The 144,179-nt window shown below is 34.7% G+C and overlaps 9 protein-coding genes, 1 long non-coding RNA gene and 1 other non-coding gene across 16 annotated transcripts; 3 read left to right on the top strand and 8 right to left on the bottom strand.

The window, feature by feature from the left end:
• Window positions 1–11,655: 11,655 nt before the first annotated feature.
• LOC126717800 (zinc finger protein SHOOT GRAVITROPISM 5) lies at window positions 11,656–14,388 on the bottom strand. The gene is made up of 3 exons (XM_050419703.1): window positions 13,905–14,388; window positions 13,397–13,796; window positions 11,656–12,701 (listed from the first exon to the last, which is right to left on the bottom strand). Exons 1-3 carry the CDS (start codon window positions 14,014–14,016, stop codon window positions 11,954–11,956), a joined length of 1,260 nt encoding a protein of 419 aa, XP_050275660.1. The 5' UTR covers window positions 14,017–14,388; the 3' UTR covers window positions 11,656–11,953.
• A 14,913-nt stretch (window positions 14,389–29,301) lies between these two features.
• LOC126716384 (PHD finger protein MALE STERILITY 1) lies at window positions 29,302–33,089 on the bottom strand. Its single transcript, XM_050417242.1, has 3 exons — window positions 32,795–33,089; window positions 32,109–32,394; window positions 29,302–30,685 (listed from the first exon to the last, which is right to left on the bottom strand). The coding sequence occupies exons 1-3, from the start codon at window positions 33,087–33,089 to the stop codon at window positions 29,302–29,304; spliced, it is 1,965 nt and encodes a 654-aa protein (XP_050273199.1).
• A 7,810-nt stretch (window positions 33,090–40,899) lies between these two features.
• On the top strand, window positions 40,900–43,113 carry LOC126717799 (protein BASIC PENTACYSTEINE2-like). Its single transcript, XM_050419702.1, has 2 exons — window positions 40,900–41,106; window positions 41,932–43,113. The coding sequence occupies exon 2, from the start codon at window positions 41,937–41,939 to the stop codon at window positions 42,777–42,779; it is 843 nt and encodes a 280-aa protein (XP_050275659.1). The 5' UTR covers window positions 40,900–41,106; window positions 41,932–41,936; the 3' UTR covers window positions 42,780–43,113.
• A 14,923-nt stretch (window positions 43,114–58,036) lies between these two features.
• On the bottom strand, window positions 58,037–59,462 carry LOC126717798 (putative clathrin assembly protein At1g25240). The gene has a single exon (XM_050419701.1). It carries the CDS (start codon window positions 59,460–59,462, stop codon window positions 58,302–58,304), a length of 1,161 nt encoding a protein of 386 aa, XP_050275658.1. The 3' UTR covers window positions 58,037–58,301.
• A 2,513-nt stretch (window positions 59,463–61,975) lies between these two features.
• TRNAI-AAU (transfer RNA isoleucine (anticodon AAU)) lies at window positions 61,976–62,049 on the bottom strand. The gene has a single exon. It is a non-coding gene; the product is annotated as a tRNA-Ile (tRNA).
• A 2,871-nt stretch (window positions 62,050–64,920) lies between these two features.
• Window positions 64,921–66,924, top strand: LOC126716383 (uncharacterized). The gene is made up of 3 exons (XR_007652102.1): window positions 64,921–65,360; window positions 65,820–65,918; window positions 65,992–66,924. It is a non-coding gene; the product is annotated as an uncharacterized LOC126716383 (long non-coding RNA).
• A 3,929-nt stretch (window positions 66,925–70,853) lies between these two features.
• On the top strand, window positions 70,854–72,700 carry LOC126717796 (uncharacterized). 2 transcript variants are annotated; one of them, XM_050419699.1, is made up of 3 exons: window positions 70,854–71,019; window positions 71,162–71,347; window positions 72,155–72,700. In XM_050419699.1, exons 1-3 carry the CDS (start codon window positions 70,981–70,983, stop codon window positions 72,446–72,448), a joined length of 519 nt encoding a protein of 172 aa, XP_050275656.1. In that variant the 5' UTR covers window positions 70,854–70,980; the 3' UTR covers window positions 72,449–72,700. The 2 variants fall into 2 exon arrangements, with proteins under 2 accessions (XP_050275656.1, XP_050275657.1); XM_050419700.1 differs by having other exon boundaries at window positions 70,858–71,019; window positions 72,182–72,700.
• Window positions 72,701–74,722: 2,022 nt separating this feature from the next.
• Window positions 74,723–86,367, bottom strand: LOC126717795 (IAA-alanine resistance protein 1). 2 transcript variants are annotated; one of them, XM_050419697.1, is made up of 11 exons: window positions 85,644–86,358; window positions 84,546–84,629; window positions 84,399–84,448; window positions 82,992–83,043; window positions 82,369–82,488; window positions 81,150–81,427; window positions 80,648–80,818; window positions 80,415–80,522; window positions 75,360–75,461; window positions 75,226–75,270; window positions 74,723–75,145 (listed from the first exon to the last, which is right to left on the bottom strand). In XM_050419697.1, exons 1-11 carry the CDS (start codon window positions 85,924–85,926, stop codon window positions 74,990–74,992), a joined length of 1,449 nt encoding a protein of 482 aa, XP_050275654.1. In that variant the 5' UTR covers window positions 85,927–86,358; the 3' UTR covers window positions 74,723–74,989. The 2 variants fall into 2 exon arrangements, with proteins under 2 accessions (XP_050275654.1, XP_050275655.1); XM_050419698.1 differs by lacking the exons at window positions 74,723–75,145; window positions 75,226–75,270; window positions 75,360–75,461 and adding an exon at window positions 75,774–75,851 and having other exon boundaries at window positions 85,644–86,367.
• Window positions 86,368–88,031: 1,664 nt separating this feature from the next.
• On the bottom strand, window positions 88,032–88,822 carry LOC126719524 (uncharacterized). Its single transcript, XM_050422065.1, has 2 exons — window positions 88,814–88,822; window positions 88,032–88,697 (listed from the first exon to the last, which is right to left on the bottom strand). Exons 1-2 carry the CDS (start codon window positions 88,820–88,822, stop codon window positions 88,032–88,034), a joined length of 675 nt encoding a protein of 224 aa, XP_050278022.1.
• A 1,938-nt stretch (window positions 88,823–90,760) lies between these two features.
• Window positions 90,761–98,400, bottom strand: LOC126717794 (65-kDa microtubule-associated protein 6). Of its 2 annotated transcripts, none has more exons than XM_050419695.1 (12): window positions 97,807–98,400; window positions 96,602–96,805; window positions 94,203–94,469; window positions 93,640–93,855; window positions 93,406–93,561; window positions 93,150–93,309; window positions 92,762–92,913; window positions 92,384–92,471; window positions 92,235–92,308; window positions 92,080–92,154; window positions 91,444–91,796; window positions 90,761–91,203 (listed from the first exon to the last, which is right to left on the bottom strand). In XM_050419695.1, exons 1-11 carry the CDS (start codon window positions 97,879–97,881, stop codon window positions 91,458–91,460), a joined length of 1,806 nt encoding a protein of 601 aa, XP_050275652.1. In that variant the 5' UTR covers window positions 97,882–98,400; the 3' UTR covers window positions 90,761–91,203; window positions 91,444–91,457. The 2 variants fall into 2 exon arrangements, with proteins under 2 accessions (XP_050275652.1, XP_050275653.1); XM_050419696.1 differs by having other exon boundaries at window positions 90,761–91,198.
• Window positions 98,401–113,366: 14,966 nt separating this feature from the next.
• On the bottom strand, window positions 113,367–122,711 carry LOC126717793 (cyclin-J18). Of its 3 annotated transcripts, XM_050419693.1 has the most exons (10): window positions 122,568–122,711; window positions 122,411–122,487; window positions 121,651–121,753; window positions 121,449–121,547; window positions 121,343–121,360; window positions 121,186–121,256; window positions 120,936–121,062; window positions 120,762–120,822; window positions 114,006–114,098; window positions 113,367–113,896 (listed from the first exon to the last, which is right to left on the bottom strand). In XM_050419693.1, exons 1-9 carry the CDS (start codon window positions 122,637–122,639, stop codon window positions 114,016–114,018), a joined length of 711 nt encoding a protein of 236 aa, XP_050275650.1. In that variant the 5' UTR covers window positions 122,640–122,711; the 3' UTR covers window positions 113,367–113,896; window positions 114,006–114,015. The 3 variants fall into 3 exon arrangements, with proteins under 3 accessions (XP_050275650.1, XP_050275649.1, XP_050275651.1); XM_050419692.1 differs by having other exon boundaries at window positions 113,367–114,098; XM_050419694.1 differs by lacking the exons at window positions 113,367–113,896; window positions 114,006–114,098 and adding an exon at window positions 119,275–119,517.
• Window positions 122,712–144,179: the final 21,468 nt, after the last annotated feature.

Below are 144,179 nucleotides of genomic sequence, written 5' to 3'. Positions count from 1 at the left end.
ACCCAGAAGTAAGAAATGAAAGAGAGGTAAGGGGCAAAGAAGAGGGGTGGAATCGGTCTTGCATGTCCTTTCCTGTATTCTTGATCGGCACTGTTGGGTCATAATGGAGGAGGTCGGCGCCGCTGCTGCCCGTTGGAGGTGATCTTGCAAGCTGGGTGCCAGTGGAGATTGGCGTTGGGTGAAGTGGAGATCGCTGCTGGGCGGATTTCCTTTGCTGGAGATCGGCGCTGTTTGGACTCGATGAGGTGGAGATTGACGCTATTTGGACTCAGTAAGAGGAAGAGAATGGAGGGGCGGAGAGGGGTTTGTATTGTGGGTCTGGGTATTAAGGGAAAGTGATGGAAAAAAGAAAAAAATAAAAGGAGAAAAGGGGATTTATGGGGAGAGAGAGGATACATGCGGTTATGGTAATCGTGAGCTTGACATGGTGCTCAGGAAATGGGTCCCACAAAAAGTACAATTTTTTTAGTTATGAGAAGTTGAAAATAGTGTGCCAAACGTCCATGGTTTAGGAAGTTGGGGTATTTTAAGTGATGAGTAATGAAAATTGAGTGATGAGTGATGGTTTTTTTAAAACCAAACAGCCCCTCACTCTCCCTTTCCTAATTCTTCTTTTCTACTCTACCTTTAGAACCTCCACAAAGAGTCTCCTCCTCCACCATGTGGATTTTCCATGCAGATATAAGTCATTTCCTTAACTTATTTTTTATTTTTTATTTTTTTTTATATATTATTATGATGAGATTAATATTAGAGCATGCTAGTGTTTACTTAAATTCCTTGAATATGTTTGAATGTTTTTAAATGTTCATATGCATTCTTCACATGTTCTTGGTTGTTCATCACATGTTCATGCATAACACTAATTTTGATCTTAAATCCACATATAAAAAATATGAAAAACATGTTTGTTTCATAATTCTCTCAAATCTTTGAATCTAGGATATCACTATTCACACACATTCATTAGAATTTATTTTCAATACAAATGCAAGGATTAATAAAATTGAATTAGGGTTTATCACATGCACACTCTTTAAATTCAAGCAAACAATGAACATGCAATTGATTAATAACATGTTGGATGATGTGACGTGAATGTTGGCCACCATAGTCTAAAAGACCGGTTTCATTGGGCAAGATGGGTGTCTAACACCTTTTCACCTTGTAACATAATCTCTGAGCTTAGAGTAAGGGTTGATAGATCAATTCTTATCCATGTAATTTTCAATCTCTAGATTGTAATTAGGAAACAAAGCCATGTTCTTTATCTTAGATTGTATCTAAGACCAAAGCCATGTAATTTTCTATGACCAATATACATTTCTTCTCAAATCAGTAAAATGAGAAAATTTTTAATTTTAGTTTTCTTATTTTTTCCAATAATCAAATAAGTGATGACTCTATTGTAAAACCCTTAATCTGAAGGGGAAAATATAAGCAGTTGAACCTCCATTTTGAGAGGCAATAACATGACTTCATCCATTCATGTGGATTTGGCCCAACACAAAAAAAAAAGGGTCAGAGGTGCAGTCTCTCACAGAAACAAATGAGGCAACTTAAAAAACTAAATAAATAAATAAATAAAAAGACATAAAAGGCAGGAAAAGATAACGTTCAAAAAATGAACATTGATGTTTGTTCGGGGGCCTTTTTCGGTTGCCCTGCCACGTGTGGTCCGTTGGAGGGATGACCTTACTAGGCTCGGGTTCTTTTTGAGGAGTTGCCTCTGGAACTCAACATTGGACCATGTGGTCCAATGGCTACCGGCATATTTTTAAGCCTACAAAACCATTAAAGTCAAAGTCTAAGAATCATGATAATGGTCGAATAAATATATAATATGCATTTGATATGATAGTTTTGATTAGTAGTTGAAATAACAGTTGAAATAAAGTAGTATTTATTTAGAGGTAAAGTAATCATGTACTCAATGATGTAAATTTAAAGATATGGAAGCAAAGTTACTTATCTTTGTATGGTTTATAACTCTAGCTGTGCAACATCAATGAGCTAATAGGATTCTAGCAAAATGCCAATGGTAGAGGCTAGTTAAGCTTGCCCCTTTTATCACGCATTTAAATGAGTTTAAGCCTTGGTTAATAGTTGTAATAGTAGTTGGAATAAAGTAATATGTATTTAAATGTGAAGTAATCATATACTCAATAATGTAAATTTAAAGATAAGGAAGCAAAGTCACTTATCTTTGTATGGTTTGTAGCCCAGCTGTATAGCGTCAGTGAGTTAATAGGATTCCAGCAGAATGACTCCAACGGTAGAAAGGCAGTTTGCCATGATAACTTTTAGATTGAAGGGGAAAAATGGGTGCAACTAGAGGGAGAGAGAGTATGCCCAACTGTATGTAGAGGCTGGTTAAGCTTGCTCCTCTTACCATGCACTTAAATGAGTTTCCCTTTTGACAATGTTCTTTTAGTTGTTGAGAAGTTATGGATGTTGCCTTCCATGAGAAGGGCTTTTGTATGGAGTATTTGTACTTTCTAAGAGAATGACTTTATGTAAGGTGGATTTGTGCCTTCCATGAGAAGGGCTTTGATATGAGATCTTGGTGACTTCTAGGAGAATGACTTTAGTAATAAAAGTTCATGCCTTCCATGAGAAGGGCCTTCAGTATGAGTGTTTGATATTTCTTGAGAAGTGTGGAGATGGTAAAAGATTTAGATGTTTTGTGAGATGTAGTATTTGTAATATGTATGATATATGGAAGTATGAGAGCTATGGAGGTTAAGGATAGTAAAAATATGAGATTATAACTACTGGAGAAGTTATAAAGATTGTTTTCCAAGAGGAAAGATTTTGTAAGAAAAGAGTATAAAGATGTGTTTATGAGCAGCAAAACAGTAGAATTTCAGAGTGAGAGGGTATAAGAGTGGAGCTTAGAAGAGTTGTGGTGTGTTATATGTAATAGTGTAGTAAGTGTTTATGAGATTGTGTAGGAGAAGTGAAGAAAAAGATGTTTAGAGATATGGACAGCAAGATATATGTATTTTCAGAATATGGAAAGTGAGAGAATGAGTATAAAAGAGTAATAGTATTGTAGTGTGTTTTGCAAAGCTACTGAAATTTTCTGCTGGAATTGTATGAAGGCTTATGAATGACATTTATGAGCTAAAGACTGAAGAGTTTAGTTCCTAATTTAGAAACTAAAAAACTCCGAAACTTAGAACTTCATTAAGAGCTTAAGAAGATTACTAGAGGGAGAGAGAAGTTTATGAGGGAGTTCTTCTTCTCCATTGATGTCCCCCTTTGAGATGTTGATGAAGGGTCCCATTTAGAGTTGAGTTTAAGGGGGCATTTTAACAAAGAATATCAGCCAAAATCTGTCCTAACTAGCAATGAATCTTCAGAAAATCTATCTTAAGATTTGGCCAAAAATGGTATGTTTAGCTTTAAGGTGTTCTTACTGTTTTGGGTAAGAGCTGCTGGGGAAAGAGTAGTAGAAAAGGAAGGTATTTTGGCAAGAAAAAGGTAGTTACTCTAGTTGGTTTTGGTTTTAGCCAAATGTGAAAAAATCAGTAATGCTCATGCTGTTAGGTTAGCTGTCACAGCTGTTTTGAAAAAGCTGCTCCAACTATTAGGGAAAAGTTGTGACAGCTATCCTGAGACAGTTGTCATAAGACATCTGTTTACTTTGGGCAAAAGCAAATGAGGTCAGTTGGATGATTTCAGACTGCTGGAGAGGACATTCAGCATTTATTTGATGGATTTGGCTGAAAATGGTAAGATCTCTTTCAAGAGTATCTTGCTATTTTGGGTATAGCAGCTGATTGCTGGGATTTCAGTATTAAATGACTGATGATATCACTTCTAGCTAAGTGTTAAGTGCTGAATACATTACTGGGGTTCAGCTGGAAATGTTTCCTTTTTTGGGCGTTTGTGTTTTTGGTGCAAGGTTCCATTACAACACATTTTTAGCAAGGAATAGAAGGATTGGTTGAAAGTTAATGAAACTTTAGAGATCTAGTTAAGGTCTCATTGTGTTGTGACTTAATCTTGGTGAGTAAGAAGATCATTTAATGCTCTGATCTGACAGCTGGCAGAGAAATATATGGTCTGATTATGGCAGACAATAGCTGAGTATTAGAGATATCATGAATATTTTGTATATAGTTGGAGATTAAAGATAGCCAATCAGATGAGGCCATGTGTTTGAGTTGGATTTTAGCTGAAAGAAGTAAAGTAGTTTATGTAGAATAATATAATGAAATTTCTAAATTTGTATAGCAATAGTTGGGAATTGAATGAACAATTATTTTCTCAGCAGTCAGATGGCAAGAGATATTGAGTATTTGTTACATGATGAATATTAAGTTTTTAGGAAAAGAACAATGGAGAATTTTATCATCTAAAGTGCTATGTGATAAGAGATGCTTACCATATGTTACCCGCTATACACGGACTTGTCAAAGTTCAGGGAGTTGGAGAAGACACGCCAAGCAACATGTCTTTTTTATCAACTTTAAACCATTAGAGCTTTACTGAACTTACCTCTTGGCCCTCCAAACCACGATTCCCAAAGTTTCTCCAAAGAGACTTATGAGCTTGGATCATAAGCCAAAGATGAGATGACGTACCTCGGGTTTTGTTGTCATTTTGTGTAAATATGGGCTCTTGTTGAAAAAGCTGCTTGCCATGAGTGTAAGAGAGGTAATATGGGCCGTGAGCTTTGATTCATTGCTTAAGCCCGATCCATATGTTGATGTTGATGATATCATGGGTTTTGATCCCAATTGATGAAAAGGAAATTGGACCATGAATTCGCCTCTTGAAGTAAGGATCTCACGGGCCATGGAGCCCAATCCATGTAGTTGAATGAGATATGAGCTTATTTTGGGCTTTAAAGAGATTTTCCCAAAAAATCAATAATATGTTAATGTGTCATGTGTTACCAATGAAGTAATGCCATGTGGGCCAAAAAAATAGTCCTCAACAATGTTAGGGCAATTTTGTCTGAAATAGCAATGAGTAGTCCTTCTTTTCCTTTGTATTTTCTCCCAAATTTTGAGAGATTGAGTTTTGGTGGCCTGGGGAAAAATTGCCAAGTCCCACCATTTTCTCATTCCATTTCCCCTCTAAACCAAACATGGTTTTTCTCTGCATCATTTTCCTTCGCATTATCTCCCAAATTTGGGGATATTAAGTTTTAGTGAGCCTAGGGGAAAAATTGCGAAGCCCCACCATGTTCTCCTCCCATTTCCCTCTAAACCAAACACACTTCTTCTCTACATCCTGGAACCTAAAGGTTAATAGTTGTCGCCACTTCACACTTACTATCGTGAGTTGGAGCTTGGCATATTGCACATGCCTCATGGTTTGTTTTGGCCAAGAGAGGAACGTGCATTGCTTGCAACTAAAATAAGTATGTATACATCTTACTCTCCCTATATATTTATACATATTTATACGATGTTGCATACAATATTTATATGCAAGGATGTAATGCCGAACATATTAACTTAGGCATAGGCAAACATATTATTTTAACATTGCAAAATATACTTGTCTAACCTTGTTTATAATAGCTTAATAATATATTCCTTATTATATTTTTTTGCTTAGAAGAAAACGTAATAGTAGTGGTCAATGAGTTACATACTCATTAGTGTGAGTACCAAACTTGACTACCCAAAAAGAACTCGAGTCTAGCTGCTAACTTATTAAAACACAATGCGTGTCACAGCCATAGAAAGACCCCAAACATATAGCCATTATCATTATTCCTCGTTGTACCATTAAGCCACTCGTTACGGACTCAAGGAGTTTGTTATGTTCTTTTACTAATTAGCAGTTGTCTAAGTATTTAGAGAAATCAATTGTGTGGCTCATAATGTAACAAAGCGACCTCTTTTGTGTAGCCAAGCAATGGCAGCTTTATATGAACACCTTACTTGAAAAAAAAAAAAAAAAAAAAAAAAAAAAACAAGAAAAAAAAAAGTTATACTTGCAAAAAAAAAAAAGTTACATATATTATTTTTAAACTAAAATGCATTTGCCCTAAAAAAAAAAAAAAAAAAATTAAACACCCTAACTTGAGAATGGTTCAACCCCTTAGAAAATTAGAGAATTTCAATGGACATAACAAAATCTCATAATATTTTCACAACACCCTTATTTTTAATTGTGATGGGTCCTAGTCTAATATTTTATTATTTTATTTTGACCTATGAGGGATTGACAGCTCTACTGTTGTGAAAATGTTGTAACAAATTATTGTGTCCTTAGTGCATCTCTAAAAATGATCCCAAATAACATAAAAGAAAATCTCAAACAACAATAATATTAGGCCAAACAATAACAAATGCACAAAATATTCAACAAAAAGACCTTTTTTTTTTTTTTTTTTTTTAATAATTCAGATTCATAATTCATTCAACCCATTTCATGAAAATAATCTCTAATTTCAAATTTTTTTTTATAAAAAAAACCAATAAATATACTTGTAAGGACACGATTTTCTTGATGGCCCAATAATGATGTTGGGCTCGTACATGAAAGATCCCTCACAATATGATTTGTAGAGAGTGGGCTTGAAAGGCTTGCCTTTGATCACGGGGCGACGGTCCGGTCTTGTTTTTAGAGAAATTCATGTGGAGAATAAGAGTTGGATTTGAACATTTAGGCCCTATAGCATTACATCCTGAGGGGTTGGACTCCTCGGACTTAGTCCGAGGATCATTAAGATCTTCCTCCGGTTATCCGGCGGTAATTTTTGTGGTATGCATACATCTTTCAGTGGTTTTCACCCATGGAGTCTTTCTCCTCGAGGTGGGATGGGAATCCCTGATTTTTTGTCCATTCTTCTCCCCCTTACCCAGATTACTTACTTTCTCTTTTATACTAGCCTACGCTTGTTGTCCTTCGCCCACGTGTAGGGTCAACTTTTACGAGACTGATATTTGTCCCGTCAGTCTAATCCCAGAATTGTTGGGGATGGTTGATAAAGCCGAAGAATCCGGCTTTGCTGGATGTAGAGTCTAATCTGGGATGGGTAATGAGGGCAGCTTTCCCGAGATATCTTAGGTCTCCTTTCCAGTCCGGTCCTATACCGCTTTTGCCCTTCTTCTCGGTGGAATTTTGGGTCTGCCGAGGACCTAACTGTCCTCGGCAACATCTCCGGGCCATTTGGGCTTTATGTTATTGAGCTTGGGCCGTAGTCTTCTTTGGCTTAGGCCTTTGGACTTCCCACGAGCAAGTGGACCTGACCCGTAAATTATTGGGCCCCACAATACTATAGTTGCGAGTTCTCCTCAGCGGCACTGACAACTCTGCTATCTTCAACATTACAATTGCAACAATTTTGCTCTTTTCGGTGGCTTGGCTTGTAGTCACAGCAAGTATCATCTCTCTCTCTCTCTCTCTTCTTTATCATTATTTTAGATTCTTTCTCACTTTATTACTCTCATCTCAACAATCTCAGTTCTCCATTTATCTTTAATCAGTCCCTTTTTGGCCTTTTATTTTATTAATAGAAAAAATTGTAAAATTATATATATATATTTATATAATATTGATATATTCAAATTTTATTTTTGTTAAATTTTGTATAATTTAAATTTCTTAATTACTATTTTTTAAAACTAATTCTTAAAGCAGCCACCACAACGCAAGAAAGATTCTTATCTCCTCTGATCCTTAAAAAGCGTTTGGATAGTGGCTGCGTTTTCAGCTTTTTTATTTATTAATTTATTTATTTTTATAAATACTGAGAAGCGCTTCATCACGTTTGTCAGTGGGTCCCGTGCACTGTGCACGGGACCTACTACCTCTTGACCAACAAAATAAGTGGTGAACAGTGCTTTCCAGTGGGTCTCATGCACTGTTTGTGAGACCCACAAACCTCTTTTTTAATACAAATTTTCATTAAAAATAGGTCTTATGACACTATTTATATATTTAAAAATTATTTTACTATAGTGTTTTTAATTTTCAGTTTTCAACAAAATAAGTAATATCCAAACACATCCTTAATTTCACTTTTGTATACAATAGGTAAATGGGATTACATGTACCCAGAGAATTTGTCTTTTATTTCGTTCTTTGAATAGACTATACCTTAGTAAATAAATAAGAAAAATTCCGTAAATAAATAAAAAAGGAAAAAGCTATCCTACCAGCCCTCGGCACCTTTAGTAACCGTCTCCACCACTCAAACAACTTTTAGGATCTGATAAGAATCGGTTTATTTTACTAAAATGGAAATTTTTTTTATTGAAAATACTGTAGGTTAATGTAAAAATTATAAAAATTAGTTAAAATAGTATAATGAAATTCATAAATAGTATCAAAAAATATAATAAGACCCATAAATAATTAACAAAAATAAACTAAATTATAAAATAAACTGACTATATGTATTGGTATATAGTTTTTTTTTTTTTTTTTTTTTTTTTCGATAAGTATATAGTAGTTCTTTATAATTTGGTGAACCTGATTGTAAATTTGCAGCAAAAATTCGATAGGTACCTTTGGCTGAAAAACAAAATTGAGTTGTTCTCTTGCTGTTGCATTATTGTGTGTTGTGTCTTTCATGTACTGTGTATTGTAAGGAAAAACAATGTATTACAGGGGAATTGGTGGAAAAAACAATGGTTGGGAAATTTTCAAGAATTAAAAAAGTGAAAAAAGATAGAACAGTAAAAACACTGCTTGTGTTTCTTGTAGAGTGTAGAGGGCCAGAGGCATCATTGGGTTTGACTCAATTGAGAAGGAAAGGCAGTAAGGATAGGGATACTTTTGTCCACTCATTTAATTTGTGTGAGATTTTATCTTTACCTTCCTGAAGGGTAGTATAGTCCTTTTCCATTCACGCATTCCATGTGGAAGAGATTTCTGTGCTTTCAATGAAAGATTGGGACGTGTAGACAAAGCCACTTTTTCCCTAACTTTCGTAAGGCTAGGCTACCTTTGTTTTTTCAAGATATACTCATTTTTAATTAAATGTACAGCAGAGAGTACTTTTTAACTTTTCTTGGCTGTGAAAAAAGTAAACTAAAATGTTAATCCTCATCTGGGATGTGTCCTGTTTGTGGTTTTCTCTTTACATTTACTTTTAATTTTTTGGCAGAATATCTCAGTCTCATTTTGCTTTTTCTTTTTTTGAAGGGATCTCAGTCTAAAAGGAACATCTTTTCTCTATAGTTTTATCGATCCATTGTACCAAAACATTTATGTTAGCTATATTGTCAGTGTTAATCGGTAATTACCACACTGAATTCTTTGCATACTTACAACTGTACAAACCTTTGAAGTGAAAGAAAAAAGGATTTGCAACATACATGGCAAGAAATTTGTACCCAGTACGTACGGCCATAAATTAAAGGGGGAGATTCAAACAATTAATGATTCATTCCTACTTCATCAGGCATGGTCTCTGATTTTCATTATGCCATCTTTAATGGTGAAGATCCTAGTGTTTATTGATTTTTTTTTTCCTGCAATTTATAGTTGCCCTTTGCACGCTCTTGATTATGAAGAAAAGGTATTGAAATGATCCAAGCAAATTTATAGTACAAGAATATAAAAATAATTACAAATTTATTCATAATTAATATAGTCATTGAATAAGTGATTTGTAATCACTCGTACATATCCAATAATCTCCCCTTTATGTGTGAGCCCTACATATGAGCTTATTTTCAACAGCCATCTTATCATTTATAAGCCCCTTATACACTATCCAAGCAATCCAAGTGTCAACCCTACTTACTTTAATCGTGAAAGAGACCTATTTTTGCTCCATTTGTGAAAGGAACCTTAAATACCTTGTCACACTCACACATGAGGTATGATAACACTTTGTTGAAGAGTTAACATATTGGGAAAACTCTAATTAAGTAGTTAATATAATATATGGAAATACCATTTAACCAAAAAAAACTTAAGCTTATAAATTTAAACTTAAATATTTTATATTAATTACTCATTTTTATCATTATTATTTTAGGTGAAGCTTTACATCTATAACCAACAAATCTCGAGCAACATTTATTATTACTATTTTATGTGAAACTTTACACCCATACCCAACAAATCTTTGAGGGACAAGTGTTATTTTTGAAAATAAAAGAAGGTTTCTAGCATTTTTCTTAATCTAAATGGAGATGGATATAATTTACTCTAAAAGAAATTAGCATAAAAGAAATTCATAATGAGACAAAATAAAGTTGAGTTTAAATTTTCAAAAAATATTTTGTTGCCTTATGATGCATCCACGTCCACGATACAATTCTACAACCATTGGATAAAGAAATAGAAACCGAACAAAATTTAAAAAGAACCTTGTGCAATGGAATGATGGATAGCTATCCACAAGACAAAAAAAGGAAGGCAGCATTAAAAGGTGGGGAAAGAGATGCAAGTGGTCCCAAAAAGAGTGAAAACAAAAAAAAGAAAACAGAAAATAGTAAGACTTTGATGCAACTTCGCTTTGTGTTCGCTTTTGCTTTGGTTAGTTTTGTGAAAGAGAAAAAAACATAAGCAAAACCCACACGGTGTCTGTGTCTTCGTCCTAATATTTTTCAACAATAACATGGTTTTTTTTCCTTCAACTGGAGTCCTTGTTATTTTCCCCTCAAAATTAATGTAAAAAAAATGGTACGGTGTCCTCTATTGCTGACACTGCACCCTCCTCTGATTCTGAAAAAGTGAGAGACTGCTGTTTCTGAAATGAATTTGTGTGTAATTTTGTGTTGTTTAAGTTGAGAGCGACGAGTGCCTGCGCATAACCATTTCAACTGTGGCACTGAAAAACATGGTGTTTTTATATGCATTTATAAGGAACACAAATGCAATGAAAACGACCCCCCATCTTTCTTTTTACACACTCTCTCTCTCTCTCCCTTCTCTCATTGAATTTGTGTTGAAATATAGGTCAGCACCTTTGAGTGGCTAGTTCCTATTCTGTAGTGAAATGGTCCCAACCCAACAAATTTAACTTTCGGAGATAGACAAAATATAATATAAATCTCATCCATTTCAAAAACTTATGACTTAAGAAAGCCCCCCATGTTTAGCCAACTGACATCTTGGACTGCATGCTTTGTTTATAGCTGTAAAACCTTCCTTTTCCTTTTGTCCATTTGAATTGTTCAAACAATTAGAAAGCAAAATGCATCATCAACCCGTCTAGAAAAACTACAACCACACTAAGGAAATTCAACTAATTATTACTATATAGTTCAGAAGTAATGACGAATTTTATGTATTAAATGGACTCCCTTCATGGAAACAAACATTTCTTATCTTAAGTTTCTGATTTGGACATTTTACATTAATAATATGTTAATTGAAGTTTAAGTAAACAATATTTAAGTAGTTAAAGGTAACTTGTATGGCATAGGGGCCATTTTCATTAAGAAAATACACTAATCAAACTTTAACTAACAATATATTTAAGAGGTTTAATGATAGTTTTTTAGGTAGCCCTCGAAATGGACGCTTCCGACATATTATGAGAGAATCCCATCTTCCACATTAAAGAATCACACATAGGTAGTTCATCAAAAAAAGGAATCACGCATAGGTATTAATTAACAAAAATGGTACTTTTTTTTTTGCAGTATCATACCATTTAATTAACTAAAAATTAAAAAGTGCTTTTTAAACCTCTTGGAGCCTTCATATGTAGTCATTGCATACTTTATGTAAAGATATATTATATAAAACCCAAAACAATATCATCTGTCTTTCTTTCAAACAAATGAATATATGTATCAAATTAATACAAAAACCGGTTACAACACTCATGTTAATAATCAACACCCGAGAAATGGTCAGATACTCAAAAACACCTACTTGATACAGAGAGAAAAAAGAACATCTAGAAATGAAGAATAAAAGATTAAGAGACACCTTTAAGTACAAAATATTGAGTTAATTAAAAAAAGAGAGACATAATAGCTTATTGTTAACATGGTTGCATGGTCATTTTGTATATTCATTCTCCTTCCCCTTCTGTTGTAGCTGAGGACATGTAACTCACAGCAAGAGAGATCTCATCTGATGGTGATACAACTGTGGATGCATGGAATTGTTGCTTGCAAGCTTGGCAAGTGATCTGCAACATGGTTGAGCTTATCTTCTTGATGGCTTGCTCCTTCAGAACCTGAGCCTTTTCAAGGTCAGACTGCGCTTGTTGCCTTATCCTCTTGGCATTTGCAAAGTCAAGCTCAGCTATCTCAATTTGACGTTTCGCTTCTCGCCTAGCTTCCTCGGCGTAGGCCTTTTCTGCCATGGCCAACTTTAGCTCCTCGCTTGCAAAATCTTTCAACCTTGTCACTTCCAATGTTTGTTCATTAACCACACCGTTTTCACCAATTGGTCTCTTACATGTATCCAAATTAGGCTTATTTGATTCATTCCTCCCACCACCATCACATGATGAGCCTATAGAGAGTTTCAACGAGAGGGCGTTTGATGAAGGTAGGAGTTGAAGTTCCAAGTTGTGTTGCTGTGCCTTAGAAGTGGAAGGAGCATTGTTTTGCTCAGAGGTTAAGAAAACAGGTTCAGTTGGCTTTGGTGTAGACAAACCAGGCAATGGGGCTATGCTAAAATTGTTGGTATTATCACTTGATGGGCTTGTGCTTGAAGCAGTTCTAGATGAGCAGGCTGGTTGCAGTACCTGTATTTCAGGCCTAGACTGCCGGACATTGCAAGTGTCTTGGTGCTCAATGAAACTCTCAACTCTACAAAAGAGACAAACTTTGAGTTGGAATAATTCAAAGTGGTTATATATTTATATTAATATGCAATATATATAATTTGGCTTGATCTTAGTGTCTTTTAATGTCAAGGAAGTAATGAAAACTTCATGTAGGGTTAACTTAAGGGTCCCCAACATGGATTATAAGACCAGGTTTAGAATATTTTAATAAATAAGCAAAAGAAATCAAATGGGGCATGTTTGACTGTTTATATGTTTAAATTGGCTGTTTTATGTTATGGCTAATTGGGTTTTGTTTAGCCTATGAAACTATCATCGGGAACAGTGATACACTGTCCTTAAACTTCTATTGGCTGGCCTAGATCCCTTACAAGGGCAGGCAGGCATGAGGTCATGTCCACAGATAATTATTCTTTCATATGGGATGCTTCAACTTTTTTCATTTAAATAAATAAATAAATAAGAATACATGAGAACCATGAAAAACCCAACAAGAACAAGAACATATATATCAGCTAGAAAAAGCTTGAAAAATTAGGATTTTGCTTCATTGAAATAATTTTCTCTTGGGATTTTAGGGCTTGAATGAATAAAACATGACAACCTAAGCAATAAACCCCTTCTAAATTTGAACAAATGTTTGGCAATCAAAAAAGAATATAATTATTCAACCAAAGAAAGGAAAAACCAAACACGGGTTTAAAAGGAAAAAAATACCTGGAAAAGACACGGCCACAGTCACAAGAATGGCCTCTGGTGCCACAGGTTTTGAGATGGGCTTTGTAATCAGATTGAACAGCATAGCCTTTGGAGCATTTCTCACACACCCACTGCTTGTGATTGCTATGTTTCCTTCTGAAATGTTTCTTTATTCCCACAAGATCACCGAGGGCATGACAGGGGTCATGGTGCAAGCAGCTAGGCTCTGGGCACACAAACACTCTCTTCTTCACCTCTTGTGTCTCTCTCTTGAGCAATTTCCATGGCACTTTGTGCCTTCTCCTATGCATCTGTAAATTCTGGTCCCTTTGGAAACCTTGGTTACAGATCTCACACACATACCTGTCTGATTCCAATAAGGTTTTGGGAGAGAGAGACACAACCTCAGCATCTGGATCTGCATGCAAACAACAAAATTTGTAATTAATAACAGTTGCAACACACACAAAATAACAGAGATTGAGAAAGAAAGATATATGTTATTTTTTTTGATAATTAATATTACCTGGTGTGCCTGCAGGTCTTCTTTTTCTTTTGTTAGTGACACCATTTTCTAGGGAAGCAAATGCTTCAGAGGAAGATGATGGAGCACCAGAAGAAGCACTGTTGTCAAACATGGATTTGGGTTTTTGTTTTAGGTGCTTTTTGTGACTATATGGTGGGGATAGTTTTACACACACAATCAATCAATCCCTACCTCTCTACCTGTACAGCTGGTGAGGTTGCAATAGTGGGTTTTTCAGCTTTACTCCTAGAAGAAAGAATATGGGAGAGAGAGAGAGAGAGAGAGAGAAAAAGAAAGAAAGAGAAAGAGAAAGAGGTGAAGAAAAGCTCTTGCTTTCTGCAATCAGCTTTCTTTAAGCTTTAAGGCTTTTTAGCTTTTATTTTTTGTTGCTTTTTCTTCTCTCTTGAGCTTTCTTGCTTTGTTGTTTCATTGACCCCTCACCTTCAGCAGGTAACTAGGTAAGGCTTGTATATAAAGCTCTCTACAGGAAACTAGAGAGAGAAAGAAAGAGAGATAGAGAAATAAAATAGAGTTTTGGGCTGACCTAATCACATTTGCTTGAAACTTTGAGCCCCACACACAGAATTTAGACAGAAACAAAAAAACATCCTCCCCATAAGAAAACAAACAGTCATTATTCATCACACTGTAAATTTGCATGAATTAATGCAGGCCATACCTCAATCACACGTGAGTTAACCTCTTTCTCACGTGACCTCTCTCTCTGTAGGTAAGAGGTAAATTGATTGGGGTAAAAAAATAATAATTGAGTTTGATTGAGAAAAGTAACCGCCTCTAATGATAGCGGGTTAAAACTAAAACCTGATATATGTATCTTTAGTTCAAACAGCTTTTTAGAATTTGAAAGGAAACAAGATTGGTCAATTTTGAGGACTCTAATCATTTTTACAACTCCTTTTGCCCTCTAATTCAAGCAAAAAATTGCCGCCCTTGTGTATACATATGTAACATTAATTCTCATATGTTCTTCATTTTTCACTTTTGCACACTAAAGTTGCAAGAGAATTTAACAACAAATTTCATTCTTACTAATATGACTGTCTATAATTGGTGTGTTATAAAATGATGATAGCAATGGTCTTAGATAATAAAAATGTTGCAACTAATTATATTTTACCAACTCGGTAAAGTGTGAAAACGTTGTGAAATTTATTGTGTTAGTATATTGCTCAAGTTGCAACTTGCAAACAAACTTAGATTTTTTTTTTTTTTTTTTTTTCCTTTAAATATTTTGATAGTCACTGTCGTTACTCATTAGGTGAATATTTATTTATTCATTAGCTGAAGCATGCCATTTGGTGAATTTGAATTGCTTGAAATGCGAAAAACGGAATATTATTAATTTAAATAAAAAATTAGAGGTCCATTTTAACTATTTTGAATTGTGAATAATCCATATACGTAATTTGCAATGCCTTGTAATTAATCTCGTATTGATTGAATAGTAATTGAGTTCGTGTATGTGAGTATGTATTGGTCCCGCATCAAGTATATACTACATTGATCTGGGTTGGACAAACAACTATAAAGAATCCAAATTGAAACTAAACTAGTCTTTATAAATTATTATTTTTTAAAAAAAATTATGGGTATATTTATACCGTTTGTCCTTAAAATAACTGTATCAATGTGTTCCCTCTATTATAATTCTTCATCAAATTCTCCCTTTAGACTTTTGAATCAAACCTAGATGATTCAATTCTCTAATTAGGCCTTATGTTTATAAATCCAGGGAAACCACGTACTTGGTCATTTACTTTTTAACAAGTCTTCTCACCCAACCTAATTCTGAATGTAGTGATGGCCAATTGCATTTTATCTTGATTATGCGCTTGACCAATATTTACTGGCGAGTTTTCAGCTATCATGGTATGCCAACCTCTCCAAATTTTCAAAAACAACTCACCATGAATTTACATGAACAGAAAAAAAAAATAAAAATAAAAATCCCATTTACCCATCGATTAATAATTGATAATTGATATCAATCAATAATTCTATTAGAAATTAAAAATGACTTCTTTCAGAACCAATAATACTACTCGTACTACCCTACCCACAAACGGCAATATGATCTCCAACTGATTTGGAACTATTGTAAAACTTGTTATTACGAAAACTAATATTTTTTGAAAGATAAAATTACATCAATCTGAAGCAAATAATTTGATGTTGAAATATGACACATGGGCATAATACATTTAAATACATGAATGATACTACATTTAGATGATGTTGTTATATGTTTTAAGTAATCCTCTTTGGCACAATTTTTTCTATAAAGCTAGATATTCAGGTTTCTTTTTTCTTTTTCTTTTTTTTTCCATTTAAGGTTTTTGCATCTTCTTTTAAGAGCAAAATATTGAGAGAGAGAGAGAGAGAGAGAGAGAGAGAGAGAGAGAGAGAGAGAGAGATTTTGAAAGTAATAATTAGAAAAGGTGAGAGATGCTTTTATACTTCTTGTTGAGTTGGAAAGAATGGGACGATTATGGGAGTGGATTCTCAACACATGCTGCAATGGGAAAAGTATGTAGGAGGCAATCATCTCAGCCAAGTGTCATGGATTCCAAATCCAAATCTAATATTATATGTATTAATCTCTCTCTTCTTAAACAAATCCATTAATCCCAACGTACGTGGCAATCCTTGTCTTAAATATTTTTGTTGACTTCTTCCAAAAGTCTAAATTATTTCTTTCCGGAAAGTAATAAAAACACCTACCACTTTACTCTTCAAGAAAATTCATCCATCTTCTTAATAAAGCAAAAGCTTTAGAATATTAAATTGGTTATAATCTTAGATTACAACCTTACTTAATAAAATAAAAATTACTACATATTTTAAAAATCTAATCGTTAAATTGCATGTTCTATACTCTCTTAATACACATGTCAAATTTTGTGTCAGTCAGATATTATTTACTATATGATATATAAGCTTATATTTTATACATAATTTTAAACTACAAAAACTTGAAATTTAAACAATTTATTGATAATATAACTATTGATCTTTAATTTTCTAAAAATTTTTCAAGTATGGAGGTTATAAGAAAAAGATGTAATCTAATGGTGAATTTGTCAAAATTCATCTCCAATAAAAAGATATTGAGTAAGATTGTAACCTTAAACTATAACCAATTTTGTAACTAAACTTTGTCCTATCTTATTACTCTCTATTTTCAAGAACATTTCCAAGTGATGTAGATATAATTTCTTAACTTAGCTTGGCAAGCAATAATCTATCAAAAACAAATATAACCCATGACAAGTTAACCACACCACGTGACTATTACAAGTTGTTACTGAGTTTTTTTAAGGGTAGTGTAAAGCTTAGATAATTAGCATTGGGGCCGTAAAATCCCTCAAATTTCTATTTTACAATCACACATGCTTAAATTGACTTTTTTTCCTGGGTGGCTATAGCTAAATTTTTTTAACAATTGTGAGCCATAACTTCTTAAATTTAAGAATTACAATGGCAATGCGGTTAAAAGCCAAATATATTATTTTAATTAAAAATCTCTCTCTCTCTCTCTCTCTCTCTCTCTCTCTCTCTCTCTCTCTCTCTCTCTCTCAACCTATCACTCTAGCACTCTATTCCTCTACCCATTGTTTTCTTCACCCTATTGCTCTCCCCCCAGACCGAAGATTCAAGGGTTTGTTGGTTTGGATTGGGGTTTCATTTGGATCATCTCATACCAAAATTCAATCAATGTTGGGGTTTTGTTTGGGTCATCTCAGCTTCGATAGTTTCATCAATCGTTTGGGTCATCTCAGTGGGTTATGTCTCTCACTGTTGTTGTTGATAATACACAAAGTATTTAATAAAGAAAAAAATGAACACAAAATAAATAATAAATAATAGATAACTTGGAGGCATAAAATTGTTATCCTTAGACGATATTTGCCCCACATTATTGTTGCTAAAGGGTTATCACAAACTTGTCCCCAAGATACACCAAGTTGTTGGATTCTACAAATAGAAATTTTGGAGAAAACCCACAGGATTTCTTATGTTTCTTAGAAACTGATTTTTGGAGAGAAAAGAATTAGTTATCAAGTGAACATTAACCACTATTTATACTTATAGGGTTATAACCCATCAAAAGGCACCAATGGAGAGTTACAACATTTTAAAAAACATCCACTAGGTACAAACCTTTTCAAAACTCAAAACAATTACTAGAAAATTTTGCAGAAAAAAAAAATTGTTCAAGCAATCTTGACTGATCGAACTGGTGTAGAGATGTAGTTGAGAAAATCTCAATCGATTGATACAACAATCAAGTAGATAGAAGCTTCCTTCAAAATATCGATCGATCAAAACAGTATTTTCGATCGGTCGAGAATCCTAAACTTTGAATTTTACCTTATCATTTAACACAAATGATATACTCTCCAAACCTACATATTATTATTACAACATGATCTTGTATATACCTATACATACAACAATCCCCAACTAGGTTGTAATAATATATGTCTCACTTGATTGACATTCTAACATGCATAAAAAAAGGTGTCTTTCAACTTAAACCTTCTTATAGTGTAATTGCCTCAAGACTTCAACAAAGTTCATAGTGGCTTGGTGCTTAAACCAAAACTCTTATGTGTTGAAATTGGAAACAATATACACATGAGAATATTTACAACACAGTTAGAAATCCACTGTTGTAAGTAATATTATAACCTTATGCTTTTCCCAGTTTAGTGAACATTTACAAGAGAAAACCATTTTACTCTTGCTAGAAGTGGTACCACTTATATGTTCACAAAGGTAAAGTTCCTTCTTATGTCCCTATTACATAGACATTCATACTTTATAAACTTCATTAAGAGTTTAAAAAACTCATCATTTATTTCATCGTAATAGTTTGCACTAATCCATCCTAAATGAGACACAAATTTAGTGCTCTTACTTACCATATATCAATAGCTTATTGTTACCATTTAAACCTCTTAGATTAAATCAATTCGAGGTTAGGTTCCCACTATTGGTGATTCTTTTAAAAGAAGAGTTTTAGTCTCATTCCAATGGATGTTACCTTAAGTAAATCTCGAGGCAATGCTTTGGTAAAAGGGTCTACCAAATTATTATTTGGCCTTACATAGACAATTGATATGGTACAAGCTTCAATTAATTGTCTTATGTAATCATGTTTTAGACCTATATGTCTAGACTTTCCATTATACATTTTACTATATACTCTACCCAAGATGGCTTCATTATCACGGTACACTGAAATGACTGATATTGGTTGTGACCACAACTCCATGTCCAATAACATATTTCTTAGTCATTCTGCTTCTTTGCTTGCTGCTAACAAGGTTATAAATTCTGATTCCATGGTGGAGTGAGAAATATTCATTTGTTTCTTCTTCCCAAGAGATAACACCCTTACCAAGAGTGAATATCTAAGCAGATGTGGACTTATTATCACTCACACTTGTAATCCAACTAACATCCAAATAACCTTCCAACACAACTGGAAATTCAGAATAAAAGAGTCACAAACTTATGGTTTTCTTTAAATAACCAAGAACTCTAGCAATTTCTTTCCAATGATCCACACTTGGATTACTTGTGAATTTTGAAAGTTTGCCCACAACAAAAGATATGTCTGGTCTTGTACAATGCATAGCATCATGCTACCTATAGCATTAGCATACTCAAGCTGTGCTATTCCTCTTCTAGTGTTTTCACCCAATTCTATGCTCCTATCATAAGGTGTATTTACTTCATTTATATTAAGATGTTCAAATCTTTAAATCATTTTCTCAACATAATGAGATTGACATATACTACAACAAAATGTATTTTCAGTGACGAAAAAATTCATCACTAAAAGTCTATTTTTTCGTCACTAAGGACCTTTAGCGACGAAATCGGACTTTTCGTCGCTGTAGCCCGTCGCTAAAAATCCTAGCGACAAAAATTTTCGTCACTAAAGCCATCTCTTACAAAATTCTGCTACATTTAGCGACGAAATATTTCATCACTAAAACAATTTTTTGTTGCTATATTTGTGACGAAAAAATTCGTTGCTAAAACTTATTTTCTGTTTTTATTATTTTCATAGCTTTGATATTAACCTGTAATCTGTCATTACATTATTAAAACTTCACATTTAATTAACACATTTATTTCAACAACACATTTATAAAAAATCGATTCATACATTACACAAGTAAAAAATAAAATAAGTATCCAATTCAAACTCCTTCCATATAATAATTGTTTGCAACACATACAATAACTCAAGATGTTTTATAACAATACAAAAAGTGTAACATAATATAATTAGCATCTAAGGAAAATGTCCTCATATGTCTTCAAGTAATGCCAAAAGTAAATCCCCTAAAGCCATCAATAAGAAATCTGCACAGATATAAAAACACTACTACATTAAAATCGTAAAGTAAAAACATTAATTATGTTATAAGAAACATTTCTAACAATCCATTAAGAGTAGCCACAAGTCTATTTTAGCAAAATAAGTACAACTCATGCATAATGTATTCTAATATCTAAGTCTATAAGTTACTTAGATAAAGTTCTATTTCATTCATGAATGCACAAATCTATATTAATACTTAAACAAATAGACATTGCACAAACATCACAACTATAATGCTTATAAGTATTGAAATCAAATAAAGGAATACAATTGCTACTAATCAACAAGTTTCATTCACATTTACAAGAAATGAAAAACACTCCCAATATAAATTTAAACCACCTTATAACACCATGCAAGCTATTCGCTTGCTCCAACACAACAACCTACCACAAAACCAATCACAAACATGACAACTATAATGCTTACAATTATTGAAATCAAATAAAGGAATACAATTGCTACTAATCAACAAGTTTCATTCACATTTGTAAGAAATTAAAAATACTCCCAATATGAATTTAAACTACCTTATAACACCATGCAAGCCACCCGCTTGCTCCAACATAACAACCCATCGCAAAACCAATCACAAACATCACAAGTACAATGCTTACAAGTATTGAAATCAAATAAAATATTATCCATCACATCTAATCAACAATACTCATTCACATTTGCAAGAATTGAAAAACAGTCTCAATATGTATTTAAATCACCTTATAACACCATGCAAGTCACCCGCTTGCTCCAACACAATAACCCACCACAAAACCAATCATAAATATCACAACTATAATACTTACAAGTATTAAAATCAAATAAAATATTATTCATTACATCTAATCAACAATACTCCTTCACATTTGCAAGAACTGAAAAACACTCTCAATATATATTTAAACCACCTTATAACACCATACAAGCCACCCACTTGCTCCAACACAACAACCCATCACAAAATCAATTTTCAACATCACAAGTATAGAGTTTTACAAGTATTTAAATCAAATAAAATACTATTCATCACATCTAATCAACAATACTCCTTAACATTTGCAAGAAATGAAAAACACTCTCAATATTAGTTTAACCCACCTTATAACACCATGCAAGTCACCCGCTTACTCCAACACAACATACCACCATAAAACCAATTTCCAATATCACAAGTATAGAGTTTTACAAGTATTGAAATGAAATAAAATACTATTCATCACATCTAATTAACAATACTCATTAACATTTGCAAAAAATGAAAAACACTCCCAATATTAGTTTAAACCACCTTATAACACCATGCAAGTCACCCGCTTACTCCAACACAACATACCATCACAAATCCAATTTCCAACATCACCAAATCCAATTTCTAACATCACAAGTATACAATTTTATAAGTTTTTAACTAGAATTTACTTACTTTGCTCAAGCTAAGTTTACAACTTTCAAAAAAATCCAAAGTTACTGCAAACAATGTGTATTTAGTCTGCAAAAGAAAATTTAAATTTATAAGTACAAAAAGAAAAGCTTGTAAAAGCTCATTAAATACTAGAACCTAATCCTAGGAATCAATTTAATAAAAGCTCTTAATCATATATGACAATGAACACCCATGTGGGGGTATATGTATATTACCTAAATCAAAAACTTTTCATTTATCTAGATAAATTTCAGACCGTAACCAAATCTCATAGTACCTTTCAATCAAGTTGGAAAGCTCAAATTACACCTATTATGCATCAATTTTAAACTTTTATGTTAAGTACATATATACCCAAATCCTTAAACTTCTACCTTAAAGTGCATTGGCAGTATTTAAAGTAATATTAAAGTGCATCTGTTTAAACTAACTAGTGCCATCATGATCCTCATCAATACTAGTGTTAAATTCTTATGGTTCCCATTTTGATTAAAATTCTGCAACAAAGTTTACACCTTCACTTGTACACTACATATATCTAACACTAGTATCAATGTGGAAACCAAACCAAGAGAGTGAGGATCCAAAACTACAATCATCCAAACAATAAGAACCATAGAAATCTAAAAGAATTACAGCAATTGATAAGTACATACATAAGGAACTTTCTTCACAACCATTACACAGTAAATATCAAATACCAAACTAAACAAAAATGCATATACGCATTACTGTATCAAACAAAAAAATACCCAAAGGAACTAGAATCATTAAACAAAAAAATTAACATCAAGCATTTAGAATCATTAAACAAAAATACCCAAAGGAACTAGAATCATTAAACAAAAGTTAACAAAAAAATTAACTCAAAAGGAAAAAAAAATACCCATTACACGTTTGGGGTTGCCGGTTGGGTGGAAGGTGAAGGGCCGTCGGATGGGTGGGAGGCGAAGAGTCGTCGGTTGGGTGGAAGGCAAAGGGTCGTTGGAAGCATCGCCGATGGTGCGAAGGACTGAAATGTTGCTGGAAGCATCGCAGATAGTGCGAAGGACTGAATCGTCGCGAATAGTAGGCGAAGGACTGAAGCGTCGCGAACCGTTGCAAGCTGAGCGTCGTAAATCGTCGCGAGTTGAAGCGTCGCGAACCGTTGCAAGCTAAAGCGAGCAAAGTGGATCGCAACGATTAGGCAAAGTCGATTGGCGATGGTAAGGCGAGGATCGGCGACGGTAAGGTGAGATTCGACAACGGTGAGATGAAGTGGATAGGCTGGGTTTGGCACTTTTTTTGTGAGAGATTGAGTGAGAATCAAGTGAGTGAGGAAGTGAAACAAAACAAAAAGGGGCTGAATAGGATTTTAAGTGTAAAACTTATTGTGACGACTTATATTTCTTCACTAATAGATACCTTTAGCGACGAAACTTAGCTTCGTCGTTGATAATGAGACCGATTTTATGATTTTGTTTTTAGTGACGACTTATTTTCATTACTATTTGTGACATTCAGCGACGAAAAGAGTTTCGTCACTAATAGTATTCTTATTAGCACTTTTAGCGACGAAATTTTTTGTCGCAAAAAACTTAAACTTTTAGCGATGAAATAATTCGTTGCTATAGATGAATTTAGTTTGGCGCCTACATTTTCGTTTGGTGCCTTGAGTTCAACCCAACATATTGCGACGAAATCTATTTTTTCGTCGCTAAAAGTTACTAATTTTTTTTATAAATAGTGACGAAATATAAATTTCGTCACTAAATGGTACTTTTTAGTGACGAAAAAATTTTCCTCACTAAAATTTGTCATTGAAAATACATTTTGTTGTAGTAATAGTGCAAAACCTTCACTATGTCTTTTAATTTTGATTCCTAAAATAGTATCCACTTTGTTTAAATATTTCATTTTAAACATAGAAGTAGCCTATTCCTTCTCTTTGTTTAAAGCCTTTTGCCACCAACCTTGCTTTAAAGGTTTGAATTGACTCATCAATATTGAATTTTCTTCTAAGTACTCATTTACAACCAATTGGTTTTGAACCAATAGGTAGATCCACTAGGACCCAAGTATTGTTAGATAATACTGAGTCCATCTCTTCATTCACAGCTTCTTTCCAAATGGCTAAATCTCTAGAAGCCATAACTTCCACAAATATTTTAGGATCATCCTCTGTATTAAACATTATGAGTATTTTATTTAGGACCACTTGTCTATTATTTTCAGCAAGGTACACTTGAGCTTGATAAGAAATGAAATTTGGACTAAAGTCCTTTTCTTTTCTTACAAACTTTTCTTTTCTTACACTTTGACTCTTTTTTTTTTTTCACTTGGTGAACCACTTTCAATCCTTTTAGTATTACCCAAAGTAGTATTAGGATTAGAGTTATCTTCTTGTGTTTGAGTGGGTATTAAGGCATCCATGGAATCCTTACTGAATTTATTCTCAATATATTCAACATCTTTTGATCCCACCATTGTATTAGAGCTTAAGTCTAATAATCTATATGCTTTTGAATTTTCAGCATAACCCACAAACATACTCTTCATAGCTCTTGATCCTAACTTTGTTCTTTTTGGGTCAATCACTATATAAAAGGTTAAACACCCCTACACTTTGATATAATCGAGATTTGGTAAATGGAGAAACTTTAATCTTCTTGGAAAGTACTCTATTATGTACATAACATGTAGTGAGCAATGCCTCTCCCTACAAATTTAATGGGATCTTTGCACTTAAGATTATGGCATTTATCATGTCTACAAGAGTTCTATTTTTTCTTTCAGCCAAACCATTTTGTTTGGTGTATAAGGGACTAAATTTTGGTGTATTATGCCATATTCCTCACAAAATATAGAAAAATCATTTGATAAATATTTACCACCTCTATCACTTCGTAGGATCATTACTTTCACATCCTTTTGATTTTCTACTTCAATTTTATAACGTTTGAACATGTCAAATGATTCATCTTTATTTCTCATCAAATACACATATGTAAATCTAGAGAAATCATTAATAAATGTAATGAAGTATCTTTTACCTCCTCTAGTTAATACACCACTCAAGTCACATACATTTAAATGTACAAGTTCAAGCACATTAGAGTTTCTATTTGACTAAGAAAGATGTTTCTTTGTCATCTTTGCTTGAAAACAAATTTTATATTTCTTTTCATCATCATGCTTATATGAAATTATACCATTTTTTTACAGACTTCAAGTATTTGAAATTTGAATGCCCTAGTCTAGCATGCCACAAATAAGAAGAATCAACAATATAAGCACAACCATAAACATCTTCATCAATAATACTTAGTTTGTACATGCCATTAGTAGCATATTGATAAGATCTTGCTAATATGATTGAAATCAAGAACACTTTGGTAGTTTCTTCGAGGGAAACTAGGCCTCAAAGACTTAAAGGACAGAGCTAAAGGAGAGAAGAAGAAAAAGTGATAAGGAAGAAACAAAGGAAAAGAAGAACAAGTTTATACATTTCACATATGGTCCTTACAATTCATTCCCTAATCTATTTATACAATCTGATTCATCCACTAATTAACTACATAACAACTAATCACAATAACTACCTAACTAACTCCAACTCAGCTCAGCCATAACTACCTAACTAACTCTAACTTAGCTCTACCTTTAACTGCCTCCAGCTCAGCACAGCACAGCCTTAGCACGTGCATAGCTTCAGCCTTGCACCTCTCTAGCACTTGCACTACACACACATCAACACTTGCACACACCATTAAACCTACAAAAAAATGATGTGACAATATTCTAATGGAGGCTATAAAAATACGAGATTTTACAAAAAATTCTTGTAAAATAAACTCAATTAAAAATATGCGTGGGTCAAAAACACAAGCTAATGAAAACAATGGGAAGATCAAATAGATGATTGAAGACAATGTAAGTAGAGAAGATTGTAAAAGACACTTAGATTAAGAAAAACTAGTTCCCAAGGTACAAGAGGCAAGTTTAAGGAAAATACATGCTCTAGTCTTTATCTTTTACTCTCTCTTGTTCTTGCTCTCAATTTCTCTGGATCCCCTATCTTATTCACTACCTTCTCCTTTTATTCTCCCCTTTCCCCTCCTTTCCAGTTGTTCCTCTCTTAGCTAGATTTGTGGAGATACTTGTCCAATTAGACTCCCGTTTTGACATTTCTTGATCATGAAGGCAAACTTTTAGCGTGTTTTACTGTTCAGACCAGTCATTCAGCATATAATGGGGCTGACATGAGGTAAGAATAACTCATTAATGTGGAGGTAACTGTTACATTGGGTTCTACGTCATTTTCTTCGTGTCCCTTGGAGATGAGAGATGAAGCTAGGTCGTTAGTGAGCCAACTAACTGCTTCTTGGTTAGGCCACCTTATCTCGAGATAAACACATTCCTTAAACACATTCCTTGGATTACCTCGGTAATTGGCCTAGATGGTCTCTTTTTTTTTTGGACTTGGGTTTTTTATGTTTGCATATGGGCCGAGCCCATACCGTAGAAGTGGTTCTTTGGAATATTCTCCTCGGTTCATAGTCCACAGGATAGCTTTAATCCAGTCCCCCACAAAATATATATTAAAATCATAACCAAATAAAAATGTGAGAGTAACATTATAAGGAATCAATAAAGAGACAAATGCTTTCATTTCGTAGATATCATGGTTCTAGATATATAAAATGCCAACTTGATAATTTCAAACTTCAAAGCAATATGTTTAATTGAAAAAGGTAAGAAGTTTTGGTGCACCAGTCCCTCAATAATTTCAAGATGAGCTGAGTACTGTCCCCCTGTTAATTTACTGATACCCGAGACCCTTGTCTGGTTTAGATTTGTTGGTATCCAAAGAAAAGAATTAAAGTTAGAATCTATTCGATCTCCACAGTGACACTGAAAACGAAAAATATTACAAATTGTAAAGTTATAGAACTCGGAATCCAAAATCCTATATGGTGAATCCATCTTTATCTCAGACACAGTTTCTCTCACTTTTCAGGCATTGCCAAGATTTGTTTGTTTGTTCCAGATCATTTGTTTTCACTACCTTCATGGAACTTTCATTTTTGTTCCTTTGGAAAAATTTTATGTATAAAACAAGTGAGAGAGAGTGACGCTGACAAAATGTTGTTTAAAGTCTGAAAAGGCAGCATACCTCGTGTGATAATAAAAAATTTAACGGGAGTCCGTTATAAAGTTACCCAAAAGGAAAAGGCAAAAATAAAAGAGGAAAAAAGAAATAGATAAAGTAAGAGAAAATTGCCCTGGAACTAACTGAGTTCCAATAAAGTCAAAAAGGTTAAAATTAATTCTTAGAAGTTTGGCCCAACTCAGAGACAAATATACCTCTATGTACAGGTCTTAATTTTCACCAATATAACAAATCTAGCAGCCATTTATTTTCATGAGCTGGTCTACTTGGGGTAAAATATAATTCAGGGCTATCTATAAGGATTGAATAATAATACTTTACCTTCTTGTTCTTTTCCCCCCCTCCCTTATTGTCTTTATGAAAGCAAATGGTAACATATGGTTAAGCATTTTATACCCTCTTTTCTTGTTAGGTGAAGCATCCACTCTCGTTCCTATTAAGGTATCAGCGTTTGGATGATTAGTGGCTCATTTCTCATCACCCATCTGCCTCTTGCATTTAGTATTGTAAATGAACCAAACTGTTTATTAACAGCTCAAATTCAACTTGAATAAAAAGTTAATTTATATTCGTTTGTTTAGCAAACGAGCCAAGTTTAAGCCTAAATTTAGGCTCAACTATTAAACAGCCCAAGTGCAAGTATAATAATGTGTTTGTAATAAGCTCGTAAATATGAGACTCAATTTAAGTTTATATATGTTATAGACTTGAGATGATTTTATGTAAATCTGTAAATAAATTCATATGATATCAAATTATTATTTGCAGTTTATTGATAATTCAAATAATTCATTCGTAGAATACAAGGTTGGTAAATCTAATTGCTATAAATTAGTAAAAAAAATCATTACTTCTAATTTTTAAATAATATAATTTTAACTATAAGTTAGTTATTAGCTATTAGCATAGATTTGTGAAAGGGTAAAAAAAAAAATAGAGTACTTGTTATGGTAGGGTATCAAGTAGGATATGTTTTAGAATATATTTTCTTGTCAGTCTTAGAGAGGCTTTAAATAGGCCTCCAAGTTTGTAAATGTTTTTTTACAATTTAAGTTTAATAAAAATTAGAGTTTTTCTTTATTATTTTTTGGTGGATTCTAGACCTCTTTCTCCTTGTGAATTCAAGGACTCTCGTGAATTTGAGATTCTTTTTTCATAAACAAATGTGTTTTGTTTCTTATTTTCTAAAAGTAGACGCATTCTGCTTCTAGTAATTTTTGTCCCGCATTAATACACGACCAAAATAAGATAAGGAAAATTTATCTTATTATGCTCTCTCATAGAATGTCCTACATGTTGTGAGAGAGTAACTACACTAGTTTATGTTTGATAAGACTATAGGAATATGTTTGACAAGACTAACAAAAAAATGTATTGTTTGATTTTTATGGCATGAAAAACTGAGAATGTATTTTCTTTTTTGCTTGTTTATTAACCATACTTTGTAGTAAATTTTGAGAATGCATTATGTCTAGCTTCTAAAAATAAGTCAGGATGGGAATTTTGAAGGCCTTAATTCCCTTTCTTAATTCAATTAAACAAGTTGCAATTGCTCATTCCCTTGTATTTTCTCCTCTCATTTCAATGCCTCCATTCTCTTTTCCTTTCCTTGCTCTCTTTTCTTTGTCATCATCTTAGGTGGTTGACCTTTCTCTTATCCTTTGGAGTCAATAATGATAAAAGGCATTGTGGTTTGGGTTTAACACATATTGTTGATTATTTTGGGGTGTCTAGAATGAGAACCAAACGTATTAATTACTTATAATGTCAAGTATTTAATCCTAATTTCAAGAAATTTTCATATCCGTTAAAACTTGATTTGATTTGATCTTTGCACTCAAAATATCATTTTGATCATTTGGAGTTCTGAAGATGTTTAGAAGTAAGCTCTTACTCATTTGAAATTACCCTTTCACCCTTAGTTTAAGTTAAATATCGGTTAAAAATAGTATGTCCACACAATGCTCTTTGTTAGCTTTCAACCCCAAAAAAAAAACCTAGTCTACTTTGCACAACCGGCCTACCCTTTTTCAATTACAATTATTACTATTCAGCAAAAAGAAAAGTACAATTATTACTAAACTACCAGATCCTAGATATGAAAATATATTTTTAATAGCTAAAATAAAAACTCCAACCAAGAAAAAATAAAGGGAGGGGATGAAAAGCTAAAATCCAACCCATTTGGTAACTGAAGAATGAAGATAAACAAGCTTGGACAAAAGAAAAATAGAAACAAGAAGAAAAGCTAACTAAGAACTCGTCAACTCGATGACATGTATCTCAAAAAATAAACTTTATGAAATGTATAACATCCATTTACTACTTCAGCGTTTGACCTGTACTCGCATTTGACACAATAACATATGTAAAAACTTAAATGGTAGGAATTGGCATATTACTATGGTAGAGAAGGTAACAGTACGATACCATGCTCGCATCGGTTGCATAAAAATATGTGTGGAATTTCTTCATTATTTGGAATCCGAACACACTGAGTGTGCTGCCAAACTTCGCAAATATCACATGAAACCATTCGTTCACCATCATCATCTTTGGCTCCACAAGGACAATCCACAACATGGTTTGTAAGTCCACATTCATGTATTTGCTCACCGATAATAACTCCTTGCTCTTTGATGCTCCCTTTGAAAACGAGTTTATGACCCACTTCAACGTGCCCAAAAACCAAATCTGTCCCCTTTGCATTCAAATTCAATACTGATTCCACAACAAAGCTTCTCAATCCCCAATACATTTCCTTGAAATTCCTTTCCACTTCTAGCTTTAGCTCATCAATTGTGGCATTGTTTTTCAATGTGACACACTCATATGGTGGCATTGCTTTCCTTGAACCTTCTTCATCAGCATCTTCATTGCTTCTCAATGAAATTGTACAATAAAGATTTAACATTCCTTCCAAGCCTAATTCCACTTTTAAAGGAAACTCACCACAATACTCTTTGATGAGGTATTTAGAGTCATGAATTATCCTTGTAGCCACCGGTATGGCTGAAAAGATTCCTGTACTTAGAGCCAACTTTTGGTCTTTGAGAATGTACTTGTACAAATAAAACATGTCCTTCATTAATTGCACCCTATTAATCTTGTACCTTGCCTTAACTTTGGGATTGGTCATAACCAAGCCTTCTTGATTAGGTAACACATTGGAGATGTCTTCCAAGCAATATTCAAGAACTTTTGTCACTGGATTCAAGCTGCGATGAACCAAGTAATTTCCAACTATGTGATTTCCCAATGATTTTAGCACAAAGTCTAGTAAACCCGTGTCGCCGATATAAACACGAGCAGCATCCCTAACTTCTTGCCTTGAAACCCAACGGAATTCAGCCCTTTTCAAAGCTTCAACGATGACCCGAGTGGCCATTTCAACTCTCTTAGGAGACCATCTACAAGTAGTTTCCACCAAGATTCCCTGATTGTACGTGTTGATACAATTGTCTTTAGGAAGACGAGACTTGAGCTCAAACATGAAATGGAACAAGTCACCGAGTGTGACCAAGGAATGGTCTGATAATGTTTGATACCTTGAGAAAATAATAGGAATGTCACGGTTGGAAGTGCCAAAGTGATAGCCTAATAAACCTAAGGGCAAGCCTTGAATTGCTTCTATGGCTTTTTGGTACATTGGTTGAGTAACACAAAATGTTCCACGCCCGAACTTGTAACCCCAGCGCCTGAACCACGGCTCTCCGTATGCAATTCCATGTAGTAGCCTTAATTCCATGCCTCTCTTCTGTGAAATGTCATTCAAACTCACTTTCCTACCAAATAAGGCACAAATTTAAAAATCAATCTTCAAATTTTATCTTCAAATCCGACCAAACGTGGGTTTAAAAAAGGATCTTGATTCAACTTTTTTGCAATTGTGTTCTTGTTGAGCTAACCTTAATTGGGTCTATAACCTGACCCAATTGACAATATATTTTTTTTTTATTAAAAAAAAAAATTGTTATCAAAATTTTCCCTTATCTGGATTTTTTTTTTTTTTTGATTGAAGCGAGATAGTACTTATCTGAAATATTCAATGAATCAACAAAATTGAGTGGGAAAAGACATCTAGTGTGACGATCTGGCAAAAATAATTGAAAGAATCCTGCCACTGAACTGAAGTGCGACTTTTGCATTAACGTGTTTGGAATGTAGTTTGCCAACATTTGTAAAATTACCTTTTTCCAAGCCCAAAATCAGGCCCATCAATGAACGCACTGGACTAGGCCGTCAAAGAATTGGGCAAAAGTTAGACTCAGTTGGTCCCACCACTATCTGAACCATTTTTTTTTATAAGTACTATCTGAACTTCTCTTGACTAAATGAAGAGAATAAATTAAAATCGAACCCCCAAAAAAAAAAAAAAAAAAAAAAAAAAAGTAGTTTCGTTAACACTTAACAGTGCTTTTGGTGCATTTATTAATGTAACGTTTTTATAAAGTTTAGACATGGAAAATATAAAAAATTGTCAAAAAAATCAATAATTTTTTTTTTTTTTTTAAGTTTTTAAAAATAGTTTTTAAATTTATGCCTTTAAAACATCTATTAATTTTTCTCATAAAATATAAAAATTCTAATAAAGAAAGACCAACAAAATTTTAGCCTATGTTTTGGAGAGCAACAAGGGAAGAGGAGAGGGGATTACCTTCCAATCATCTTTCTCTCTCTTCACTCCACTCAATTCCAAACATATATGTCATTTTTAGATGGATAAATAGTAGGGGAGGTAGGATTCAAATTATAGCCAGAGGTGATGAAATACCATAAAAAGTGTCATAACTAGGTTATCAGTTGAACCCCTCAAACATATCCTTGATAAAGTCATATTTGTTTCACATACAACAATACCAATTGATTGTGGCTAAGGCCACTCATAACTATGAATGGTGTTCAATTAAATACACTACAACGAAGTTTTCTTATTTTTTTTACATCGATAAATGAGATAGGAGGATTTAAATTTTAAATGTCTTCAATGAAAACACTAAAAATTGTTAGTTAAGTTACAAAACTTTTGGTTATGTGTAGATTTATTTAGTTCAATGTACTTGATGTATTGGTCAAAATTAATCATAGAAAGAAATCTAGCTCACAATTGAAACACGAAAGATGGAAAAGGTTATGTTAATTACTTTGTTTTTATAGTAATGATGTAGAGAAAAATATATAGTCTAGAAGTATATTTAGCTGGCTAACCTTGCTCTCAACCCAGTGCATAAACGATCCCAGAATTCCATGATCTGGTGTCCAGCCAAGTCCGAACCCATTTCAACCCCATTAACACATAGCAAATGCCCGAAACCATTAGAGTGAAAGACACCATGCATGATATGGCCCTGTAATTCCATTAAATTTGACTTTCCATTTGCTGTACCAGCCCCATTATCAGAGTTGCCTTCGCAGTTCAAAAATGCAGTTACTGTGTCCTTGGAAGGCAATAAAAAGTGATACTTCTTATTGCAAATCATATGATGTCCCCAGCCTGAGCTATTACCAAATTGAAGAAGCTCCATAAGATTTTAAGTAAATAAATAACAACGAAAAGAGCCAGATTTTCTAACCTATAAAGTATACCTTCTTGGACTGTCTTATGTATGCGTTATTTCAATGCTCAAGCATAGGCCAATCTTAATTAGGATTCATGAACATAATCCTTTTGCATTTCACTTGAAATTGAAATAGTTTGTTTCATAGTTAAAAATTTTTATTTCTAAAATTTAATAGTGTATAGAGTGTCACGTCATTTAAAATTTTAAATGATATGACAGTAGATACATCTTTAAATTTATTATATTTAATTTGAACCATAAAACGAATTTATTTAAAATGAGAAAGAACCTAATTCTACTAAAGAATGAATGTCATAGAATCAAGACTTTTACCTATGTATTGGCAATGCTTGCAGTGACGATCGAGGGATGCTTCAACCGGTTCTTCAATGATAAGCAGTAGTATATGGAAGGGAGGGTGGCGATGGAGTTCAAGCTGAAATGACCAGCTGGGCATTTCACAATATGAGTTACTCTCCAAATGACCAAATTCCAGGAGGGCTTTAACATTTTCCCGGAATGGCCCAACAAATTCAATCGGGTATCCAGGCTCACCAAAGCTCTTGAACCTAAAAACCCTCAATCCTCTCTTTCTCTTCTTGTGGCCAATTAGGTTCAGGTGTGACATCTTTGACACCAACAAAAGCAAGCTATAGCTAGCAGGTGAAAGAAGAAGATAATCAAAGGGGTTATAAGGGAAGCGTGAATGAATTAAGATAAAGGTGAACTTCAAGCATGTTAAGTAATCAAAACAGCCTGAACATATACTGCATGGTCACACACATAGTGCCTGTGAAATAAAATTGGAGAGTACTCAAAAGTGCCCCATCCGCTTATATAGCTCACTGTGTGCATGATATGTTTCAAAAATACATCTACCTTGCAAATCTATCGTGGCAAGGAATGCCTTGACTGACCTCTCGGAGTAAATTATAGGTACCATGCATTTCATGATGCAACTATCTCACCATTAGATTCTCTTTATACTCCGGAAATTTCTATGGTCAGCAGGGATATGTTGATCTTATCATAAAAGAGCTAAACATACACATACAAACGCAACATTTCTTGGCCAACTACCGTTGTAATGGTTCAAAAAATTGAATTTTTTTTATTGTTTTATTTACTCATGAGAACGTTTCTTTCATATTAAAAGAGTCAGACTTAAAGAAAGTGGAAATTGCTTCAAAGTTTTAAATCACCAATGTGTTTACTGTTGGGGATTTAGGTCCCGGTTGTGCCAAGTTACCATTTAAACCCAGTTAATTATTAATCTAGTTATGCTCAAGTCTTACCATATCACGCAAGATAAAGAGCACAAAGACACCCAGGAAAAACTAATGGAACAACTTGTCCCTGAGTAAAAATTGTTGGGAGGGTTTAATCTATTAACCCCAATTGGAAAGAAAATCTATTATGAATAGAATTGAAATTTATACAATAGACTTAACTTTAAATTTATTACTTTATTATGTAGTATTTACTAGCATGACCAAATGCAGCTCCAAATTCATAAATTCTTTTGTTTTGGACTTAGTTGAATGTGAAATTCCTACTCACAAGTTCTAGTATCAACTCAAAGATTTACTCCAGTAACTTTGATGTAACCAAATTGCAACAATTTTTCCTTGATCACCGGATCTTCAAAACCTTGAACTTGGATCTCCAGTTGATACTTCAAGAGAGCTAGGAAGAACTTCTATGCTTGTGTACAGAACATGGCTCTCCATAGTCTTGAAAATGTGCCATAGGGCTGCTTTTATATCTTGGCTTGAAAACCACGAAACCCTATAACAAAATTAGAAAACTGATTCCGCATGAATCTCGATTGGTTGAGATCTTGTCTTAATGGATTGAGTTAAGTGAGACTTGATCGGTTTAGCAAAGATCAAACTGGAGTCATGATTCCAGAAGCTTGGGTTTTCTTGAGCTTGAACATTGGTCGTGTCTTAAACTTAAAATAGACATCAAAGTATACTTGACCCACTAAGATTCTTAAAACTTTGTTACATATGGTCATGGTTTGTCAACCTAGCCCTATGCACTCAACATTAACAATGGTAGTAAAACATTATGTTCAAACTAAATTTAGTGTAAAAGCTTAAATTTTGAACGTTAGCCCCATTTTTCCATCTAGATCACTGCAAATAAACAAGCTTCCAAATCAAATAAGATTCTTTTATATATATATATATATATATATATAATTAGCTTGCTTTCCAGTTATCGAAAACAAAAATGATATTACATTCTTACTTTTTTTTTTCTCCTTGTGAGAGGGGGATGGAAAAGGATACTCCCCATTTGAAATAGATTTTGGATCCATTTTATGGTTCAAACTAAATATTATAAATCTAATGTTGTATAGATTGCCACATCAATTAAATTTTTAAATGAAATGACACTTTTTACCTTGTTTAATCCAAAAATTAAAATTTTAATAGGGAAATGGACTCTATCCATTTCCACTTAAATGGAGAAGATCCTAGGTAATGATGCTTCCAAAAAAATTCTTTCCAAAACAATCCTATAAAGCTAGTGTTCAAGCATTTCTGAAGATCTAATGTCAAAGTTAACTATATGATATTTTTGGCAATTCACAAATCTAAAGCAGCATACATACTTCATTTTGCACCTACCCGCCCGCAATTCATTAGTAAAAAGAGAATCTTAATTTTTTGCCCTTTTTTTTTGTTCTTTACTTGTTTTTAGTCCAAAGCTTTAACTGTCCTACCGACAAGGTGATATTCCTCTCAATCTATAAACCTCCCGAATTTTAGATGAGTACTGGATTCAATTCTAAATCTCCAATAATGTCTAACATTTTTACCAATTATATTAAATGACACTTTCTAACTTCCTATTTAGTACACGGAAGAAAATGAGAATGCGTGGAAAGCTTGTATATTTACCTAATATAGTAGATAATATCAATAGCATAAAATTTTTTTAAAACGCAGGACTTTCTGAACATACCATTCAAAATATCTTGAAATGTCTAAACTCAAAATGCAAAAACGTAGTAAAATATCAACTCACAAAAGGACCTATCCACACGCCACCATAAGCTTCCACGCGCCTCCTAGAGTCCTGTCACATAGGCCACAAGTGTGCCACATTGTCCTCTATTGATGTCTTCTGGTTCCCACGATCGATATATGTTTGTATCTAGCTACCAATGTCTTCTAACTAATGGTGTTGCTCTCCTATGATCATCGACATTGCTGTCCTTCAACCACCGTGTGTCGCTAACTAGCGGTGTTTATCTCATTTAGGCAATCATTAAGCCATTGATCTTCTACCGATGTACCCATCCCACCAGTATAACCATTATCCTTCAGCCTTAATAAGGCTACTCTATTGAAAACATATATAGATCCATCCATCAAAAACTTTTGGTTGTATTCTTGGATAATATTTAAATTTAGTCTTACAATGATATTGATTGAAGTTTAATAAGGTTTTTTTTTTTTTTTTTGATAAGTAAGATGATATATTACTAAAAAGGAAGGAGAGGTTTAGGCTCTAAAAAAGACAGGGACAACAATAAGGGAATCGATTTATCAACTTCTTTACAAAAGACTCACGGAAAGATGGAAGAGATAGATTGAAGTCCTTAGTTTGGAGAAATACACACCCAATGGACTAAATGATGAGCAAGCTCATTATATGATCCATAACAAAAAGAAAATTATGCAACAGAAAAATAGAAAAAGGTTGCTTGGGAAAGTCTATGAGAGAACACTTTTGTAAAATAGAAAATAAAATAAAAAAAACAAAAGTGAAGAAAAGGACATAAATTTTGAGAGTGGGAAAACAATGCGTGGGTTGGTATCAGAAATATTACAATGAGGGTCCAACAGCCCATAAAGTAGGGGAGATGGAGAGTGAGAGAGAGAGAGAGAGCCCAGTACCAAATGGGTAGACTGGTAACCAAACGTTAACTGTTTATTTATTATTTGAATGATAATTATATTCATTACTCCAATATCAAGGAACTTGTTGTCAACTTACTTAAACTTTTTTTTTTTTTATAAATCCTATCCGTACATATTCCTGCTCTCCAACTAGTTTAACACCTTTAACTAGAAGGGGAAATATTCTTCTTAAAAAAAAAACCTGCTGTCTAAAGTTTTTTTTATTTTTTTTTATTTTTTAATGTGTTGTACTACATAGTTAAGCTGTTTAATGCTTACATAGATTTTAGGCGAAAAGCACATTTTGGTCCCTACATTTTTACACGATTCCTACTTTAGTCCCTAAATTTTATTTTTACCGCTTTTAGTCCCTGTTTAGAAAAACGCATTCTGTTTTAGTCCTTTCCGTCAGTGCCGTTAGGGCACTGACCTACGTGGCAAACGGAATTATTAAAATAATAATAAAAATTTTTATTTTGTCATTAAAAAATTCCAAGTCAGCATTTAAATTTAAAAAAATAATTTATTAAATTTAACTAAATAAAAAAATAAAAAACAGAAATAAAAATAAAAAATCACATTAATTAAGATTGAAGTGTGTCTTGAACAAGAACAACAATAACACATACACAAACCCAGAAATTAAAATTCAAAAATTAAAATTTTCAAAATCATCACATACACATGAAAGTTTGGAGATGATGTGGAGGAGAAGACGGAGGGAACTCCGGAGAGAATCCGGCGCCTGTTTCAACGCCGGAATCATCGACCTCCGCCGGATTCAACATTGATCAGATGACGACACTTCCGAGAACTTCACGGACGATGATGACATCAACATCGACGACGAGGCCGCCGTGGATCCCGAAATCATCCGAGACGAGTCGGAAGAGGTTGAGGAAGAGGACGACGGAGAGGACCTTTTCCACGACACTTTCTTGGAGTAAGTACTCTCTCGACTCACAATCCGATCTCGATATTTGCTTCCTTCGGTTTTTGAAAATTGTTGAAAAATGTGGGACTTGGTGAAATGAAATGCAGTGATTATCGAAGAATGGATGAGCAAGACCAGTATGAGTCAGTGGGACTGGATGACTCGCTTGAGGACGAGAGAGATTTGGATCAGATCATGCAGGACCGTAGGGCTGCCGACTTGGAGCTCGACGCTCGCGAGGTTCGCGTCATTGGACGCAAGCTTCCTGAGCTTCTCCACGGTGCAGAATATTTTTGGATTGGTTGTGAGGTATTTTTGGATTGATTTGGTAGTTTGGAGTTTTAGGATTTGATGATTTTGCTGGGTTGAGAAAATAATGATTTTGAAAATTTTAATTTTTGAATTTTAATTTCTAGGTTTGTGTATGTGTTCTTGTTGTTATTGCTCAAGACACACTTCAATCTTAATTAATGTGATTTTTTATTTAGTTAAATTTAATAAATTATTTTTTTAAATTTAAATGCTGACTTGGCATTTTTTAATGACAAAATAAAATTTATTATTATTATTTTAATAATTCTGTTTGCCACGTAGGTCAGTGCCCTAACGGCACTGACGGAAAGGACTAAAACAGAAGACATTTTTCTAAACAGGGACTAAAAACGATAAAAATAAAATTTAGGGATCAAAGTAGGAATCGTGCGAAAATATAGGGACCAAAATGTGCTTTTCGCCTAGATTTTACATACATTATCTAAAATGCATGTTTATATTTATATTTTCATTAATTTTTTAAAATTTAATTACTATTTTGCTTCTTAATGTTTATCTTATGTGTCAAAATAGTTCTTAACGTTTCAAAATGTGTCAGTTTAGTTCTTATCATTTTGGTATTGCATCAAAATAATTATTGTTGTTAAGTGGTGAACAAAAAAAAAAAAAAAGACTAACAGTAATATTAAATATTATTTTATACCACTCAAGCTCCCATGTGGACTGCCATATGTTTTTAACTTAAAAATTAAGAAATAAAACAGACCAAAAGGTAAAAACTTAACTAAAATCACAAACGAAGTTGGGATTGAAAACTTGAGATCCCTACAGAGACTTAATTCACTGAGATCATAATTAAAAAGATGCTATGAGTAAAGATATTATGCTCTTGAAACAAATAAGACTTGGATAAGTGTTCAATTCCATAGTGATAAAGTTTCCATTGGTTGCAATTGGGTCTATAAAATCAAATACAAAGTCGATGGTTCATTTGAGTGCTATAAGATAAAGGATTCAACTATAAGAATGTATCGATTATACTAAAACTTTTGCACCCGTTTTGAAAATTAACCACAGTTTGTTATTAAGCTGTTGCCATAAATTTGGCAAGCACATTGATTACATGTGCAAAACCAAAATGTGTTTCTTTTTGGTGATATACATGTAGAAGTCTACATGAAAATTACACCCGGATTTAGTCACAAAGGGGAGTCAATCTTAATAAATCAATCTACAACTTATGCAAGCTGCACAACAATGTTTTGGAAAATTTTCTACTGCATTCCTTGATGTTGGATTTTTCTTAATCTCAAACCAATTATTCACTATTTACAAAGTTTTCTAATGATTCCCACACTTATATTTTAGTATATATAGACGAGATTATCATTACATGTGAAAATTCCATTGAAGTGTCATGTCTACATGCTCAATTTCATATCAATATTGGCCTCTCTAACATACTTCTTGGGATTGAATTCCTTCGCTCTTTACAAGGTATTTGCTCTCCTTAGGATGCAGGTATGCTAGTAGCCAGATCCACCTCTTTCTTACAGAGCAAAATCAAATTGGCAAAATATTGATGACCAACTCCTTGAGGATTCAACACCCTATTGAAGACTCACTGACTGCCTAATATATTTAACAATTACCATACAAGGTATGTTGTCAATATTCGTATGACATATTTGGAATATTATAATAAATGCTGTAATGTAATACCAATTCTTATGGTTTTACTATTTTAAAGTTTGGTTATGTTTTTATTACAGAGAATAATCATTCCTTATGAATACCTATTCCTCTTTAAAATTATTATAATAGCTACTCCTTAGTGTTTATTTTGCATCAGTTTATAACTTCAACTTTTAACTTTTATGTTCAGCTTTTTAAAATCTCACTATTTTCCGTCTTATCTTACTTTTTCAACTTTTTTCAAAGTATAAGTATACTTTAGTACACTTGCAAAAAGTTTCAGTAAAAAGTTAGATAAGTTGTTCTCAAACGGACACTTAATTGGTATAATAATTTATAAAATTAATATATTTCTAAATATACAAAATTTCTATATGCACATAACAATTATAAAAATAAAAAATCATTAAAAAATAAAATCTCTCTCAAATTTAAAAAATATTATTTTTTAGGAAATATGATAGTATAGGTAAGAGCCCTATTGATTTGATTTGTTCTTCTAAAAGAAATAATAATTTGAACTGTGAACTAACTAATACAATTAAGTACTCCATTATAGATCATTCTCAAAAAAAAAAAAAAAAAAAAAAAGTACTCCATTATAGAAAATCATTTGAATTGATGGTATTAGTCAAATACCTCCTTCTATAAAATCATTATTGTGATTTTATAATTGTGGGATTTGTGTAATGAATCTTTATATATATATATATATATATATATAAAAGAGCCCTATTTTCACCTATCAATTCCTTCACACCTTTTTTGAACAAAAATTTTCATTAATTTCTTAATACTCGTTAATTAAATATTGACATTTTTAATTTAGTGATGTAGCTAAGGTATGGGTTGGGTTTACTGACAAGTTGCACTAGACTCACTTGAATGATAACACGTGTCCAATAGTATAACTGGACATTAAACCAAATCCAAGTCCAATGAAACTATTTCTTAAAATATATATATATATATATGGTATAATTTTGCAATATATTTTTGTAAAACTACCCAATAGTCAACTTTATTTTCAATTAAATAATAGTAGAATTAGAATGGTAAGTATCTTACCGAGTATCTACTTGTTTACCTATATTATCCTTATGTCTTTAGATAATAAAAAAAAAAAAGTTGTATGGGGAACAATTTGGGATTGATTGTTAGTTTGATTCCCATATTTGTCCACATTATAAAGACAACAGATTTACTATGTCATAATAAAAAAAATTTAAAGGATTGTACTTGTACAACATTCATGATTCAACAACAAGACATAATAAAATAAACAAATTATAATTAGCAAATAAAACCAGAAAGTCGTTTTTAAGAAAGGAATAAAGAAAAGGGAAAGTGTGAAGTGTGAAGTGTGTCCATTCAAATATCAAAGTCTCAATTTGAATAGAGAGAGAGAGAGAGAGAGAGAGATAAGAAAAATTAGGATTTTGTTGTCACATGGCATTAGCATATGCCCACACACAGCCCACCCCACAACAACTCCCAAAAGCCTTTTACTACTTCGGCAGATATCTGAGGAGATAGATATATTTTTAGCATCTCCCTTTGGATTGATTTTCCCTTATATTTTATTATTTTTATAGTGACAAAAATATATGCTTTTTTTTGCTGATAGATACAAATTTCTAGCTCTCTCTCTCTCTCTCCCTCATATTTCTAGGTTCTTCTCTCTCCTCTCTCATCTCTCTCCCTATCTCTTTCTCTTTCTTTCTCTTTCCATTTCTCTCTCCTCTCTCCTCTCTCTTCTCTCTCTCTCTCTCTTTCTCTCTCTCCAGAAGGGGCAAAACCCTAAAGAGCCGTTTACACCCACCCAAGTAAGTTTTCTCTCTCCTCTCTCCTTCTCGCTCTCGCTCCCTCTCTCTCTCTCTCTCACTATCTCTCTCTCCTTCTCCTTCTCTCTCTCTCACTTTCCAAATTTTGAATATATGGGTCCTTGTACTATTTAACCTGTCATTTGCATCCATTTTTTTTTCTTTTGTTTTCTCTTCTATGTATATGCTTAAAGCTTTAATTTTGAATATGAATATGTGATTATTCTTCTTCTTATGGCAGAGATCTAGAATTTTTTCAGTCTCAGATTTGATCTGTTAAAAATGGTTGTAAAGTTTAAATTATAGATCTACTTTATAGGTTTCTACATGGGTCTCGTTTGGATGATGAGAAAATGTAGGAAATGGAAGGGATTTGAATGTCAAAGTTTCCATTTTTATCGATGGGATCAAAGAATTTCCATTTTTGGGATCTGGGAAAATGGATAGCTTATCTCAACCGAGCTGGGTTTTAGGATTTGGCTCGGTTTGATTTGTGAGATCTTCATTTCCTGTGGATATGGATGGAGCTGGGGAAAAAAAGATACATTTTTCGATATTTTTTTTTCTTCATTTTCTCAGCAGCCAAACAGGGGCTTGATCTATCTTTTGATGGGGAGATCCAGTTGATGCTTTCCATTTTTTGTATTTAGCTTTAATGTTTATTCTGCCAGATGATCCATCCGATCTGTCATATTAGATTATATGTTTGTTTTATATTCAATTTGTCTGTAATGGCAATTGGCAATCTTTGGTTCAAATACTGTTAGTGGGTAACTGGAAACATAGCAAAGTTTGAATCTTTTGTGATTGATTTTGCTCAATGTGTAGTTGTCATGGATGATGATGCGTTGAATATGCGTAATTGGGGTTACTATGAACCATCCTTCAAAGGACATCTTGGTCTGCAGCTCATGTCAAGCATGGCAGACCGTGATTCGAAAAATTTTCTGCCTGGACGTGATCCTAATAGCATGATGGTTAACCCAGCAAATGGAACTTATCATCCTCGGGATTGTGTTGTTTCGGAAGCACCCGTCCCTATTAATTATGTGAGGGACACTTGGGTAAACCAGAGAGACAAGTATATCAATATGTTGCCTACCAATCCTAATTATGCTGTTCTCCCAGATACGTCTGGAGCTCATTCATTACAGATGCTACAACCACCTGATCTGTCGAGGGATGAGAGGGTGGGTAGAATTGATGAGCCCCCTGTTAAAAAGGAAGGCGGCCAAATGAAGAAAAGGCAAGGTGCGAGTGCCCCAAAAGCCCCCAAAGCAAAAAAGCCTAGGAAACCAAGGGATAATGGCAATGCTTCTGTTCAACGTGTAAAGCCAGCAAAGAAGAATATGGATCTTGTCATAAATGGGATTGATATGGACATTTCGGGCATTCCTATTCCAGTTTGCTCTTGTACTGGAGCTCCTCAACAATGTTATCGGTGGGGATGTGGTGGTTGGCAGTCAGCTTGTTGTACGACAAATGTGTCTATGTATCCTTTGCCAATGAGTACCAAAAGGCGTGGTGCGAGGATAGCTGGACGGAAAATGAGTCAGGGTGCATTCAAGAAGGTATTGGAAAAACTTGCAGCTGAAGGTTATAACTTTGCTAACGCAATTGATCTGAGGACTCACTGGGCAAGACATGGTACCAACAAGTTTGTCACTATCAGGTAGAGATACATGGCATGGTACCATTAATGGGATTGACATTGCATTTGGTCTGTTTCATCTGTATATATATCTATGGCCTTTGCAGAGATCTACTGGTTGCTATGTAGTCCAAGAATTTTTAGAGTTATGACACTTGTTTTTAAAATTTGGACAACTGGGTTACTTCCTTCTATTTTATTTTTAATGTTTCGGCTTATGTGATAAAGGCAACCAGTAGCTTCTGGCCATCAGATTTATGTTGAGAATTGTCATTTATTGAACGTTCTTTTTGGACAATGTACTTTCAGCTTTTAATTTAGTTTTGTCAAAGATTAGCAATTAACTGCTTTTTTCTTCATTTGTCTCCATGATGACATGCTATGATTTTTATTTCCTTGCTCTTTTGTTTTTGGTGCACGCAGAGTATAATTTTTATGAATGGAATGAGCTTGATGTTGCATTTCTCTTATTGACGCCTAAGTTTAGAAGCAGGTGCTTTGTACTACTAGATATTACAACTCTATGTATTATGTTAAAAAGGATTTCCTTCTCTCTGTCTCACTCTCAGGTTAAATTTGCCCAATTTTTTTGTAGGATTAGAACCATTAGATTGTATACTTTCTTACTTTATTTCAAGTGTGAAATTCATACTTTTGCCTCCTTATACCGATCATGTCTATTTTGATTGATTCCAATGGTATAGTTTGTCTAGATTGATGCAAGCATTACAGTTTAGTGGTACTGCTATATTGTTGGACTGGGACATGAAAAATCCTGATGGGTGGGTTGTGTTAAGTGGGAAACATATTCTCAACTCTAGGAATACCTTTAATTTTTTGTACTTGTATTGCACTATATTTAACAATGCTCTTTGAAAAATGAAAAAAGCCACAGCTTAAATTGTTTTCCTGTTTTTTGTAATTTGTTGCATATGAGAAGTGTGCTTGTGAATACCTGGTGCTTGAACATGCACTTCAAGGTGTGTTCTTAATGCTGTGCTTCACATTGTGCACCTTGGAGCAGATTTTACTATGGCCTTGGAGAATTCTGTCATTTCTCACAATACGACACTAGGATTTGTTGAATCAATTGAAAATTGTCTTCAACTGTAGAGAAAATAAAATCAATTGGAATATTTCCTATTGCTTGTTTTTCTGTGTGAGTTTTTGTATTGGCAGAAATCTGGTAGTCTTCTCCTATGCATCTTTTGACTGAGGATTACTGAAGCCATGGTATAGGAGCATAATAATTTTTCTGGTTGGATTATTATTAATTTTTTCTTTTATTTTTGGAATTAAATTGCTTGAGGATTTATAGGGTAAGCCTTTTATTAGTTGAATAACCATGTGCATTGAACATTTGCTTGTAATCTGAGTCTTTAAGAAGTGTTTGCCTTAGTAAAGCATATCACATGTCCTTCTACAATTTTGATCCCTTGAGCCAAGGCAGTTATAATCATTGGAATACTGGAACATTAAATCTACGTTCCATTGTTGGGTTAATTATGTCTCATTTCAATTTTGTGGAAGTACTTGTTAAATGGGGTGAAGAATTGCTTGTGTTTGTTGCTTACATTTTTTTTGATAAGCTGTTTGTTGATTACATTATAAGCAAAGGACGCAAGTTTCATATATAGTATTTAGGACTAGTACAATGAGGGTTGGGAGCGTGACAATGTAATGGTATCAGAGCTTAGTTTCTATTCTTGTATACCTTTGGTTAAGTTTGATCTATTGGGATTGATGGTGTTATAAGCAGTAGAGTTTTTATATTGGTGGATTGCTTTGGATCCTCATGTTAAGGTCTGATTTGTCTTCTAGTTTGGATTGTTGTCTCTGTTAAGTTCTCGATAGGTTGGGATTAACATGGGTTTTGTTATTAGAGAGGCAGTTACCGTTTTGAGCCATGGTTTGCTTTTTAGAAGTTTGAGATCCTAATTTGTGGACTTGGAGATTGTTTAAATAGGGGGTAAAGTTTTTGATTCCAGTTTACATGAAGTTGAAGGAGATCTTCCAATAGGAGAGAATTTGTGATCTTCTAGATTGTAAGAATGCTATGATTAGTGGTATAAGTAAATTGATGCAATGACTCAAACTTTGATACGATGTTGACCGTTGAATTCAGCATTAGGCTTGAATTCAGCATTAAGTGTGCGTTTGGATTGGGCGTTTTGCCCAATTCGCGTGTTTTACGTTTTTTTAGTGGGTCCCTTGGATATTGTTCACTTTTCCACCAAACTCAACAAAGCACAGATTTCTAGGTAAATTTGGGTAAATTGATGCAATGACTCAACCTTTGATAGGATGTTGACAGTTGAATTTAGCATTAGGCGTGCGTTTGGATTGGGCGTTTTGCCCAATCCGCGCGTTTTTCGTTTTTTAGTGGGTCCCTTGGATACTACGCCCAATCTGCGCGTTTTACGTTTTTTAGTGGGTCCCTTGGATACTACGCCCAATCCGCGCGTTTTACGTTTTTTAGTGGGTCCCTTGGATACTATTCACTTTTTCACCAAACTTAGCAAAACATAGATTTCTAGGTAAATTTGGGTAAATTGATACAATGACTCAAACTTTGATAGGATGTTGACCGTTGAATTCAGCATTAGGCGTGCGTTTGGATTGGATGTTTTGCCCAATCAGTGCGTTTTATGTTTTTTAGTGGGTCCCTTGGATACTGTTCACTTTTCCACCAAACTCAGCAAAGTACAGATTTCTAGGTAAATTTGGGTTTCACAGCACTATTTACACCTTCAAAAATTATTTTGCTACAGTGTTTTTAGTAATAAGTTTTCAGTTTTCGGTAAATAAGCGATATCTAAACATGCTTTAGATTTTAATCTGGAAGAAAGTTGTCTATTTTTTTTTTTTTTTTTTTTTTGAAATTATTGTTATGGATAGGTATGATAGTATGTTGCATCTTAAATTCAACATTGACGTATTTTACTATTTTAGGACCCTTTTTTTGGATACCTAAAGGGTAGAAATGCTCTGAGTCCATTCCAATCGCATTTGATGATTATGTATGATTGGTCTCTAAGAGTGACACTAATAGTTCCATATTAACTAAGGTAGTGTTTACTGTTTATTTGTTATTTGGGGTGTCCTTGAGAATTTCTGTATACGGACTTCGAGGAAAAACAAAACCAAAAAAAAAAAAAATATATATATATATATATATATATATATATAGTTCCTAAACTCAGGAATGGATGTATCAAATAAGCTAAAGGTGTAGAAACAAGTGGGATACCAATGCAAATAGAGTAATTGTATGGAATGCCATAATTATATGTAATCCTTTTTGGATATTAGGTGGAATTCTATCGAATTTTCATGATAAGCTTGGAATTCCTTTTGCGTTTGGATCCTTGCATTTTAGTCGGGATTGATCTTTAGGCATCGACGGATAAGTCACAACTTGAGAGGGGTGGAAATTGTGGGATAAAGTCTCAAGTTATTAGAAGTTGGGGCTCTTATTAGTTATAGGATTGGAATCTCTAGCCTCCAAATATTTTTGTGTATTAATATTTTTGAATACTGTTTTAATTTGTCTAGAATGAAACATTTTTGTAATGGCCAATTTCAACATACCATTTTGAGGTTAACGCTAAAGTCATATATATATATATATATATATATATTACAAAATTTATATCTAAATCTACGTCACATGATATTATATTATATCAAATTATTAATTCAAAATCAAATAATGCACATTCTTAATATAAACTTTACATAAAATAAATATATTACATGTCATATATATGAGTAAGAAAAAAATATTAATGAAGAAAAAAACCATGTCAGATGTGAGTAAAGGATACAAGAAAAACACATTATTTAAGGAAAATAATAATAAAATTTCATATGTGATTGAAGTGAAAAAAAAAAAAAAATGGCTTTGGGAAAAAAAATAATGATTTGTTTAAATCACCATACCATGTGGAATTTAGCGGTGATAGGGAACATTTTGGCCAAAACTAGATAAATCTAATACATGAGAGTTGTCATGTCACCAAGAAGTCGTTACATACCTATGGGTCGTTAGGTACCCTTTCTGACACCTTGTGATGTAAGTATGTAACTTACCTAATGCTTACTCTTCTAAGACGCCATGGTAACGGACGAGTAAGCTGTAAATGAATCAAACTAATCATGAACAACTTGGGCTTGGCTCGATAAAAAGCTTATTCATGTTTGTCTGTTTATAAATAAGTCAAGCTTAAGCCTTAGTTTTTGGCTTGTTTAATAAAAAAGCCAAGCCTAAGCAAAAAATTTATTCACGAACAAGCTTGTCAGCTATTAGGCTTGATGCAACACAATTCAAGCATAGACTCATTTATAAGCTTATATATGTTAGCTAAATATACTCATTACACATATCTTAATAATGACATGGCCAACATGGGACCAGTACCCATTACCTTAATATTTTCTTTCTCTCTAAACTGACCAAGAACCACTTTAGACTATAGTTACATTTAAAAATAAATTAATTAATTGAGTTGACCACATATGATCCTTCCCTATTAATCATCTAAAGTAAAGTTATGAAATATATTATCATTTTTTTTTATTCATAATAGTTACAAACAAGTATTGTTTTGGTTCTTCACCTTCTAACATGAATGTAAAAATTGTATTTTGAATAATTGCTGAAACTGTAGATAGGGAGTGATGAATGAATGAATTTAATTATGTAAAATTTTAATTTGAATAATGGCTAATCATAAATAGGACTAAATGCATGATAAAATGAGTATACTATTTGATTCAATAGTGATTGGTTACAAACTTGGATCAAGCATGTATAATTTTGTGAAAGAAACCAAAGTTTTGATTATATAGGGGACATTACACTTTACCATCCTAAACTATGCTCTATATTATACTTTGTACCCTAAACTACTCGAATGCACAATTTTGCACCATAAATTATGACCTTCTTTACACTTTGCACCCTGCCATTAGTTTTATTGTTAAGTTGGATATGAAGCATATGACTTGCACATGCGTTGCTAAGTGGCACAAACTTAAAAAAACCAACCCCCCCCCCCCCCACCCCTTCCCAATCAATTAAAAACAAACCTTCTATTTTTCTCTAGTTCACTCTCGTGACCACTACAACACCTCCTAAGAACATTTCTTAATAGACTTTGAATGGACAAAAGAACTACTCTACAATCATAATGAAATAATTGCAAGTCAGAGCCAATAGAACTCAACATAATCTTAAAATCTTGCTCAGGTTTCAACTACTTAAACTTTGACTTATCTCCCACTTTAAGTCTTTTTCTTTTCCCTTAAGTTTCTGGTGCCTTGATAAACCTTGTAATGATCTAACACCTTGACTATTCAAAATTAATTTTCTGACCCAAAAACCATAATAAAAAAACTATCCTGTAAAATCACTCAAGTGATCTATCCTTAGATCTTTTCTTTTGTTTAAGAGTATTAAGTACAATTGGTGGAGCAATGATAGAGATGATTTTGATTTTGGGATTTTGGGTTGTTGGGATTTTGATTTGGGGGAGGGGCTGATACTGATACTAGACATGGCAAAACAGATCAGAATTTTTTGACCTAACCCGACCCAACCCGATTTTTTTTACCTAAAGCAAAAATAAGTTGACCCATGACCCGACCCTATTTTTTGTGGGTCAACCCGATCTGACTCGCGACCCGACTTGTGACCCAAACCATTTTTTAAAATTTTTTTCTTTGATAAAAAAAAAAAAAAAAAAAAAAAAAAAAAAAAAAAATTTAAGACAATATTGGTTAAATTGTTTATTGTGAGCTTTAAGGAAACAATTGATACATTTACATAACTGCATGCAAATGAATTGAAAGATGAATGGTTGAGCATTCTATAATGAGCAAAAATTTTTAGATATCAAATAGTCAAGTACATGACAAGATAGGTTACAATAGAGTTAAAAACATAGATTTAAAGTTGTGATTTCCAACTATATTGTGTTGGCTTTAATTCTATGCCAAATTTGATTGTAATTTCTTCAATCATTTTCCCTTTATATATGTGAGATTAATTGTAAGGGATGAGTGTGAGAGATCGGTGAAGACTCAAGCTTCAAAGAATGTACAAGTGGATTTCGTGACAGGCTCGTGAGAAGCTTACCCGCAAAAAGAGCCACATGTAGAACACATGACTGGAAGATGAAGAGTCGTGCCAGACTGTACTTTTTGCGAGTATCTTGCAGGTAAGGCCAACCCATGAAGGACCCGCAAAACATTTTGTTGGCAAAAGGTTATGTTTTGCTTTACCATGTTTTTACACACATTATATATACCCTCATTATCCACAAATTGTAGGGAGTACTTTTTAGAGAGAAAACCCTAGAAAACACATGTGAAAGTTAAAGATTGTCACACCCACAATCATCTACCCATTTCCTTGTGGTTTTCCTCAACTCCTACCTCTCCATCTCTATATCTTTGAGAAGTTACTAGCTCAAACTTACCACACCCATACTGAGTGTAAAGTGAGATTTTGGTGCTACTGGAAAGTATTGGAAGAAGCCATTGATTGGCGAATGCAATCGGGCTGAATTGCAAAATCCGGAAAGTTAAAGAAGACAAGACTCTGAGAAGTCAGTTGGTAGCAGGAGCTTGGAGGGCTCAAGTACATGTGGTAGCCTAGGCTTGGAGGGTTTCTTGTAATTCGTGTACTCCAACTTTATTCTCTGGTGGATTGATTTCGACTTGGAGAGTTGTGGAGAGATTTTTCGCTGAATTCTTCAGTTTCCTCTTCGATAACACGTCTTGGTGTTATCTTGTATTTGCATCTCTCTTCCCTACTCTTTAAGCTTTCATTTTATTGTTGATGATGGATGAATATGGCTTAGGATAGTGTTATCGGTTCATTGCGCTTATATACACTTGTTCCACACTTAGTCTAAATTAGAGTAAAAGCAATCTAGCCGTAATTTTTAATTGGGGATCTGAACAAGCTGTTGAGGACTGTTTTTTCGGCCCACGTGGCATTACTTCATTGGCACCCCATGCCACATCAACATATTATTGGTTTTTTCGGGTAAATCTCTTTAAAGCCCAAAATAAGCTCATATTTTATTCAACTACATGGATTGGGCTCACATGGCCCTTGAGATCCTTATTTCAAGAGGCGAATTCATGGCCCACATTTCCTTTTCATCAATTGGGATCATAACCCATGATATCATCGACATCAACTTATGGATTGGGCTTAAGCAATGAATCAAAACTCACGGCCCATATTACCTCTCTTCCACTCATGGCAAGCGGCTTCTTCAACAAGAGCCCATATTTACACAAAATGACAACAAAACCCGAGGTACGTCATCTCATCTTTGGCTTATGATCCAAGCTCATAAGTCTCTTTGGGGAAACTTTGGGAGTTGTGGTTTGGAGGGCCAAAAGGTATATTCAGTAAAGCTCCAACGATTCAAAGTTGATAAAAGAAACATGTTGCTTGGCGTGTCTTCTCCAACTCTCTAAACTCTTACGAGTCCGTGTGTAGTGGGTAGCGTATGGTAAGTTTCTTTTATCACATAGCACTTAAAATGATAGAATTCCCCATTGCTCTTTTTTCTAAAGCTTAATATTCATCACGTGACAAATGCTCAATATCCTCAACCATCTAACTGCTGGGAAGATAACTGTTCATTCAATCCCCAGCTATTCCTATACAAATTTAGAAACTTCATTATTTTATTCTACATAAATCTCATTACTACTTTCAACTAAAATCCAACTCAAACACAAAGCCTAATCTGATTGGCTATCTTTTATCTCCAACTATGTACAAAATATTCATGATATCTTTTATACCTAGCTGCTGTCTACCAAAATCAGACCATATACGTGGTAAGCATCTTTTATCACATAGCACTTAAAATGATAGAATTCCCCATTGCTCTTTTTTCTAAAGCTTAATATTCATCATGTGACAAATGCTCAATATCCCCAACCATCTAACTGCTGGTAAGATAACTGCTCATTCAATCCCCAGCTATTGCTATACAAATTTAGAAACTTCATTATTTTATTCTACATAAATCTCATTACTACTTTCAGCTAAAATCCAACTCAAACACAAGGCCTAATCGGATTGGCTATCTTTTATCTCCAACTATGTACAAAATATTCATGATATCTTTTATACCTAGCTGCTGTCTACCACAATCAGACCATATATGTCTCTATCAGCTGCCAGAGCAGAGCATTAAATACTCTTCTTGCTCACCAAGATTATGTCACAACACAATGAGACCTTGACCAAATCTCTAAAACTTCCTTAACCTTCAACCAATCCTTCTATTACTTACTAGAAATGTATTGTAATGGAACCTTGGACCAAAAACACAAACACCCGAAAAGGAAATATTTCCAGTTGAACCTCAGCAGTGCATTTAGCACTTGACACTTGGCTGGAAGTGATATCATCAGTCATTTAATGCTTAAATCCCAGCAATTAGCTATTATACCCAAAATAGCAAGATACCTTTCAAAGAGATCTTACCATTTTTCAGCCAAATCCATCAAATAAATGTTGAATGTCCTCTCTAGCAGTTTGAAAGCACCCATTTGACCTCCTTGGCTTCTGCCTAAAGCAAACAACTTTTCCTGACAGCTGGGACAGCTTTTCCTGACAGCTGGGACAGCTTTTCCATGATAGCTGTCATAGTTTTTCCTGACAGCTGGGACAGCTTTTCATGATAGCTGTCACAGCTTTTCCTGATAGCTGGGACAGCTTTTCATGATAGCTATCACAGCTTTTCCTAACAGCTGGAACAGCCTTTTCAGAACAGCTGTGACAGCTGACCCAGCAGTCTGAGCATTACTAATTTTTCCACATTTGGCTAAAACCAAAACCAACTATTGAAACTACATTTCTCTTGCTAAAATACCTTCCTTTTCTGTTACTTTTTCCCAAACAACTCTTACCCGAAATAGCAAGAATATCTTAAAACTAAACATACCATTTTTGGCCAAATCTTAAGATGGATTTTCTGAAGATTCATTGCTAGTTGGAACATATTTTGGCTGATATTCTTTGCTAAAATACCCCTTTAAGCTCAACTCTAAAAGGAACCCTTCATCAACACCTCAAAGGGGGGACACCAATGGGGGGAAACTCTCTTATAAACTTCTTCCTCACTCTAATTATCTACTGAAGCTCTTAATGAAGTACTGAGCTTCTGAGTTTTTAGTTTCCAAATTAGGAACTAAACTCTTCAGCCCTTAGCTCATAAATGCCTTCATAAGCTCTCATACATCCTCCAACAGTAAATCCCAGCAGCTTTGCTAAACACACTACAACATCATTACTCTCTTGTACTCATTCTCTCACTCTCCATATCCAAAAAATACATCTATCTTACTGCTCCTATCTCCAAATATCTAAACACATCTCCATACTCTTCTCTTACAAAATTTATCCTCTTGGAAAGCAATCTCTACAACTTCTTCAACAGTTATAATCTCACATTTTTACTATCTTTAAACCTCCATATCTCTCATACTTCCATATATCATACATATCACAAATACTATATCCCACAAAACATCTATATCTTTTACTATATATCTCCACCTTCTCAAGAGATATCAAACACTTATATTAAAAGCCCTTCTCATGGAAGGCATGAACTTCTATTACCAAAACCCTTCTCCTAGAAGGCACCAAGATCTCATATCAAAGCCCTTCCCTTAGAAGGCACAACTATTTCTTACAAAAGCCCTTCTCTTAGAAGGCATAACTACTTCTTACATAAAGCCCTTCTCTTAGAAGACACAAATACTCCATGCAAAAGCCCTTCTCATGAAAGGCAACACTATTCATAACTTCACAACAACTAAAAGAGCATTGTCAAGGGGAAAACTCATTTAAGTGCATGATAAGAGGAGCAAGCTTAACCAACCCCTACACACAACTGGACATACTCTCTCTCCCTCCAGTTGCACCCATTTTCCCCCCTCAATCTTGAAGTTATCATAGCAAACTGTCTCTCTACCATTGGGGTCATTATGCTGGAATCCCATAAGCTCACAGAAGCTGTATAGCTGGGCTGCAAACCATCAGAGATAAGTGACCTTGCTTCCTTATCTTTAAATTTAAATTATTGAGTATATGATTACTTCACATTTAAATACATATTACCTTATTCCAACTGCTATTACAACTATTAACCAAGGCTTAAATTCATTTAAATGCATGATAAACTAGCCTTTACCGCTGGCATTCTGCTGGAATCCTATCAGCTCACTGATGCTACACAGCTGGGCTATAAACCATACAAAGATAAGTGACTTTGCTTCCATATCTTTAAATTTACATCATTGAGTATATGATTACTTTACCTCTAAATAAATACTACTTTATTTCGACTACTATTACAAACTACTAATCAAAACAATTATATCAAACGCATATTACATATTTATTCGACTATTATCGCGATTCTTAGACTTTGGTTTTAATTATTTTATAGGCTTAAAAAATACGCCGGTAGCCATTGGACCACGTGGCCCAATATTGAGTTCCGGACGCAACTCCCCAAAAAAAACCTGGGCCTAGTAAGGTCATCCCTCCAACGGACCACACATGGCTGGGCATCCAAAAAAGGCCCCCGAACACAAGCTCTTGTGTTTTAGCACAAATTCGATCTTTCAATAGATTCTAAAATTGTAGACATGTGTGAGAAACATTCATAAATGTGAAAATAGTGAAGCCAAAATATCAAATTAGCATAAATTATGAATGCTTAGACCTATTTTTTTAACAATTTCTGTCCAAAATAAATGGCTTTTCAAAATAAATTATTATATTTCTTAGAGTGTGTGTTACTTAACAATGATATGATATTCATAAAAGAGACCATATATAAATAAGTAAACAATCAAACTTTAATGTATATTTTCAAATTGAAATAGAGTGCCAACCATAATTGATAATAAATTATAATATTTTTTTTTCAAAATTTTAAATTTCTTATATGTTTTTATTCTTTGTCAAATGAGTTATCAAATAAATCATTTGTAATTTTGTTTTATATTTTGGGATGTTGATATTGTGTGGAAATAAAACTTGTGTATTTGTTTTACTTATCTTGCATTATTTTGTTTTACTTAGCAATGTTGGGATTTGTATAATTTTAAAATTATTGAATAAGTATTGATAGTTTAACTGAGTTCATTCTTGATATAAGTGGTGAATTCAAAATAATGTATTTTACATTAAGTAATTTATTGCATGACTTTCCAAATGACAAATACATGTTATTTTCTTCACCCAAAAAAAAAAAAAAAATCATGTGAAAAATACGAGTCAACCCGACTTCACCCGACCCGCAACCCAATTGACCCGAACATATTTTTAACCCGCTTAAAATGACTTGTTTTTGAACCGCAACCCATTTGACCCGACTCGACCCAACCCGACCCCCCCGTTTTCCATGTCTAATAGTCTAATACACACAAGAAAAAGAAAAAGAAAAAAACAAAAACAAAAACAAACAAACAAACTTTTTAATTGATTGGGAAGAGGGGGGTTTTTGGTCTTTTAATTTTGTGTCACTTAAGCAATGCATGTGCAAGTCATGTGCTTCATAGTTCCATATAACTTAATAGTAAAATTAACGGCGGGGCACAAAGTGTAACGAGGGTCACAGTTTAGGATGCAAAGTATAATATGGGGTATGGTTTAGGGTGGTGTAGTGTAATTTTTCCTTACATATAAATATAAATATAAATATATATATATATATATATATATTGAACTATAATTTATAATATTTAATTTTGGACAATTTGACTATGATTTGGACCTAGGCAATTTGATGTAATTTTCTTGAGGATAATTGATAGTTTTTAAGAAGGTCGTGCACATTTATAGGGTGAAAACTTTAGAAACATGCGGCCGTTGTCACATGCCTAGCTTTTGTTTGGGTTGGGAGCATGGAAGTTTAAACACTCCTTTTACTACTAAACTTAGAAGGTGTTCCCATCGAAATCAACTTCAATCTATACAAGGAAGAAGACCCACCTCTAGATTCGTAAGTTTTTTATGGAATCCAACATCACACACCTTAAGCTTGTTTTTATAACAGTCATAGGAAGCTAAATTGTGATCCCTACCTCACGATGACGCACTCGTATCGCGAACCCATTACCTTGACTTTAATATCACTTTTTGGACTATGAGATGTACTACTATACCGAAAATCCAATTGGTAATGAGGAAGATACATTCAAGTTTTTTATAGCATTTAGTATCACCTCTTGTGAGCCTGTTTTTAGAGCAGTCATACGGAGCCGAATTGTGACCCCCCAACAATAAGCAAAATTGCCCAATAAATACTAGCAAACGTTGAGTAAACCCAAGCGGAAACAGTCAGTGACTCGTAATGGGTTATGGCAAGTCAAGATAGGTTGCAGTGAGCCTTAAAGGGCAATTGCGACAAAGAGAGAAAAATTCAACTGGTGGCAGACACTTTCTTAGGGCATTTGAGAGAGAGAGAGAGAGAGATTTCATTAAAAAATTATTTTTCATTTATTAAAAATGTATGCAAATTATTTTGATAAAATATTAGGAAAATTTTGAAATTATGTCATTTTAAAGAGGTTTCATGGCAGTTTTTTAACAGAATGGACGAAAGTCATGAAATGACCACATTTGACAATAAATATGAACTTAAAGGACCAAATAAAAAAAAATTGAAACTTAAAGTACTAGAATGACAATTAACCAAACTTTAAGGGTATAACTACTGCAAATACTCTAACATCCTCCTACAAAAGAATGGTTCATGGAGAAAGCATGAGCTTGTATCAAAGTCGAAGAAATCCGGACAAAGCTAGACACTTGTTTAGTATGCTAGCTAGTCTTTTGTGGAGATGAACTGGAGCTATAAGTCATTTTAAACTGATGTAGAACAGACCGCCATGGCCTTCCTGGACTCTCATGCGCGCTTAAAATCAACACACAAGGCAAAAAGGTACTAGAAGAAATCATGTGCCTCGGAGTTGGAATCACATAAAATTTGGCAGGCTGAAGTGAAACGGTCTTCTGAGTAATAATCATAGGTTTGCCACAATGTACCCCCTAAAAATGGCGAATTCCTTCATTTAGGTCCCGAAAACTATGATTTTGCTGTTTATAGTAATATTAATTTCTTTAATAACTTTTTGCTCAAAAGTCAGAATAAGGTCCCGCTTATTTTGGGACAACCCTTAAGATTAGTAGTTTATGATTCTACATTTAACTCAATCTTGCCAGTTTGGGTAAATTTCGGTATTTTGTCACCTAATTGCGTAATTAATGAGAATTAGGATTTTAGATATTTTTCTTAATATTTATATGTTTTGTAGCCATTAGTGGCAAATTAGACTATTATAAATAAATATAGACGTTTTGTCAAATTACGCGTAAGGAATCGAAAAAGTCTAGTTTTTATCTCCTTGTGGATTCAGGGAAATCCCTCGTGGATTCGAGGTTTACTACTAGAAACTAACAGTTTAGTTTCTGTTTCATCAAAGAGGACATTGTGTGTGCTTTCTTCAGACTTTTGTGACATCACAAACAACCCATTCTCTATTAAAGTTGGAGTCCACTTTTTTTTTCTTATTCTTTTTTTGAGAATCAAGTTGAAGTCCACTTCAATGTTCTTAGTATGGACATGAAAGACCGATTTTGAAGCAAGATAAAATGCACTACTATTATTAATTACACCATAGAGTAAGAATAAAGGGGAGACAAAAGCTCAAGTCAAGGAGAACCATGCAAAGCCAAACCAATTCAACAACACACATTGTTAAAGAGCTGTATTTAGCTTTTGTAGAGAGAATCATGATACAATACTCTGTTTCTTGGACATCTAGATTATAGGATTGGGTCCAAAGAAAATAACGAAATCAGTAGTGGAGCTACAATCAGAAGGATCCCCATCCCAATCAACATCTGTGAAAGCATAATTACACTGATGGAAAAAGAACCTCAAGAATTTTATTGTCAATTTGAAGTCCTAAAAAGTTTCATAGAAGACCCACATCTTTAACTTCAAATGTAGACGCAATATAAGAGAATAAGAGATAAAAGAATCAATTGTAGAAGGAACATTCCTAGTTATTGTGTAAAAGATAATTATGGATGAGTCTGAAAGTGATGCAACAAAGTCAAGAGCTTGAAGATGAAGATATGAGGATCAAGGAGAAGCTGTTGATGATTATTTAAAGGGGAAAGTGGTTTCATCAAATACAACATATTCCGTGAAGCATAAAAACGATTAGATTGAGGATCAAAACATTGGTAACCAAGTTACACACTTTCAGTTGAATGAAGATCAAGTTTGTGACTAGGATAAGGAATCGAAAAAATGTGCACTCAAAAGACTTAAAGTTAAGACAATCGGGGATAGTTGCCATATAACTTTTGCCAAGGAGAAATATACTAATGACTATGAGAAGATAGATGATTTACGAGGAAAACAAACTGTTAAAAAGGCATAGTGCCAAAAATGAAGAGGTAAGGACGATGATTGAGGGATAAGTGTATATCTGCACCGTCCACAATATGTCGATGTTTCTTTTAGCCATTCCATTTTGCTGGTTGGTGTGAGATGAGTGTGTACATTGTTGAAAGAACACAAATTTTGAAAATCTATATTGGTGTATTCACCTCCACAATTTTCACATAAGATTTTGACATCATTAACAAGTAGATTTTCCAAATATAGCATAACATTCTTACAATGTATAAAGGAGAAAAGAACTAGGGTTTTTCTTTTTAAAAGAAGGAACCAAGTAAAACGTTGTATAATCATCTACAAAATGACATATATAGTACTTGTTAGAGATATATTAATCCATTGGCATAGGTCCAAGTCTAATTCTACTTTGTGTGCAAGTCAAGTCTCCTTCTTGTACTAGAAGTTTATTCGTCTAAAGTTTAATCTACTATATATACCCATGTTATGGTTCATTGTAACATAAGATTTGTACTACACTTTAATATATTATTGATGTAGCCCTTCAGGATTTCCTTCGTAGATGTAAGCCGTTAGACTGAACCACATGCTTCCGCTTCCGCATCCATACTAGCATATTCAAAATTGTGTATCAATGCTAATGATCAGCTAATATATCTCTAACAGTACTAAATATCATTCAAAGACATAACAGAAGCAAGGCCCCAAACATCACTCTGTACAATATCTAAGGGCATTATGGTTTTAGAATGAGACACAAAAAACATTAGATATGTCATTTTTTTTCCTTTGAATACAATGTTTACAACAAGATAGAGACTCTAAAGTTGAACACGTAGATATTCATGTAGCTTATGAACATTAAATAAAATCTTTTCCTACGTATAGCATTGCTATGATAATAATGATATGAAACAACTTGAATTTTTTATTTTATTTTTTTTAAAAGGAAAAACCGAAAATTTTGACGAAATTCTCTTTCCACGATAATGAATGAATGATCAAATATTGACAAATCTCATGTATCCTGAAAGGGAAAGCAGATCTCATGATATCAAGTTCTATACATTAATTAAATCAGGAATGTCTTGATTAGAAGAAGCAGGTACAAACGTTACTAATGCATTTGAAGAGGCTGTAGTAGTAGTGCTTCTAACATCAGAGGAACTCCCTCCCCAATCAGACATTAAATTGTCTTCAAAAACCTCCCATTTATCTGTAATTATTGTCCTCAAAATTCTCTTTGACTCCCTTTGTTCAACAATGTCACCATTTCCTTTCACCACAATGGCCTTGTCCTCATGTGGCATGACCATTCCATCTATGCTCTTCCTCTTGGGAACCCCATCAATTATTCTCTCAAGATCTTTAATATCTTCTTCCGGGACTTGCTCGACCTTTGGGAACTCGGTTGCATTAAGAACACCAATGTCCTTGCAAAATTCAAAATGCCGAGTGAGTTCTCCACTTTGCTCTCTTGCCTTTTGAAGAATTCTAAGCGCCATTGATGCTTCAACCTTCCCGCCATCCTCGTATATCCTTAACAAAGCATGCGCCATCCCACTGCAAAACCTGCTGTAAACATCGTAAATCTCCACGATTGCACATTCCATAGCTTCAAGAATGAGAGTCACAATCATAGTCTCAGCCGGTGGCTTGATTTGAAGCAGCATGTCAAGCAAAGATTGCCATTTCTGTAACCTTGTAAGCTCATCCACCAGCGGTTCCTCCATTTGTTTCAAACGTAGTCCTCTTTGTACCTTCATCTCTGCCGCTAAGAAAGCAGACTTTTGGTCCAGAAATAGAAAATAAGCACGAATGAAAACATTGTAACCCTCTGCCTTGTCTTGTTTGGAATGAGCATCAGAGAAACTTGATAGATCAAATGGTAACCTGCCAATCATTTGTACGCCTGGGGTTTTGCAATGGAAAATGCCATGCATGAGCATTAAACCCTTTAAGGCCACAACCCAATTCCGAGTCTTTTCCATACGCATAGACAACCCCCACATTAAGGGTTTCACATAAATGGGAGAGGTACGTACCCATTGAAAGACCCTTTGAGAGTTCTTGTAATCAAGGTAGGATTCATCATGGCTTGTGGCCTTGATGATCACTGCTTCAAGATCAGGGTTGCGATATGCTGACCTCCTTGATATGCTTGCGATCAATATGCTATTCCTATCTTTCAAAGCTCCGGCTGCCTTTTTCCACAGCCTCATTTATTTTGTTTCTTCTCTATTGTTTCCCCCAGAAGCTTGTGACTTTGAACTATATTTGCTCCTCACATCATGACAGCCTGAAATTGAACGTGCTTGCCTTACTATTATAAATAAATAACCCAACAAAAAAAAAAAAAAAAAAAACACTAATATTGCCGGCCCAAATAAGCTATACTTGTTTATTGAGGATGATCAATGATGTGCTGTACTATTGGTTTTCCAATTTTATTCTTGTTAGAAATTTATTTGGACTTCTAAGTTCTAACATGTTAAGACTTTGTCAAGGTTGTTATGATGTCATGGTTGACGCGCTTTTGCATTGGGGACAAGCTTGCATGCTGAGGAAATCAAAGCTAGTTTTGTGGGAGCAAATTAAGCATCATTTCTGTTTCACTACTTAATATATATTCATTTCATTACTCCTTTAGTCATATTAAATACTACAACTCTAAATTTGTATCATTTAAAATTAAAGATTAAATTTTGTAAGTACGTGGTGTAAAACTTATGTTTTACTTTTCTAATTCTAATATGTCATATCATATTATCACATATTTAAGAATAAACATAACCACACTCAATCAATTATAATACCCATATATAAATCTAACCAAATTGAGAGTTTATTGAGATGTTATTAAGAGTGGTAGGATATATTGAATTTTAAGTAAAATGCTGATGTGACAACCTCTTATTGGATAGTGTAAAACATGAGTTTTACACCTTATCTTTACTGGATTCGAACTCTTAAAAATCAAATCCAAAAAATAAAATTATAATAGTTAATTAATTTATTCTTTCTATTTTAAGTTACCATAGGTTGAAACCCTCTAAAAAAATATAAAAATTTAATGAAGTGGAGCTAGTTGTTTCCTCAGTTTTTGCAGGAATTCTCTTCTCTCTTTTCTGTTTTTGGTTTATTTCCCTATGCCATTTTTAAGGAAGACTTATGTTGCAAATTTCTCTTATATTTGTATTTTGTTAAAAATATGACGAGTGCCGTTGACTAACTAAAATGAGAAACTATGGATTGAATTTGAAACTACATCGCAGTAGAAGGAAAAGTTCAATGAACTACTAGTTTTTATTTTTGTTTTACATTATTAATTAGGATTTTCTAAAGGTAAATTTATTAGTAAAGTTCTTACATATCCAATTACTCTTTGGGAAATTATTGTGTACTCCCGGAGTACCATAAATGCATACTCCCTCCTCTCACATGAATAGTGGGTCCCACTAATTAAATTTATGATGGAACCCACTATTCATGTGAGAGGAGGGAGTACGCATTTATGGTACTCTAGGAGTACCTAATAATTTTCCTTATTCTTTGTCAAGTCCTTGTTTAAAAAAATTTTCACAACAATAATTACTTCATCCGATTAAGTCAAGGCAATCTCGAATTTCTTGACTTCATCTTGATCGATTGATCGAGAATCCTTATTCTCAACAAGCCCATTAAGTCGGCTATTTAAGTGGGATTTTATGCCCCGATGCAAACATATATATGGGCGCATAAGAGTTAATCAAAAGGAAGTTTTTGGAGAGATTGTGCAGTACCACACCAAAAGAAGTCCTAAACCTCAATATTACCACTTCTGAGTGTTCTTTAAGTTAATCTAGAGTTTGGTTTTTTGGACTTGGCGATCAAAGCTAAAGAAATGGTAACTTCCTTGTATTATAGCAGAGAAGATCAAAAAAGCACATATTATAAGTCCAAGATGTTTGGAACAGTGTGAGATCACATCTGTAAGTTCGACTATATATAGGTAGGAATTCGAGATAGGGTTTTATTTAAATTGTACCAAATTTGATTCTAAAAGTGGATTTTTCTTTGGGCTGGGGTTGGTAGTAATCCTCAGAGACGAAAAAGTATAGTTAGTAGTAGAAGAAGTTGGACCAAGCCCATAACCTCCAAGACTGAATGGTCCACAAAATAGTTAGTTAGTAGTAGCTAACTTAAATAGTAAAGCCTCAAATGAAATTTTCATGGTTGTATATCCAGAGTAATTTTTAGGTATTTCTGGATTATGGAGAATGGTATTCTCTTCTCTCACATTTATGGTGGGGTTCATTCATTAAATTTATGGTAGGGTTTACCATGAATGTGGAGAAGGGAACACCATTTTTCCATACTCTAAGAGTACTTAAGAATTTTCCATATATCCAATAGAGTTTAGAAGGATTTCCAACGAGAAAGTTGCTAAGAAAGCTTAAACAATCTTAAAGACCACCCATGAAAGTACCATAGCTATAAAGTTAGCACTGTTTTAAGCAATTTTATCAAGGGCCAGGATTTTTTTTTTTTTTTTTTTTTTTTCAATTCATTTAGCTTGCTGCTTGATAAAATGTGTGATTAATGCTAAGTGTAGCTAAAAATTTATATTTCTCAATTTTCCAGATTTGGTTGGATAAAAGGAGAAATACAAGGGCCAGATTTTTTTTTTTTTTTTTTTTTTTAAGTTCATTTTGTTAGAAAAATAAAAATAAAAATAAAAATAAAATAAATTTTTTGGCCCATGCAGGTCTCGAACTTGCGACCTTCGCGTTATTAGCACGACGCTCTAACCAACTGAGCTAATAGGCCAATTACTATAGGAAATTTGAAATATTTATACCTATCATAGTGTTTAATTACCAAAAAAGATTTCATTTCCAAACTTGGTTTATGTTATTATTGAACAAGCTTGATCTTGTTTACTAGCAACTTAATTAACTCATTTCTTACCCATATATAATAAAACCATGACTAAAATTTCTTATTCCTTCACAAATCTATGAATGTTAATAAGAATCGATGAACTATTTATACTATCAATATATTATAAATAAAAACTTGGGGTACGTTTGGTACACTGAATGTGGATTACAACATGAATGGTAATCTTTATTACCAGGAATAAAATATGTTATAATGGAATAACTAAACCTATTCATTAGTTTGGTTGTGAGTTGTAACATTAGAATAAAACTTATGATCTATTTTAGGAAATATCTCATTCATACAATTATATTTCCTAGAAAATAATATATTTTAAATTTTAGAGAGATGAGTTTTTTTTAATGATTTTTTATTTCCAAAATTGTTAGGTGGATATGAAAAGTTGATTTATTTGGAAATATATTAGTGTTAGAAATTATTATATCTACTAAGAAATAACTATTACAACCCTTTTAGAGAGGAATAGTTATTCTTTATTTTAAAGAATAGCTATTTATAAAGAATAACTATTCCCTGTAATAAAAACATAACCAAACTATTGAATAACTAAACCATAGGAATAACTATTACATTACAGTACCTATTACAGTCTACCAAATGTGCCCTTTGTGTTATATGCCTAGTTACAAACATACTTATTCTATTCCTAAGTCTATATAAGTATATTTTTGGACATGAATAAATATAAAAATAAAATACTTTTATATATATATATATATATATATATCCCTTTTGGACCTATATGTAAATTCATACATTAACTTCATAGTTAACGTTATAAACACGTGGTCCTAAAGCAAATGGCTTGGGAAATTGCATCCTTTTAAAATAAGTCTCCAAAAGATTTCTCCAATTATGATAGTTTTCAAAAAGCTTTTTCTAAAGAATGGGTTTCCACTAATAAATGTTTTTAAGGCTTTTTAAATCGAAAACTCATGAGACTTTTGTTCTATTCCCTTCTAAGGAATTTTTCAAATCAAAACCCATGAGAATTTTTATCTCTTCCCTTCTAGGGAATTTTTTTTCCAATCAAAAACTCATGGGATTTTCATCCTTTTCCTTGTAGGGAATTTTCCAAAATACAAAACCCGTGAGATTTTCATCATTTCCCTTTTAGGAAATTTTCTAAAAATCAAAACTTGTGAGATTACCCTTTTCCTTTAGGAAAATTTTCAAACTATCAGCTAGTTCATGAGATTTTTACTAAAACCCTTTCTAGGGAATTTTCCAAATTCAAAAACACATAAGATTTTCACAAAAATCCTTTTAAGGAATTTTTCTAGATTAAAAACTCATGGGAATTTTATTTTGAGTGTTTTAAAATGTGATGCTTAGCCCATGGCTTAAATTCATTAAGTCCATGAGCTCCCTAAAAAAGGCAAACTAAAACACCCCCCCCCCCCTCGTTTTAAACTAGTGTCTTGCCTTTTTTTTTTTCTTTTTTTCTTTTTTACATGAGAATAATTGTTCTTATTTATTTAAAAAGCGTCAAGTATATTATTTGGCACTTTTACTTTGAATAATTCATTTTTTAACATGTCATCTTAGTATATATTATACATGTCATCCTTTTTCATGTCATCCTAAGATAGATTATACATGTAATCCTAATATAGATTACACATGTCATTCTAGGATAGATTATGCATGTCATCCTCACATGCCATTCATCCTAGGATAGATTACATGTCTCTACCTTTGTTTCGTTTTATTTCACATGTGTATGCATACCTTTTTAGCTTCCAAAATGCTAAATGTTTTAATAGTTATTTAAATGGTGAAATTTAAGATTAAATTTGAAATAATATACTTTCTCTTGGTTTTGTTATTTAATATTTGTGGGTTGCAATTTGGAATAATGAGGGAGGTTTGTTGCTGCTTGGTTTTGGTTCTACGGTTTGGTGATTTACTCTCTCCTAGTGTGTTGCAACTATTAGATTTGATTTGTGGCTCTTTCTTTTGGTTTGTGCGCAATTCACATTTGGTATTTCGTATTCGTATTTGGTATTTGTGAACCTTTGGTTCGTTGGTTTTGTATTTGTGAGAGAGATCTATTTGGGATTTAGGTTTATGAGAGTGCCTCTACACCAATTTGTATTATCCCAAAATTGTTATAGTAAAATTTGTTCGTCGTTGCCCGTGGATGTAGGCTATTATCGAACTACGTAAATCTTGGTGTTTTGTGTCTATTTTCTTTTGAATTAATTTTCTTCGTTCCTATTATTTCTTTGGAGATCTTTCACAAGCCTAAAATATTTTTACAATTAATCTTGATTATTTTGAGCTTTCGCTATTTTACAATAAAACTGGTATCAGAGCCAAGGTTCGTTACCTAGGCATTTAAATGTGTTTTCTTTGGAAATTTTGGTGATTGGTTCGTGGATCTGAGTTTTAGGGAGAAAGATGTCAGGTGATTCTTCTATAAAATCTTCGGCGGATTCCTTTGGAAAAACTTTGGCAGAGTCTTCTACAAAATCTTTGGCTATTAGGATGATGGTTTCTAATGCCAAATTTGAAGTAGAGAAATTTGATGAAACGAATAACTTTGGCACGTGGCAATGTGAAGTTATGGATGTCTTGGTCCAACAAGAGTTGGATATTACTTTGGAAGACAAACCTGAAGGAATGTCAGATAATGATTGGGAAAAGATAGAGAGACAAGCTTGTGGCACCATTCATTTGTGTTTGGCTAAGAATCAAAAATATTTTGTTATGAGGGAGATGAAGGCTAAGACTTATGTACACAATGTTACTTGAGCAATTATTTAAATGAATGTGCAATAATGAAAATTTACCCACAACGATGGTGGTCTAATTAGGAATGGTTAATGGAACATGGCTTGGAGGGTGTTTATGTTTTATTCTAGTAATTTTTTTAGCATATGAACTATATGAAAGGATGCTTATGAGTGTAGCATTTCTTTGTAGCAAAAATGGATAAGGGGAAATCGAAGGATGCTGAACAAAAAGATGAGCGAACAGAGTGGAAAGATCCAATAGAACTAAAAGCCTCTTGTGATTTGTGTGCTACTCAAGTTCTAGCAGGCAATAAGAGTGGAGGATCTTTGAAAAAGGAAGGGTATGATGAAGTGATAAAGTAGTTGAATGAAATGAACAAAGTGGTGACTCACTTGCAAGTTAAAAACAAATGGGATCATCTGAGAAGCTAATGGAAGGTATGGAAGTAGCTTTTTAAGCATGAGACTAGGCTGGGTTATGATCTTGACACTAGGAAGATTGATGCAAGTGATGAATGGTGAGAAAGAAAGCTTAAGGTTAGTTTACTTTTGAGAATGTTGACATTACAACTAAGAAATAGTACCGTAACTGTTGTTTATAAAAATGTAGGAAGGTCCAAAAGCAAAACCGTTTCGTAAAAGGTTTTGCCGAATGCTGCTTCCATGGAAATCATGTTTGAAGGCACAGTTGATGAGCGAACTGAGTGGAAAGATCCAATAGAACTAAAAGCCTCTTGTGATTTGTGTGCTGCTCAAATTCTAGCTAGCAATAAGAGTGGAGGATCTTTGAAAAAGGAAGGGTATGATGAAGTGATAAAGCAATTGAATGAAATGAACAAAGTGGTGACTCACTTGCAAGTTAAAAACAAATGGGATCATCTGAGAAGCCAATGGAAGGTATGGAAGTAGCTTTTTAAGCATGAGACTAGGTTGGGTTATGATCCTGACACTAGGAAGATTGATGCAAGTGATGAATGGTGAGAAAGAAAGCTTAAGGTTAGTTTACTTTTGAGAATGTTGACATTACAACTAAGAAATAGTACCGTAACTGTTGTTTATAAACATGTAGGAAAGTCCAAAAGCAAAACCGTTTCGTAAAAGGTTTTGCCGAATGCTACTTCCATGGAAATCATGTTTGAAGGCACAGTTGCAACGGGAAAACATGCATGGATCCCAAGTGGTCAAATACCAAAGGAAAGCACCAAAGGTTCTGGGGACTCCTCTGATAGCAAAGAATTTGTTAACCCCCAATGTCAATCCCCTGTGGATGTTGACCCAATGGATGTTGAATGCCCATTATTGGCAAGAAATGTCCAACTCTTCAAAGGAATTCACAAGAAGCGTGGTAAAAAGTGTTCAGTTGTGCAAGAAATGTCCGACTTTTTGAAGAGCATGACAGATGTTATCATTGAAAGTAAAAGTGTAAGTAGTCCTGCACCATTTACTTCTATAACAGCTATTGAGGTTCAAGCAGTTATGGACATGGTGTTGAGTCTTCATAGGTTGTAATCGGGTGATCACCTCCATATGTTCAGCTCCATATTTTTCATGGAAAATCAAAATGTGATGCACATGTTTGCAGCAAATAGGCATGATAAAATGTTCCAGTTGCTGTGGCTAGAGAAACAGTACAAAAAAAGGCCTGATCTTTGGTGAAGGAAAGGGGATTGTATTGAAGGAGTTGATTGGAATGGTGTTGTAGTAAGAGTTTCTCTATGCCATCCTATGATATTCACATTCAAGAACGCATTATTGTTGCTGCAATGGTTCTTCATAATTATATTAGAGCACATGAAGACAATGACCTTGGACAAGGGCTTTCTAGACAGGGCACATGTGAAAGTAGTGAGGGAGGTTATTACGATGAAATGACACATTTAATCTCTTCTTTAGATGAACTTAAGATGAAAGTGGTTCGGAACAATATCACAACATTGATATGTGGAATGCCTCCATCCTAGGATTTAATTTGTTATTAATGTTATAATTACCATTCATATTATGTTTTTTTTTTTTTTTTTTTTTTTTGGTCAAGATTTAAAAACTTGTGGTTATAATTACCACTAACATTGTGGTATTTTTTTTGGTAACCATAATTGATGGCTTTGATGAAATATGTATCTTAATTATGATCCACAAACTTGATAGTAAATTAATATCTAAGACAAAAAAAAAAAAAAATTAGTTATTATTATTGTTGTTATTGTTGTTGTTGTTATTAAATATTTGTCTTTCATATTTGGAAGTCACTTTGCATATTCAAGCATTAAAATAGGGTTTAAATTACACCCAAATATATATATATATATATATATAGTACTTTCAGCACTTTCAGCTTCAACTACAGTACTTTAAGCCAAATGATTATTTTGCTACAGTACTTTCAGTAATAAGTTTTCAGTTTTAGTAAAATAAGCGGATTCCAAACTGACCCTAAAGGGTTTACTTATGGATAATGAAACCTACCAAAGAACTACATGATATGTACAAGATTTCTTCCCTCCCCGAATTTAAGCATTACAGATCGAAGTATTGGAAAATCCTTGTATGTACAGTTGATTGAGTTGTAATGTTGATATTCAAGCGCAAGACTAAGTCCAAGATTCAACTTAAGCTAAGGCAATCTCATATTTCTCGACCACATCTCTATCTATCGAGAATTGAGAATCTTGATTCTTAGCAGGCCTATGAATTTGAATGTTTAAGTGGGAGTTCTTGCCCTAAATGCAAACGTGTATAAAGACACATAAGAGTTAGGTAAAAAGAAGTTTTTGGGATAGGTTTCGTTGTATCACATTGAAAGAAATCCAAAACCTCAATATCACCACTACCTAGTGTTCTTCATGAATATGGAGTTCAGTTGTTCAAGTTGGTGATCACACTTGAAACAACGGTAACTTCTATGTGTTACAATAAAGACAAATCTTTAATGTGATCCTTGAATTCGTGGACATGATTCATAGAGAGAGGTCCATATCAAAAGAGTCCAAGGAGCCTGGAGCGATGTGGGGTCACAATTATAAGTTCTACTGTAGGTAGCAATTAGAGATAGGCCTCTATTTCAATTATAATAACTTTCATTCTAATAGTGAATTTTTCTTGCAATTGGCAGTAACCCTCGGAGTGGGTTTTTTTTTTTCCCCTATAGATTATAGCCATTGGTTTTCACTTAGTCAACTAATCATTTTGTTATTTTACATGACTTCACATTATTTTACTTTCTAATTTGTTCGTTGTGGCTTATTAATCAAAATCCCGTTGAATAGCATAACTAGGTTACATAATCCAGTTGGATTAATTCTATTAAAATCAATCAATAAGGTCTAAACTATCATTTCAATTAGTATCAGAGCGTTATAAACCTTAGGTTTTATTTTTTTTTTTTTTTTTGAGGGGGTATAAACCTTAAGTTAGGATTTAGTTTCAGAGAGAGAGGGAGGATTTCCTAATTTTTAAATACTAGATCTGAAAATAAAATTCTTAAATGTTATTTAAAAATCATTTTATTAGTACAAGTTATTAAAAGTTTTAGTAAATTTTAATCATGTGTCATGCTTCTATTGCATTAGTTGTAAAGATTATAAGTTTATTTGGATCTTGAAGGCCACTTCACTGACAGGATTAATGGAGGGAGTAAATCCAAATGCTATGTAAGGTTAAGGGAGTATGTCAAAATTTTGAAACTTTAGCAAGTAAAATCAAAATCACCCCAAACATTAAGTGTGTAATTGGCCCATTTGGTAACGTTGTTTAAAATTTTAAAATATATGTGTGGATGAAAAAGTATTGTAAAAATATGTGTTATATTATTTAAATAATAAAAACTGTTGTTGTTTAAATATTGTTGTTTAAAAAATATACGACTATACTTTTATCAAATACAACCATACTTTTGTGTGCCTTACTTTTCAACTCCAATTAACTAAGCTTTATCGACTGCATATAAAAGCTAGTAAAAACCTATAAATTATAGGGATATAGACTTAGCTATTTCACCTTACAGTTGCATGCACAATTATTATGAGAGAACAAATTGTAATTCACCCTTTTACCTTTCTACATTTTTAACTTTGTTCTCTCTTTTTTTTTTTTCTTTTTTTTTTTAATTTCAAAAAAGAAAAAAATATATATGAAAGAACAAATTTAAAAAGGGATAAAAGGGTAAAGTACACTTCTCCCCCCGCCCCCTCCCCCTTTTCATCTACTAGTTCATTCACAATTTTCCTTCTAAACTATAAAATTGACTAACGTCACTCCTTAACTATTGGAAATAATTAAATACCCTCTACCCTTTTTTTTTTTTTTGTTGCTATTAACACATAATGGAATCTTTTGATTCCTTTAATATTCCAATGAAATGACTAAAATATCCTTGAGGGGAAATTGCAAATTACCCATAGTTAATTAAGGAGGCAAAAGTACAAATAACACAATAAATAAAGGGAGTAATAAAAAATGACCCAACATTTTTGTATCATACCATTCAAAGAACCCAAAAGATGCATTTTGTTTGTATTTACCATGACTGAAAAACCTTCTTCAAATCATAATGCACTATTGTTACATTCATTGTGGAGCTCGAGACAGTCATTAACATTCATTTTGCTAGCTTATACTATTGTTACTTGAATATGACATTTTCATATCTACCAAAAAACCATTATGCACTATCATACTACTTTTTAATTTTGGGATTTTGTTTCAAATTATGGGGTTTTTGTATCAGATTTAGGATTGATGGCTTAAGCCATTTGTTTTGGTTGACTGATTTTGAGGTATCGGAATATTGGGGATTAGATTTTTCATAGTTAGTTTATAGTTTGAATGGTAGTTATTTGAGAAAATGTCCAAGCAATTCAAAGTAGTATAATGGTGCATTCAAGGAATTGGTTTAGTCGCGGTAGTATAGTGATTCATAATGGTCTGGTTTGTAGGTGTGAAAATTTTATATTCAAGTAATAGGTATTAAGTCAGCAAAGGATTGTTACTGGTTGTCTCAGAATCCACTGAAAACAAAGTTCTCGAATGAGAATTTTAGAATGTTTTTTAAATGTAGTAAAAAAAAAAAAAAAAAAGTGTCTTGTGGGTTCTTGAATGGCATGATCCAAAAATGTTGGGTCATTTGCAATTCCACAAGGGTATTATAGTAACATTGGTATGGAATATTAAAGGAATCAGAAGATTTTGTTATTTGTTAATAGCTAAACAAACAACAGGGAGTATTTGCCTATTTTCAATAATTAAGTAGGGACATTGCATAATTTTATAGTTTCAGTCTTTCAGAAGAGAATTGTGAATGACCCAAAAGATAAAATAGGGAAAGTGTAATTTATCTCAAGTAAAAAGTTCAAAGATTAAAAATTTTCAAATGTAAGTAGGCTTTTTAACTTTCATTCGAATGAACGAACACTGAAACATTGGATGAGGTATTGCATCGTTACCATTGTATGTAGAGACTCCAACATACAATATAGGTCACTTTACAATCGATTACATTGAAATGAACAAACGGCTACTAAAAAGTGTGTAAAGACAGGCCTCTATCTCGTGCTTTCCGCTCCGACACTCTTTGCTTTGCCTCTCATCTTTTTACTACAACAAGGGTATCCTGGCAAAGCAAAACATGATAACAGCTAAGCTCATGTATGTACCGCTATCTCCTACATTTTCAATCTTCTGCAAAACCAAGAAAAGCAGAAAGTAGGAGATTGTTAAGATTTTTTTCAACCAAATTGCTACTGTTTTTAAAGCAACAAAGTGAAAGGTAAAAAAAAAGCTCTCTCGTTCTTATGGGTGAGAGATAGGGACCCAATAAAGAAAGGAAAAGGTTAAGAATAAAGTACTTCACAAAATCACAAAAAGAGGAAAATGGTGGGAATCTTTCTTCGTCGTCCACTGTGCAGTTGATCCCACAGCGCCACCTCTCTCATACCCTCATTTCTACTCCTTTTCATGCTCACTTTATCTTTTCAGTTTTCCTTTCTCACTCTCTCTCTCTCTCTCTCTCTCTCTCTCTCTCTCACATACGGACAAAGTTGGATTTGTTCTGCTTCTCATTATGAACATTTCTATGGGATTTTCTTGTGAGGGTGATTATGTAAGTCTCTCTCTCTCTCTCTCTCTCTCTTCCTCTCTTGTTTTCACAGCTATGGTATTACATTAGCTATCTTTTTATTTAAATATGCTTGTTATATGTGAATTTTACTTTAGTTTCATATGCTAAGTTGCTTCTTTTTTAGGATGCAAATGAAAGCGAAGTTCCACTGATAGATGAAAGCAGAGACGCAAGATACAGGGTTGGTATGGATTGGCACCATCTTGAGGTTGAAGTGGACATGGATTTCTGGCCAGTTGAACACCCAATGGAGCCACCGGATGAAGATCGACCAGTGAAATGTCCAATGCCTGATTCTACTGTTATCAATGTAAGAATGTTTCAATTATTTTCGTTAAATTCAAATTCCATTCATGTTTCATCCTTCATTCTTGGTTGATTGTATTGATGTTTCCTTAGAGCATGTGCTTTTTGGCTCATTAGTCATGATATTTTTCTTTTTGGTTCTTTAAATATCTCACATTTTATATTTTAATGAATATTAATCCAACTAGCTCGGCTTTTCAGTCTCTTGGTAGCCTCCTTAAACTTGAGTTAAATCTCTCGTCAGCAATTACGGCTTTGTACATAATAGGATTATTGTAATTGGACAAAACTTAAGTGGGTACAATTCTGTATCTCAGGTTTCCCAATTTAACGACGTTGTTGCATTAAGCAACAAACCACGTGATTAAATTTATTGTCATTAGAAGAAAGATGACATTATGTTTTTATTTTATTTTTTTTTTGTTAGAAAATAAAATAAGTAGAGGTAGATAACTTGAGTTGGCGTCTTTCACGTGATTGTATTAATTAATATAATCACATGATTGAATTTAATGGCAAAGTTAAGGTGCAGTTTGCAACGGTACCTAAGTTTTACTCGTCATTTGATAGGAAAAAAAAAATAGTGTTGCATTATGGTTTTATGTTTTTTTAATATATAATTTTTGGCTTTATGTGTTGGTTATATTTTCTTTTTTCAAGTAATATGGTACTCCCCCTGTCCAATTATGCTCCCCTTTGATAAAGCACACATTTTAAGTTGGGATTGTTATATGTTTCTTTCCATTGCTACCCTTTGCTCCTATACGAATTATGTTCTTTCGAAAGTAATAAATGTAATGATAAATGGCAGTGTGAGAAAAGAATTTCATATGAACAGGAAGGAGGTGTGAATGAGAAAAGGATTGGTGAAAGCTTGAGAAAAAGAGCAGAAGCGACTGTGCCAGCAGCTGTGAACAGACAAAGAGTGGTTGCTGTGGATGCAGAGCCTCCTGTTCGAGCAGTACGAAAAAGGCACCACACTCTCACCCGTGGAGACTATATTATGACCCCTACAATGAGAACACCCTCTCTGCCACCTCTCCCAAACCAGAACATTACCATCTTTCAAATGCTCCAGCAGTTTGACAAGTTTGAGTCTGAATAAACTATAATGAATGATTTGGTTCAAAACTTTGTTCGTATAAGCTTTTCATAGCCCATTATTAGGAAGCCATGATACATTCATCTTGATTAGCAAATGGTGTAGCTGCTTCAGAACAAGAGAAATTCTAGATGTAGCAAGGAGTACTTTGTAATTCTACAGCTGTTTTGTTATCATATTTTGTATATTATCATCAGAACTTGTTGCAGCTTATATTACTTATAATATGGCAAAGATTTTATGCTTAAATTTACATATATGAACATCAATCAGAACATCTCCGATTATGTATCCTAAGTCTTAGATAAATTCACCTATTGGAAGCTCAATCTTAATTAGATTAATTTTCTGTGCTGATGGTGAGACTCAAAAGGACCATGAGTTCAACTTCTTTTTCAGGTGTAGCACCATTTTGTTTCCTGAAGAATAGGATTATTCTATACCCAGCTGGAAGGTAAATTTAGATTTATTAGGAATGACATTTACGACCAATGTCATTACCATTACCAATCATTACCAAGTATAGATAAGGTTATTAATTTTATGACCATTACAATTACCAATCTTCTTCAAAATTTTTTTTTTTTTTTTTTTTTTTTTTTTTTTTTTTTTTGTTGAACCAATCTTCTTCATTTGTATTTGAAATGGAAATGAATCGCTTTCGAGTTTAAGGTTTAATTTTTATGAATTAAAAAATGTACCTAGTATCATCTCATTTAAAAATAAATTATCTTTTCTTATTCAATGAAATAAAATTTTAAATAATGTAATATTATACACTCCTTTTAATTTATGAAAAAGTAAATCTTCATCCTAAAAAAACCTCTCTCCATTGGCTCTTATTACATGGAGATCGGGTATTTGTCGTTGGTTCAATATTGGTTAATTATGAAACTTTAAAAGCAATCAAAAAAGACTTCCCATGCATGACCAGCTTTCACCAAAATACATGCATTCTTGCCCCCATAATGTTTCCCATTAGGCAGCAGGGAGTTCAGGCACCTTGTAAAAGATATCCTCCCCGCTAATGTGAAATTTCGTACATGCATGACCATGAATAACATATTTAATTTCTGTGCAGTGAAGCCACCTGGAGAAGTAGCATCTGGTTATACCCTTTAGTAGATATTAGCTGCGTTTATTCGATTCAGGTGTCTCAATTTAATCAGACATTATTCAATCAAATCGCAATTTATGGTACAGGACAGTTTGACCATGCGGTTGATGATTCAAATATGGTATATGTGCATTAGTATCAATCCCTTCAATTTTTTTTAGCTAAAGTTGAATTAGATACCCCTTTTTCTCCTCTAGTTCCTACTGGAAAATGCTAATGCTAGCCTTTCAAATATACTCTCCAATAAACTCTTTTAACTCTTCAAATGAACAGCCCCACACCCTCAAAACCGCCCTTACGCACTCAAACCCACATAGCCAACAATCCCAAAACACCTAAAGCTACGAGCGTTGAACCACATTGCCGCCATGCCAACCACAACCGAAGGTTGCCATGTGAGTCATACCCCGAGCTCACGCTACCATTGAATTGCTGCTTGAAAAGCCACCCTAAGCTTGAACGCCACCATGAGCTACCGAGTGAACCAAACTCAACCCAAGGTTTGCAAATTTGTGCATGCATGATGAGGCACAGAGCTGTTGTATAAAATATTAGGGAAGATATATTGTAGCAATTATGCAAAAAGTAGCTAACACCTAGTATGTTGGGTTGTTTTAACTTTTAAGGGGTAAAAAAAAGGTGTTTATAATCTGTCGGGGCTGCCTTGATGGTCAAAGAACAATAAATGCCTTTTGGCCTCTGTGATCATGAAGCATAGCCACGATTATTGAATTTCAAATTCCAATCATCTAAGTTTGAAATTAGTGGGTCCAGTCCCGCAATTTATTAACGATGATACACTCACGCCGGGATTTCACACATCATGAGCCATAAAAGACGTGAAGTCCTTAGATAAACTAGACATTATTTGACAATATCAGACAAAGCATGACCTAAAAATAAGTTTATTTTATTTTATTTTATTGTGACGGACCCATCACACAACGAATGCCAAAGGTATAAATGGACGATCAATCATACTAGTGTCAAATTTTTCTACTCTAATGATTACCTCAATAGGAAAAGTACAATCTATAAAATGGCTTAACTAGTGACCTCCGAGTTCTGTTCAAGTAGCCCTCCTTCCAGAACCTATAAAAACCCTATAATTTACCACAAAATCACTGTTTTTTTCCTTTCCCCTTTATAAGTATAATAAGTATAATCAATTTCACCTCAGATAAGGATGTTGAATATGCTTTAATAAATATAAAAATCTTCCGCTAATGTACATGTGTACATGTGTACATCGAGTAGTTTCTTGGGGTACTATGGCATATTTGGTACATATATTTAAACACATGTTTTTAATTTTTAAACATTACACGTATTTTCACATACTTTTTTACTCATATGTATTTTCAAAAAATACAAACGTTACTAGAACAACGTTACCAAACGGCACCTATATGACTAGTAAAAAAAAATCATTCTACAAGGGAAATACAAAGTGCAACAGCCATGCCTAGTATCAGTGAGGTTATATGGATTGCTGTGCTTTTCAATGTTGTGTTGCTGTTGCTATTCATTTCTGCAAGCACTCCAGCTACTGCAATGTATATAAATCCACCGGCTGTGAATCCCTGCAAAAATGGCATTGCCTTTGATCAAAACTGCTAAACTAAACCTCCAATGAACACACAACTTCACCAATTATTCTCACCTCAATGTAAGATGATTGCCCTGGATCTTGACCCCAGAGCAGAGCCTACAGCAAGAACAGTAATTAGATTTCTCTTTCAAATCAATTGAGAAACTATTAGACGGATTTCCCCTGCCCTAGGAAGACAAACTCACCATTGCAGTTCCTACTAGTGCCACCAGTGCTGATAGGAAGTTGAAAAAGAGAGCTTTGGATACACTGAAACCAGACCTCACAAGAATACCAAAATCACCAACCTGCATAGTGTGGAGGAACAAAGCTATTTAACAACCAAGCACAAAAGAAAATAATTATTATTCTGAATAGAAATAATGAATGTGATTCGATGATGGATGAAAATAGCCTTACAGTATGCTACATTAATTAAAGATACATAAATTCCATAGTACAATATCACAAATCGAGAAAAGAAGGGGGGGGGGGGGGTGTGGAGATGAATACAAAATGAGTTGTATGGGCAACTCACTGGAAGTGGAATATGAAACCAGCTAATCCAAGACAAGATGCAACTAACCAAAGGGACAGAAATTTACCTACCAAGGTTCAAAAGCATTTTGTAGACATTACGACTGGACATTTAAGAAACTACAAGCTTCATCTTGGTAAAGAAGCCAATACCTTACACACTGATCAAGCAAAGTTGGTATTAATTATTTTCCAAATTTGACAACAACAAAAAAAAGGACTGATAGAACACTCAAGAACAATATTGAAGATAACATACAAACAGTGTTGAAAACAAATCCTCCAAGTTTTAACAATCATAAAGATGTTAGAAATTCAAGAGGGGCCTTACAATTGGTGTATGGTACTTCATACAAGTCCATAAATAATATCAAATACCATATTGAGAGAGGTAAGCGTTTAGGAGTCTTAAGTTTGACAAATATTGGTACATTCTATCAAGTGAAACCCAAACAATAAAACTGTGCAGAGTTACACTATAAATTTCAGCACCAACTCATTTAATGCTTTTAACTATGACCAAAACAAAGGAACACTCATTTAAAACTAGTTGAGCATACATTAAAGAGGAAGACCCAGAATCAAACAAATTACCCTTGATATATTGCCACAATCCAAGTAAAAACAAAAAGGCTAGTCACAATTGGAACTCGTAATCACTTGCATAGCCCAATGTGAGACTCCACCCACGCCCGCAGAACACACTCATACAATCCACAATTTAAGGCATCATAATTTCCCCCATGTAAACCTCTAATGTCCTTTCAAGGCTCACAATACACTACAATGCCCACAAGCCACACAACATTATCAAGTTGATTTTGAAACCAATTTTCACAATTTGCAAAAGTACTAGCCACATCTTTGTTGTACCTTAAAAGGACTAATCATAAATGGAACTCATTTTAATCATTTATATAGCCTAGATTGACCAGTGCAAGCACAAGTGTGCAAATTTAGACACTTAACACATGTCCGCACAACACACATTCATACAAAACCACAATTTGGGGCACAATATATACATTTCAGCATCAAAAGTTTCAATCCTACCCATCAACAATCTCAATGTTCATTTTACAATAACTTTTATAAGTTCTCTACATTTCATATTTCTCTCCCTTGTTTTATTATTCTTACAAAAATATTTCTAATTTCAACAAATATAGCCTTCGCCCTTGTCTCTCTATCTCTCCACCTTGCTTCTTAGGATTTGACATGAGCTTCACAATGTTTAAGTTCTTGTACAAATACTTCTCAAAGATTGAGAACCAAAAAAGCAACAATCCTTCAAAAATCTAAAAATAATTTTTTCATGATGAATAAATAATAACTATAACAAGACAAACTCAATCTATAATAAATGATGATCCCTGTTACTTAAGTCGTTAGATTGCAGATCTAAGGGTTGCCTGTCCAGCATTCTGTCCAGGGCAACCATTGGCTTTGAGTACCCCTAGTCGGCTAGCAACTCCTCACTGGTGGTAAAGGATTGTGATGAGATGACTAAAGAGATAAATAGTGAAGTAGTACTATGGTTATTAAACCTAAGCAGAATCGGTAAGGTATAACTTAGAACCATGGTTCTAAGTGAATGTACTACCGCTTAATACTTGGGAACCTACACAGGAACTTAAACTTTTTAATTGGTAGGTAAAGAGGAGACAGGGCTCAAACTTAGAACCACTTGCTTTGATACCATGATAAACTTTCACTTGTCACGAAAGCTTAAATTGTTAAGAAGGGTGAATTTTATTATTTAAACATTATACTAAGAAAATGAAATAACAAGGAAGGAGTGTTTGGCTACAAGAAAGGTCATTTGAGTAGTTTGGCTTTTGTTCTATTTGGAATATTCTTTTTTTTTTTTATAAGTAATAAAGATGTATATTCAAATACACTACCTCATGCATAAAGTCATAAGGCAGAAAAAAGATTACAGAAAAAGAAAATAAATAAATAAATAAATAAAATACTAATTACAAAAGAGAGGGCTAAGGAACATAGGGAGAAAATCACTAGAGGTGAGTCACCAAACCCCAGACCAGTCAAAAAGGGAGCCACTGAAAGAGGCCAATAGCTAGTCGTTGGAGCTTTCCATATCCTCAAACGTCCTCCAATTTCGCTCCCTCCAAAGACACCAAATTAAGCACAATTGAGCTAAATTCCAGATGCTAGACAATTGCTTTCCAAGCCAATTCCACCAACCAAAAAGAGTATCTGCAACCAATCTTGGCAAGACCCATGAAATTCCAAAAGATCTAAAAATCAAACTCCACAACCGGTAAGTCTTAGCAAATGATCCACCGCCTCCCCATTACAACGACACATAATGCACTAGTCAACAAAATCCATCCCTCTACCCCTCAAATTATCACCTGTAAGGATCTTATCCCAAACAGCAGTCCACACAAAGAAAGAAACACGCTGAGGAGCCTTACCTTCCAAACACCTTTCCAAGGAAAGATAATGGGCAAGGGATCTCTTAACTTATTATAAAACGATTGGATATCAAAATCTCCATTCTTCGTCAACTTCCATCTCATATGATCTCCATTCTCAATTGGAGGTAAATTAGAACCCAAAGTACGGAGAAATTCATCCACATCACCCATTTCCCAATCATTTGGTCTCCAAATGAAACAAACATCCCAACTTCTCCATTCCTCTATCCCCAACCATTCAAGAGAAGAGGCCACTGATGCCTCTTTATTGGAAGCAATCCTATACACAAACGGAAAGCTCAAATGGAGTGGAGAATCCCCACACCATTGATCTATCCAAAGCTTCACTCTATCCCCCACCCCTACCTCAAACCCAATATTTTTGCTAAAAACCTCCCAACCCATTCGGATACTTCTCCACAAACCACACCCATGTACCCCTCTATCTAGCTTGGAGGTCCATTCCCCCCCACTCTTCCCCAAACTTCAAAGCTACAACCCTTCTCCAAAACCTTGTCTCCTCAACCCCAAACCACCATAATCATTTCCCTAGCAAGGCTTTATTAAAAGTAGTTAATTTCCTTACTCCTAACCCACCATTTTCCATAGGTGCACACACCTTATCTCATCCCACCAAGTGTGTCTTAGAATCCCCCCACAGGAAATCCCTTTGCAACCTCTCAATTTTATTAGCCACATGCGTATGGATAGTAAAAAGAGATAAAAAGTAAGTAAGAAGACTAGATAATGTACTCTTAAACAACGTTAGTCTTCCAACTTTTGACAAATACAGCTTCTTCCACCTAGCCAACTTACGCTCAATTTTTAGTGTCTAATGGGAACCTCTCACGACCCTCCCCCCAATCTGCCCCATGGTCAGTACAAATAACATGTTTCCACAAGTGATCATTCTCTACCCCCAAATCTCCATGACTACTTCCCATACCAAGAAGGCTTTATTAAAAGTGCTCAACATAAGATTCCCCAAACCACCCTCCTTCAATGGGAAACAACTCCCCCCAATCCAGCTAATGAAAATTAGGAACATCCCCCGTCCCTTCCTAAAAAAAATCTCTTTGTATCTTTTTTGCAATATAAATTGGCATTAAGTGATCATAGATAGCTCATAAGAAGGCATCCAACCTTATAGCCCGACGGTGAGTCTAGAATCGTTACAACATGTTTCCGATTCATTTGACGCAAATCATGGGACCAAGGTTCTTTATACGCTATTCCCATATACTAAACGATCAGTATGGCCATCATCATCATTTCTCAAGCATCCTAATATCTTCAATTGATCTCTCACCTTGTTCAAAAACCAAAATACACATTGGATTAGTGGAAGCCTCACCTTTAGTGCAACTCTGCTTTCCCAGAAATAGCATCAATTAGATGCCAAAATTGAGGTATGACTGGTATCACCACCAAAAACACTACTTATTCTACAATCTTCAACTCAATAAAAGACACCATTCCTAACCACCATTTCCTCATCCTTGCCGCTCATGCGTATCTTATAGTCATGGGCTAACAAAAAAAACATAACCAGATTTTAAGCAAAGGTCATCATCTTTTATATCTTTTCCATCTTATCCTCCCACTCTAGAATCACATCTCACAATTAGATCTACCCTAAAAGCTATGGGGCCCTCATTCCCATCTCTTACTGCCACAAGCTCCGTCTCATTTGTATTAAATGCTATCCTAGGAAGCACAGATACTTCAAACTAGTAGCCATATCCATATTGAACATGTATCCCATACGAGTACTCTCATATAACATGCATATCCCATATCCATATCAGTACTTCCTAATATTTTACCATCCTCTCAAGGGGATCTTATTTTCTATTCTCACTTTACATGAGCCCCTTAATCCTAGAAATTTTCTTCTCTCTCTCTCTCTCCCCTACCCTTTGACTCTCTTGTCTCCCCTATGTTATGTCAAACTAATACTCATATTGCTATTGTGCCCTGGGTCCTAAGAAGCCTCATAACCACCTCAAGGCCTAGCTCTCCATAGATAAAAAAAAAAACAGGTAAGCCAAAGCATGCCACCCTCTTTCTTGTACACAAAGTCTCACGAGTCAACCCTATCCAAATGGCTTCCAACAAACTTGCATAATATATTTACATGTCTAGATCATATTATTGTCTCAAAATACAAAGACATCGGCCCTTGAAAAAGGCATAACATTATACATGTGAAATAAATAAAAGGGAGAACTTCATCAGAAATAATAATAATAAAACAAAAATAGAAGGGAGAGTTCAAACCTCTTGAGGAAGCTCATGTGCCAGCAAGAACAGAGTTCTAGACCAACCGCCAACAGATCCATAAAGAAGGAAAGCACTTCCTAGAGCCATCCCATCAGTGAAATTGTGCTGCAATACACAAATTCCTTTCAATAACACAAAGTAAAACTGTATCATTCAAATCCATAATTTCGTTTCTTTAAAAGAAATAAAAATTAAACATGCTGGAGAGCAAATAATAAAGGCACACATACAACACCATCAGAAAAGAGATTGAGATAACCGAACACAAGATTCGATGGTGATTGAGCAGGTTCCTTCTCTTTTGAATGAATATCATCCTTCTCCATTGAATGAGTATCATCAGCGGAGCCATTTGCAGTATCTACATCGGCTTCATCTTTTCTAGCACCAGCAGCAGTTCTCTGCAGGAAGAAAGCATGACAGACAAGGTTCAGTATGCAATCCTACAATTCAATCCAAAAATAGAAAGATGCAGAAAGAAATTGGTTTAAATTTCTCACTGATTATTAGAATACACTATAGTCAACTGACAAACCAATGTGCCATCCATCTGTATTGTATGACAATATGGCTGGTCAGGCACCCAATGCATGAACAATCATGTCTACCCCTAGCCTTGCCTGACCTTAACTCTCGGCTCAAATTTACACCATTCCAAGCCAGTAGCCCAACCATGAATCAAAGTACATCTCAATAGTACCTAAAGTTACACATGATACGCCAAATCCTCACCTTCCGAAGAGATTCATGCCTCAGATCATCTCCATTCAAAGAGTCATTTGACACTTCATCTGACACCTTTCCTTCAGATGACATCTCCAACGTTTTTCCATCTTTTCCATCAGAAGATTGTGACTGCTTAATGTCAGTAGAATCACTGTCATCCTTCAATTTCTTACTGCCCTTATGATGATGGTGGTGATGACCATGACCCCATGCATGAGCTCCTCCAGAGTTACCTTCAACATACCTCACTAGCTTCTCTACAAGAAGAAAAACTACAATGCCAGCTGCAACAACCAATACATCACAATAAGAATTCAAGGTATTTATTCCCAATCTGCAACACCCCTGATAATAATCAGAATAAGAAACAAAATCAACAAGAATAAAGCAACAGGAAGTAAAAGAAGAGATCACCGTATAGTAAGTTATATACCTTACTATTCAGCAAAAATTAGATAGCTTGCTTTCATAGGTAAACACAAGTCAAGAAACCACATGGAATTGAGATACAATATAATGGACTGAAACTGACATATAATCATCTCATAAGACATTAAATAGCACAAAAAATTTTCCTATTTCTCCTTGGTAGTAGACACTTCTCTTTTTTCTTTTCTTATTTTAAAGTAACTTTACAAATAGACATTTCAACAAATATTAAGCAACTAACAACTTAACACTTTCAAAATTCTATAAGACAGAAGTATACGGCATTAATTCAAGATTGATGAAAAACCAGAGGACCTCCCTTCTTGCTTTTAATTAGATTTGCATCAAACCAATCCTTCAACAACAGCCCTTAATCATCAAAATAAATTGCAATTGCCAATGTGAGTGTTTAACATCCAACAGTTTCTCCCCCTGGGCGATTCTCTTTGGTAGGTAAAATCCATCAAATGGTCTCAAGACAGTATTCAGGAGAGGTAATTTATTATCAAGCATTATAACCATGTGGAAAATTATTTGCATCTTTGTATTCCCAGTTAACCCCCTTTATTTACCTTTAAAGAGCACAGAAAAGCCTCTCCCTAGGCTGGAGCTATGAAAAAAAAAAGTGTTCAATCCAGCCTATTACACTAATTTGCTCCTGTCACTACAGGCACAAAGTTATTCATACATTTAAAACCATATTCAAACATATTCATACAGTTATAAACAAGTTGAAACAGGGAGCCACATGGTTGACTTGTTTAATAAGACAAGCATCAAGTATGTTACTACTAACCCAGAATGGAAATTCCTACAGAAAGGTCTTTCAAAGAATGCGAATGTGACGGCTCATGTCCAAAATGATCGTGATGATCATGCTCTGCATGGTGATCATGCGAGTGGGAGTGTTCACCACCTGCAAAAATACGAGTATATTAATTTATGCCTGAAATATCTTTTCCTTTTTTTGGCTTTCAGTCTAAAAACCACCCAAAAACAGAAAAGATTAGAAATTATAGAAAGTTTTATTAAAATTCCTAAGGTTCAGAGTTTCATATCACAACATTTTTTAGGAGTCAATAAAACAAAACTGAAAACTCTAAAGCTTTCTACGCCAATATATATAGAAGAGAAGAGAGAAAATGGAACAGTTACCTCTAAATTATGCTAAAAGTAATAACACCCCCCCCCCCCCCCTCTCCCAAACCCAAAAAAGAAAAGAATCTGGATGTATACAAAATATTAAAATAACCTAAAAGTTTTGAAAAATAAGATGCAATAAAACCTAGTATAAATCTTCAATGTCCTATGTCATAGTTACATCAAACTACATTGAAATTCAGGTACCAAGATAGGATTGGCAACTAAACATGTGGAAGAATCACAGAGAATAAAAGCAGTATCTGATTAGACTCATACCAAAAGCATGTGGTAATTGGTGAAGAAAAGCATCTCCTAACATAGCTCCTGCCTGTGAATGGCATAATCAAAATCAACCAAATTATTTGAGATGGCAAAGAAGAAAAGAAGCACTACTTGTATATCTCCATCTCATTCACAGAAACCTTCTACGGTCCCAAATTTGCAAGAAGCCCATGAGCAACTAGAATAAAAAGTAAATTTTAACCTTTGAAAAAGGCCAAAGAACAAAAAGTAACAAATTGATATTGTTGTTGATGATGATGATGCTAATTAAATATTAAAGATTTCAAGGAAAAAAAGATTGTAACAATTCCAAGTTCTCAAAAGACAAGAAACCATAAATTAATTCAGTACATGTAACATACTCTAAGGAGCTATAATGAGAAAATAAATAATAAATCAATTTTGCAATGTATACAACCAATAAAAGTTTCTTATATTGTGATGATCATCAATAAAATTTAAAGCAATTAAGATCCCCCCAAGAATTCAAAAATTTCAGTACATTCAATGCATTAAGACACGTAGTCAACAGTCATTTCATTAATAGAAGATCAAAGAAAAATGTAGGATGTAGGCCATTAATTGATTTGCACTAAAGTATTGTTTTATGAATTAACAGAATATTATTCTTTCACCCATTTTATTTTGTAAATAGATAATTGCAACTAGTTCCAATTTCTTGAACCTTTAAAATTATCATTCACCAAAATTCACTTTGTTCCAATTTCTGCTACAAGATTCCATAAGCTAAATCATTAATCATAGCTTGATTGAAGGTCCAAAGAATTTATCTATAATCATTTTTTAGGTCATCTGATTGATTATTTTGCCAGGCTTAAATTTCTTGCAGACAAGAACCTGATTTGTGTGTGGCTTCCTTATATTATCAATGAAAGTACAGCAACTCACATGCAATAATCTTGAGAACTCAAAAATATGAGAACCTGTAGGCAACTGGAATGGCACCAATGCCGAGGAAGTATGCATACAAATTTCAACTTTCATGAAGTTCTGTATTGCTGACATTCTTGACAGTCATATCAGCCAGTCTAACATCACATAAAAGGGAAGATTGAACTCATCACGACTTGAAACAAAGACATTTAACTAAAACTGGTATCATGTTTGATTTGTAGCAAATAAGAAGTCACAAACCAAAGAGCACAACATATTCATTTATTTGATAAGTCTACTTCATGCATGAAAGTTATAAAAGTCAAATCAATTTACAATTCCTAATTGACATTAAAAAGCATTAGTGACAACAGCTACAGATAAGCAGTAGCATTAGAATTAAAACAGGAGATACATATGCATTAGTATTCAACAGATGTACCATTTCACAACCAAAAGAATCAATTAAGATTTATAAACTAAATAAATAGGCTTCAAGAAACTAACCCCAAATAAAGCCAATGAATCAACAACCACCTTGGATGGTTTCCCTTGTACTGCAACACCCAAAGAATTCAGTCACTGTTCATAGGGATATGCATCATGAATTTCAGAAAAAACCACTAAGTACATACTGACAATAACGTTACTTACCAAATATCAATGGCAGGATAATCAGGCATATAAGAGAAGCCATGCTCACCAAAAGAGAGCAGCCCAATGCATTTACCCAAAGACCTTTCAAAAAAAAAATAATAATAATAAGTAAATAAATACTTAACTCCCACTTTTGCCTCAAATGGGGATCACTTTAACAGCAGACAAAGTTTGAGAAGATTTTCGTTTTTGAAATGTAAAGATTGAAATGCAAGGTTAATTTAAGTGCTACAAACTAGATCACATAAGAGAGAGAGTTCACACAGATTGAAGACATGGTTATTTACCAAAATCTACTACATGAAAAAGGGTTGAATTTACCGCTCGGTGCCAGTAGTATTAATTTGTTTGCTAATTTATTCAACCTTTCAAATGAGACCCCTGTAGAGAACTGATATCCACTAAAACAACCTTCTACCAAAATTTTGTCTTCCATAGGGACTCTATAAGATTAACTTGGAAAAGGACTACAATTAATTATCATGACATTGATTATGTACATTTTGGCGTTCACGAAATTTATATATTCACTGGCAAACACTTTTCACATCATCCTTCATTCAAGTAAATAGGGCGGCCTAACTTAACCAAAGGAACGAGTATAAGCACGAGCATCTTACATGAAACTTACTCGTTACTATGAGGCAAGTGCAATCTTTCTGTCTTTGTCTAAGACAAGTAAGGCTTATCATGAAAACCAATGACATGGTGACAAAAGTATCCCACATGATTTTGTTGGCCTATCTTTTGGCTTAATAACACATGTTTCCACCAAAAATGAATGGTACCGAGCTTAACACCTACCTATGAGCAGAATGCCCTAAATTTGAGCCAATTCAAGCTAAATTTGCTTTACTTTTATCAACGATTCGATTGCGTCAAAAAATATACCTAAATTTTTCAATTTTACTAAAAAGATCTGATTCCTCCTTGAATTACTGCTTCACACTCACTTAAAACATTTATTGAGGTTAAAAAAAAAAAAAGCAGTTACTTTCGTTTCCATACATTTTCTCAGCAACCAAACACACATTTCACACACAAAAAAACAATCAATGAAAATTGAAAATTCAAGGAATTGAAGTAGAAAAGTACCTAAGCCGGAGAGGTCCGAAAAGGCAAAACGGTCGAGAATACGATCGTGTTCGAAGCCGAATCCATACAATCTCATATCCTCCTCCTCAGCCAACTCCTCGGGAAGTAGCTTAGACGCCAAACGCTCCTCTTCATGATGATGATGATGATGATGGTGGCCATGATCACAGTGGTGGTGGTGAGCATGGGATTCGTGTCCGAAGCTCAGATCCAAACAGCTCAGCGCAACAACCAAAGCAGTTACCAACACAGCACCACCGATCTGTCTCGGAAGCAACGCCATTTTTTTTTTGTTTCTTTTGTTTGGGAGGGGGCAATTAAATTAAGGGCGTGTTTGGGTGGAGTGGGATTAAGGAGACTAGGTGTTGCGTCGTTTACAGGTGCCTTCAATAGTGATGAAGCAAACAATGATTAAGAAGAGAACGATTATCCCGATTATGATACCGAAGGTTACTACATCCATTTATTATAACCACTTTTATTACTTTAATTTTGTTTTCCGTTTTTCTTTTTTTCTTTTTTCTTTTTTGGTGACTCACACTCACTTGGGAATCGGGAATTGCTAAAAGAGGGGGATCTCTCTCTCTCCACTGGGACAGAAGGTTTTATCTGAGGAAGCGGTGCAGCAGAATTAGGACACAGTCCACACACACACAGTCTGCTGCTTGCTACTACTGTCGTTGTTCACATCGTATGTTTGGTTTACTTTACTCTTGTAGCCACCTAACTTGGGGGCCACACCAGGGACTATCAAAAATTGAATCGGAACCCGATAATTCGCTGATTGAGTCAAAACCCGTAACTTGATTAATTTGATCTCGTAACCAAACTGACCCAAGCTACTTGCGACCCAATTTTTGGACATGAACTTGACCCAAACCCAAACTATTTGCAAACTCTAGCTTTTTCCCAACAATTTTTATTATTATTGTTGAAGTGATCAAATGTGAGCGATTAAGAAAAAAAATAGTGAGTCTAATTATGACGATATAAGGAAAGTCGGTGAGCCAATCATCCAAAGACTTACAAGAAGGAAACATGCTGTCGTGGTGCTGGCCTTAAGCTTCTCCAATGCTTGAATTAGCAACTCAAAAAATCCAAAATAAACTCAAATGATAGTGGAGTTGGTGTTTTTCGCTCATACTTGGGAGTGGATGGGGGGTTTTGGGTTTATAGGAACATGATGGAAGGCATGCATGAAGTTAATGGCAGCGAGATTCTCAAATTAAGTTCATGATCATATTGGAAGAGTATGGGTTAGATCTATCTCTCACTTAAAGTTGTGGTTTCCATGAGTAGTTCTTTTGTTGGCACGTAATCATCTATAGAGACAGACAACCAAACGAACTGGTTGGAGGACCTAGGCTTAGGATAGCATACGATCTCTATCAAACGAGCCATAAAATCAGTTGAACGAGCTTCTTAAGGTTAAGAGAGTCTCAACTCCAAGTGGTCTCCAGTTTGGAACGACACCTAGTTTTGGGTGGAAAGATCATTCCTATCATTGTGAATGATAAAAAAAAAAATACATTACTTATCATTATAAGGGATGCCTCTAACTTAGGGCTTGTTTGGATTAAGAGAGAAAGAGGGATAAATTAAATTTAATTGAAAATAGGTTAATTTTAGGCAAATTTTACTTTACTCTTTTTCTCCTTTCCCCTCAATCCATACAAACTATTAGACTTGGAAAAATAAGACCTAAACTCATTAATACAACCCAATCCAAACCTAGCCCATAGAAAAAACAAGTCACCCCGTATCCTACCCAACCCATTTTTAAAGAAGGAAACTTATTAAAAAAGACTTGCTTTTTTTTTTTGGAAGGTAATATGCAACAAAGTTGCATGTTTTCTTTTGGTGGAAAAAGAATTAAAATAAGTTGTCTGAGCTCTTTTTAATGGTACATGATCTACTGAGTATTCTTGTAGCTACGGTTGCTTTTTTTTTTTTTTTTTCCTTTTTTTTTGAAAGGGGAATGTTCATTCCATTAAAGAAGTGAAATGTCACAATACAAAGCATCAATTGCTGGTGGAGGAGAGTCCTCCATCCAGTATACATCCTCATCTAAAGTATTTCTAACATATTGGGCCAAAACATGTGCTACTCGATTTCCACCCCTCCTAACACAACAAACACTAACCCATTGCAAACCCTGCATCAATGTCGAATGTCATCCACAACATTGCCAAATGTTGAAGCGTTTTCCAAAGAAGAAGAGATGGCATGAATGACATTGATGTTGTTCCCTTCAGTTATCATCCTCGAAAATCCAGCATCCACTGCAAATTCTATGGCTCTTCGGCAAGCAAGAAATTCTGCTTCATCACTTGCGCACACCATCGGACCACTAGCAGTCATAGCAGCCATTACCTCTCCTTTATCATTTCAAATAATTGCACCATAGTCTGTTCTGCCTGAATCCGGAAATACAGCTGCATCAAAATTCAGTTTGTACGCCTCTGGTGGTGGTGGCTGCCATGTATCTCCTTTTGGTTGCTGTGTCCTCTGTGCGTCCAGCCGGGTTTGCGCGATTCTGAACTCTGTAATATAGTCCTCAGCCCGATTAGTCAAACTATTTGGAACCTTCATTTTTCCTCCATGCAGCAAGCAGTTACGCTGGTTCCAAACTATCCACGCTTGGGTCCAAAATAACTCAAGCTCATCTTGATAAAGGCGCTCCAAGAACTCCTCCATCAGGTGCATCATATCAGTCTGGCCGTGTCTAGCTTTCTGCAACTTTCGAGAACTTCCAGCCCAGATATCTTGGACCGCTGCACAATCCCAAAGTGCATGAAAGGTGGACTCCGTTTCCCTTGTACAGACCGAGCATTTATCATCCGTAATCACCTTTCTTCTGGTCAGATTCGCTGCAGTTGGGAGGATCTCGTGGCAAGCTCTCCAGGCAAAAACTTTTATTTTGTTTCGAAGCCGAAGCTTCCATATTGCAGTCCAGACATTTTTTGCAGCACAATCCCTCGATGTTCCACCTCGGTTCACATCAATTAAGAGCCTCCTAGCCACATGATATGCGGACTTAACATTGAACAGACCCTTGAATTATGCAGCCAAAAAACAGAGTCAGGGACATTTCTTCGGCTCAATGGAATTTGGCATATTAGCCACTGTTGCTTTTGAATCAACTTTTGGCATGGGAGTAGAATTCTTACCCTGTACATTAATCTTGTCTTTTGACTGGGAATGTGAAAGTTTCATTGTGCACTTGAATATGGTTATATGGATTTGAAGGTAATTTGACTCATTTACAAAAAATTGCCACATGTATAAAATTACAATTCTTTAGTGACTCACTTTCATTGTATACTTAAGTTATATTAAAATTATTGTTGATGAAAATACTAACGAAATTAATCTCTTACTTGAGATGCATTTCTCAAGTATGAATATTTCTAATGCTAGATTTACTACTAATATTGAGTAAATTATGGTACAATTCATATTAAATATTTACATATTTTTCTTTACTTAATACGTTATTTTTTATTCTTAAAATTTTTTCTTAGTTATCTTTCTTGCTAATTCAAGTTTATTATTATTTTACATGCAACAGGAACATATACACTTAAGAATGTTGATAACTTGCAAATGGTCCACTACATTTATTTATTTTTTTTTTTTTTTTTTTGGTTCTCTTTATGGTGATGATATTATTAATGAACTTTAGATTGTGTAAACTTGAGAATTTATGTATTATTTTACTTTTATATTTTTTAGTATTTTTTTTTTATTTATTCTCTTATTTGTATTAAAAGGAAGACAAAGACAATATAATTTTTTTTATAATAATTAATTTTTTCTTTCATATGAAATAATACCAGTTGAACATAACCCAATTAACTTGACGGCCTAGCTCTGTAACCTGATCAACCCAACATGCTTGCAACTCATTTAGGACAACATGTTTTTCATTTTGACCCAAACTTGATCTAACTCAAAACTCGTTAACCTAACCCTATCCAACTCATTTGCCAATTTACCTATATTTGGACTTTTCTCTTTGTCTGTTTTTTTTTTTTTTTTTTTTTTTTTTTTGAAAATACAATACACATCCAGATGAAACAAAAACTATAGATTCATCTAGTTTTTTTTATTTGTCAATCTACTTTATATATATATATATATATAAGTAAATATAAAATACAATACACATCCAAATGAAACAAAAACTATAAATTCATCTAGTTCTTACTTCGGGATAAATGAGTTAAGCCATGTATTTAAAAAATCATAATTTTTCATTTGATTTTAATTTAAATAGAAGTTAAGCTTGAGCTCAATGTCAAATATGATTAGATATTAAAGCTTAATTCATTTTCTTGACAAACAAGCTCGAGTTTGTTAATGAGCTACTTGATTAAATTATTCATTTCCCATATATGCTGAACATTGCGAATAATTTTTTTTATCCCTTTACAAATATTTGTTAATAATTAGTAAATAAATTATAGTTGAAACTATATTATTTAAATTTTCCTAGACAAAGAGCCTTGTAACTAGCACCTCTTTGTGTTTTTAACATAGACATTCAAGATTCAAATACTACTCCCCTTTTGTAGTTATCAAATTATCAAAATATTGGGTTTCCCACCCCCCACCCCCCCCCCCCCCAACTTAGCTTCCAAATTTGCCAGGGACCCTGTAACTGCACCTCTTGATGTTTTTAATATAAACATTCAGGGTTCAAATACTGCCCCCATTTTGTAACTATTGAATTATCAAATTATATGCTGTGTGTTTAGTAAGTATCAAATGCAGGCCTCTCTGCCAATGGATTGGCCACTCACAATCTCACATCCTAGATCGGCCACTAATAGGTTAAGATCAAACATTTCACAGCCAACTCAGCGCATACATACCGAATGCAACCACCCCACGATCAAATTGGCCCTCCACACACCTAACGACAATCACCTCACCCCACTGCATGCCCAACAACCAACGCACGTTTTGGTTCATCTCAATTTTTCTTACTAGAAATTGATTACGCTTCATACAAAACAATTTCCAACCATTGAATTGAGGCAACCAGCTGTATGGTAAATTCTACAGCGGAAGATAAACAAAATAAATAGTACAGATGGCAGACACCCACATCATCACAGAAATTTCTAAATGATGCAATCTCCAAAGAAAAGGAATCAAGGTTCCTACATAAAATGGTAAACATCACACTGAAATACATATATACATACACGAATAAGCAAAACACAAAGCAAAATCCACAAAATACATGTAGGTCAGTGCTGCTACTATAACAACTCCCACAATCAGTGCTCCCTATTTTTGGTCAATATGACTTCCAAGTTAACAAAGTAAATTCCCAAACAACTATCTAACGGTGTCACCCCTCGTTCCTGAAGCCAATGTTCTTCCAAGCAGATGACATCCAAATTCAAATCCTCAATTGTCAGTTACTATAGCCAAGAACTTCTAACAAATCACAAGCATACACTAGTATACAATCCCTTTCGTATTCACAAGGTTATCCGCTGGCTCTAACTGAGTGTACAGTCGTCAAACGCGTAGAAGGTAGCCTGTCCTGCACAAATATATTATCAAATATCAAATCCCAATAATCATAGTGGTGTTCATTTGGTTAAACCCAGATTTTATATTTTGAACACCACTAAAATGAAGTCTCATTGCATGCTTGTGTGTTTTGTACATGTGTCTCATCATATGATATTTGCTTATTTGATACTAGGTTCCACTGCAACAGATGAAAAGCACGGCAACAAAACAGCACAAGGTCAAGAATAGGCAAAACATGGTAACATACCAATTTCCAGTTTTTCAATTCAACCGAGGGGACCCAGACTCAGAGCCACAAATGGATGCATACGTCGACATTGTGTCTTCTTTTGATATTGCCACAAAGTTCAGTGGAGTGGTAGACAACCTTCTCGTTTCTTTGAAATATCCATTTTGACGCCCAGAGTAGGATCTAGGGGTAAGGAGCTCCGGAGTTGCACTGCCAACTGAGTTACGACGAGGTGTGGGAGGCATGGATCCATTTCCATTTGCACGATAGCCATTTGGCTTCCTAAAGCTGTTACTTTTTCTTGGACTAGGTTTTGACCCATACATGGCTTCCTTCTCAGTGAGAAGCAGATCTTGAAGCTTCTTTTGGTCCTAAAATGCAAAAATCAAGAGGTCTACTATATCATCTACAAGATCTTGCAAAGACTTAATACAGGACCATATCGAAACATGCAATAATTCAATAAATGGAATTAAGCCATCTCATATCATTAACAAAAATCTAGTTCATTTATATCATTAGAAACGGCATCTATATTCCAATTAAAAGGACATGATACACATCATCTAAATACTTGCAATTAACTTGACCGGGAATTTATGAAACACAACAGATTTCACAATGATGCATATGAATAAATGCAAGCTGAATTACCCTGAATTTCTTCTTCTCCTCTTCTTTCTGTTGTCTGGTTATTTTGTACTCCTCCAATATCAATACCAACCGTGCCTGCAAATAATTAAAAATTCAGAGAATAAAGCTACAAAGAAAGCACATCTAAGAAAGCTCATATTGCTTAAGGAGCTCACCCCATCATAGAGAAATAGCTTCTTCTTTTCATATTCCCAGGCTAGTGTTTTGTTTATCAGATTGTCAACAATTGCTGGAAAAAGTACCTGGTTAGCTCCAAAATACAGTGCAACCACAGGAAAGGGTAGTATCAATAAGAAAGCAATACCTGGAATTTTGGTTATAGTCACTCGAGCTCTTTCTGCACGTTTAAGATTAATGTGAGCACCCCTCCCTGCATTGTATCGGTTATCATCCTGTAATTCAACAGAATGTTCTACATGAAGAGTTATCCTTCCAAGATATTCCAATGGTAAATATTGTTTGCAGATCAAATTAGAGCCCATTTGGGTCAGATATAAACTTAAGAAGCTAAATTGTACCCCCCCCCCCCCCCCCAAAAAATAAAAAAAAAAGGATCCGTGTAATATGAAGAAGAATAAGACAAAAAGGATGAGGAAGAGAAAGAAATCAACGAAAATCCTAATCTTAGCCCCTTGTGCTATCAGCACAATGAAACACTATAACAACAAAGTTTCCAGCTTACTTGATTATAGTCCTCAAGCCAATTTTCCTCTTCACAGGCAGAAAGCCATCGGTCTATCCTATCCATTATTTCTTTTCGGCTCACAGCTTCCTCTTTTGCTTTGACTATCTCTTCTTCAATATTTGCCAGGAGTTCAGAAGGATCCACAAGACCTGAACAAAGACAGCAAGGTTCACATTGTACCATTGTTTGCCAAAAAAAATTCAGAGAATGTGTATATTTATGTAAGTATGCATGACTAGCATTATAGGGTGCATATCGGCTATATGCACCCTAACTCTCAGTATGTGGGTCCCACAGCCACTCAGTATGTGGGTCCCACACACAATGAGAGGTAGGGTTCATATATCCGATGCATGAGATACTTCTCGGAAACAAAATATATTACCAGAATCTATCAGTGCACTGGATTTCTCAGCTGCTGTACTTGTATCAGGTTCTATATGAGTCATTCTACATATTTCCTCCAATTCTGACCTCTTCTTCATAACAAGTTCCTTCATTCTGCTTGCCTTCAATTTAGTAAGCCTCTCCACTTCTGCTGATGCCTACAAGAGACAATGAGATAACTAGTAGTTGAGGACCCATATTTCAAGAATTAACAAATTAAAGAAAGAAAATAAAATTAAGGTTGCTCTTAAGACCTGTTCAATTATCTCTGTTGAAAGAACACCAGGCCCTGTCATTTCAGTCTCTGACAATTTAAGAATAGAAGTAATCCTTGAAAAACGATTCTTCTCTTCCTTCGGTGAGTCCATCAAATTCCAAAGTTCAAACAGCGATGCCACAATATCTTTCACCTGCATCCCGGAGCAGGTTTTTTTAATTTAAATAGCAAAGACAAATTTAATAGACAATAATGTGGTTGTCCAAATTACCTTCATGATTCGAGCTTTTCTTTCTAGTTTCAACTTGACAATGGCCTGTTCCAGACCTTCCAATGTGCTATTGCTGATATTTGTCGACTGCTCCATGCTTGTCCCTTGCAAGCTTGGATGCACATCACTCACAGTCTGCCCAAAATCCAAGCCAAGCATACCACAAAGAGAATGCACCTCATTCACATATTCCAAAACCTTATGAAGCCGGTCAGACTGCAAAAGGCAATAAGTATGTTCACAAATTATCAAATTGTGATTGAAAGGAAGGAAAAGTTTATTCGCATCAGCCCAAAACATGAAAATATTAAACATGTACAAAAGTTTCTTTATTATCTTGAAAAATTCTCATCTAAGAAGCAAATCCATTTATGAGTCTATGCCATGCATGAGTCGTGAGATAATACAGCAAATTTAAACTTCTCTAAATTCCACCCAGTAATATCTAATTAAACACTGAATTTGATAAATTAATTAAGATGGTTCATGAGAAGTTGTAACATAACACCATGCAAGCAGCCAGAAAGAATTTCAATATCCATTTCATATCATTACATGGATACCTTCTCCTTTTGAAGAGTGCGAAGATGTGTTTGATATTCAGTGAGCTTTCTTAATGACAAGTCCAGTTCATCCAGTGTTAATGAATCAATCATGGCATTGTTGACATGGCTGTATCCAGAAATTTCTCCACTGATCTTTTCAATTTGTGCATTTATATCTGCAAATTGCTTCATTCGTTCCTCTTTCTTCATTTTCAGATCATCCACCAGTGGTGTGACAGAAGCAAGTTTATCTTTCAAAGATGCTGATCTCTTCTCTGTCTGAATCTGTATATTAACCGTGAGATTCAGATCAGCAAGTGCATAATATGAAGGCGTATATTGTACAGTCAAATTTGTTGATGACAATCCATGATGAGTAATTCCAATATGCACCAAAATTTTGCAAGATATATGGACAAATAATTAAACCAATAAGTGAACATTCAGAAAAATGGATTGATTTCTTAGAGAGCAGAGCTTTGCACACAACTCATTTTATGATGACAAACATACATATTCTTGACATACAAAATAACACAGCTTTCACAATATAAGAGCAATAGCCATAAGTAATGTCATTTGGAACCCTGCAATCTACACAAAACATATACAAGCAAAAGATTCATCAAAGGCACAGAACAAGTTGCAAGCTATATACACCAGGGATATATCAAAAACCAATTTTTGGAAAGTTACACAATATACGATTTGCATTGGTAACTGTACACAAAATGACATCATCCCATCGGAAAATGTAATTTTATTTTTGAACATTTTGGGCTTTAATTTTTTTTTTTTTTTTGGTTCTTTTAAGTGCGGAAGTAAAAACATAAGCACTCAGTAAACAACTTCTGAGCTTTTCGCCTTGCAGTTAACTGCTTTAGATAATATTGTTGAACAAAGGTCAATCCATAATCAACAATTTAATTAGTCATTTGCAGTTGTTTCAGTTATGCAGTTGCCTTCAACTTTCTAGGACATGGAGCATGGTTATTAACCAACCAGGATAAATCAACGCATTAGGTTAACCTAGTGGCAGTAACTCATTTCATTACCAAACATCTTGAGGCATGGGTTGTGACACATAAAATTTAAGCTCCATTTAACAGCATGAATAATTGGGAGTAAAAGGAATTAAAAGGTAATGTTTCTGAAACAGAACTGAGTGATGGTGAATAAGAAAGAAAAACTACAGTAGTGCATATCAGGTCAATACCCTTTACATGCCATTCAATGACCAAATCGCCAAATATCACTTTTTGAGCCTGGTTTCTTGCATCACCCTCACAAGTGGGGGTGGGGAAATTTGAACCCAGCTTCTCCCCTAAGGAAAATCAGGCAATGCATTAAGCTACAAGGCTCTTGGCATTCTTTCTTTATGTATGAGCTAGCGATGCATGCACAATTAACTTAAGATCACTCACAACATTGGTTGTTAACAATTTAACAAAAATGTGAATCATGTGATGTTATTCATATAAGTGATATTACAGAATTTCACACAAATTAAATAAATATAATAATAATTTTTATCACCCTCAGAAAAGACTTGTGAAATGTAGCAAGTGCTACACAACTAGCTTCAGGAAAAAATTTAGCTACAGTTATTACAACATTTTCAAATTCATAGTAGAGATCTAGCTCTAATCCCAAAATCATCTTGTAAGTCCACATATTTTGATCAACTCCAGGTGAAAAATGGGGTTGCTTTCTCATAAAAATTGGGATAAATTTGAGCCAAAAGATTTAAAACTATTTACTACTACCCTCACTACACCAACAGCTCATTGATTATTCCTGCTGCATGTATATGTCACACATACACAAAAAAAGCTTTTAAATTAAACTCAACTGTGTTGCCCAAATTCTGAATGTCATCACTAATACTTTCATAAATCTTGAAAATGGAAAAAGGTTAACTAAATGTTGTAAAATTGATACATCCGGTCCTTTGAAATTTAGAAATCTGATAGTCAAGTAGTCAACAGACATATAAGGAAAGTAATGCATATTCAATCAAAAAAGACACAATCACATATCTTTATCGCTATTATGATTTGAAAACCTCATTAAGAGCATTATGATCACAAGACAAACAGTCTGGCGGCACCAAAGATACCCTAAACAAGGGGATCAGGACTTCACTTATCAGTAAGAACACTGAAACGATACAAGTTGAAAAGAGGTAGAAAATATTCAGAACTTAACATGTCTGGTATCTTGTAAGTTTACACACGTGCTAGGTCTTGAACCAACTACCTCACCCTCCACCTTGACCAAAGGAAAGATGCATCATTTAAGCTAAAACGTATTGACTCTGATTTATTTATACTTTCAGAGCCAAAAAAGGGCAGGCTATTGCAAACAGAAAAAAAGCATATTCAGGATAATGCATAAAAGAAACATGATAATCATACCGGTGAGTTAAGATTTAGTTCCCCAAGAGCAGCCATGAGAGTAGCAAGTTCAGCTTCTTTGGCTGCGACAGACTGATGGAGGCGTGCCTTGGCATTGGCAGCCTCCTCAACCTTTCTCCGGTAGACTTCTAAGCATTCTCTCTCCAATTCCAACAGCATGCGATCTTTGTCTGCTTCACTCTCACCAATGTCATTCCATATTTGCTGCTCTCATAACAATAGCAAAATCAATTAAGGAATTTTGATATGTGGACACTTTTCCTTCTCATTCAAATGAAACAAAAATTGACAAGAAACCAATCAATCTTAACGAAAATTTTAAATAATCATCTACTCCCTTATCAAAATTTACCCAAAACTTGAACAGAAGAAAAGCTGGAACAGGAAAAAAAATTATTTGCTGAAATGAAGGTGAACTGGAATTGCAATTTTATTCAACTCACTCAAAATCTCAATGCCTATTCTACCTCCCTAATTACTTTAAATTTTTAATCAAAGTTGAAAGAAAGTAAAAGTGGGAAAGGAAAACTGTTCTTAAAATATAAATAAAGAAAGAAGAGAAAATAAGGAAGAGCATAAAAAATTATATGCGGAAACAGAAAATTTGTAACAGAAGTAATTTGTAAAACCCAGAAAAGAAATTCCATTTATGCACCATTCCACAAAGCTCATGAAAGCGGAAAAAATAAAACAGTCAAATTGTTAAAAAGGGAGAAATCCATCAAAATTCACATGATTTTACAATGAATTTTTTTTTAAGAATTCAAGAAAATGGAGAAGCTCTGTTGAATAACAAACCCACTGAAAAGCATTAAATAACTGTTACATAAAACCCCATATGATCAATTTTTGTCAACAATAATTACACACCCACCAAAGCCTTTAATTCAAAAGTAGAAACAAACGCCCTCTTTCCCTGTAAAATAAGGCACAGAGAACCTAACTCGCAGCTCCACTAGAGTCTAGACCCATTATGAGACACTCAAAAAAGAAAGCTTTCTTTTTAAACACCGCAACAAAGCAAACCCCATCATTGCAAAGTGTATTTGCAACAAGAAGAAGAAGAAGAAACCCACAACTCTTCTTTATCTACCCAAAAAAACCAGCCTTTCAGAACAACCAGAAACTAATAAAACACAAAGTTAGAACCTTTATTTCATTATGATAAAACCCAACAAGAACAAAAAAAAGAGAGAAAAGAGGACCTGAAGCTCTCTGAGCAAAGCATTGCAACTAGTGCTTGTACGGACACTGATGGTAGGGCTCCCAATCGCCAGCATTTTTTCACTCACTCTTTTCTCTCTCTCTCTCTCTCTCTCTCTCTCTCTCTATCCAACTAGAAAATGAAAGAAAGAAAGAAAACCCAGAAAGCTCTTTGCTTTTTTGAGTGACCCTTTAAAGTAAACAACACCGACAAATGCAAGAAACTCTCAACAACAACCACCACCACAGCTTCCCAGAAACCTCAAAGAGAAAGCAAAGCTAGCCTTAAAAAAAACAAAGAAAGAAAGTAAAGTATAGATATGGGGTTGTCGTTTTAATTATAGGGAAGTCAAAGAGAGACCAAGAAACCAGCAACACACATTTCTTGTCTCCATAGCTCCAAACAACCTTTGCTATTTCCCTCAGATCTGAAACACTCTCTGAATAAATTCTCTCTTCATTTCTACACCAAGCTCCCACCCTTTTTTTGAAGAAGCAATATGGGATCTGTGACTGTAAGAACAAAACGGAACGGAAATGAGAGAGAGAGAAAGAGAAAGAGTAAGACTTTTCTTTTCTTTTTTTTCTTTTTTGGAGTTAAAAGAAAAGATTCTTAGTGGTTAGAAAACCATTATCATTGGCCATTATTTCTATTATATATATATAGAATATTACTTATATAATATATTCATAAAGCTAAAAAAAAATAGGATAATGGGTTTTTGTTTTTGTATTTTGCTTTCAGGTTGAAATGTTAAAAAGAGTTGAAAGAAGAGAGCAAATGGATCTGTGTAATGTGCACATTAGCCAATGATTTCTTTCTTTTCTTTCTTTATTTCTATATTATTATTCTATAATGTATACAGTGTAGGTACAGAGTAGAAAGAAATTTTTTTTTTAAAAAGCACAGTAAACTAAAAGGGTGAAGAGGATAATGAGAAGTATTTCCAACTTTGTTTCCATTGCGCGTGGATGATACGGAACAATCATTTGTGATGTTTGATACACTGTGTAAGTGTTGGCGAGTGAAGTATTATTTTTTTGTATTATGACCAAAACGATGAAACTCCACTCCACTCCACTCCACAGGAAGTGGTGTAGTTGTATGATGTTGAAGTTTGGTTTTACTTACAACTTCCTGTTGTTGTCGTTGATGTTACTATACTTGAATTGTACTGCACTCAGTTACCATTTTTTTTTTAATTAAATATATAAATTCTCTTTTTTTCTTTTTCTTTTTTCTTTTTTCTCTTTTGGGACAAAATTCTTCTCTTTATTAAATATATGTGTAAATTCTCCTCATTTATAGTTTTATTTATTATTACAGATTCAGATTCTTTACTTTGATTATGCTTTGCACTTTTCTTTTTGCTTTTTTAATGGATGAAAAGGTTAAAGACATTAACCTCCTCACAGTTAATCAGATGAATTTTTTAATCTGAATGAAGGATAGATGATTAGATGGTAAAAGTGAAAGGGAAGAAGGAATTTATTTAAATATTTTAAAAATTAAATAGAGAGAGAGGAGCACATATCCTTCTCTTTTCTTACTTTTTGTTTGGATGTTTTGAATATATATATATATATATATTAATAAAAGTATTAGAGGATAATTTAGAAATTAAAATGAAAAAGAAGGAAATAAGAAATCGTATAAATTGTTAATTATATCCCTCCTTTTAATTTTAAAAAAATTATATATAAATTAATATCAAAAGGAAAATTTGATATTTAAAAAAAAAATTAATATAATTGAAACTCCTCCAACTTTTCCTTCCAAACTACCTCATTGAGGAATTAAAAATGACGATTTTGAAGGGATACTTTTCCCTCTAAATTTGCTTAAACTCTTTCCCCTTTCTTCTAAAGAGATCAAGAAACCAAAAATTTCTTAACCTCTAAATTGTTGGTATACTTGTATTGCACTACACTCACTACCCTCTTTATTAAATATTAAATATATAAATTCTATTTTTTCTCTTTTGGGACAAAATTCTCCTCTTTATTAAATATGTAAATTCTCCTTTTTATAGTTTTATTATTATTACAGATTCAGATTCTTTACTTTGATTATTCTTTGCACTTTCCTTCCCCCCTCCCCCCCCCCCCCCTTTTTTTTCTTTTTTAATGGATGAAAAGGTTAAAGACAAAAGCTCATAGTTATAAAATCAGATGAATTTTTTTAACCAAACATGGTAAAAAAAAAGAATAGAGAAAAGAAACTTGTTTGAATATTTTAAAAATTAAATGGAGAGACAAAAATGCATCCTTCTCTTCTCTTACTTTTTGTTTCGATGTTTTGAATATTTATTTTATTTCATAAAATTATTAGATGATAATTTAGAAATTAAAATGAAACAGGAAGAAAATAAGATATCATATAAATTATAAATTATATCACTCTTTTTTAAATTAAAAAAATTATATATAATATCATATTGGAAAATTTAATATTTTTAAAATTTTGAATATAAATGAAATCCTCCAACTTTTCCTTCCAAACTGCCCCATTTGAAGAATTTAAAAAAAAAAAAAAAAAAAAAAAAAAAAAAAAAAAAGAGAAGTTTGGAGGGATGTAAATCTGCTCAAATTCTTTTCCCATTTCTTTTTTAGAAAATATCTAAACAAAATGAACTAAACCACTATCTCATTTCCCTAATACTTCCCTCTCTTTCCCTTTCCCCTTCAGCCAAACACAATGTTAGAGAATTTGTGGAATATGGTAATATCAAAAGTTCAAGACATGAGGACCATCTCGGTTGTTATTCTAATATATGTTACTTGAAAGAAGCTATGTTAAAGTTGCATATTAAATATGTCCTGTAAATATATTTTTGATAATGACATTGATAATTTTGTAATGGAATACTTTTTGTTTTTGTGACACTGACAACATTGCATTTGCATGTTTAAAAATCAAGCACAATCTTTTACCAAAAAGCAAAAAACACACCAATAATTGTTTTTATGCTCTAGAATGGCAGTTATGCCTTTTCCTTTTTTAATTGCTGTAGCCAACCTTCTAATCATGCATATCATTTTCAACGACTACAGCTTCTTGCTAATAGATACAGTATTGGATAAGGACCTTGGCACCTTTATGCTGTAATATTAAGCCAATTGCCAATTCGCATACAAAGACAAACATTGCAGATGGGCATTAACATATGATATATCAACTTATTATCTAGGGAATATAATCAATATTTGACATTTAAAAAAAAAAATTCATTTTGAATATCCTTATCCTTACCTACAAGTAATGATATATATTAAAGAGTGGGGACCTCTTTAATCCAAACCTCTTCTTCTGTAGTTTTGTGGAGGTATAATTCAAAATAATTTTACAACAACACCTTATTTTCTTACCACCCTACACATTAATTATAACTTTTGAAAAAAAAAATTTATTGGTTGGAGTGAGCCAAGTTTGAGATGGTAAGCAAATTAGAGGGTGTTGCGAATTTTTTTTACGACCTTATTTTGTCAAAAGCAGCACTAATATACAGAAATTCTACCTCTATTAAAAAAGTTGCCTCCAAATTGACATGATATATTTTACCTTTTAAGTACATTTTAAGTACATATGGTATCTCATTGTGTAATACTCCTATGTTTTTTTTATAAAAGCAACCAAAGAATCATTGATTCTTTTCAATTTTCTTTTGAGCAAAGATCAAGCTCTCGTCCTATTACATATTGACATTTTTTTGCTAGCGTATTACATATTGACATTTTTTTGCTAGACTATTACATATTGACATATTGTGTAATTTGGTAACCAACTATTTTTAATGTCAAATCATACCATATCAGTGCATGTATGTATAGAAACTTAGTAAGTGTACCATATCAGTGCATGATGTATGATAAGAAAATAAAGCAATGATTTTGATATCTAATATAAATTAAGGGTTAAAATGTGGGACCCAATATCTTTGAGTGGATCTTTCTCTCTTTCTTTTCCTTGGCTTCTTCTTTCTTTTTCTTTTTTTCTTTTTTTTTTTGGTAATTTATAACGTATACATAGAGGTGACAATTCATGTTCGCGGGTTGAGTTCGTGTCATGTCAAGTCATGAGCATTTGGCTAAATGGGTTAACCCGAACTCGACCTATTTAGTAAACGTGTCAAGAATTCTCAACCCGAACACGATCTATTTATTAAACAGGTCGACCTAACCTGACACGTTTAACTCATTTAATTGAAAATTCATGTAAAAGTCAATACAAATAACCCATTTAATAATCTATTTGATTAATATGTCATACCTAACCTATATAATTTTTGTTAATTTCCATATATCTAAAATTAAAATACAATTACAACAATAAATATAGAAATAAACATATAAAAAAATAATAAATTAAGCAATAATTAAAAAAAAAAAAAATTTAATAAGCTAAAAAGGTCAGACAGGTTCGCATGTTGAACATGAACTCGACCCATTTATTAAACGGATTTGCCATGTTAATCCGAATATAACCCAAACCCGTTTAGTTTTAACTTATGACTTGTTTATAAACGAGTTAGTCGTGTCAAATTCGCGGGTCGTGTTAAATTTTGCCACCCTATGTATACACTTCTATAAATGACACCATATTTTATATATAAAAAAAGGGTTTTATGGTAAAAGCGTTTAGCCGACATATATATAGTAAAAAATAAAAATAAAAAACTTTTGAGACTTCAACCATTAGAAAGTATACAACTCTTTGTGTCATCATTTTTAACCGATAATAGTTATAAGGTAGACATCAATAATCGAGGAGAGAAAAGAAGCCCCAAAAGAGAGAAAGAACCCCATGCATGGCCATGGTAAAAACTAAAAAGTTCATCAGTTTGAGATTGAAGAAAAACATTTCCAGGTTCCAACCCTTTTCCCTATGTTGGGTTTGGGTTTGCGTCATCATTTCAACCCATAGTAAAAGTACTTGAGACTTGAGAGGCCTTATATAATCTAGCATTCGTAAGGCAATAACTTCAATCACCATCATTTAAGACACACAAAGTTCTCTCCACCTTTTTCTTTCTTTAAGTTATTTAGCACACAAAAAAGAGCCCAAAAGAGATTCTAATCAATAAAGATCATTAAATTGAAATTCTCTCCTCTTTGAAACCAAACTCAATTAATACCAAAAAAAAAATGACTTTTACATTTATTACACAAGATAAAAGCTTTCAGTCAATGGCAAAAAAAGGTTCATAGAGATTCTAAACATAGAGACCCCACGAAAAAAAGTAAGCACACGAATGGAAAGTAAGATTATGAAGCATGGAATTTGGTTTCCCTTGTGATACAAGAAACTCATATCCCATCCGTCTATATAGATCCATGATTTGCTTGGCTATGGTTTTTCTTTTGTGGAGAATCGATGCTTGGCTAGCCTATGGTTAATTGGTTATAATAATAATTGTGCAGAAATAATGCATGCAGGATAAAGTATGGGAGCCAATCCCATACCAATTAGGATTCGACTTCTATAAATACGTACGTACATCATGGTCCCTTTCACTCCCGTCCAATATACTTCTTTTCATTTCAGGTAAATTGTTTTAATTCAATAATTGCCCTTATTGTGAGTTTTTTATTTTATAGTTTTGGTCATTTTTATCTTTCACAGGAATAAGTTCAGAGATGAGATCAAAATGGACAAAAATAGTAATAAAAGAAGGTCAGGTTTCACTATGAAAATCATGGAATTAACCATTCTCCTAAAACTTGTCCTCCCCCAAAAAATTAAAGCATTTATTTTGGCAATGTTTTTATGTGATATATGTTTTTGCTTATGTATTTATTGTTCACTACATTAATTTCTCTACATTTGCATTCATCTTGAGATGAGTAGTCAATATTGAAAACATACAACACCTAATTAGTGATGAAAGCAGTTCAACCTTAGATAGTGATTAAGAAGATGATTATAATTTGTTTTGCATCTTAAACACGGTGAGTAGCTTCTTCCAAAAAAAAAAATACAGTGAGTAGTTACTTAGATATTTTCCTTTTTCTTTTTGGGATTTTCAAGTGTCACTACAAAAAACCTGGTCTAAAGCTGCGTTTGAAAAACGCAGCTTAAGACCCCAAAAACACGGCTATAGGCTTAAGACCCCATAAACGCAGCCTAAAGTCCGCAGCTCAAAGCCTATAGCCGTGTTTTTTTTTTTTTTTTTTTTTTTTTGTTATTTATACTGAAAGTTGAAGCCGCGTTTAAAGAAATGCAGCTCCAAACATGTAGAAGCTGCGTTTTTTAAACGCAGCTCAAGCTAAATGTCTAAGCTGCGTTTTAAACGCAGCTCCAAACTTGTAAAGCACTTTTTATGCTGCGTTTTTTAAATGCAGCTCAACCAATAATTAAAAAAAAAAAAAAAAATTTCCCGGATTGTATTGAAGCCGCGTTTCTTAAAAACGCGGATTCAATCCTAGGCAGCTAAACGCGGCCTGAGCCGTCCAATAGGACCAGGGGTGGAGCCGCGTTTTTGGAAAACGCGGCTCCAGCCTTTCCTTTGAGCCGCGTTCGTCAAAAACACGGCTCAAAGGAAAGGCTGTAGCCGCGTTTTCCAAAAACGCGGCTTCAGCCCGCGTTTTTTGTAGTGTGTTATATTGGACTTAATTAATGTTTATGTGAGCCATGAGAATTAACTTAGACTCTTGACTTTTAATTTCAACAATTTCTTTTACGACAAAATTTGACTTCAAACATGTTTAGAGTTATAAGCTCCAACACACCCTAATAAACTAATATTTGTCCCTTGTCATATGCATTGTACATAACTAATTTAACTACACCGCCTCACACAACCAATTCACCTATATTTTTGCCAATAAAAATAAAATTAAACAAAACTCAAAAACGTAATTTCTCTCTCTTTCTCCCTCTCTCTTCAACATCATTCGCCCAGTGAAACACTGAGCTCCGATCAATCCTTTCACTCCATCGGTTACCCCCAAACCCTTGCTTGTCTCCATTGTCAGCTGACCTAGTCTCTAGCACTCCACCTTCGACCACGTCACTACTATTTTGCCAATCAAACCCATGTCTTCTTCCACCTTAGGCTTCAACACACCATGATAAACTAACATGTGTTCTTGTCATATATATTGCACATGACTAATTTAACTACACATAACCTCACCCATATTTTTACCAATTGAAAGAAAAATGAAACAAAACTCAAAAACGTAATCTCTCTCTCTCTCTCTCTCCAACATCATTGTGCCCAGTGGACCACCAAGCTTCTGTCAATCCTCTCACTCCTTCAATCACACCCAACCCTCGCCTATCTCCATTGTCAGCCAACTCAATCTCCAGCGCTTCACCTTCCACCATGTCACTGTAACTTCACCGAGGAAGAGATCATCGACCAAGAGCCTCTCCTTAAACTCACCAAACTACATTAACCACCATAAATGTCATCGACTTCTCTAACTCTATGAACCTTTTCACCACCACACTAGGGACTTTCCCAAACTTGATCACAACTACCAAGTCCTTCAACAAACTCTTCGACGACCTCCCTACCTGCCAACACCATGAAATCTTCATTTTTGTTCTTAATTGTCCTTTGCCAACCACCCGTCATCATCTCCCCTTCCTTAGCTATAGTTGTTTATGTTGTTGTTTCCATCAATGAATACAACATCATTTGGGGTGAAGGAAGTGATGAAGAGATGTTTTGGTGGTCGTTATGGAGAGAAAGAGAGCTGGATGATGAAAGACATGAGTTTTGATTAGAGGAGCGGTGTTTTGTTTTTGTCTTTGTTTTTGTTTTTGTTTTTTTTTTTTTTTTTATCAGTAGAAATATAGGTGAGTTAACTAGGGTTGGGTAAGGTTATGTCCATTTAAATTAGTCATGTGCATTACATATAATAAAGACATATGTCATTTTATTAGGGTTTGTTGGAGTTGTAGGCTCCAAACATGTTTATAGTCAAACTTTGTCCATTTTTTAAACCAAAGCTATAGATATATTATAAAGAATCAATAAGTATAATTGGAAGGAGGAAAGAAGGACATCTCTCTTTCCAGCTCCAAAATATGTTTAAATCCAATTAATTTTGTCATTTTTTAAACCAAAGCAATAAATATATTACGGAGAATCATTGAGTACAATTGGAAAGAGGACTGGACACCCCTCTATCCAACAAGAGAGGTAGGAATGACAATAGGGCGAGTTTCCTATTCCCTGCCCTTGCCCCATTTACTCATTCTAGCCATACTCAAAATTTTTAATATAATTAATTAAAAGTTTATTTTGAATTCATTAAATTAAAATTCATAAAACATTAAAAACAAAAACAAGTTTTAACATACAACAATTCAAGTGTTAATAAACACAAAAACAATTCAAAAAAAATAATACAACAAATAAAAAATATAAACAATTTAAATCTTAAAACATAAAAATATAAATTCAATAATAAATTTAAAAAATCATAAATTCAAAGTTTGAATATAAATTCACACACACACATACATATTTTACTAAAAACCTATAAAAAAATACTTTTAATAGTTTAAATATAAATGGGCAGGGTGCAGGGCGGGTATTGGGGAAAATGTTAGCCCCAATCTCTACCCCATTTGCTATGTGGGGCAGGTAAAACCTGTCCATTAAAGATGAGTACCAACGAGGTTGGTTTAAATTGACATCCTTAAATAGAGGTCCTGCATCTCCCTTATATGGGACACCATAAACTCATGAATCTTAGGTTTGTGACAAACTAAACCTTTTATTGGTGTTTTAGATTAAAATCTAATGGATTTAATCATGTGTAAAGAAAATGACATAATCATAATAGTATTTAAAAATTATTGATGACATAGCAAAAAAAACTATATGCATATTATATAATTAAATTCGTTAGGCTTTAACATGTAAGATGTTTACAACTTAATTAACGTATGAATGTATGTACATAAAAGAGGCATGCAAAAATATTTTGGACTATTTGAGATGTTAATTTATGGAATGATCAAATTAAAGTTTTAAGTTGTCAATTTTATTCATCTTCTTCTTTACCGAAGTAAAATAAAATAACTTTTTTTTTTTTTTTTTGATGAGAAATAATAACTTTCTTAAGTGTTGTACATCTTCTCAATTCATTACCTTTAATTATGTTATACATATACACATATTAATTGCAAGAGTCACTTGGGTGTGAAAAAATAGAAGAAACAAAATTATTCAGCTCAACAATCATATTTCATCATACAGTGAAGACCTAATGGGAAAGTCATTATCTTAACCATCTGCTTAAACTCCAATTAATCAGATCATCAAGACTAGCATATTCTACCCTATCTAACACGCTAAAAATGATTGACATCTGACCTAATAACATTAATATCATTCATCTCAATAATTGTAGAACACCCAATTAATGCAAAAGAATGTGTTGGTTTGGTAGTAGTTTAGGTCACAATTCTATATTAATTATAAATGAAAGATATGATAATATACTACAAGATTAATGCATTAATTAAAGGAGAGTGACTAGGGTGCAAAGATGAAGACAAAGGAACTATAGCTGGCCTTATAAGAGAGTATAGGATTGATGGACCCAGTATTGTTTTTCAACATCAATTGTTGTAGCAAAGAGAAAATTAAGATGCCATCTTTATTATTCATGGTCCCCGCTTGAGTGTATCTGTTTCTTTTTTTTCTTTTTCTTTTTTCAACTAGGTGAAAAAGAACTAATTTAACAATTTAATTACTATTCTTCTAACCCCAATCACCCACATCAAATCATATCCAACCTATTAATAAAGTTGCAAATCTAACTTCATTTTCTCTTTCGAAATGACAAAAAGAAAAGTAATTTAGAAAGTTAAAAAGGAGCAAGCATGTAGAATCTTTTAAATTCATTTTTTTTTAGAAAGATTAGAATCTGAGTTTTGACGAGTTGGTCCTCTTGCTGTTGTTCTCTAGGCTTAAAAATTGGTGAACTTTACCATCACGTCGGCTTACACTTTGGTCTTTTGAGTTTTGAAACTCCATGCATAGCTCAAAGACAAGTCTCATCTCCAAATAGGTTAAGGAAAATTTTGCCTCCAATTATTACAATTATTAGTTATACACAAAGTGGTTTTGTGCACGGAAGGTTAATTACTGATAATATGTACCGGTTGCTTTTGAAACTATGCATCATATTAGTCAAAAAAGAGGGGAAGGTGGGGGAAGTGTCTTTGAACCTAGATATAAGGAAAGTTTATGATTGGGTGGAATGGGTATGACCGGAGAAAATTATGAAAAAACTGGGCTCCAATGATAGATGGAGAAGTTTAATAATACTGTGTATTTCCCTTGTTAAAGATTAATGGAGTGCCTCGTGGTTGCATAACTCCTACTAGGAGTTTACACCAAGGAAATCTATTATCTCCTTATTTGTTCTTAATTTGTGAGGAGGGACTTTCTGCTTTGATTAAAAAATCTATTGATGATGGGGTGTTACATGGGGTTTCGGTTTGCAAAAGAGGATCCGATATTTCTCACTTATTTTTTTGCAGATGATAGCTTAATTTTTTGCAAAACATCTTTGAAGGAATGCGATTCTTTACAAAGAATAATTGGTGTGTATGAGAAAGCTTCAGGCCAACAATTAAACAGAGCAAAAACATCCTTATTTTTTGGCAAAAATACCCTAAATGATATCCAAGAGGAGTTCAAATCTAGATTTGATGCACAAGTTATCCATCAACATGAAAAGTATCTTGGTCTTCCTTCGTTGGTGGGTAGATCTAAAAGAAATAATTTCTTGGATCTCAAAGAAAAGTTGGTAAATAAAATGGTTGGGTGGAAAGAGAAACTTCTGGCAACAGTTGGGAAGGAAATCTAAATCAAAGCTTTAGCTCAAGCTGTTCCGACATACATAATGAGTTGCTTCAAGACCCTAAACTTCCTATGTGATGAGTTAACTAGTATGGTTAGGAATTTCGGTTGGGGTCCGAAGGGTAAGGAAAGGAAGATGGTGTGGATCAATTGGGAGAAATTATGCTTTCCTAAAAGTCAAGGTGGTTTGGGTTTTAAGCTTCTTAAGGAGTTCAATCTAGCATTGTTAGCTCAACAATGGTGGAAACTTCGGCCAGAACCTAATTCTTTAGCCTATCGTGTTCTCAAAGCTAAATATTTTTCCAAGTGTGATTTTATGGATGCTTCTTTGGGGAGGAGATCTTGTGGAGGAGTATTATGTCTGCTCAACATGTTGTTAGAAGGGGTTTGAGTTGGACAGTGAGGAATGGTCAAAAGATTAAGATTTGGTTTGATAAATAGCTTCCCACTCCATCGACTCTTAAAGTCACTTCTCCCATGAACCTCGATCTCCCGGGTATGTGATTTGATCAGCAGTGAATGTGGGGGGAGTGGAAATCCAAGGTAGTGAAGACTATGTTTCTTCCACATGAGGCTAAAACCATTTTGGGTATTTCTATTAGTTCAACTCTTCTGGAGGATTCAGAGATATGGAATGCTTCACCAAATGACAAGTTTTCTGTTAGGAGTGCATACAAGCTTTCTGTAGCTCTAATGATGGGGTGCTTCAAAAGTTTTGGAGGAAAGTTTGGAGCTTACAAATTCCTAGTAAGGTTAAGCATTTTGCTTGGAGGGCCTGTAAAAATATACTACCTTGTCTTTCTAATCTTAAAAAGAGAGGTATTTTGGTGGATAGTGTGTGTGAGCTATGTGGTGTGGAGGAGGAGTCCTCGGGTCACTTGTTTTGGACCTGTTCTTTTGCTGCAAAAGTGTGGGAGTTAATCTCTATTTTTCAGGCTCAGCATAGGGTGCATTTTCAGAACTTTATGGACTTAACTTTGTTTCCTTTGGGATAGCCAACAATGTAGTGATGATACTCTCTATTTCGCTATTTCTACTGCTTGTGATATGTGGACAAGAAGGAATGAGAAAAGAAATGATAAGAAGTTTTTATCGGGTCTTTTGCTAGTGCAGTGGGTTAGGCAGCACCTCAGCGAGTTTCAGTCTGCAAATTAATGTGAAGCTTCCTCTAGAAAATGAAACTAGTTCTCATGCATGGATTCAACCTTCTGCCCCTTTGTTCAAAGTTAATGCGGATGGTGCTATTTTTTTTTTCAACATATGTGTGGTGTGGGTGTTGTGATAAAACATGATAAAGGTTTGGTGGTTGGTGCTCTCAGTAAGAAGTTGAATTTGCCTTTAGGGCCATTTTGAAAAGGGTTTCTTATTTGCAAGGGATATCGAGATTCATGAGATTATCCTTAGGGGTGATTCTCTTGTGCTATTTAATGCTATTGCAAAGAAAACTTCTTCTCTATCATTGATAGCTTCTGTTGTGTATGGAATTATTTCTCTTTCTCATACTCTTCATAGGTTTGAGGTTTCTCATATGTGTAGGAATGACAATAGTATTACTCATTTGTGAGCAAAACATGCTCAAGATATTGAACAATATGTTTATCATCATACCTAAACACTAATCGATTTTTGATGTAGGCGGATTAAACCCAAATTTCTTATTTAATCATTAGAAATTTTACTAGTTGAGCTAACTTGAACCCACTTTTTTTTTTTTTTTTTTTTTTTTTTTTTTTTTTTTTGTGGACTTGACTAAACATGGTTGGAGATTACTAATTAAAATGTCATGGGAGCAAGCAAATTTCCTAGTGTGTCTATTCATTTTTCATCAATTGTTTGAAACAATTTTGAGAAAACTACATTTTAAACCCTATATTTAGGATAATAACAAATTAAACCCTATAGTTCCAAAAATAACAAATTAAATCCTTAAATTTTAAAAAGTAACAAATTAAATTATATAGTTTCAAAAATAACAAATTAAGCCCTAGGTTTTAAAAAGTAACAAATCAAACCCTCAATCCAATGTTGAATTCCAAATACACTGTAATTCCACTTAATTGCGTGAGATTTAATTTGTTACTCTTCAAAATTTCAAAATTTAAAGGTTCAATTTATAGCTTTTGAAAATATATGTAGGGTTTAATTTGTTGCAACTCTAAATTATAGGGTTTAAACTCTTCAAAAAAAAAAAATTTTATAGGGTTTAAAATATAATTTACCCACATATTCTTCTCAAGCAAGTCATGAATATTCCATGTGACCATATCACTTTTAAAATCTCAATGGGTTTTTCCTATTCCCAGCTACTGTAACAATTGTGTGGTGTCACATGAGATGTTGGAGTTTTCGAACCAAGCCAAAGGGCGATTCTTGTCTGAAAAGTGAAGTCATAAAAACATGGAATGCAGAAGAAGCATTTCTGGTACAAAAAAGTAGTAAAAAAGTAGAAGCATGGTGCCTCTCCCAAACCAATAACCCCCCTCTCGTCCCCACCGCACCTTCTAAAATAAACAAAAGAATATGAGCCATTATAGTGACTAGTGAGTACATTGAATGATTGAAATCTTACTCGTAAATCATATCCCTCACGAAGTTTTGAAATTTTCCTTAGCACTTTCCTGCTTACCAGTACTTGGGACAAAGACAAAAGAAAAGAGCAACCAAATTACTGAACTGGGAGTTTAAAACATATGAGAGAGAGAGAGAGAGAGAGGTAAAAATTCAAAGGCTAAAAGTTAACAAAGCTCAATTACTAGTACCTCGTCCACACAAAAATTGACAAATTCAGTGGTACCTACTTACCACTAAGAAAAATGAATATGATTTGTTTGGTAGGGGAGACAAGAAGTACAAATTTGCACCAAGTGGCTGGAGGCTGGGTAGTTATTTACAATTATTAGCCGACACAATCAATGAAATGTGGTCTTAAATGCTTTGAGAGCAATGTCATGGACTCTCTCTTAAAGAACTAATCGAGTTTTAGTTCATAATAATAGTGGGTATTAAGAACCTCGAAACAAACATTTCCACCCTCAAGTTAAGTTTTTAGTTACTCAAGCTTCTTATTTTAGTTAATCTTTTATTTATACTGTGAAGAATCATGATTAATCCTGCACCATGAAACAATCTTAATTACAGTAGGAAAGTTAGTAAGGCCATTTAACCAATCTCTCTCTCTCTCACTCACACACACTAGATGGAGAATGTATGGAGTTGAAGCACATCATAATGAACATAAAATATCAAAATCAAGTTCATGTCACCTTTGACTTTATGGATTTAATAAACATAAATATAAGTTATCCATGCAATGATTGGAAAACATAAGTCCATTTATAGTTATTTATTTTTCTACAGATAATTTATTGCTGTACTTAGAATTTGAACCTTCCACCAGATCCATCGTCTGAGTCATAAGAGGTGCTGGATTCCATTTGAGTATTTGAACCAAAACATAAAATAAAAGTTGTCTTACTTTCGGTTGTATAGACTTCACATATCTAGAACAAATATTCTTAAAGAGCATCCCATACTATACACAGAAACATAAAATTTTCTTATAAAATGATGTGATGACATACTTTTTTTTTTTGTGCCACGAGTGGAAAAATTATATTGTACACATGATCTATTACATTTTTTTTTTCTTTTGATAGAAATATATTATATCTCTATCTCATATGAGTGTGACTCCCATATGTGGGATCTATATGTGACATCTATCTAAACATGAAAGGAAAGTATAGTACACTAGACATACTAAATAAAATCAGCCAAATAAAGATTGGACATGCTAGATACTACACTTGATAAAAGAGATTCCATATAATTTCATATGTAAATTTTTGTAAAAAAATTTTATTCCAAGAAAAGTAATTCTTATTTTGAAATTACAACATAAAAATAATAGAAATGCTCGCCACAAAAACAAGATGAAACACTTAAAACCTATTTGGACACGCAAGAACATTTTTCATGCATCACAAGTGCTATCTTTCGCGCACAAAAGCTTACAAAATGACAAACAATTCTAAATCGATACACATAACATATTGTCTTAAAGTACAATATGTTTGACTTTTCATTAATAATGATTCCCTGAGGGACAAATTAAATGATTAGAAAATCTAAGATTTTACTTGAAATTTTAATTTTAATTTTAATATAAAAACACTTTGAGCGAGAATCATGCATTTTTACATTATTTAATTGTATTATAATGCCAAATATTGGAGGAACATTATTGAAGATGAAAAAATAAATAAAAAAGATATCTGAAGCGCACAATGTCAAAAGATTCAACTTTTCATTGAAAGGATATTAAAAAAAAAAAAAAAAATCCATTAAGAGAAGAGAAGATATACATAGCTTTTACCCCTAACAAAAAGTACAAAATTTATACCCTATTTGAGATTAAGTTCCAAGATTTTTAATTTTATCAATTAAATTCTCAAACTTTTGAAACTGTTTCAATTTAAAATCTATGTCCATCATTATTATTTATTTCCGTTATTCTGGAAAATAACAAAAAAAAGAAAGAAAATGGAAACTGTTGATAAAACTTTATGTTTCAGCCATTATTATTTTTTTTTTTTGAAGAATATTTCAGCCATTAAATTGGATTATGAATATGCATACCCTAGGTGAAATGCAAATTTCATCATTGGTTTCTTGCATTTCTTTGCTCCATTATTGTTCAGCATAACATAAATGAATAATGGAGATGAACAGAGGTTTCAATTTAAAACAATTTCATAAATTTAAAACCGTAATTGACAAAATAATAATCTAGAACCCAATATGAGAGTATAATCTCTAGGTTTTTTTTTATGTAATTTCTCAAAAAAAGAAAAAAAAAACTGGAAATAAGAATAGAATTCACATATGGTACACATGCCCATGCTCGGCAGTACAAAGTTTTGGCACTCTCTCCCTCTCTCTTGAGACTTACCTCCAAAGGGACATGAAAAATTAAGAGTTTTTGTCCATGAACTCAATTGGCCGTGTGGTAGAGCCTACACTTCATGAACTGTCCAAGAGTACTTTCTGGATTTGGATTGATGAAACCCCACCCAACCATCTATTTTCACAATTTTCTGGGCTCATCTTTATTACAATCACTTTTTACAGATAAAAGACCTCACTATAACGTAAATTTAAGTAGCTTTTAATGAGGATTAGCAAAAAAATGATTAAAAAAGAGCTTTCCTTGGGATGCTACTTCAATACCCCAAAATGTTTGCTTCAGCACCAGCACCCCCTGGTGGGATGACACGTGAGTGTTAAAGCAATACTTTTTAGGGTGAAAATAACATTTGCCTACTTTGCATCCATTAGTCATTAGTGCTTCCTGGTTAAAAATCAAATACCTTGTAACAATCAAGAAGGCTCAAACACATGCTTCAGAATGTCTGTGACGATCTCTATGATATCCTCTTCTTTGCATAAGGTTACGAACTTCACTGCAACAACAAAATTTTCCTCAATTAGTGCTTAGCTTCATCTCATAAATTGAACTATTCAGCTTCATTGCCACTATGCTTAATAGGAGATGGTATCTCATGCGCTAGCTCACCTGTCAATGAGAGAGTGGCCTCATGCGCTTAGCATATGAGAGATTTTTCCACTTGATAAAATGAAAATTTCAGAATATAATTAATGAAACAATATTTTTAGCTATTACTATATCATTAAAGAAGATTAACAATTTTACCCACTTAACATGGTGCAAGTTGTGAAAACAATTTTCCACAAAATTTTGGGTTTTTGATAACTGAAACCTTACAAGGAGGATCAATGCCTTCTCTCAGCAAGTTCACACCTGCCTAGAATTATCAACACTAGTTCTAATAGATTATGTTTGAGTTTAAGAAAACTTAGATGAGTATTAAGCTTGTATTAGACAACACTTGGGTTAGCTTGAGATCTCCTAACTCTAAATGTTTTCCTAATTATAAAGAATTAGTTTTTGGCTAACTAAACATCAGATTACCTAGGTTCTGGCCATGATTTTAACACACGATTGACCAAAATATTGAAGTTTATATTTGTTTATGGTAGTCCAAAACTTATGGTCCAATTGAGAGCAGAAGAAAATATCCCAATTTAAGGGAGGACTGGTATGATACAGATGACAGAAGCAAACGAAACAATAATTCAATTCAACACAGTAAATGCAGGCAGGGCAAGAACTGATTATACTTGGTAGGTGTACCGCAGGAGTGGAAAGAGAAAATGGTCATATTATTAAAAAGTACGAGTTCAAGAAGGACCCAGGTACTGGTAGAGCAGGCGGCAATGCTAGGAAAGCATCAGTTTCCTTGAAAGCAAGCAAGCTAGCTGGCTATAACTAAAAAGGGTACAAATGGGCCAAGCAATGTTATATGCACACAAAATTTGATAATATTTTTTATAAGGTAGGTCCCGTTAATCGCATTTTTTTTGAAATTTTTTATTTTTATTTTTTCAGTTCTATTAAGTATAGTTCGGTATCTTTTTTTGATTTTTTTTCTGACCATTTTTTTTGTCCTTTTTGTACCTTAATATTAGCATTTTTCTTTTTATAATAGTTGAGTTTACAAGCTTATATTATTTTTTTTTTTATGAGAAATGTTAATAAACACCGTACGGTGTTTGTTAAGATTTTTCAATATGGGTCTTAGTTAAAAAAAAGGAAAAAAGTTGTCAAAAAAAACTGCAAGATAAAAACTACCAAAAGCTACCAAAAAACCTGTTGTTACTGTCAAAAAAATTATTGTTAACAAGCATCTTATAATGCCCATTAACATAATCCTATTTTTATTTACCACTAACAATACACCACGAGCAGGTGTAAAATTTTGTGTACGAACTTTCTCCCCAAGATTTTTAATGATCTTCTTCGTCATCATAAGTTGTGTCATTGGATAAATTCCAATACATGCAACATTGAGTAGAGAGTAGAGACAGGTTGTAAGAACACCAACACCCCTACTACTCCCACGCACTTTACTCACAAAAAGATTCATCCTCTAGAGAGAGAGAGAACCAATCTGCAGCAAGAAAACAAAAACAAAAACAAACCCAAAAGCAAAGCCAACTCCTAAGATATGCGCATGCAAACCAACTACATTGTCATCAAAGAGTTATTACGGGAAGGCTATATTCTCTAGTACAGACTGGTTTTCATATATTTATTATGCCTTTACTCGTCGCATTCACACGTGTGCTTTTCATTTGAATGTTTGGGAAGGCTATTATATCTCTAGCACAGGCTGGTTCTCAACAACCCTTGTACACCTAGACCTAGGGGTGAAGAGGTATGACTGTATGTAAACAGAAAATGCCAAAGTCCTTACCCACCTATCAAATCGAATTTGTCAATTAAAGGAAGAATATTATGGTGGTCGCTGGGTCAAATATCTTTGCTGACTCCTTTAATACAGATGGATACCCAGTGTGAATTACTGATCGATGAAAATCTTGACATTAGACATTGTGTTTGATGACTGCCCCACTGGCCAGAGAAAATTTTGCACTTACTGAAATTGATTCACCAGAAAACTTAATTGAAAGGATAAAATTTACGTAGTCTTCTTTAAGTATTGTCATTTAAGTTCTTTAGGTTGAATTTAATTGTTTTAAAAGAGATAAAACTATTTTTTTATATTAATCAATATAACCTAGAAAACCTATGTTTTGCAATGTCCTAATTGATAATTTCTTTAAAAAATAACATTGGAAATAACAATTTTTGATACACTTCTATCTAATGTGACTCTTTCACTCATGCATTTAAATTTTGTTTGTTTTGTTGTAAATATTTTTTGAAAAACATATTCTGCATTTTCAGATATGCGTTTCATTGTAAATTTAGTCAAATTTGAAAATATTTTCCATCGAATGGAAAACTTTTTATAAAAATTTGTAAAAGGTTTGATTTAAAAAATATTCGGTAAAACATTATACAAAACACAGTCACACCCCCCTTCCTTCTTTGTTCTCTCTCCAAGACCCCCACTCCTCCCTTCTTTCCTTCTCCGACTAGCTTAGTGTCAGGTAAATCGGTGCAATGGCAAGCAAATTGAAACAAAAATGTAGCAAATCGTCAAAACCTCTTATTGTTCTTTGGATCAGATGGTGACTGGCATTTCACAATGGCAAATGATGGCAAATGATGGCAAGGAGGCTTGATAGCAGATGAGAGGCGCCAAAAGTGGTTGGGAGGCATCAGTTTTGGATCGATTTGGTGGTTTGTGGTTGGAAAATTTTAGATCATACCAAATACCTAAAAACGTTGACTAAAAATATTTTCAATTGAAAACATTTACAAAGAAACAAAGAGGATGCAATTTTGGGTAGTATTTATTACACAGCCCAAAATGAAGTAAACTTGTGACTTAAGAGTCACCAGTTCAGTTTATTTTGGCTATGAATCCAGGCAAATGTGTAACAAATTTCCCCTTTTTGCTTTTATCACTTCAGCAAAAGACACTCCTCTTCTCTCCCTAGTCGGAGGGGGTATCATTTTTACTCAGGAATAGCACAACAGGACAGATTACAGCTACTATCCTCATAGACAAATTTGATAGAAGACAAATTTGTACTTCAAAAGAATATTGACTGTACCAAACAAAAAATTTCATCTACGCTGTGATCTAAATTTACTCGAGCATTCTCTATAAACTAACAGGCTTTCCATTGCCCTTTTGTACTTTACGACTAGAATCACGGCTCACATCCAAGTAAAGGATATGGGTGGACCCACTAGGGGATTTGGTGTAACTCTAGTAACACATCCTTGGTCAAACTCTTTTTCGTAACTATTTTATATGACAGATTATAACCTATTTTTTGTAATTTTCACATAAACTCAATACTTTTTTTTATCTATCACAAAATATCACGTCAAAATTGTGACAAAATTACTGTGCTATAATTATTTTTTGGGAAGTTGTGGATACAGCTCAAAGTCCACCGACATAAATCCCAGAGATATATGAGAGAGAAATATACTACGCCGTCCAAAGGAGAAATCCAGGATCATATATAGGTGTTGTCAGCAGTGATTCTATGTAGTTCATGTAAGTAATGTACAACGGACCACGACAATAGCTTTACATTTTGGTGGACCACAAGATTGATGATCAAATACAGCAATATGGTTGAGTCAAGGTTGATGACTATGGACTGACAAAGATGACCGGCTAATGAATGAATCAGCAGTGCATCAAGAAAAGCTGTCTATCACTCACTAGTCACCACCTTCAAAGTTCGGAAACCCTTTCACTTAAAGGGTTAGAATTTGGACTTAGAGTTGGGATTCGGACCCCATCAACAATCAAATACAATGAGTACCCCCACATCAACCATCATTACTCATATCTCATAAGCTACAAAATTGGGCTCTTTCACTAGGTGTTTATATGGCCCAATAATAATCAAATGGGCCTCATGAATTTGAGGGCTCCCAGTGTATAGGATCAACAAAATGTCAAGCCCAGGTCCCATGGTAATGGTCAGGGAATGGAGAGAATTCAAGCACAACCTATGACAACTAAAAGTAAAAGAAGTCTGGCCTTAAATATGCCATTTATACCAAGAGTAATGCTAATTATTTTTTAAAAAATTATTATTATTATTTGTATCCAAAACTTTATTATGCACCACCATGACATGCCCACTTCAATATATATGTCAAAAAATTATGAAATTTGTGTCATTAAACTTTTTAAACTTATTGATATACCAAGGGATTACAATGCCACTCTTAAAGCGTGGCAGTCACTATGAAAGTGAAGTGATTACCAATTTGAAAGTATGACCTAAGCGGATGAGTTGCTATCTAAAGGTAACATGGCAATTGAAGCACCGTGAAGTTTAGCATCGAAATAACATAAACTGCCACACCATCAAAATCACAATTGTCACCGCCTTCACAGTTGCCCCTCACTACCATGCCCATGCCACCATGACTGTTTTTAGACATAATCCACAAACTCAAAATTACAGGGTAAATGTTATTTGAACACAGATGGATTGTTGATGTGGTTTGGTCACCTATAAGGTGAGGATACAACCATAATGGAGTTTTCAGATAACAGCTTGTGCACACACATGCAAGGTATGCCTAGGAGATGATGACTAAAAAGGGTTTACACTTTTCTTAGCAAAATAAAAACAGAAATAGAGATAAAAGGAGTAAGGGGTGCTCATATAGTGTCACAATCATACTAGCAGTCTTGATGCATATACTATACAATATGATATTTTATCAAATACATTTCATAATTTTAATAGTTTAAGTTATGCTTGATGATGCAGTGGCATCAATCTATCTCTTTATAAATTAATGTTTTAAATAGAGTAAGAATTGAGATAACAGCCTTAAATAGATAGTTCTGTAACAAGCTTCATGAATCACATCCTCTCTATGTGTGTGTTTTTGTTATTTTGAGTGCATAACATTCTCATTATTGAAAGACACTATGCTTACAATACTAATACAAATACTTGCATGAGCCGTTTGCCTCTTTTTCTTAAGTTTTTGAAAGTCAAATAATGTTTAAAATCTATAATCTGTTTCTTTATAAGTATTAGGCTACAAGATATTTAAAATCAACAAGTAAGATTAAAGTACAAACAAATCATTGAAATCCCTTTCTAACAGGCTATGGTTTACTCTTAAAGCAAATCCTTATCCCCCCATACAATATGTTCCTAATAGCAGAAGAAAGCAATATATAATCCACTACAAGCAAAGCAAATGAAATGTGATTTTCAATGAACAAGCAAAAGAAATAATTAAATATTTCAAGACAAAATTCCCTTAAAAAACAAACAGAAACTAGCCAATACACAGAATTGTGGTCCTGTCAGCTAAGCACCTCGTTAGCACATCACCTGGAGATAGAAATTTCTTGACTCAACAAATATTGCACACTTTACCTAGTGATTGGTAATAAGGCTAAGAGATTACAGTGGCCTTGATCCTACATGGCAATAAATATTGTATGAGTCAATCCCATGCAGAACCCTCCCAAGTCTCTTCTACTCATATTTTATGGCATCAATTTAGCAAGAGGGAAGCATTACCTACAAGCTTTCGAATTAAGTCCAAAGCCATATGCTATATCTATTTTGTTCAACATGCTTGTGAAATTCCAGATCTCAATTCCTAAACTGAATTAATCAACAGGTTGATTTAGCATCAATTAACGGAACTCTGTGAACTATGAAATCAGCAAGTTGAACAATCATAGGTTGAAGTTCCAAATCTTCAATAATCAGAGTTCTATGGATTCCAAAGTCAGCAATAAGTTGTGATCCTCCGAAAATTAATGATTTCTCTAGATTATTTATGATTATACCTAACTCTGTTTCTAATTTTACCTTTTCCTGTATACCATAATTTATATCTTGAATATTTAATTTTCTAGATTTTTCACCTACCCACTTTGTCTCCTAAGTCCTATGATTATTCAATTTTTGATCATTGTATTTATTATTTACATTAGTTTCCATGTTAAAGACCCTATATTCCAAGTGCCTATATGAATTCTATTCTCTTGGACTAACGTCTTTACCCTCATATGTCCATCAAATGCAGGAACTTGTGTCCAAACTTCACTACACCTAAGCTCCCATATAGGGAATGCCCTAACTAACCCTTGTCTTCTTTTCATTGCATTTGGGCCTGATACAGCATGTTGTTAAGAAAGGACGCCCCAAAGCGTATCTATCATAGGTCCATTCATAATAAACTAAATTTTAGGCTGGCCCTCAAGCTACAACAACCCTTCTCGGCTGTAAACAGGAGGTAAAACAGATGTTCTGAAAGCAAGACCATCCTCAGCCGATAAAGCAGGCTATTTCACACGCTACAAGACTCTATCGTTCTAATCCAAATAGACTGTGTGATGAAAATTATTAAGAATGTAATTTTCTTTACCATATGGATATATTATATAAAGAAAATAATAGAAAAAAGGTTACTTGACAAACAAATACGAATATAGTGGGATGAAAAAAATGGAACTGAAAATTTGAAACCTAGACTGATAGGTAGTTTACGGTTTAACTGTCCAATTATGTCCAAGTTTGAGATGAAGAAAATGAATTGATGATATTTACAAGTAGTATCTTACCCCAGGGAAGAACAGGAAACTCCTGCCTCTGTTTAGGGACTGTAATGACATATGAAGCAACCTGCAATAGATAAGAAAATCTTATCCCCAAAAGAAAGAAAATGATACATGTGCACCAAATTATAATTACTTGAATTGGAATATAAATAGTTAAAAAGGAAAAAAAGAACATGCCAAAACTGATGCAGCAAGAGAACGAGGAGAACTATAAAGAACCGATGTCTCATCCCTTTCATAAAGAAGATCCATAATATCAATGCATGCTTCAAAGTTCAAAACCTCGCCCAATTTTGCCACTTCCCTGAATTCAAAAACACATAAAAGATGTACCTAGATGAACCCAGTTATAATTAAGACAAAAAAACTATATATGTCTATGACTATGTAACTATAAAAATTATGAGTCTGAAACAAAGGGGCTTACTTGAACTGAAAATAAAGCTCTTCGAGGAATACAAAAGCATTGTTTGCCGTACCAATCTCAAAATCCAACACCTTCAAAATGCCATTCATATCTTTATATCATGTAGATGATCAAACCATAATAGTTCAGGAAACCTCAATGGTTCAATGAAATAAACCTGCAATAAGACCACCTCCTACAGAATATCCTCATCAACGACAGTGAACATGACAATATAAAAAGCAAGCAGTTTCTAAAACCATTGTAGAACACAAGTAGCTTACTGCTTCTACAAAATCACGCGTTGTAAAATGTTGTTCCATGATAGTCTTGTCTCCCAAAGACTTCAAACTTTTCACCGACAATGGACGGGAATCATGTATCTACAAAAACATCAACATTGTAAGAAGCAATGAAAAAAAGAAAAAAAAATTAACCCAAAAGAATAAAAGAGAGCCTGCAGCAAATTAAAACATGAAAACCCACTTTGCTCGAAACCCATATAGAAATAAGTGCAAACAACTGCAAGTTGCTCTCTCTTATTGGTTGCAAAAGCCAGTTTGCAGTGTCATCCCCTTGTTGTGTGAACCTTTACAAGAACATTACAATTTCAGCATTACATCATATAGGAAAGGAACAAAGAAATTGGGGGAAAAAAAAAAACAGTAACATAGAGAGAATGCAAATAATGCTTGAAAATTCGATTCTTCCTAAAAATAAAATTTTAATAATACAAAAAAAATTTGTTCAAACCAAGTCCGAGGTTTATTTTCATCCTTATTGAGACTAGAAATAATTGAAAAAAATTATTAAAAAAAATTAAAAAAAAAAAAAAGGAAAAAGGAAGAAGCTTAACCTGATCTATAAATTGTATTGTTAACTTGTTATACAATTAATGTTTCAGTTCATGAAAATCGAATAATTAAATCACAAATGCAGATTTATATGCAGTGTTATTTGAGGAAAACATTGAACAAAGTCCTCAACTATGTATGCAATCATAATGTAATGGAGTAATTGAAAGCTTAAAACAAATAATGAGGGCAATAAAACAGTGAATAAATAGTGAGGCACAAATATATATAAATAGTGTTGTGATACAATTGAAGTTTCAGTTCATGAAAATTGCATAATTAAATCGCAATTGCAGATTCATAGTGAGTGTAATTTGAGAAAAAAAAAATTGAATCAAATTCCTGAAATATGTATGTAATGTAATAAAGCAGTGAAAAAGTTGGAGTTGGACCTGGACAAGGAGGGGTAGAATCGATCAAAGAAGAGTGACAATGCGGCGTATTTCACAATCGGTGCGACTTTCAGTTCCTTTTGTTTGCAAAAAAAATTGAATATAATAAATTTGGAGAGAAGTGATTAGATATTGAATATGAAGAAAAAGAGATGACCTGAGCGGATTGGATGAGGAATTGGAGCAGTGGAAGACGCAGAGGCCGCTGCTGCTCACTCCGCATCCACATCTTTATGTTCTCAAAATCTGGAAGCGGGAACCCAATATTTCGCACTTTTGAAGAATGAATTTGAAAGTTAAAGTGTTAAACTTAATTATAGCAATTTTTTTTTTTTTTTTTGAGAGGAATAATTATAAAAAATTCTTATTTGGTAAAATCAAATTTTAACCATATTTTTTAAAAAAATAATTTAAAGGTTGTTCTTACTCATTATATTATTACTAGTATATAACCCGTGCTACCGCACGAAAATGAATATATTATTAATCATGAATTTATTTATATTTAAAAGACTCAGTTAAAAATGATATTTATGTGCAGATGGAAGTTGTTGATGAGAATGAGTGGTGGGGTAAGATAGAGCAAATGAAAGGAGGAGGGGAAGAGGAGATGATAATTAAGCACAATTTCAGTTGAGCAGGCCAGCAAACCTTATATGATATGGCTTATCAACTAGGGCTTTACTTGTAATTGCTTATAAATAATTGGTATAAGAGTGGTTTGTGTGCATAGGTGAATTGTACGTTGGGCGTATAGGAAATGATGTTTGTATTGTCTATCTTCTAGCTTAGATGAGTATAGTTTGATTGAATTTGTATAATTGATTTTGTGGGGCCCGGCCCAAAAATGATGGGCTATTCCAAGCTCAGGCCCGTCCGAGGAGCGTCCTGTCCAACGAAAAGCCTCATATGAAGCGCTATTCAACCCCAATAGCGTCAAGGAAACCTGTCCGAGGAGTAACTCCTCCTCGGACATCGCGAAGCCCAGACGAGAAACTTGCCCAAGCCATTTCAGCTCGTCTTCCCAACATATAAAACGAATTAAATTCAAAATATCTCACGGAAGGCTACCACCACATTAATTGCGCCCCAACCACCCTCTTGGCCGCATTAATGAGGAAAAGACTCCTAAACAGTACCGCCTTGGCCTCTGCAACTCACAAAGGGTCTGATGAGGGCGTCTGATGGGACAGGTGCTTGAGTGGATGCTTGGATGATTAACAGGTGTAAGGCTGGGATGAAAAGAAGAAAAATATATAATGTAGTGGAGTCCCTCAAAGAAGGGGACGAGAGAACTGTATCAGGAACAAAAAAAGAAATAAAATCAGACTTGAGAAAGATCCATTCTGGTGTTTTTCTATTTTCCTTTTGCAAACCATACTGCCCATGCATAAGACCGAACAAGTTCACTGAGGCCAAGTTCTTTGACCCATCCTCTACAAATAATTATTGTGGGTTGCGCTTTGGGCCAGGGCCTAATCAACACTAGTTGGGCCAGGAAAATCGTGTAACCACAGATTTCTAGGAGGTATGTGATGTGTGATCAGTGGATGATTTACTTTTATTTTATTACTGTGTGCTTCCACATGAGTATAGTTAAATGTCATCACAGTGACATAAAATATGCTTTGGACAAGAAAGATTTTGCTTTATTATTTAGTAGGTATTGTTTCATAGATTAGATGTATAAATGCGGAGATTTTTAGTTAGAAATGATGGTTCTAATTTATAATTTAGCAAACTTTATTAGAAAATGCAGATGATTCAAATTTTATAGGATGAAAATGAGAGTTTAGATGAAATCTTAAAAAGGAATAGTATGTAGCCCGTGCATAAGTCAATTGTAGTAATGCTATTGGTCAATTCATTTTTATTTATTTATTTATCATACAGAGGATACCATTAGATAAAACAATGGAAAAAAAGAAAAAAAGAGAATACTAAATTTTATTATTTAAGTGATGCTATTGGTTAATATATATATTTGGTTTATTATAAAGGGGATAGTATTAGATAAAATAAAAAAATAAAAAATAAAAAAAGAAAGAGAGAATATTGCATTTTATTATTTAAGTGACTATAATGGTCTTTTTTTTTTTTTTTTTGGTTTATCGTACGGAGGATAGCATTAGATAAAACAGTAAAAAAGAAGAAGAAGAGAATATTTCATTTTATTATTTAAAATATATAAAGGGACATTATTATATATTCTATTGTTTGACAAACTTAAAAAAGACCTATTCACCAACTTAAACATTTCAAGATCGATGGAGCATCTCTTGCACGAAATCACAAATTCTTCATAACCATAAGGTTTAAGGTTCATCACAATTCCAATGTCCCATTCCACTTTTTTGGCAAATTTGAAAGTTTGGACTTTGATACATGGCAATTCCAGTAGCAAGTAGTCGAAGTGTTGTTCGGCATTTTAGAAGTATATGCTTCCTATGTTCATTGTTCAACACTTCCAAAAGCTTAAACCACAAGGTAGGTTAGTGAAATTTTAAATTTACCCTTAAAAAAAATAAAAGAAAAATGGTATACATCTTATATAATTTATTGAGTCCTAAATTTTCTCAAGGAATAATAATCTCTAAAGTCATAGACTACTCATAGATGTATAAATTAGATGTTGAGGAATAGTAGTCTTTAAAGTTATAGACTCATAGATGCATAAGTTTTTTTTTTTTTTTTTGGAGAAATAATTACAATATGTTGCTAACCCCGTAGCTTGAACCCTTTCCCCCCTAGACCCCCAAACACTTTGTACATGGGAAGGTGTCAATTCAGCTACAAGGCCTTTGGCATAGATGCATAAGTTAGATAAAAGATAGTTGATCAAGCTAACAATAAATAATAATTACATACATACCTAAATGTCTAATAGTGTATTGCTAAAGTTATAGTAAGCGAATAAAACATTATATAATTTGTAAAAAGTAATTGGTATGAGCTTTGCCTCCTTCTATTCTATCATCTAGTAAGCTAAAATAACATGTCCTTTACCATCCGTATAAAAGACATGTCATGTAGATATAAAAGAGTAATGCCAAGGAGGTGGCAAATTGGAATTTGTGTAGTTAAGAATATTTAACTAAATGAGATAGTCATCCGGTTTTCGTGTTAGTATTGTAATAGTCACTTGGCAAAAAAAAAAAAAAAAAAAAAAAAAGGAAAAAAAATACTCTTAGTGTAAAATTATATGATTAGATATATATATATATATATATATATATATAAAATTTTGAGAAAGTTTCAACCAGATATATGATTGTGTATTTTTATGACTCATTTTTATTGGACTTTTCGTCTTTTGCATTGAATGACTCACTTGGAACGAAAATTTAAAAACTTAAATGAGGCACGTTGTGCAAAATTAGACTCTAATTGAAATCATATTTGGATTGTAATTGTAACGATTTTGCAAAATGGAATTTAAGATAAAATTGAACAGTATGAGAATGAACCTTAAAAGAGCAAAATGTTAAGCCGATTTATTTTTTAAGATGTCTATGAATGTTTTGCCAATGTAACTTTCACAGAATTTGTAAGAAGATTTAAACAATTCTTTGTTTCTTCTTTTTCTTTGATTCCAAATTAGGATTACTATTTCAAAAATTCTTAATGACTAAATGGAAAATATCAATTAAACAAAAATTTAAACATTAGGATTCCATTTCCTAATATATCCTCAATGATCTTCCATGCAAACTTACTCCCTTCTCCTGAACAATGTACCTCATCCCTTGTGCCAGCTTCAAAGTTCTGAAAATCAAACTTAAATATTACTTATGTGCCACCAAAACACAATTAATTAATACTAAAATATTACATATGAACTATTGGCACAATGAATTTTGACAAAAAATAAATGCCACAAAAACACAATCAATTAATACTTTTGTGGGCATTGCAATTTGCTTATGATGAGAACTTTGAGAGAATCACCAAGGGAGCTCTTGATGGTCCTTAGTTTGCATCACCCTATTTAACAATATTGCATAACTTAGAGCTCTTTTGTTTGCTGTAATTTCAGTTGGCTCAAAAGAAAAGCAAATGAGTTAGCTCATGCAGTGGCAACCCTTTTTCCTTAAACCATGTGATGATGTAACGTGTAGTTCTTTAGCTATAGTCAACATTTGTAGAAAATGTTAGAGAAAATGAGGAATACCAAATTAGAATGTGAAATAAAAATATTTTCATTAGAATTTATAAAGGTGCTATTTATCTTGCATACAGACTCGCTTACAGATTTTAGGAGTTGCATATAACAGCATGTATAAAAGAAAGCGAGTTGAACCACAATAGTTCCACCAGAGAAAGGATAGCAAAAATAAAAACAAAGACAAACTTTGATCAAATTATAGATTGATATAGTATACAAGTTACAGTCGCAGTCATGTGTATATTGAAAGGTTAATTAAGCCCATACAATTAATTGGTTCTTAAGTAAATAAAACTTTAGAGACATTTGGCATAGCAATCAAACTTAAGTAAAAAAATGTTCAAAAGTAGCACAACTATAAGCCAAAATAGAGTAATATGAAACTAAATTGGCAGCCATGAAGCTACTAAGAGAGAGGTGTTTGCCATAAAGGGGACTAATTAATAGGTTTAAGAATTCACAAGGTTGACATTGGATATTCTTCCCATGTGCAAATATTGTTTTCAGTAAGGTCACACCGAATAGGTTGAAAGCCATCTTCGTGCAAGATTGATATCTGCAAGAGAAGTCAATCATAAAGCAAGGACCAAAGGACTTCAAAAAATGTTAATATTGACTCAATGTATGCGCATACACACAAACCCATCACTATATCAATTAAGGGAATCAAAACTAAATGGAAAAATTACACAGAAAGATGAACCTTAGTGACGATGTTTATCCAAAAGATCCATTCACGCTTTTGAATCTTCAATCTCTATTGGTGATTGAAATTTTCTTCGCTTAAAAAATTAAAAAAAAAAAAAAAAACCCTCAGAGTTGTACTCATTTTGTAACATGATGGGCATTTGTGTGAAGAAAAAACCTCTGAAGTTGCATGGCTGATAAAAGAAATTCTCTCCAATCTCTTTTTATAGAGAGATGGGTTTGTGCGTGTTTTTATACATCCTTCATAGTTGTATTATCACGAAGCAGGTCCAATGGATTTAGATTGGTACTACCGATTCCCAAAGCATGAGTGTTTAATGTGTTATTAATTTCATCTCATTGGTTTCTACATGACAGCAAAATTAAAAATAATTAGATTGTACACGTGTATAGTAAAATTGGACTCCAATTTTAGATTCTAATTGAACAATTGGAATGACACATGGCACAAAATTGAAACTTTAATTTGGAATTCTATTTGAGTTTCTCTCTGCTTCACCTATTATTATATATATAGATTATTATTATTTTTTGGATAATTACTTCTTACAATAAAATTGATTGGAAGTAGGTGACTACAATTTAAGGGCCAAGTAGTTCAATGATATTTTATAACACTTCCTATCATGAATATTCAAGAGCATTCGCATTAGTTCATGCAATTTTTTTGTTTATTTTAACCTAAGACATTTTTTTTTTCTATTCAACCTAACTACTTTTCCAAAGATACGCCTTAGATTATTTATTCTAAAAATTATTTTAATAAAATATTTATTATTCATACTTTTTTTTTTTAATAAAAATTGAGAGCTGTGACTTAAGACCCGTTTGGTACATGTGTTTAAACATGTGTTTAAACATATGTTTTCAGTTTTTAAATAACATTACACTTATTTCCACACACTTTTTCACCTACACGTATTTCCAAAAAAACTAAAAACTGTTGTTTAAACACACGTACCAAACGGACCCTTAAACACTCTTAGTTAAACAACCTTACTGTGCGCACCGAAGACAGGGTTACGAGGCCGAACCCCACTTGGGCTCACAACTTATTTGTATGGTGGGTTTGAGTATCCTACTTTGGGTCGTTCTAGATTTTGAGACTCAATAAGATCACTTTTCTCTCTTTCTCTGTGTTTCTTTCTCTTAGACTCTCTTTCTTTTTCTCTTTCTCTTTTCTCTCCACAAAATTACATCCCCTTCTCTAGTCTTTAGCACCTCCTATTTATAGCCAATTATTAGTGGGGGATTATCATCACTTTTAAGCTAGTGCAATGAGAGGTCCAATGTTGTTATTCGTAAGTGGGTGTTTAGGTGTGAGTGGCTTTGGAAATGGTTCCCAATGCAGCAAATGTGCTCGGCGGCGAAGTTTCCCAAGGCACTGCTGGGCACACACAGGGCGGTGTGACCGAACATCCGCATATTGTTCGGGGACATTTTGCCAAGCAATATGCGAGCTGGAATCGGCAGTCTGCTTCTTCGGCATTTGAACAACACCCAGCTTGGCCTTGTGGCTTTTGTGGGCTTGGGCCAAGATCTCAAGCAGAGCAGAGGTTGGGTCCCTGGGCCATACTATTGATCCATGGCCCAAGGCCCAAATGGACTTGGATGTGGTGGGCCGTACATTAGCCCCCCCTTGATTCGTTCTCTGCTTTTGGGGAGGAATCAAGGAGCTAGAGAGGCAGTAGTTGCCCGAGAAACTCAACGGGTGTGCTTTTGGGCGGTTACAGAGATCCATTAATGCGTTCCTCAAAAGGCGTGTTGTGTGTAACCTTCTGGTTCAGCTGCCATTATTACCTGTCGGTTCACAAACCGAGGCGCGCATGTGGTTGCCCTGGGTATCTCTAAGGTCTCTCTTTTTGCTTCATTATTGCTAATTAACACTTATTGTTACTTATTAACTGATGCCCACTTTTCCTGGTTCCTATAAATGGTCCATCTCAATTCATTTTCTCACTTTTTCATTCTTCGTCCTCTGAAATTTCTCTCAGTCGAGCATTCACTTGCGTACTTGTCCACAAACCCAGAATTCTCCTCTCCCTTAGAGCCAAAAGTCTCTTTCCCCTTTCCTTTGCTTTAATTTCTTTTCCCCAAGCTCTTTTTGATTCTTAGTCTTTAAGATGGGTTTTGCTTATCTTTTGAATGCCGGGGTGCCCTTAGCCACTTTTAGGCAAAACTATAGCGTTCCTGATGATGTGGAGGTGATGCATTGCCATGAAAGCGAAATCACTCTCCACAGAGGGGCAGACACTGCCTTTTTCCTGTTGATGTCTATTCTAGAGGGTGGGGTTAGGTTTCCTATAGACCCTCTTTTGCTTAATGCCCTTAGATACTATGGATTGTGTCCCGACCAACTTCCCCCAAATTTTTACCGGGTAGTGAGTTGTGTGAGTAGGTTAAATCAAACATTTGGTTTGCAATTAGATCATCATGACATAAACCACATGTACAGCCTGTGTGGAAAGAAGAAATCTAATTACTATTTAAAGGTTAGAGACATGAGGGTACGACTAATTTCATGCCTGCCGGACTCTAATTGAAATTCTACCGGGGAATACGTTCGAGTGTGCGGCAATTGGTTTGCCGGTGGTATCCCTCCCCCTTTATCACGGTGTGAAGTGGGTTCATTCTAATCTTTAATTTGCTTTATCCCTTCTGTTCATAGCTATTTATTTACCCTAACTTTGACTCGCTATCTTTTGTTGCAGACGGTTCGGTGTTTACCCAAGATATTAGAACAGTTCACGTACGGGACTTGAACTTTGTACTCAGGTCCGAGATTTTTGTTCATCGGGGCGGGCAGCTTCGAGCGTCCCATCTCATTCTCGGTGTGGACCCCGTGTACTCCACTTGGCAACCCTTCGGCCAAGCTCTCATTGTAAACAGCCCTCTCCTCTCCTATATAGACGTTCAGCATACGAACTTCTTGCCCCCAAATTTTACCGTAGGTGAAGCTGGAGATATCGGCCTGTGGTATACCTGTTCGGGCAAGCTAGCACCTATAAGGGACGAATCAGCTGAAGTAGCATCTCGGTATCTTCGGGAATGTGCTCACGAGGCCATCCAACGCGAAGCTGCACCTGCAGAGCCAGTGGCTCCTGCTTAGGAAGCCGAACAAGAAGCCGTAGAATCCAGTGACTCCTCCAGGACCACTCTGTCCCTGAAGAGATGGTGACCCGCAAGACTTTAACAGTTAGCCGTTTTATCCCTGGCGCAAGTCAGACAATGCAAGAACAGCCACCCCAGGGACGTGGCCCGGCTCCTCTTGCTCATCCTCCACCTCCTCCTCCTTCCGGACGAGCTCGTAAAAGACAACGGGTCGCTGACTTAACCTCCACCAGCCCAGGAGATGCTCAAATCCAAACTCCCCCTCAACCGTCGAGGGGTGTTACTATTCGAGAGCCCCCGGCCCAGGTCGGGACGAACGTGGCTTCCTCCTCCTGACCAACGTAGTTGTGGTAGCCCACCTTCGAGCTGGATGGCACACCTCTCCCAACTAGTGCCAGCGTACGGGCGCGGGAGAAAGGAGAAGGGAGCTGTGTTGCCCAAAGCTTGGTGCACGGTCTTCTTTTGCCCGAGGACGTGAGCGCCTTTGCAAATGGGACTGATGAGTCCATGGGGAGGAGACTTCAATGGCACACTATCGCGGTAACCTTTCTTTCCTTGTATACTTGTCTTTTACACACATTCTCATTAAATTGCCGTGCATGATTAATGTCATCTCAACAGGCCGCTCAGCTAGCTCATATCCTGAACGAGAGGGTGAAGGATCTTTTTGAGGAGGTCGATTAGGAAAAGGTCGGTAGGGAGGAGGTTGTCAAAACAGCTAAGGATAAAACAAAAACTGCTGATGCCACCGAGAAGAGAGCCGCTGCCGTGAAGAAATCCTGGGCGTCGGCAGAGCTGGTATCGAAACAAAATGAAATGGACTTGAAGCTGACCAAAGCAGCGAGCCTAAACGTTACCTTATCTGAGGAAGTAGCTGATTTACAAGCGGCCCTGGAAGCTTGTGAAAATAAATGGTATGACGAAGGATTTGCTGATGCGGAAAAGGGCATGGAATCGATTGTAATGCAAGCTCGGCAGCTGTCTTTTTAGGAAGGTTGGATGGCTGCCCTACACTCCTTAGGAGTGCCTAAGGACTCCCCTTTAAGGGATCCTAGCCGGATTCCCTTTCCAGACACTTCCCCAGCTGTGCAGAACCCTGCAGGACCTACTGATGAGGAGGAGACAGACAGTTTAAGGGAGCTGGTGGAGCAGATTGACGCTCACGTGGAACTGATCGGGACAGAAGCCATCAGCAACTCCCCCACTGACGGCCCTTCCGGCGAAAATGTTCACCCCCAACCTTCTGCTTCTGAGCATCAGTCTACCAAGATGGCATCCAAGACGCAGCCGTGGATCTTACCGCTTAATTGCCGAACCTATTTTACATCATTCCTCATTTGCTTTACTTAAGTAACTTTTATTTTGAGTTGGTTCGCCTACGTCGCCGAGCTGTGGCAACTAAACAGTTATTTAATTTCTGGGTTTTTATTAAACAGTTATTTAATTTCTAGGTTTAAATTTAATGTCACCGGATTTTGGTGACGAAGTAATTGATTTTTCATGTTTGATTTTGACTAAGGTTTATTTGCCGACCAGTTGCCTTAATTGCATTTGTGATTATCCAGCTATATTCTAATCTCTTTGTAATACTTCTGCTTTTCCGTGCATGTATGTTTTCCTAATGAACAGGGCATGTTTCCGCCCTAGAATATTTTTTGAATTAGGTTTCCACCTACTCGGTGATAAGGATCGAACCGAGAAACAGGCTTCAATACTTAGAATATTTTTTAAATAAGGTTTCCACCTGCTCGATGATAGGGATCGAACCAAGAAGTAGGCTTCAGTCCTTAGAATATTTTTTCGAATAAGGTTTCCACCTGCTCGGTGATAGGGATCGAACCGAGAAGTAGGCTTCCGTCCTTAGAATGTTTTTTGAATAAGGTTTCCACTTGCTCGGTGATAGGGATCGAATCGAGAAGCAGACTTCTATCCTTAGAATGTTTTTCGAATAAGGTTTCCACCTACTCGGTGATAGGGATCGAACCGAAAAGCAGGCTTCTGTCCTTAGAATGTTTTTTGAATAAGGTTTCCGCCTGCTTGGTGATAAGGATCGAACCGAGAAGTAGGCTTCAGTCCTTAGAATATTTTTTCGAATAAGGTTTCCACCTGCTCGGTGATAGGGATCGAACCGAGAAGCAGGCTTCTATCCTTAGAATATAACTGACTGCTTGAATCTCCTCACCTTCCTTCGTGTTTAACGACCGGACGTGCTAAATAAATAGAGTTGATTGAGCCTGCACGAACAAGTTACATCGTTATCATATTAGTTAGTACAAGGTACATTTTTTCATGTATGGACGATCATTGATAAAACTTCTTGAGATTATAAACATTCCATGGTCAGGGCAACGGTATCTTGTCCATGTCTTCTAGATAATACGCTCCTACGCCTGCAATGGTTGTAATTCTGTAAGGTCCTTCCCAAGTCTGGGCTAGCTTCCCGGCATTTGTATCTCGCATGTTTCCTACGGCTTTCCTTAGTACTAGATCTTCGACATTGAATTCCCTCACCCTTATATCTTGGTTATAGCGTCGGGCAAGCTTTTGTTGATATTCGGCTAGTTGTATAGTCGCTGTATCCTGAAATTCTTCAAGTAAATCAAGACGCTCTACCAGCAGACTATCATTCTAGGACATGTGGAATTCTGAAACTCGCGCGCTACACAAATTGACCTCGGCTGGTATCACGGCTTCCGTCTCGTATGTGAGAGAGAATGGGGTCTCCCCCGTAGACCTCTGAGGAGTTGTCTGGTATGCCCACAAAACATTGGGTAGTTCCTCAGCCCAGTTACCCTTTGCATCTTCTAGCCTCCTCTTTAGGCCATTCACGATTACCTTGTTCATGGCCTCAGCCTGGCCATTACTTTGGGGATACGCTGGAGAGGAATATTTGTTCCTGATGCCGAGGTTGCTGCAAAATTCACGAAAAGCTCGACTGTCGAATTACAGTCCATTATCCGATATAAGGGAGTCTGGCACCCCAAATCTGGTGATTATATTCTTCCATACGAATTTCTTCACATCTATGTCCTGGATATTAGCTAGAGCTTCCACCTCTGCCCATTTGGTGAAGTAATCGACAGCAACCAAAACGAATCTTCGATTGCCCGTTGCTCGGGGGAATGGATCGAGGATATCCAGCCCCCATTATGCGAAGGGCCAAAGGCTGCTGATCGAGTTCAAATGGCTTGCTAGCTGGTGAATCAGGGGGGCATGCTTATGATATTGCTCACACTTGCGAACGTATTCTGCGGTGTCCTTCTGTATTTGGGGCCACCAAAATCCCTGAGTCATTGCTCGGTGCGCCAATGATCGTCCTTTTACATGGCTGCCGCACACTCCTTCATGCAACTCGGCCAAGAGTTGGCCCACTTTCTCTGGGTGCAGGCATAAAAGGTACGGTCCCTTGAATGACCTGCGATAGAGCTTCCAATCTTTCGACAACCAATACCGGGCAGCTACCCTACGAATCTTGTTGGCCTCCTTTTCATTGTTCGGGATTCGATCCTCGGCTAAGAAGTCAATGATGGGATTCATCCAGCATGGTCCAAGTGTTGCGATTACTGTGACTTCGACCCTTGCGGCCTCCACATCTCCTGCCACCTTAATGTTAGGCTCTGTGACAAGCTCCACTTTGATTAGTCGGGGTATTTCCTCGGCTATTGATGATGCCAGTGTGGCGAGGGAGTCGGCATGTCTATTCTACGCCCGGGCCACTTGGATCACCTTAATCGTACAAAAGTTACTCATGGCCTGCTTTGCCAACTCTAAGTATGCTTTCATCCGGGGATCTTGAGCCTCAAAACTTCCTTGCACTTGCCCTCAATCCGGGCTTCCAATCTTGAGACTGCCCTCAATCCGGCAAGCAAAGTTTCATACTCTACCTCATTGTTGGAGGCATTAAACCCCAACCTGAACGAATGCTCCGACAGTATACCTTCCGGAGTAATTATGACGATCCCGGCTTCGGCCCCTTTGGCGCTAGAAGCACCGTCCACATGCACCTTCCACGGACGATGCTCCAACTGACAGACCATTTCCCCTTGGTTCATAGGGGAGAATTCCGCCACAAAATCAGCTAATACCTACCCTTTTACTGAACTTATCGGCTTATACCTTACATCGAATGCCCCGAGTCGTGTCCCCTACTTAGCTATCCGCCCCGTGAAGTTAGATCTTTTCAATAATGACTATAGGGGGTATTCGGTCAACACATACACGGTATGAGCTTGAAAATACTGAGGCAACTTCCTGGTGGCATGTACTAAGGTCAACACCAATTTTTCTAAAGGCAAATATCTGGTCTCTACATCGACTAGGGTCTTGCTAATATAATACATGGGTTGTTGTACTCCCCAGTCTCTTAAAAGTACGACACTTACAGCATGGTCGGATACCAAGAGGTACATAAACAGCTCCTCTCCGGGCTTTGGTGCTGTCAACATCGATGCCCGTGTTAAGTATTTCTTGAGATCCTGGAAAGCCTTTTCACATTCATCATCCCACCGAAATCCCTTCCACTTCTTTAAAAGCTGATAAAATGGACGGCAACGATCCGAAAATTTTGAGATGAATCGGTTAAGAGCGGCTAACATCCCAGCCAACACCTGTACTTCTTTCGGATTACTCGGTGACCTGAGACGCTTCACGGCCTCGATCTGGTCAGGATTAACTTCTATCCCGCGGTTGGTGATTAAGTATCCCAAAAATTTGCCAGCCCCCATTCCAAAGGCACATTTTTCTGCGTTAAGGCGCAACCTATGTTTCCGCAATATCTCAAACACCCCCCGAAGATCCTTTACATACCATGCTTCTTGCTTGCTCTTTACCACCATGTCGTCAAAATGCACTTCAACCGTATGCCCAATTTTGTCTCGAAACATCCTCGTCATCATCCGCTGATATGTCGCCCCGGCATTCTTTAGCCCAAAGGGCATCACGGTGTAATGATAATTAGCGTCGGGAGATATGAATTCCGTTTTCTCCTGGTCTTCGGCAGTCAGAGCGATCTGATGGTATCCTTGAAAGGCATCCAGGAAACTCATCCTCGGGTGCCCGTAAGTGGCGTCCACCAATTAATCAATTTTTGGCATAGGAAACGGGTCCTTCGGGCATGCTCAGTTTAAATCCATGAAATCTACACAGACCCTCCATTTGTCGTTCTTCTTCTTGACAACCACGGTATTCGCCAGCCACTCCAGGAAAAAGATCTCCTTTATCGCTCGGCCTCCTTCAGCCTTTTAACCTCCTGCCTTACAGCCTCAACATGGTCTTTGGTTGATCTTCTCGGCTTCTGCTTCTTTGGGGGATATGAGGGGTTTACATTAAGCTTGTGAACGATAAACCCAGGATCAACCCCGGGAACTTCATAGGGGCTCCAAGCGAAGACATCTATAACAACAACACTTGCACTCTATCCTCATCTTTCATACTTGCTCCAACCTGAAAATATTTATTAGTATTGGGTAATATCTTTACCTTTATTAGCTCCTTGGCGCAGCTAGCCCCCATTCCTTCTCGGGGCTCCTGTGATTGCTATAAAGAGACCTTTCGGGATGGATCTTCCCGCCTAACTTGCTCCTGTTCGGACTGCCCTTTCCCCTTGTCTCTCACTAGTTGTTCGGTTGTTTCTCCTTGATTGACTTGATTCTCCCGCTTCCAATTAACTACGGCAATAAGGCATTGTCTTGCCACTTGCTGGTCTCCTTTATCACGGCAATACCCTGCTCGGTTGGGAACTTGATCTTTACATGCAGGGTAGATGGGACAGCCCCCATTGAATGGATCCAGGGTCTTCGCAGAATCGCCGTATACAGGGAAAATGAAGTTACTATTATAAATGTTACTACCACCTCCTTCCCCCCCATAATTACGGGAAATGAAATTTGTCTTTCAGGAATTACTACCTTACCATCGAACCCAACCAAGGGCAAAGTGTGCTTCACAAGGTCCTCCTTCTTCAATCCAAGCCCCCTGAACAGATCTGGGTACATTACGTCGGCTCCATTTCCTTGGTCTACCATTAACCTTTTTACCAAGAAACCACTTATCCAGGCAGTGACCACTAATGCATCATCATGTGGTTGGATTGTTCCCTCCAAATCGTCATCGTCAAATGCGATAGGCTCTCGTGTAAACTTCATTTTCTTCTTTGGCGGTTGTACGTCCGAGCGACTCTCTACTGGTATTACAGTCAACACCCCTTTCCTTCTTCCTGCAATGAGCCCCTCCGGGGCAGCATGGATAACTTCAATCACCCCTACAGGGGGTGGAAGAGGGTTCCCCCTTTGCCAAGTATCTTGCCTCGCAACTCTGTCCCCCGAGTCCAGCACAAATTCCTTTAAATGCCCGGCCTTGACCAATTGCCTGAGGTGATCCTTCAACACCCGGCACTGTTCGGTAGTGTGACCTTTGTCCCGGTGATAGGTGCAGTACAAATTCTGATTCCTCCTGGATGGGTCCCCTCCCATCTTGTTCGGCCATCAAAAATACGGCTCGTGTTTAATCCGATCAAGAATCCTGTGTACCGGTTCCTTAAATGTCACATTTACTTCTCCCATCTGTGTTGCCGATTCTTGAATCGTTAAGCCCCCCCCCGGGATTTGAACGGAAAACCACTTTGCCGGGGAGGATTCATCATCGGTGTTTTGCCTTTACTTTGCAACTGGTCATCCTCTAGTCGATTATATTCCTCAATGCGTCTCATAAGCTGCCTCATGCTTTCGGGAGGCTTCTTAGTCAACGACTCTCGTAGTCCGGAGTCCTCAGGCAACCCCATCCTAAAAGTGCTTGCTGCGACCCTTTCATTATCCTCGCCTATTTCATTGTATAGCTCCCAGTACCGGCTGGCATAACTACGGAGGGTCTCTCCTGCCCTCATTTTCATGGACAAAATCGCATCTACCGACTGAAGTACTCGGCTGCAAGTCACAAACCGAACGCCAAACTCCTGAATTAGCTCGGAAAAACTATGTATGGATCCCTTCCGTAGCCCGTTAAACCACCTCAAAGTGGTTGGTCCCAAACTCGAAGGAAACTCCTTGCACATCAGCACATTGTTATGAGTATGCAAAGACATCATCTGAATATAATGATTGACGTGCTCCACTGGGTTAGTTTTCCCATCCTAGCAATTGAACGGTAGGCGGGTAAACTTGCTCGGCATTTCTGCCCGTTCGATATTGTCCGAAAACGGGGACCGAGCTGCTTTTCACAAAGCGTGACTCATAGCATCCATGGCAACATTACAAGGCCGCCTTTCCTTTGGAGAGACTGAATTCCTGACTTGATTCTCCCGAGAACGTGAGTGATCTTGGCATTGCCTTGACTCTCAGGAGAGTGATCGGTTTCGATATCGTCAAGATCCCCGCTAATGTGAACGGTCTCGGTACTGATGGGATTCCCGGGAATGTGAATGACTTCGCCGTTGCCGAGATCCGGACTGATTAGACCCCGCCCCATATCTATTTCCCTTGTTGTCGACCTCCTTTTCTTGGTCATCTCTGTCTCTTCTCTGACGCCTGCCCCTTACCTCTAGCTCCAAGCCCCTGGCTAGTCTGCGCAGCCGTTCAAGCTCTTCATCTCTCTCCTCCCTCTGCCTACGTCCCGTAGCACCAGAGACTGTCCATTCGGTTTAGTACGATCCTTTTCTCGTGTCGGACATTTCTTCTTGTTGACCGTACTCCCTATCTTCTTGTTCCTTTTGTCTGCGCTCTCGCCAGCTAGATCCCCGAGAAGATCTTACGGATCCACTTTCCGCGTGACTCCTCGAATGCCTTTCAGACATTTTTCCCGAGCTCGAGTCCCTTTAGAACCACAGTGTTGTAGGAGAGCCCCACGGTGGACGCCAATTGTGCATACCAAAGACAGGGTTACTGGGCCGAACCCCACTTGGGCTCACAACTTATTTGTATGGTGGGTTTAGGTATCCTACTTTGGGTCATTCTAGATTTTGAGACTCAATGAAATCACTTTTCTCTCTTTCTCTGTGTTTCTTTCTCATAGAATCTCTTTCTCCTTCTCTTTTCTCTCCACAAAATTACATCCCCCTCTCCAGTCTTTAGCTCCTCTTATTTATAGCCAATTATTAGTGGGGGGATTATTATCACTTTTAAGCTAGTGCAATGAGAGGTCCAATGTTATTATTCGTAAGTGGGTGTTTAGGTGTGAGTGGCTTTGGAAATGGTTCCCAGTGAAGCAAATGTGCTCGGCGACGAAGTTTCCCAAGGCACTGCCGGGCACACACAGGGCAGTGTGACCGAACATCCGCATATTGTTCAGGGACGTCTTGCCGAGCAATATGCGAGCTGGAATTGGCAGTCTGCTTCTTCGGCATTTGAACAACACCCAGCTTGGCCTCGTGGCTTTTATGGGCTTAGGCCAGGATCCCGAGCAGAGCAGAGGTTGGGTCCTTGGGCCGTACTATTGATCCATGGCCCAAGGCCCAAATGGACTTGGATGTGGGGGGCTGTACACTTACCAAACACACTTTTGTTTTTTTTGTGCCCACAATTCTCAGTGTTTGAATACACTTAGTTAGAAAGTGACATTTATGACTTTTAAAAATAATAATAAGTAGTTAACTTAAAAGTTAAAACATATAAGTAAAGTTAAACTATTAAAATATTATTTATAAAAATAAAAATAAAAATAAAAATACAGAATTTAAATTGTATTCAAATAAAAAAACTTATATTTTAAATTTTTTTCTTATTATAAGTTATGAAATTTCACATAAAATTTTTGTGTCTATTTTTTAAATATTTTAATTATATTAATTATGACATTACTAGTTCGACCCCGGCCGGATCATAAAATTAACAAACAGTTCTTTTTCTAATTTTTTGTTCGTATCGATTTTTAAAATCATGACCGTTTACCATAATTAGTCAATGAACTACTCATGGTCATGATATTCTTTATTTGCCATTTAATTAATAGGAAAATTGAAAAGTACTTGACTGTGTAGCAAGTTACTACCCGTACTTTTGAAATGGTTTGTTAGTAAAGATGTTCTCATGGATTGAGATCCGGTGCAATAGTAAAATGCTATTGCACTGTACAATTAACCATGTGGTGTGAGAGAGAGGTGAAAAAATATAGTGTAAAAATTTAAGGATTAAAATAAAATTTATTTAAGGGTTGAGAGTAAAAGCAACTTTTGCAACTTTTAATTTCAATCATTAATTTCCTATTGCATGTCTTAATTCATGTTCTCATAGGTGCCCCTTCTTGCAGTGGTACTATAATTCCTATTAGTACATATCTGAGGAGCATGAGCCATGAGGGTGGTACCTATCAATCTCCAAAGAAATAAATGCCCAACTGTAGAAAGAGGGACGTGAGGGTAAGACTGAACCAGGTAGCTCCAAGGAGATTCATATGTTTAGAGGGCACATCTGCAAAGAAAAATGCAGTAGATAATTATCCAACCAAAGTCCATATATCAATGTACAAATTGCAGTAGATCCATCCACTATCTTGCTGCAAAAATTCCCTCTCAACTACACAGAACATCCCCTTCAAGTAGTCTTGTAGGTTTTTTAGGATGTTCCTTGTAATCCTTTTCTGATGTTTAGTGCTTTTCAGCCACGCCATTCCCAAGAACACCTTACATCCCTTTGATTTTGCGGGTTTGGCATCAATGGTGAAGCTGCAAAAGAAGAAAAGAAGTTCAATATTGTTTACCCAAGAAAACTGGGGAACAATTCCGAAGTACATTAATTTAGTAGCCTACATCATACACATTGAAATAATGCTATACAACGAAAATCATTGTAATTGATGGTCAAGTGCAGGCTTCTTCTTTGTACTCTCTGTCCCTTAAAAATAGTTAATTTTGAGACAAATTACCTACAAAATTTAAGCACCCAAAGCATATAAAGTAGAAAGCAGAAACCAGCAACGTTAAAAGAAAATAATAATAATAAAAATAACAATCAAGGCAATGGATAAGGTGGAGCTAGGGAGTTCACATATGGCTCTGAAGTCATTCCAATCAATTTTTAGGCGACCATTGCAGTAGTAAGAAAAGGATTTGATGGAAAGATAGAGGGTAGGCAAAAGATGGGGGTTTGTGCTGAGCTTGAACGTGACAACTCACATTTGATTGAGAAGATGGTGGAAGCAATGGTGGGTATATGAAACCCTTCAATTGAGAAAGGGAGAGTAACGATTGTTTGCATGCTTGATTTCAGCTTCTTTGCCTAAACATGTTTTTTTTTTTTTTTTTTTTTTTTTGAAGTGGAAACGATAGTATTAAAAAAAAAAAAAAAAAAAAAGAGTACAGCAAAAGAGCCTGCAGAAGTAGGACGTTACAATAAGTCAGCTTGGATTAAAGGCAACACAAAAGGTGGTGTAACACCTTTCCATAAGTGAGTGCTTTCACTACGCCTAGCAAACTGTGGTAGATCATGGGCTATTTTGTTAAAGTCCCTACATACATGCTTAAAGAAGCACCTAGCGAAGGAATGCCTGGCTTGCTGTATCTCCTGGATAATGTGACCAAATTCATTCCTTGTTGAGTTGTCGTTAATGGCTTGTATGACTGAGAGAGCATCAGCTTTGAAGATGACCTGAGATAGGTGCATTTCTTGGGCCAGTAGGACACCTTGCTCCATGGCCAAAACTTCCACCAACTCTGCTGGATAATGGGCTTGCAGATGCTTGCTAAGGGCAGCAACCAATTGTCCCTTGCTATCTCTGATAACCACACCGACGCTGGATTGCCTATCATGCTCAGCTGTTGCCCCATCCTCATTGATCTTGTAGAACCCCCGCGGGGGTGGGGTGGTGGGGGAGCCTACCAGCTGGTGGGGACTGGTCTTCTAATAGGGAAATCAATGGTGGCAGCTTCAATGAAGTCCTACACAATACTTTTTGCTATCTGCTAGACCTACATAGGAGAAAGGCAGGCTTCATTGTGGATGATTTGATTCCTATTATACCAAATAGCCCAAGCTGAAGCAAAGAAGTATTCCAGGTCTAGGGTGGTTTTGTTTATGATCAGGTGCAAGGCAGAGTCTAAGAAGGATCTTCTGCTATGGTGAGTGATTAGTGGGGTATCTTGCCAGTGATCCCAGACAAGTTTGGCAAACTCACAGCAAAGTAAGGCATGTTGGAGGCACTCAGGGTCTTTATTGCAGGCTGGGCAGATCTTATTTGTGTTAATACCCCTAATAGCAATATTCTCCAAAGTTGGAAGGCCATTGATACAAGCTCTCTGTCACGCCCCAAACCCGATACCTGGATTTGTGACAATGACTAGCATGCTAATATCAAGTTTAAACCTAATATTAACAAGAACCAACTTAACTTTTACAAAACTTTCACAAAAGCTTCCCTCTTTCTTTTTATTCTTGATTCTTTACTTAAATGAAATAACTTTTCACTTGATATTCAGAGCATCTACATTGTACTCAAAGAATAACATAATCCACCAATTACTCAAATTCTAAATCTCACATAATACATCTCTTAATGCTTTAAGGTACACAACTTTCATTAGATCCTAAAATACACAATACTACAAAACTAACATCAAATTTCTAATTTGGAATTTATACATTAAAACTCAAACTAGCTCCTTCCAAAACTCGACTAAGGCTCCATCTACTTCAAAATAAAACCTGTTAACTGAAAAAGTGGAAGGGGTGAGCTACACAACTCAGTAAGGGTAAGATACATGAGAATTTAATAAGGATGCATGTAAATCAAATCATTTCATTTTATGAATATTCAAATAGGAGAACATCTTTTCATGCATAGTATTTTATACTATTCTTAATAATAACTTATATGCTTTTCATAGGTAAATAATTGTTCTCCTTTTTTCTTATCAGAATACTATTACCAAACCTTAAGGATTGAATTTCTTTCATTTCTTACAAAGTCACAAAATATAATATTGATTGTTTAAAACTATCTACATACATGCATATATATATATATATATATATATATATTCTTGTGATAAGATAATCTTTTTAACTTAAATCAAATGATTGGTAACTTTGTCTTAGACTAGACACATCTTGACGAATAAGAAAACTTGTATTTATAAACTTATTCTCATAAAATATTATAACTTTCATAGTCATAAAACTTAACATTCCATAAATAACATATATCTGATAAATTTTTAACATAAACTTGTACTTTCATTTTTAACATAAACTTGTACTTTCATCGGAAACTTTATCTTTACAGGACACTAAAACCATTTCATCAAATTCTTTATCTTTAATGCACAACAGAACTTCAAAAACTCTTATCTTTAAAGAACAGTTTTTCTTTTCATCATAAACTTCTTCTTTTCATGAGAGCTTTTAACTTTTCACAATGCATTTAACAAAATCATTCTCTCATGATTAATAACATAATATAGCTGTTCATAAATACATATTGGTTAATCCATATTTGACAAGTCTGTACAGAGAAGGCCTCATCACATTTGGGTGCCCTCGTGTGCATGATATTGTCCTCTTTGGGAGGCCTGATGGCACATCCTCTCAAGGTTTTGTTTCTCCCCGCCGTCCATACACATTAAGGAGAAGGCCTTGTTTAGATTAGAGTTACGGGCAACCCCATTTCCTCTACTTTAAATGGCTTAGAGTTTCGGGCAACCCCATTTCCTCTACTTAAAATGGCTAAACTGATAACATTTTCCATGGAAAGCCAGTAATTAACCCTTATTGGCCGAGTTTAGATTACCAGATGATATAACCCAAAAACATTTCATACTTATACATCATATTGAAATCCATAATTTGCATTACATTTTACAATAATAGCATTTCCATTGTTTTCTTTAAACATCATGTTTGTGGATTTAGTAATAGCATCAATATGCTTAAATCATATACATAAGGTTTCGAAAGCTCACGAACATATTTTTGTCTAAACATGATTACATGTCATATCTCTAATCAAAAACTTTTTAATGCATAATACACTTTAAAATAACCTTATGACTTACCAAATGCTTATATAACTTATCCCTTACTTGAAAGCAGAGGAACCGAGAGCCTAAAGTTGAAGGAACTTAGACTTGGAAACTGGTAACACCTAAACCAAATATCTAAACTTATTACTATCAATTACTCCTTACCATAAACTTATACATTTACCTCAAAGCCTATCTCTTATAATCAAGGAAATCTTAATCCCACCTTAATGAGGTTCCCACAAACATATGAAGCACACATCAACAAATGATATACCAAAGTAAAGAAAAACCATCATTCTCACATTTATATCATATCTACATAAGAGCCAACTTCATTTCAAAAGGTGCTTGAGATTAAGGCAATAATGCATGCATAAACATAAACTCTTTTAAATATGGTCATATAATCATATACACTCATATAGCAACATAAAACACGTTGAACAAGACCGCAACATGAAAAAGCAGTAGAATAGTTTAAAACCCCTCCTTTGAGTACTAAACCTTGAACCAAGTTATACAAAATTTATCCATGATCTAGACCTACTAAATGATAAGCATATTAATTTAGAGCCCAAAAATTCATCCTAACTTTAGAATTAAATCCTCAAAGTTAGGCATGTCCCTTACTGTTCACTGTTTTATTCTAACAGCATATACTTCATTTATAACATACAAATGGGCTATCAATTCACATCCAAACTTCATGCAATTTTACAAAGTAACTCCTATGGATGTCTAGTAAATAACAGATCAATTTCAAAGTCAAATCATAAAACCATAATTTACTAAAAACCATACAAGACAACATGCTCGAATATGTCCTGACAGAATTTCAT

The sequence above is a fragment of the Quercus robur genome, chromosome 3 (genome assembly GCF_932294415.1).
Source record: "Quercus robur chromosome 3, dhQueRobu3.1, whole genome shotgun sequence".
Taxonomy (NCBI): domain Eukaryota; kingdom Viridiplantae; phylum Streptophyta; class Magnoliopsida; order Fagales; family Fagaceae; genus Quercus; species Quercus robur.
The sequence above is the reverse complement of the archived record's forward strand: the minus strand, read 5'-3'. Positions and strand labels throughout refer to the sequence as shown.

What these genes read in the sequence shown, in the direction of transcription:
- LOC126717800 (XM_050419703.1), bottom strand. Translation starts at nt 14,016, where the DNA reads ATGTTTGACAACAGTGCTTCTTCTGGTGCTCCATCATCTTCCTCTGAA. An exon ending in AAGACCTGCAGGCACACCAG is followed by an intron (nt 13,797 to 13,904) that starts GTAATATTAATT and finishes GTTTGCATGCAG; the next exon opens with ATCCAGATGCTGAGGTTGTG. An exon ending in TGTGGCCGTGTCTTTTCCAG is followed by an intron (nt 12,702 to 13,396) that starts GTATTTTTTTCC and finishes TCTCTTTTGTAG; the next exon opens with AGTTGAGAGTTTCATTGAGC.
- LOC126717798 (XM_050419701.1), bottom strand. Translation starts at nt 59,462, where the DNA reads ATGAGGCTGTGGAAAAAGGCAGCCGGAGCTTTGAAAGATAGGAATAGC.
- LOC126717795 (XM_050419697.1), bottom strand. Translation starts at nt 85,926, where the DNA reads ATGGCGTTGCTTCCGAGACAGATCGGTGGTGCTGTGTTGGTAACTGCT. An exon ending in ATTCATTGGCTTTATTTGGG is followed by an intron (nt 83,044 to 84,398) that starts GTTAGTTTCTTG and finishes TGCCATTCACAG; the next exon opens with GCAGGAGCTATGTTAGGAGA. An exon ending in GGCAATCATCTTACATTGAG is followed by an intron (nt 75,146 to 75,225) that starts GTGAGAATAATT and finishes CCATTTTTGCAG; the next exon opens with GGATTCACAGCCGGTGGATT.
- LOC126717793 (XM_050419692.1), bottom strand. Translation starts at nt 122,639, where the DNA reads ATGTGGATGCGGAGTGAGCAGCAGCGGCCTCTGCGTCTTCCACTGCTC. An exon ending in TCCTCATCCAATCCGCTCAG is followed by an intron (nt 122,488 to 122,567) that starts GTCATCTCTTTT and finishes TGCAAACAAAAG; the next exon opens with GAACTGAAAGTCGCACCGAT. An exon ending in CTCTTGCTGCATCAGTTTTG is followed by an intron (nt 120,823 to 120,935) that starts GCATGTTCTTTT and finishes TATCTATTGCAG; the next exon opens with GTTGCTTCATATGTCATTAC.
- LOC126717796 (XM_050419699.1), top strand. Translation starts at nt 70,981, where the DNA reads ATGAACATTTCTATGGGATTTTCTTGTGAGGGTGATTAT. An exon ending in TTTCTTGTGAGGGTGATTAT is followed by an intron (nt 71,020 to 71,161) that starts GTAAGTCTCTCT and finishes CTTCTTTTTTAG; the next exon opens with GATGCAAATGAAAGCGAAGT. An exon ending in CTGATTCTACTGTTATCAAT is followed by an intron (nt 71,348 to 72,154) that starts GTAAGAATGTTT and finishes GATAAATGGCAG; the next exon opens with TGTGAGAAAAGAATTTCATA.
- LOC126717794 (XM_050419695.1), bottom strand. Translation starts at nt 97,881, where the DNA reads ATGCTGGCGATTGGGAGCCCTACCATCAGTGTCCGTACAAGCACTAGT. An exon ending in GCACTCTTCAAAAGGAGAAG is followed by an intron (nt 93,856 to 94,202) that starts GTATCCATGTAA and finishes TGCCTTTTGCAG; the next exon opens with TCTGACCGGCTTCATAAGGT. An exon ending in AGGAGAAGAAGAAATTCAGG is followed by an intron (nt 91,797 to 92,079) that starts GTAATTCAGCTT and finishes TTTGCATTTTAG; the next exon opens with GACCAAAAGAAGCTTCAAGA.
- LOC126717799 (XM_050419702.1), top strand. Translation starts at nt 41,937, where the DNA reads ATGGATGATGATGCGTTGAATATGCGTAATTGGGGTTACTATGAACCA.
- LOC126716384 (XM_050417242.1), bottom strand. Translation starts at nt 33,089, where the DNA reads ATGTCACACCTGAACCTAATTGGCCACAAGAAGAGAAAGAGAGGATTG. An exon ending in CAAGCATTGCCAATACATAG is followed by an intron (nt 32,395 to 32,794) that starts GTAAAAGTCTTG and finishes GTAATAGCTCAG; the next exon opens with GCTGGGGACATCATATGATT. An exon ending in TGCACTGGGTTGAGAGCAAG is followed by an intron (nt 30,686 to 32,108) that starts GTTAGCCAGCTA and finishes CTTATTTGGTAG; the next exon opens with GAAAGTGAGTTTGAATGACA.